The 123,588-nt window shown below is 35.1% G+C and overlaps 11 protein-coding genes across 19 annotated transcripts; 7 read left to right on the plus strand and 4 right to left on the minus strand.

Annotated features, from left to right (window-relative positions):
- Window positions 20,729–23,078, plus strand: LOC18613287 (BI1-like protein). Its single transcript, XM_007050453.2, has 4 exons — window positions 20,729–21,327; window positions 21,414–21,527; window positions 22,298–22,455; window positions 22,567–23,078. Exons 1-4 carry the CDS (start codon window positions 21,075–21,077, stop codon window positions 22,771–22,773), a joined length of 732 nt encoding a protein of 243 aa, XP_007050515.1. The 5' UTR covers window positions 20,729–21,074; the 3' UTR covers window positions 22,774–23,078.
- LOC18613288 (VAN3-binding protein) lies at window positions 24,182–27,863 on the minus strand. The gene is made up of 7 exons (XM_007050454.2): window positions 27,418–27,863; window positions 27,169–27,273; window positions 25,472–25,904; window positions 25,072–25,302; window positions 24,933–24,982; window positions 24,762–24,819; window positions 24,182–24,674 (listed from the first exon to the last, which is right to left on the minus strand). Exons 1-7 carry the CDS (start codon window positions 27,778–27,780, stop codon window positions 24,424–24,426), a joined length of 1,491 nt encoding a protein of 496 aa, XP_007050516.2. The 5' UTR covers window positions 27,781–27,863; the 3' UTR covers window positions 24,182–24,423.
- LOC18613289 lies at window positions 31,049–33,172 on the minus strand. Its single transcript, XM_018113798.1, has 2 exons — window positions 32,786–33,172; window positions 31,049–32,445 (listed from the first exon to the last, which is right to left on the minus strand). The coding sequence occupies exons 1-2, from the start codon at window positions 33,020–33,022 to the stop codon at window positions 31,357–31,359; spliced, it is 1,326 nt and encodes a 441-aa protein (XP_017969287.1). The 5' UTR covers window positions 33,023–33,172; the 3' UTR covers window positions 31,049–31,356.
- LOC18613291 (serine/threonine-protein kinase Nek2) lies at window positions 33,639–40,237 on the minus strand. Of its 7 annotated transcripts, none has more exons than XM_007050459.2 (16): window positions 40,059–40,237; window positions 39,901–39,956; window positions 39,096–39,236; window positions 38,804–38,870; window positions 38,351–38,416; window positions 38,143–38,189; window positions 37,978–38,023; window positions 37,803–37,883; window positions 37,682–37,724; window positions 37,510–37,559; window positions 37,341–37,422; window positions 37,184–37,233; window positions 36,323–36,396; window positions 36,093–36,144; window positions 35,165–35,626; window positions 33,870–34,502 (listed from the first exon to the last, which is right to left on the minus strand). In XM_007050459.2, the coding sequence occupies exons 3-16, from the start codon at window positions 39,179–39,181 to the stop codon at window positions 33,870–33,872; spliced, it is 1,839 nt and encodes a 612-aa protein (XP_007050521.2). In that variant the 5' UTR covers window positions 39,182–39,236; window positions 39,901–39,956; window positions 40,059–40,237. The 7 variants fall into 7 exon arrangements, with proteins under 7 accessions (XP_017969609.1, XP_007050521.2, XP_017969608.1 ...); XM_018114119.1 differs by having other exon boundaries at window positions 39,096–39,228; window positions 40,059–40,223; XM_018114118.1 differs by having other exon boundaries at window positions 39,096–39,228; window positions 39,901–39,968; window positions 40,059–40,196.
- Window positions 55,168–60,772, plus strand: LOC18613292 (sulfate transporter 3.1). The gene is made up of 12 exons (XM_007050461.2): window positions 55,168–55,654; window positions 55,755–55,962; window positions 56,526–56,697; window positions 57,124–57,189; window positions 57,798–57,911; window positions 58,481–58,597; window positions 58,906–59,032; window positions 59,202–59,488; window positions 59,598–59,788; window positions 59,902–59,987; window positions 60,088–60,164; window positions 60,264–60,772. The coding sequence occupies exons 1-12, from the start codon at window positions 55,318–55,320 to the stop codon at window positions 60,447–60,449; spliced, it is 1,968 nt and encodes a 655-aa protein (XP_007050523.2). The 5' UTR covers window positions 55,168–55,317; the 3' UTR covers window positions 60,450–60,772.
- Window positions 62,170–64,171, plus strand: LOC18613293 (putative nuclease HARBI1). Its single transcript, XM_018127050.1, has 2 exons — window positions 62,170–62,486; window positions 62,826–64,171. Exons 1-2 carry the CDS (start codon window positions 62,339–62,341, stop codon window positions 63,902–63,904), a joined length of 1,227 nt encoding a protein of 408 aa, XP_017982539.1. The 5' UTR covers window positions 62,170–62,338; the 3' UTR covers window positions 63,905–64,171.
- Window positions 64,451–72,382, minus strand: LOC18613294 (protein NETWORKED 1D). The gene is given in 6 exon segments (XM_018127360.1): window positions 64,451–65,941; window positions 66,650–68,409; window positions 68,412–70,895; window positions 71,306–71,584; window positions 71,695–71,783; window positions 72,097–72,382. Coding segments are annotated over 4 exon segments (5,550 nt in total). The 5' UTR covers window positions 71,409–71,584; window positions 71,695–71,783; window positions 72,097–72,382; the 3' UTR covers window positions 64,451–64,738.
- On the plus strand, window positions 79,584–93,248 carry LOC18613295 (methylcrotonoyl-CoA carboxylase subunit alpha, mitochondrial). 3 transcript variants are annotated; one of them, XM_018123029.1, is made up of 21 exons: window positions 79,584–80,096; window positions 80,215–80,336; window positions 80,416–80,563; window positions 80,740–80,877; window positions 81,090–81,185; window positions 81,268–81,327; window positions 81,894–81,986; window positions 82,072–82,183; window positions 82,968–83,072; window positions 83,439–83,575; window positions 84,061–84,295; window positions 84,380–84,546; window positions 84,739–84,864; window positions 85,423–85,665; window positions 85,741–85,836; window positions 89,135–89,459; window positions 90,608–90,729; window positions 90,940–91,148; window positions 91,225–91,399; window positions 91,599–91,733; window positions 92,219–93,248. In XM_018123029.1, exons 1-21 carry the CDS (start codon window positions 79,755–79,757, stop codon window positions 92,420–92,422), a joined length of 3,390 nt encoding a protein of 1,129 aa, XP_017978518.1. In that variant the 5' UTR covers window positions 79,584–79,754; the 3' UTR covers window positions 92,423–93,248. The 3 variants fall into 3 exon arrangements, with proteins under 3 accessions (XP_017978518.1, XP_017978523.1, XP_017978525.1); XM_018123034.1 differs by having other exon boundaries at window positions 79,755–80,096; window positions 84,748–84,864; XM_018123036.1 differs by lacking the exons at window positions 79,584–80,096; window positions 80,215–80,336; window positions 80,416–80,563; window positions 80,740–80,877; window positions 81,090–81,185 and having other exon boundaries at window positions 81,898–81,986.
- On the plus strand, window positions 93,929–98,132 carry LOC18613297 (homocysteine S-methyltransferase 2). Its single transcript, XM_018123041.1, has 7 exons — window positions 93,929–94,233; window positions 95,350–95,406; window positions 95,501–95,730; window positions 95,904–96,033; window positions 96,254–96,457; window positions 96,917–96,988; window positions 97,604–98,132. Exons 1-7 carry the CDS (start codon window positions 94,054–94,056, stop codon window positions 97,763–97,765), a joined length of 1,035 nt encoding a protein of 344 aa, XP_017978530.1. The 5' UTR covers window positions 93,929–94,053; the 3' UTR covers window positions 97,766–98,132.
- Window positions 98,506–100,521, plus strand: LOC18613298 (EKC/KEOPS complex subunit bud32). Its single transcript, XM_018123046.1, has 6 exons — window positions 98,506–98,718; window positions 98,794–98,907; window positions 99,007–99,285; window positions 99,369–99,482; window positions 99,950–100,022; window positions 100,165–100,521. The coding sequence occupies exons 1-6, from the start codon at window positions 98,650–98,652 to the stop codon at window positions 100,200–100,202; spliced, it is 687 nt and encodes a 228-aa protein (XP_017978535.1). The 5' UTR covers window positions 98,506–98,649; the 3' UTR covers window positions 100,203–100,521.
- Window positions 108,156–113,230, plus strand: LOC18613299 (type I inositol polyphosphate 5-phosphatase 4). Its single transcript, XM_007050472.2, has 13 exons — window positions 108,156–108,933; window positions 109,034–109,121; window positions 109,526–109,594; window positions 109,755–109,842; window positions 109,935–110,039; window positions 110,141–110,768; window positions 110,852–111,045; window positions 111,190–111,298; window positions 111,422–111,570; window positions 111,729–112,030; window positions 112,135–112,218; window positions 112,608–112,680; window positions 112,781–113,230. Exons 1-10 carry the CDS (start codon window positions 108,904–108,906, stop codon window positions 111,952–111,954), a joined length of 1,686 nt encoding a protein of 561 aa, XP_007050534.2. The 5' UTR covers window positions 108,156–108,903; the 3' UTR covers window positions 111,955–112,030; window positions 112,135–112,218; window positions 112,608–112,680; window positions 112,781–113,230.

A 123,588-nucleotide genomic window follows, 5' to 3' on the forward strand; every position in this document is an offset into this window, starting at 1 on the left:
TACTTTCTATTTATATATATATAATGATATCTTTTTTAATATGGTTTAAATTAGTTTTAACAACCATACTTAACCGTAAATAAAATCATCAAAGCCATGCTTCCTCATATGACAGTTTTATAGTTTAAACCAAACTCGATCAACCAAGCTCAAAACATATCAACTCATTTAAATTTAGTGATAGTAAAATCATGCTTATAGCTACCAACTCACGCAATCTCAATTGGCAATTAAATCATTAGATTAGAGTTCAAATCATGTTAAAAAGGGTGATGGTTCTTAAGAACTTAAAACAGATGTAAGATATAATTAAAATCCATATTTATTTCTAAAATGTATTTACTAACAACAATTCACAAATCATTAATGTAAGTATTTAAATCTACAATCGTCATTTGTTAAACACTATTTATGTACAACATCATGATTAACTCATGACATTATGCTTAAAGGCATAGCAAGAATTCCAAACTCATAGATTTAATACATTTAGATAACGTTCACTACTTCCAGTATCATAATTACAATAAATATAACATGCGGACAGAGGTATAATCCCCTCCATCTAGGACACATCTTGTATAGAGGTATAATCCCTCTATCTAGATCATTGGTTGAATAACATCATACTTTCACCAAAACCAAACGTTGAGCAGTATCATACATAACCATAATCCATCATCACATCACATATAAAAATATACCATAATCCCCATACTTTGATATGGTGATAAATAAAGTTGGTTGGATGCGAATTGAGACATAATAAGGAACTTTGGGAACCAAAGAGACATGATAAAATTTTAGAATAAAATAATATTTTATTAATGAAATAATATTAAAATATTAATATTTAGTCGGATGTTAAAATCAGTCATGAAGAAGGATCATATGGTTGATCCAAGTAGGGAAGAAGATGTCAATCCTGACTCTATAAAATACTTGTCATGACATACATGTGATAAATAGCATGTATGCATGCTAGGAGAGTCCTAAAAAATTTACAAAAGTCGGTATTGTACCTAAAGGTACAACAAAGTCGATTTAAGCCTCGAACTAGATCAAATAGAGAATTTAAGATGAAATTAAGAATATTAAAGTCCCAGAATGGTTTAATATGGTGATTTGGAATTCGAGGATCTATTTAGAGTCAAATCGAAAATTTTACTATTTAAGGGTAAAATGGTAATTTTGCCACCTGAGGATAAAATTAGAATATTGGAAGAAGTTTTTGATCAAGATTAATCACATTTGACTCATTGGAGTATAATTTGAGGTTAATAAGTGAAAAAGTTATAATTTCGGTATTTTTGGACCATAAGGGCAAAATGATAATTTTGCCACCCTAGGGGCAAAACAATAATTTTTCACCACCAAGACACTTGTCCAGCACATGGTCTTCCTTTATCCTCATTTTGACCTTTGACTAATCATGTGGTGGAGATAAAAGGTTTAAAATTTTTAAAGTTTTAAAAATAGACCAATGGAAACATGCCACGTGTCAAGTAAGAATATTTTATTATTTTTCATTAAAATCAGCCCATATTTATCCCATTCTTCTTCTCCATATTTGGCCAAGACAAAAGGAAAGAAAGGAAAAACAAGAACAAAATCTTGGTGGAGGATTTCAAGAGAAAAAGTGTGAAAAATCAAGAAAAATAAGTGAAAAAAATAAGATTTTTCAATTTAAACTTGAAATCTATTTTCCCTAAGCATTTCTCCTTATTTTCCATGGTTAAATTACATGTTTTCATGATGAATTCATGGCTGGTCAAAATGGGTATGGAGAGAGAAAGATGTTGGATTGATTTGATTTTAAGTTATGTTAGTGTTTTTAGTTAGTTTAGCATATTTAGAAACAAAACAACAAGAAAAGAATTCATTTTCCCCTATCACCATCATTGGCCAAATTTTCTAGGGAGGATATTATGGCTAAAATTGATGATATTTAAGTGATATTTGATGTTTGGTGAGGCTAGAAATTAAATGAAAAATTTTGGTGTGAAAATTTGAATTTTTACCTAATGTATAGACATGTGTGATTATTGACCCAGGACTGATAAATTGAATCTCATTCACAATCACTGAGGTAATTTAGGTACAATTGGAGTGTAGAAAGTGAGAAGAATTGATTTGGAGTTAAATTGGAGATTTTAGCCGATTAGGCCAAGTATAGTGTGACTTAGGTCGAATATCACATTTAAGTGATTAATCAAACATTTTGCATCCCATCGCATGCATTCATTTAGATTTAGAGAGCCAAAAATAGTTTATGATAAATTGACACAATTTATTGAAATTCGTGTCACGATGATGTATAGGTGGTGAGTCCTCTAACAAGGGTAAAGAGATTGTGCCCGAAGATCGGGAATAGGGGTATATCGAACTCCTAGTACTGTGAGTAACCTTACCATCATTTTAATTATCTAAAGTATGTTTTTAATCGGTTTTGTTAAAATTTTATGAAAATGAGTTTAAATGGTAAATCTTTGTGTTTTGCGAATAAAATGTGTTTACATGAACAAATTTTATAAATTATCTTGAAATTGAATAATGATTTTGAAAAACAGAGTAATTGGAGACCATTTATTATGTTGTAAAATTTATGATTTGAATCGAATGACTTATGACAATATTTGCATGAATGGCTGAATTGATATTTGTGTTGAAATATATATTTAGCCTTGAAAGGCTGTGAATTACAATAATTGTCATATCATGTTATTAAATTTTATTGTATGGTGGGTTTAGCTTACTGCAGTAGGCAGATTCTGTGGACCAGCCTATTAGAGGGACACGAAATCCGGATATATATATGTACCTCGGTCGGAGAGGCGCGTAGGGTATCTCTTGAGGTATGGACAGAGTTTACGTCACGCCGAACTACCTTATGACGATGAACTCTGCTAACATCAAGGAATGACTGTGTTTTTCAAACTAAAAATATGTTTTACGTGTATACGAAATTTTAACAACCTTGGCGGGCTCGAGTGTACGCCTCTAATCAAGGTGTCATCGAGTACTATTTGATGGTATGAGCCAAACATTTATGGAAGTCATAAGCCTTAATGAGAAATTGAATGAAATACAACCATTTGCATTGGTTGGGATAAATTTTCAAATTGTGAAACACTTAAAAATGATGGGACACACATGTGTGTGTGTGTGTGTGTGTGTGTGTAGGAAAAGAAATACTCATTTTCACTTTTAAATTCAATGTTAGTTGTTTATGATATGTATGTGGATGCACACATATCTGTTAATAATATATAGTATATGAATAGATTGAAAAAGTAAATACTGATGAGGGATTAAAAAGAAAAAATAGAAGGAATTACTTAATTTATATAGTACCTGAAGAGCAACAATTATGAATCCATGGGAAGATATGTGCTTAAAAAGATCAGTATATAAGTGGTTATGGAGGTAGAAACCATGGTAGAACAAGATGACGAGTTAGGTACCCTATTTCGATGGTGTCCAAATCAACAATGGCTTAAGTGTTGAGGAAGGGCCTGATAGATCCACTGATATGCTTGTTAGATGATAATTTCCCAAGATGAAAATTGGCAATGTCGAGAAAACAGGCTTAGTTTCCAATAGTTGTGCCATAATCTTATCACTCTGTGTGTTTGGTGGAATATGAATCCGCTATGTGACTCCGTCCGTTTGTCAATATTAATAGATGAATAGTGACCATTCATGCATTCTCAGAAATAGTAACGTGGGACTAACCATTGTCACCATCTTTTCCTTAAGTGATATATTGTACCCCACCCCCGTAAACTGTATTCAAGTATATTGCTATATATGTACATGTGAAAGTTGAGATTCAACAATGAAGTATTGCTTTATATTTTGAGGACAAAGGGCAAAACACAACAAAACAAGAACTTCCAATAACCTTGAAATTTGGCCCTACCTATTTATTCTCCGAATATGTTATAATAATATCCTCCCATTTCATGAAATCTCTTTCAAGCATTTGGGAATGTGGAAAATAGGGACAGTTTAATAACTTCAAAAGTCTAAAGTTAAATATTTGAATTAGGTTTTTTTTATTGAAATTAAGAAAAAAAAATTTATTAAAATTTTTAACTAAATTTCTAATTCTATAAATCAATTAGTATATAAAATAGAGACAATATAACAATATATTATAAACTTTAAATTAAAGTAAAAAAGTTTACAAAGATTAAAATAATAGTACCTATTTGTTGAATGCATATTGCAAATAGCAAATAAGGTTCACGGTTTTGTGAAAATAATTGTATAGTAGACTTCTTGCATATTCTTTGAAAGAAAATTGAAGTTAAAAAAAAAAAGAGCAAATAAGAAAAGAAGAATTTAAAAGTGGATATTATAAATTAAAAAAAATAATTGATTTTATATATAAAAATAGCTATTAGAGATAATTAAATACGTTAATTGATTGAAAATAGAAAAAATAGTTTAAAAAAAAACCGTTGGAGATCATTAAATACATATTGATCTTAGTTTATTAAAAATAATAACAGTAATTGAGAATTAATAATATTGTAGGAATTAGGTAGTGATAAGAAAATTTAGATTTATTAAGTAAGAGAATATGTTATTTTTTTAATTATGTTGACTTTTACATGGGAAATGAGTCAAATAATTGAGAAATAATAAGAATGTGAAAGAGGAATAAAATATATATTTATTAGGCCTAAGAGAATAGATAAATATTTTATTATCTTAAATTTTTATATTCTTAATAAAATTAATTATATTATTATTATAATAATAAAATTACAGACCTATAAAAATTTGGGGTTTAATGGCTTTACCCCTAAGCTGGCATTGGTGAAAAATTATACTATACTATGACAATAGTCTATTTCCATTTTACCCCTCGACCAAATGAATTGTTCCTCATCTTTTCATGAGCAACTTAAGCTTTTCCCTTGTCAATGATATTTTTGTTTGACTTTTCTATTTTCTTACATAAATATACATATATATATATATGTATATATTATTATATTTTATAATACTTTTTTTTCTATATTCTAACATTTCGATGATTTTTAGGCTTTATTTATTTTATTAGCTTATATGTAATTTAGTATCTTATTTCGCAAATATTTTTTTACACTATTAAACTATACTCACAGTTTTTTATTTGTGAATTATTATAATGAATTGTAGCCAATAATGGTGCTTACATTTTCTTTTAAAAAAATTAACCACTTTCTTTGTTTTTATAATAAATAAATATATTTTTTCACTTATATATTTATTTTAAGAAAATATCAATATTATGTATAATACCATAGCTCAATTTTATAAGAATTTCACGTGCAATTATTATTTTATTTAATTATTATTGTTTTCATTAACATTACTAATTATTGATAAGAGTAGATCATTATTTCAATATTATAGGCTAATTGAATCCAAATTAAGTTTACTTATTTTGTTCGTATCTTAGAGATAATATAGAAACCAAAATATAGATAAAACCAAGAATTAAAATGTATAATATTTGCTAATTAACTAACATCTTAATGCAATTTTTGCTAACTAAAGCAGAATTTGATAGGTCTAGAGTCCCATATTGACTAAATATTTATTATTTTGTTAAATTCGATATTTTATGATTTTTAAAATTGATATTTTAAATTTTACTGATAATAATATAAAAGTTTTTAGTTCCCGACTGCAAACATGCGAGTACTAGAGCCTTTATGATCTAAAAAGATATATAGTATGTTAGAGAAAAGACGAACAATGAAAATTAAGCATCTTTTGGCAAATATTCTACCTTCCTCTCATTGTCATTTTTGCCTATTTATTTCTCAGAGGTTATAAACCTCTTTATATAATGAAATAATAAAAAGTAAATTTATTAGTAATAAAGAAATGATGAGCAAATGTTTTATATAAAAACTAACAAAATTATAATTTTATTCAAAGAATTAAATTTTCACTACAACAAATATAATCTTCAATTAATAATTTCTTTCTTCAACTTGTTGCTAAAAAAGAAGTTTTTAGCATTACTTTTTAACAATTTTAATTACAAATTATTATAGATTTGAAAATATAGACGTTACATTTTTTTGCTAACTTATTATATTCTTAAGAGTTGTATTATAGAATGAGAATAAATATAAATAAACTATATCACGTAAACAATAATAAAAGTAACTCAGTATAACTGGTAGAGTTTGTGGTTGGTATAAGTAGTAGGGTTTATGATTAGTTTCACCTTGAGATGTTCTAGACATTTTGATTTGGTGATTTTAATATGGACGTAGTTGAGAAATCTTTCTATTAACTTTTATTTGAAAAACAAGTGTTTGTCCCTTTTCCCTCATTCCCAAAAAACACATGACGACACACTTTTAAATGTCACTAAGCTCCACTATGTCATTAAATCAAAATATTCGCTTACTACTTGATATTATCAGAAGTTAGCATGTGATTCTCGTGTGTCATCGGCATCAAAAAAGTTGGTTAGAGAATTTGTTAGCACGTGTTGTTTAGTTTGTTAATAATTAATTAGATTGAATGGTAGATAAGTAATTTATATTATTAGTTATAAATATTGAGTATAAATAGTCTAATGTAATAGCACATTAGAGAAATGAAAAAACACTTTCTTCCAAAATATACATTTCTAGCTTTACTTTTTCTTTTACAACTTTATTCTCCCTCTAAATCACTATTCAATCCTAGTTAATATCAAACATGGTATCAGAGCCATGGCTTGGCTTTCGTCTTTAATCTTGAAGTTATTCTTTATTTTCTCTTAAGCTGTTGTTTGCAATTTGGAAATTTCATTCTTTCTTAAGCTAGATTTTTTTTATCGATTAGTTTTCTTTCTTTTTTTTTTTTAGATCCAAAATTCTTCTTCTTAATTCAAGAATCCACTTTTTAAATCTAAGATTTTCTTCTCAATTCGTGAATCTTTTTTCAATTTCTACTCTTGATTCATTATTTTTTTAGAATATTTTATTAATTTGTGTTAAAAAAATATTACTAGTTCATCAATTTCACCTACTAAAAGTCCACAATCTCCATATTATATTCATCATTCAGACAATCAAAGCTCAGTTATGTCAAATCCTAAATTGACTTCATCGAATTATTTGACATAGAGTTGCTCATTCCTTTTTGTATTAGCTATTTGCAACAAGATGAGTTTTGTAGATGGGACAATCAATGAGCCAAAATCTATAGATCCACTATTTAGTCCCTGGAACAGTATAACAAGTTAATTATAGTCTGGCTACTTGATTCTATTTCATCAAAAATTGCATCCATAGTTTTTTTCATAGATTCGATATAACAAATATGGGAAAGCTTGAAAGAATAGCTTTCACAATCAGATGATTTAAGGGTTTGCAATTTACAGTTTACATTGAGTAATATTACTCAAAGACTTAGGTCAATTGATAGTTACTTTACTGAGTTGAAATCTACATGAGAAGAATGAAAAAATTATAAGCCATTGCCTTACTATGAGAGTGGAGATTGTAACAATAATTGTTTCAAAAAGTTTGTTGATCAGTACAACAAGGATACGGTGTTTCACATTTTTAATCATTTAAATGAATCATATTCTGCCTTGATATCACAAATAATGATGCCAAGGCCCTTTTTTACTCTCAGTAAAGCATATAATATGGTTTTTCTTGAAGAATCACAGAAATCTCTATTCATTCAATTATAGCCTCTGGTTGAAACATTTGTTATGATAGTATGTTAATGGGAGAAAAAGAAATAAAGGTGATTTGGTATGTTCTCATCGCTGGAAAAATGGACATGTTAAGGAAAAATGTTTTTATTTAATTGGATTTCCTGTAGATTTTAAATCCACAAAGAATAAAATGAATTAGAGAAAGAATATTACTGTTGGTAATGTTACTGTTAACAGTGCTATTATTACTGCACAACAAGATCATTAGAATGAGTGTATTAATGATTCAAGGTCTTAAATTTATTTCATAAAGTAGCAAATGCAAAAACTAATGTTTCTTCTCCATGATCAAGATGTTGATAAGGAATTAGTGTCTTCAAATATCCATTAAGCTAATCAACCACAACCTTCTTTGGTAAATTTTGTTCTAACTGGTATGATTCTAAATCTAACCTATTTGAATGCTAGAAATACATATAATATATATATATAATATAATTAGTNGAAGGATATGATAAAAAGGAAAGAAGGAAATATTTATATTATAAATATATTTAGATACTTGTAAATATAATGTATATATATATATATATACATATACTTATATATATATATATATTATCTCAATCATATTCAGGAAAATCATACATAATAGATAGCAAAACTTGGATAGTAGATACTGATGCCTCGGATCATATCGCTTGCTCACTTTTGTTGTTTGATTCAACTAAACCTATTCATATTATGACTGTATTGCTGCCAAATGATATAAATGTTATTATTAGTCATGTAGGGATAGTGAGATTGACTTTTTTTTATTGCTTGAGAATATGTTATTTGTACTTTCCTTTAAGTTTAATTTAGTTAATGTTAGTAGGTTTACTAAAGCCAAAAAGCATTTGCTTATTTTCTCTAATAGCCATTATTTTATTCAAAACAAACTAACATGGAGAATGATTGGGGTTTGTTGAAATAAGAAGAGGTTTATACTTCATGCAAACTAATTTGGACAAAGAAGTTTTATCTTGTATTAGTTCTATTCATTTCAATTTTATTGTTAAATTTTCAACTTCTGTATATATTGTCAAGTTTTCAAATTTTGTAAAAAATGGTCAATCTGTTGGTATGAAAAAATTGGCATCTTAGATTAGGACATACTCCATATGAAAAAATAAAACTAATACATCAACAATGTCTTGAAGTATCCTATATAGAGAATAAATCTTGTGAGATTTGTCATATTGCTAAGTAAAAAAGATTGCCTTTTCTTGTTCATATTCAATCTTCAAATTCTCTATTTGATTTGATTCATATTGATGTTTGGGGACCATATTGTGTTCCGATTTTGTATAGTTATCATTTCTTCCTTACTATAATGGATGATGATACTAGGTTTACTTGGATACTTCTATTAAGCCATAAATTAGAAGTCATGACAATCATACCTTCATTTTGTAGAATGAAACAAAATCAATTTTCAATCACTATAAAAGAAATTAGGTCTGATAATGCTCAAGAATTCAATTTGGCAGAGCTTTATTTTAAATATCAAATTGTTCATCAACATTCTTATGCAGACATTCCGCAACAAAATGGAGTAATGAAAAAAAAATATCAACATTTGTTGATTGTGGCAAGGTCTATATTGTTTCAATCCAAATTACCTTCACATTTTTAAGGAGATGTTGTTCTTGTAGCTGCACACTTGATAAACAAACTACCAACTCCTGCTTTGCAAAACAAAACACTTATCTAAAACCCTTTTTTTATTCTCATCTCAAAGTTTTTAGATCTTTTTGCTATGCTTCCACATTATCACATAATAGAAAAAAATTAAACCCTTAAGCTAGAAAATGTATTTTTCTTGGATATCCAATTGGTGTTAAGGGATACAAAGTATATGATTTGAAGGCAAAACGGTCTTTCATTTTTAAGGATGTTATTATTTTTTATGAAAATATTTTTCCTTATTATTGTGATTATGATATGTATGCATCTCATCATTTTGATCATATCAACATTGCTAACTATCCTAACTTTGATATTTTTGATTTTTTGCCTAATAATGCTTTTAATCATATTCCTTATTCTTCTGATTAAACATTTATTGATTCTTTTTCTCATGATACTGATTTATCTATGGATACTATTAACAATAAATTTGCTAGTCCATTTGTTATACCTAAGAGAAGTATCAAATTTAAAAATCCACCTAAGTATCTTGATATATACTAATGTGACCTACCTTTTTAACCAAATCTAGTTACTGCTTACCCAAGTCAAAACCATTTATCCACCTCACAACTACCTTCATCCCACAAAGCACTTACCATTTCACTTACCAATACCTTTGTACCCTAAAGTTATCAACAAGCTATCACTCATGATCACTAGAAAAAAACTATGCAAGTTGAATTGAATGGTTTAGAAGAAAATAAAACTTGGACAATAATGCCTTTACCAATAGATATACATGTTGTGGGTTGTAAATGGGTTTATAAAGTGAAACTTAATTCTAATGGCAACATAAAGAGATATAAAGCACGATTGGTGGCTAAAGGCTATAGTCAGCGAGGAAGATTTGACCATCAAGAGACTTTTATCTTAGTTGTTGAACAAACTACTGTCATAATCCTTTTGGCCATCTCTGCTGTAAAAGGCTGGTTTTTAAGGCACTTAGACATCAATAATGCATTCCTCCATGGTGACTTAAATTAAAAGGTTTTCATGGATTTGCCTTAATGGTATAAACTTTAAGAAGAGTATAAATGTCCACCAGGTTGTAGATTTGTGTGCAAATTATAGAAATCCCTAAATGGTTTGAAGTAGGTTGCACGGCAATGGAACTCTAAGTTCACAAAAACTTTATTGAGGTATGGTTTTGTGCAATCTAAGGCTGATTACTTTTTGCTCACTAAGTTTGAAAATGATGAATTCATAGCATTTTTAGTTTATACGGATGACATTTTGATATCTAGTTCATCAATTGCAGTAATTGATAGATTAAATAGTTTTTGAATGACAACTTTAAGTTGAAAGATCCTGGCAAATTAAAGTATTTTCTTAACATTGAAATTGCCATATTGACTCAATGCATTTCACTGTGTCAAAGAAAGTATATATTAGAGTTGTTGTCTGAATATGGTATGCTAAGCACAAAACCAATAAGTGCCCTTATAGATTATAATAGTAAGCTAACTAAAGAATGTGATGAGGGTCAACTAGTGGATGTAACTAGATATAGGAAATTGATTGGAAAATTGTTATATTTGTCCTTTATAAGGCCGAATATTACATATGCTTCACATATATTGGCACAATTCATGGATAGGCCTTGTCAAATACACATGCAAGCAGCATTAAGGGTGTTAAAGTATATGAAGAAAGCACCAGGACAAGATTTATTATTACCATCAGATTTAGATTTATAATTGAAGGCATATAGCGATAGTGATTAGGCAGGGTGCCTAAACACAAAAAGAACAATGACTAGTTGTTGTATTTTTATTGGAAAGTCACTTGTGAGCTAGAAGGCAAAGAAACAATCAATAGTGGCTAAGAGCTATGACAACAGCATGTAGAGAGGCTATTTGGCTTATTTTCTTGCTAAAAGATCTGAGAATTAGTCATACTAAAGCAGTAGAGTTATTTAGTGATAATCAATCTACTTTACATATTAGCAAAAATCAAATTTATCATGAAATAACCAAACATGTAAAGGTGGATTGTCATTTTATACGAGGAAAAGTGTTACCAGGGATTGTGACTCCAAAATATGTGCATATAAAATTACAAAAATTAGATTTATTTACTAAAGCATTACAACTTGGACAATTTTATAACTTGATAAGTAGGCTAAAGATTTATGACATTCATGTGTAGCTTGAAAGGGAGTATCAGAAGTCAGCATGTGAATCTCGTGTGTCATCGACATCAAAAAATAAACATGTGTTGTTTATTTTGTTAATAAGTAGTTAGATTGAATGGTAGATAAGTAACTTAAATTATTAGTTATAGATATTGAGTATAAATACTATGATGTAATAACATACTAAAGTAATGAAAAAACACTTTCTTTCAGAATATACATTTCCAGCTTTACTTTTCTTTTGCAACTTTATTCTTTCTCTGAATTTCTATTCAATCCAAGTTAATATCTGTAAATGTCCAATTTTGACTAACTATTATTTTTTTGGAAGTATGATGCTATAGAATAGGAATAAGCATCGAACAACTATTTCATATGTTGCACTATCGAAAAGGAACAAACGTGGAACAACAATTTCACATGAGGAAGTGAAAGAAACTCAGAACGAGTGGCAGGGTTCACGAGTAATCCTGACGTTTGGGATGTTGTAGAGAGTTTGGTTTGGTGGTTTACATTTGAAGGTAGTCAAGAGGAATTCTCTTGACATTTCCTCAAAGTAAATGTGCTTTACCCTTTCTCTCTCTTCATAAAGTACACGTAAGGCATTATCAAGTGTCACAACTCTATTACCCAAAGCTTATGCTCACTACTCCGTGCTCTTTTCATGAGATGTTTTTCTCACAGTGAACGTGCTCTGCTCATAACTGACACGTTCTTCTATACGTGCTCTTTTAATAAGACATTAACGTGTCTTCACGTTCTTCTATACGTGCTCTTTTAATAAGATGTTAACGTGTGCTTCCCATAACAGGCACATTATTCCATGATTGAACGTGTTTTCCGAAAAGTACTTTTCCTTTACCCAACTACTTCTAAGAGAGCCCTCCTATTTAGTATAAATATGGAAGTTTGGCAATTAAGCAAAGGGGAATAATAAAAAACTCAACAAAGATTACTTTCAAAATTCTCTTTACCTAACTCTTTCCATTTGTCGTGCTCTTCCACTTTTTCCACCTTTTCTTATTCTTTACCCCTTGCCACCAAAGCATTTGCGCTTCAAGAATTGCTCCAATCTTCCTTTTTGGCGCCTTTAGTGCATTTCGCTTCACTTATTACAACACATCCTCTTTCTTTACAAAAAAAAAAAACCTCTATGTTTTGACAATTCCGCTGGTAAAAGTTATTGCACTAAGTGAAAAAGTTACCAAGAAAGGATACAAATGCCAGAAGAGAACAATAAGCAAATGATGAAGACCATCACCCAATTTATGTCCTTAACTGCCACAACCTCTCAACCTTAACCCATGACATCCCAAAATGGCAAATTTGCCATTAACATGGTTAACAACATGAATTGAAATGGAGGAAATGGAGAGAGTATGACTGACCCACTCTTCAATACCATCACCTTTTTTATTGTTGGGAATCCCATTGCGGCAACTCTTTCAATCAGTTTTAGAGTTTTGTCACAAAAGGAAAATAAGAGAAGTTACTTGATTAGAAGAACCAAAGTCTTGATTTTTGAGAGTTTGACTTGAAGCTACCCTATCCTACCAAGGTAGCAACTAAGTCGTATCTTAAGGATTATACCAACCCAAAATTCAAACAATTCAATGGCAAGACCGGTATGCTCGAGAACATATCATGAAGTTTGTGAAAACCTTAGGAGTAACAAGCTTAGACAACGATTTAAAGCTTAAGAAGTTCTCTAAGTCCCTTATTAAGAAAGCTTACACCTCACTCCCGATTCAGTTGACTTTTGGAACCAAATGTGCAGGATGTTAAAAGGAAAGTTATTCTCTATCTAAGATAAGGTGACCCTCATTAATCTGGGAAAGAAACATCAAAAGTCAAAAGAGGATTTTATGGAGTACATCTAACGACTTAGAGAATGGGGTACTAAATATACAAGATTCTCATGATGAAAAAGAGTTGGTCAAAGTCTGCATCCAAGGTATGTTTGATGAATATAGAGTGCATTTAGAAAATTTACCTTTTCCTACTTTTGCCATTTTAGTTGAAGTTGTGCGATGGACCAATAATATGGTGTTTAGGCAAAAAAGAGCCAATCGTTTCAATAGAAAGAACATCCCAACTACGAATGCAATCCAAAAAAGAGGTAGAGAAAGAAGAGGTCTTCAAGAAAACTTGAGGCTAAGGCGTGACAACTTCAAGAGGATAAGATAAAGAGATTACTACACCCATTCATTCTTTAGTTCCATAAGACAAAGTTAGGGCACAACCACTTACGATAGAAAAAATGTCTAATCCGTGGTATTGCAATTATCATTGAGTGGTGTGTCATCCATTTGCTGAATGTAGGAACATGTATGAGATATTTCACAAGAGGACACAAGCAGAAAAAGTCTTGATTAGAGATAACAAGATTCAAAATAACCTATTCCTTGCTCATCCAAATGCTTATAAGGAGGAAATAATATCTAAGGTACTGCCTAATAAATTCATAATAGCTTTGTTTATTATTCTACTATTAAAGGACCAAAATGCACCTTCTACTTTATAGACGCATTTTAAAAGCTCCAAGTGTTACTACGAAACTAGAATGCCATGAAAGCTTTCCAAATGAATGTCAAAAGAATTATCTTCTATCACTAAATAAATGATGACACACAGTAAGTAGTAAGGAGAGGTGTAACAATAGTTAAACAAATAATATTTGAGTTATTCAGAATGCTTCTAGGAGAAGAAGGAGTATTGCGAGTAGCATTTGGAACACCTCCATGAGAAGAAGAATTATGAGTAGTGTTCAGAACACTTCCAAAAGAAAAAAAGTTATGAATAGTATTTGGAACACCCCAAGGGGAAAAAGCATTATGAGTAATGTTCAGAATAGCTCTAGAAGAAAAAACATTATGAGAAACATTTGAAACGTCCCTAAGAGAAGAAAAAACATTATGAGTAGTATATAGAACACCTCTAGAGGAAGAAGAAGTATTGTGAGTAGTATTCGGAACACCTTCAGGTGATGAAACATTGTGAGAAATACTCTAGCTACTTTTTAGAGAAGAAGAAATCTTGCAAGTAACACCAAAGGTAGCTCTAATTCCAAAGTTGTTCTGAATGCTTCGAGTAACTCCAAAGGTTCCACCATAAATGGTAGTTGCATTGCTATCTTGAGTTATTCCAAAGACAAAATCAGAATTCATGTTACCTTGAACAGTCTCAAGAACACTCTGATCAACTCCAGTAATGGCGTTCACATAATCACCAACGTTTTACATGGTAAAAGGTAGAAAATTGGTCATATCTATCAAACCTTCTTGTATAGTAGTACCATCCATTTTTTCTCCCAAACATAATATTCATGTATGGGAAACCTTTCCTCAACTAACTCATCGCTCAATTCATAATCATTCATGTGATCACATGACTCTTCTTCACTCTCAGACCCTGAGATATGTTGTTTCACCACCTTTGTAGTTGGAGTTGACTCTTTCTAGAAAAAAGAAATGATGGGTTTAATAACAAGGTGAGAATATAATGAAAAGGAAAATAAAAAAAGTAAGGTATAAATTTACTTGATGAAAGGTTATAATCATCTTAGAATGAATCAAACAAAGTGACACGTCATTAATACTGACAGAAGGAGCATACACCTGAATCTTAAGATTAAGTACAACAAATGAGGTCCATTCATGAAAATACTCTCCCTAATAAGCATACCAATCAACAGTGTAAGCACTTATTCTGTCAAAGACCAGGACAATGTTGTTTTTAAACTTATTCACATTATGATTCAATACCCTAATAAGAATAGGGTAGTGCAAGAAGAGAAGTTCTCAAGTAAAAGGGTCTAGGTGGAGTTGACTGATTGTATCCAAATTGGCACACCATTCTATAAAAAGAGTACACTTCGACAAAAAGTGAGTTCTTGTCAACACCTAAACTAGTCATCTCAATTATGGAAGGCAATTGAGAAAAATGAATCCACAATAAGAAGTTCAATCCATGCGAGCTCAGTTCTTTAGTCTCAAAGGGTTGCCCGTCATAATAAATAGCAAAATCACCAAAACCATTAGTCGATCGCACATAAAGCTTTATAATAAATTGATTGGCCTCATCCAACACCTCGAGAATGTTGTCTTTGGAAGTCTAGGAGGCCACCCTAAGCCCAATAATCGTTCCTTAAGGCTTTATTCATAGAGAAAGGTATAGAAGGTTGATACACATTAGAAATGAGGCACAACAACAGAATCTCTCTCACAAACACATTTGAATGAATGATAGATCCAGATAAGTCAAGACTTTGTAGTGGCCAATTGATTCAGCAGTCTTAGAATGATACAAGTCTAACCTTTTATACAAAGATCCCCAATATAGTGGAGTAAGAAGAAAGTTCATACCCTTAGCAATCTTGATTGCATAAAGAATAACTAAAAAGGAGACTTCATCATCTAGGCAACTTAGGAGGACATATTGAGCCAAGTATATGATAAATAAAGCCACTAACTTATGAGTGTGATTTGGATACTTAAGAGGATTGCTCTAGCTATTAATATTGAACTTTTATAAAAGAGCTTGACCCAATAGGAGAAGCACGTTACCTTGGAAGTTTTTACTTGGCTTTTAAACAAGTCTACAAAGAATTCCTTGATACTCTCATTGAGCCTAGAAAGTATGATGGAACAAAAGTCGTCTCTACTAACACAAGGAAGTCTAAAACAAATGCACACATTTTCAAGAGGAAAGTAAACGCTTCTTAAACAGTAATCATAGTATGTGAAAAGGTACTCTACCTTGCAAAAATAGTGCACCATACTTCAATTCTAGTCTCCTTATGAATATGAAGTTTAGTGGTGACTTTTTTGGCATCAAGGACTCCATCATTGTTAAGAATAGTCACGTAGGTAGAATTCTTAAAGACTTTCTCTACTCATTCATCCCAATTAGGGACCCATTGTGAGTTAAATCCAAATTTAGTAACAAAAAGGGGGAATTCACCATGTTCGAATCTAAACTTCAATACTGACACTCGTGAGATGAAACACCGATTATCTGGAGTGACTTCACTACAAAAACAATCCCAATGATAGCCAACAAATGCACGAGGATGTCTATCCACTTGTTTTGCATGCACTACTTCCCAAAAGTAATCCTCTTCTCTTTCTTTGATGACATCATCATCTCAATTTTCAAGCACAAATGGAACTTTAGTAGTTTTTTCTACTCGAATTTTCTTAAAAAGAGAAGCTACAGTAATATTCTTTCTTTTCTTTCTCAAAGTAGCCCTACCAAGCTCACCATAGTGAACTTTTGACATAAAATAAGTCTAGCCATGAGATGAAAAAGCAAAATTCCTATAGGCATAAGCGACAAACAACTAGATAAATGTTCATGCATTATGATTCCTACCTATGTACTATTAAGCCCTCAAAATTACAATAAAATTCCAAGTTGTTTGTTTATCTTTGTCTTGATACCAAACAAAATAGATAAAAAAAAATATGAATTATTAATCATAAAACAATACATATATATACATATATATATATATATATATATATATAAATTTGATAGAGATGATAACACCATGCACACTAAACTGTATGCAAGAAATCTACGAAATAAAGGACTTCCTATGCACAGAGCTCAACCTTTAGTAAACACAACTAATTTTCATGTGTTAGTTAATAAAATAATTGCTATACTTTGAATTGTGTGTGTGAGAGAGAAAGGAAAAAGAATAGTATAAAATCCAAGATATATTTTGTCTTAGCAAAGGGATGCATACTTGTAATACAAAGAAGAATAACAGATTTGTGTATTCTCTTATGGGAAAAGGCTGCGTTGCGTCATAAAAAGTAAAAGTAGTAATATAAAAATTTCCCTTCTCCTTTATGAAAGCTACGTTGCAGCAGAAGATAAGAGAAACAAGTGGAAGAGAAAAGAAACAAGAAATAGTATAACACATATATATTGATTGTTGTAAAGAGAATTTACTTTTTCAAAGAAATTTAAGGGAAAATCTTAGAAGTTGAATGTGAATTTCTACAAAACTATTCTCTCTTATTTATAGACTTTGAAAAATTATTTTCTTAGTAGGAATCTAACACGTTCAATTTTCTTAGGAAATCTTTTTTAACTATAATTGCCTTATTTATGTTTATTAAACTTGAATTTAAAGTTCCCTATTGATTTTAAAACATGAAATTGTGTAAGATTAATAAATATACAATATTTACTAAAAAGTGATTATTCTCAATCATTCAAAAGTAGTTTTGCATGTCGTTACATGTAACTTATTGCCTTCAAAATTGATTAGCAATTTTTAAAATTAGGTATTTGATTGGCAGCGGCATTCATAACCTTTTCATTTTACTTGTTTTTATGGAAGATGAAAAAATTGTCTAGTATTGAAATTGATATGTTCTTGTTCTATATAAGTTTCTTTGAATTCTTTGGGCTAGTATTAAAATTGACTTCATTTTGTATCAAAAAAAATATAACTAATACAAATTTTAATTTCCATGTGAAGGATATCTTCAAGTCAATGATAAGCTAAATAAAGGGTAATCTTCTATTTTTCTTTGTCCGTTATCCATAAAATTTTTATTTTCAATAATAAAATTTTCATGAAGGGGTAAAATTATGCTAAGTGTTTTCTAAAAACATAACACCTATGGACGTTCCAAATGCGAAACGCCCAAAGACATTCCAAGTATGGAACATTCAAGGACGTTTGAAATGCAAAATGTAATGCCTATGGGCATTCCCAAGTACGTAAAGCATAAGGACATTCATAAGTGCATAATGCATAAAAACATCCCAAATGTGTGGAGTAACACCCAAAGATGTTTCCAAGTGCGTAACGCATAGAGATGTTCAAAAATGTGTAATGCATAAGGACGTTCCAGATATGTAGCATAACACCCAAAGACGTCTCTAAGCGCGTAACAACCAGGGACATTCCCAAGTGCATGCATAAGGATGTTCCTAAGTGCATAACACCTAAGGACACTCCCAAGCGCATACCGCCCAAGGACATTCCAAGTGCGTAATGCCCAAAGATGTTCCAAGAGTGTATCGCCCAAGAATGTTTCCCAAGTGCTTAATGTTTAGGGACGTTTCGAAGTACATAATGCCCAAGGATGTTCCTAACCACAAACAAATTTTATAATAACAAAAAAATGATAATAAAAAAATAAATGCATAAATTTGCAAGCTATTCATTATTCTTTAAAAAATATATAAAAGCGTTATCTTGCTTTTTCTATGTGCATCTTCTTATTTTATGCATACAACTCCTTAAAAGAATTTTTATGTAAGGGGCAAAATGTAGATGCCCAATTTTGGCTAATTATTATTTCTGAAAGTATTGTGCTACAAATTAAAAATAAGCATCGAACAGCTATTTCATATGTTGTGCTACATAATAGGGACAAACGTGGAATAACTATTTCATACAGGTAAGTGAAAGTAACTCAAAACGAGTGGCAGAGTTCACTAGTTATCTTCATGTTTAGAATTGGGATGTTCTAGAGAATTTGGCTTAGTGGCTCAGCTGTGAAGGTAGTTAAGAGAAATTCTCTTATTTTTTTCTTGAAGTACATGTGTTTTACTTGTCTTTCCTTTCTTAAAGTATATGTAAGGCATTATCAAGTGTCACTATTTCACTACCCAAAACTTACGCTCATTACTCAACTACGTGCTTTTCTCATGAAACGTTATTCTCATAGTGAACGTGCTCTACCCATGACTAACACATTCTTCCATACGTGCCCTTCTTATTAGATGTTAACATGCCCTTCCCATTACAGGCACCTTTTTCCATGATTGAACGTGTTTTCCTAAAAGTACTCTCCCTCTCCCCAACTGCTCCTAAGAGAGCGCTCCTGTTTAGTATAAATATAGAAGTTTAACAATTAAGCAAAAAAAGGGACAGGGAATAATCAAAAACTCAGCAAAGATTACTCTTAAAACTCTCTCTAAGCTTTTTCAAATATTTTTTCTACCCAACTCTTTCCATTTATCGTGCTCCCCCACTTTCTCCACCTTTTTTTATTCCTCACTGCTTGTCATCAAAGCACTTACGCTTCAAAGACTGTTTCAATTTTCCTCTTTATCGCCTTTTGTGTATTCCGCTTTACTTATTGCAAAACATCCTCTTTTTTAATAAAAAGAATGCTCTCGAATATTAAAGAGATATATGTAGTGAGATAATGCACTATTCTCATGATGAACATATTTTTCCATAATGGACTTGTTCTTGTCATGATAAACATATTCTTTCCATAATGAACATGTTTTCCTTAAATGTGCTTTTTCCATGATGTCCAATAAACATTTTCAAACCAACCGCTTCTAAGAAACTATTTTTAATTAAGTAAACATAAGAAATTCAATGGATTCTCTTAGATATTCTCTATAAAACCTCTCTCTAAACTCTTGTCAAGTACTCTCTCTTTTTTTCATCCTATTCTCAACATACAATCATGGCATAATCCTTAATAGTTATCCTCCGAACATCAACCATGGTACAATGAAAATTCTTATTACGAGTCTAGAAATTGAAGAATTTAAAAGGTTGTGGTGGTGAGAAAAGAGTAGATAAGAGGTGGATAAAGGCAGGGCCGTGGACAAAAACACCAGGGCGTCAATACTCAACATTCGAACTAGGAATTAGTCATCAGAGTTCTATCAAGTTTTCCAGCCACAAGATCTATCATCTCTGTGGGTGCATTGATGGCATACAATGCATCACTTGTGCTCCCGCAAGAAGCATTGAATCAAATGCTTAGAGAATAAGGAAAGAGGATATGAATAGATAGACAATTCCAAGTGTAAAAGCTATCTTTACGTGTCAAATTAAGAATGGGTGGAGCCCAAATTTAAATGCTTTTCTTCTCACTTTTTCTTTTTATTTTAGTTGAACCAATAAAACTATTATGATCCACGTTATATCCTGTGGATTCAATGTTCTAAAACTATTATATGTAGCTTTTATTTTGTATGGTAATAAACCATTCCCTAATAACTTAAACTGAAACTTCAAAAAACTAAAGCATAACTTAAAATGGAACTTTGCTAGAAAACTCTTTCCAAGGAAGGAACTGAAAAGGGCATTTACTTGCAAGGAACCTTATTCTAAAAGTATATGCTTTCCTTTTTGATTAATCACTTGCAATTTTTGCATATATACTTCTGCGGACTTCCTTGGCAATAACGATATTAAATAAAAATAATAATAGAAAAAGGCATTATCCAAATCCCCCTCGGTAGCCTACACTCTAGAATATTTCCGAGACATCAACGTTTTCTCAAATTTTTTATTTTTCCGCGTGTCAACATCGCGTTCAACCTTCACGGCCCTTTCACGCAGTTACAAGACCTATCAAGAACTTTCTTCCGACCCATAACCGCCGCTTTTATAATATCCCCCTAAAACTTCCTTCTTTTCACAACCAGGGAACAAAGGAAGGGAAAAAAAACAAAATCGAATACCAAAAATTCAGCCCTAAAAGTTAGCAGCGCTTTCCATAAGTCCATTCCATCCACTCTCAGCTTTTGAAGTTTAGGATGATGTGGAATCAGCCGTACCGGAAAAATGATACGGAGGCCGGACCCAGGCCTTTGTATCCGATGATGTTGGAGCCGCCGGAGATGAGGTGGGCTTTTATCCGGAAAATTTACTCAATCGTGGCCATCCAATTGTTGGCTACAATCGCGGTGGCCTCCACGGTGGTTACTGTCCGCCCGATTGCTCATTTCTTCGTCAGCACTGGCGCCGGATTGGCTCTTTACATAGTCCTAATAATCACGCCTTTCATTGGTGTGTTTCTGCTTTTTTTTTTTTTTGGTGTTTGTAATTTGCGGCTTTTTGGTTGACTAAAACGAAAATTGGTTTGTTGTTTGCAGTTTTGTGCCCATTGTATTACTATCACCAGAGGCATCCCGTGAACTATCTTCTACTTGGAGTTTTTACCGTTTCTCTGGCGTTTGCAGTTGGATTAACGTGCTCTTTTACCAGCGGTAAGATTTGGAATGGATTTTTTAAATTGTTCTTTTATTATTATAACTTGGGCAAGGTTCTTTTATTGACTCAATGTTGAAGTTATTTGGTACAACTGTAGAACTTGAAATGATTTTTTTGAATAAAATTATAGCAATTTCTCTAACTTTGAGCTAATATTTTCCCAGAAGATGATTGTGATGTTTGCCTCTTTTAAGAATTAGATGAAGGAACTTAAACTGATTATTAGTTAATACTAAGTTAAATACTTGACTGAATTTTGTGAATGGAGTTTTTGGTAATTAAGTTGTATGGGTGAATTAATCTTCTCTTACTTTTCAAAATTGCAAGGCTTCGAATGCAATTGGAAGTTAGTTTTTGGGGCTTTTTATCTAATTGTATGCATTTTTTCTATTTATTTTCTTTGATTGTCTTTTTTCATTTTCCTTATGAATAACTGTCAAGCGTGTTGAATTTGTATTTTAAGATAGATGACTTGATCATTAGTATATAGTTTCTCAGTATGAATTACCATTGGCAGATTAAGTAATGGGTTTCCTCTGAGACTTCTTTTTTCCCTTTACAACAAAAAAAAAATTGTTAGTTATTGCTACTCCATTTCTATTTGACTTTTCTAGTTTCATGTATATTTGGCATTTCAATAAGAATAACTATATTAGGAGTAGCTTAACTCACTGTATAATTGGTGAATGCAGTAATTTTTTTCATATATGCTACCTATTGTAGCATTGTGTTAACAAAATTTTGTATGCATTTTGTTTGTAAGCAGGGAAGGTTATTTTGGAGTCTGTGATTCTGACAGCTGTTGTGGTCGTGGCTCTTACTCTGTACACCTTCTGGGCTGCAAGGAGAGGCCATGATTTCAACTTCCTTGGCCCTTTCTTGTTTGGTGCCATCCTTGTTCTTATGGTTTTTGCTTTGATCCAGGTACTTTGATCTTGACATGTTTAGTTAACTGTTATTTTCTTATATATATCTGTATTATATGCAAATGATTGATTTCTCATTACTGAAATGTGTTTGTCTTCCTGGCTGCAGATTCTCTTCCCACTGGGTAGATTATCTGTTATGATCTATGGGTGCCTGGCCTCTATCATATTCTGTGGTTATATCATATACGACACAGACAACTTGATCAAGCGCTACTCATATGATGAATACATATGGGCTGCTGTATCTCTGTATTTGGACATAATCAATCTCTTCCTCTCGCTGCTTACTGTTTTCAGAGCTGCAGATAGTTAAAAGAAGATCACGGTGCCTCTCCTATTTCCTTTTCCAGGTTCATAAGAAATTCTTATTGACCACATAAATGTTGCTGTTATCTTCTTTTTCCTATATTTTTTGTAAGTGGTAAATGTCCAGGATGTAAAAACGGCCAAATGTGTATTGTTACACGGATGTCATAGTTGATAGAATGGAAGCTTTTGTTTGCTTGCATTTTTTATGGTGCGGGATCTCACCTCCTGGAAAATCTTTGCTTCTATTGATTGATAACAACTTCCAAGGGATGTAGAAGAACTAACTTAATGCTCACGTACGCTTTCTCATTTGGCTGTTGTTACTGAAAGTAATGAGGGTTCCAATTGCTTTACTTGGATATCTCTCACAGTCGGAACTGGAGTGCCGATGGAGGGGACAGTGCAGTAGGTAGAGTCAGCTGAGCGCAGACTGTGTTGGGACGATGGTAGGTAGGTAGGCAGGCATATGCCTGAGCATCATATCTAGTTATAATAGAACAATAGTTAGCGTTGTAAATTCCATTTCGACTTCTTTGTCGTTGAAGAGTTAGTCGATTACCTCTTCATCAAACAAAAAAGTGATTAAGTTTACTTGATTTATATTGAGGGATATTACGTAACTTAAATGTTGCTTGCCTTAGGGACATTGAAGTGTGCGCGAGTCGTCCAGTCTATGATTTTCTGAGTCCAACAGTATTAGGATGAACTTGTATCTACTCGTATCTTAGCCTTTTGTGTCAATTAGGGGAGTGGTTTAATTTTCGTTCGGGAAAAGTGTGATACATAACAAAATTTAATATCCGATTTTTGCGGATAACTTTATAAATTTGAATCCATATTTGATCATTTCCAACCAAATATATCTCTAAAATTTGTTTTCAATTGATATTTGACAAAAAGCGAAAGGCGACAGATAATGTGAAGGAAATGAGGTGATAAGATAACAACTTACCAAGTTTCTTCTCGTGAACTTGATTTTCTTGATTATCTTACATTCGGAATTGTTAATGCATGGCCTTATGATCTTTGCGTGTTAACTGAAGGGAAACCTAAATTCTTGCATCAGTCTTAAGCAAAGAACCGTTCCCATCTAACTTGGCTTGAGGGGAAATGCTACCTCATAAGGAAGCTTTAATGATCGATGCCAATTGGCTGCTTTAGGGGGAATCTTTTTCTCCACTGATGGAAAAAGTGAATACAGTTTTTTGGTAAGAATTGCGTAATACTGGGACAAATCAGAAAAAAAAAAATATTAATGAATCACTTTTATCCTATGAATATATAATAAAGATGAAACCCTGTGGCTAAACCATGTAAATATTTATTGATGATTCTTTTTATTATCCTTCCTGTTGTTGCTTTGCTAAAATTTAATTATAGTTGTATAGAAATGATTGAAGTAGGTAACAATGTGCTGAAGAAAAATATACCCATAAATCATTGCAACGGGCCCAATCTTACAAATGTACAACTGTTTGATAGATTACTAACTAGTTATACCCTTCCCAGGCCCCGGCCCAAAAAAAAAATCAGACACAGACCAGCTCAAAAGGTTTTAAGTATGCATGGCGGAATTAGATATTTGCCCCTGGTTCGTATGATCCCCTAGTTCATGTTAGCAGCGATAGAGCTAAAAGTCAGGCAGAAGAGCTAATTAGTCCAAGTTCTTGCCGCCAAGAGGCCATGTAGTTGAGGTTTGTCTCCTGTGCTTTCTTTCAGCAACAATTGCCAGAAGCCTTGAGACACCTTGAGTCCACATATCGTATTCTCTCTGACTCCTGCACTCGAACTCTACAACTCCTCTTGTTTCAGTCTTCAATCCAAAGTAATGACGTTGCTCTCCACTATCGAATAGATGTCTCCCTGGCCATGCTGGCATGTCCTTGCACACCTCCATAACCACATCTGAGACCCCAAAAAGAAAATACATATATTTAAGGAATTTCTTATGTTAACATGGACAACATTGTCTTGCTACTACAAGAAACTTACTTTTTTTCTTTTTGGTGAATGTCCCAGCAACATGCTTGCTCTTCATCTTCAAAATCACCTTCAAAAGTTAAAAATATGAATGGTTATGATGTTTGAGTAATTGCGTGGGATAAAATTCAGCTATATATAAATGGTAACATTTCTAATGTGTTGGACTAAAGCAATAGCTACCTGGCCTGTCTTATTCATATAAACAGAGACAACTTTCCAGTGAAGGTCACCTGCACATTCAGAAAATGTAAAAGTATACATGATTTGTAATCATAGTCTAGAAAATGTGTAATTATGCAAACAAGAACAGACTTACTACCTTTCCGGGTTCTTTTGAGAAGTTCGCTACCCTTGGCAAGGAGCTCTTGACTACAGGCAGTAAAGAAATCCTCTCCTGGGGCAAGTTCTCCGCTGTAGTTGCGGTTTGAATGCCCGTTATGGACTTTAGCACATGATCCGGTGCTTATTCCTTTCTCTGCTGGAAGGACCGCTGCAATGTTCCAAACTTCTTTTAGTGCTCTTGCCTTTAAGGTCGCTGCCCCGCGTAAAGCTGCAAAGAAAGAACAATTCTCCTTTAATGATGGTTCATTTTAATCATAGTGAATACAAATGAAAGTCTTATGGCAGCTAATTCTTTATAATCAAGTACATGCTTATTCAAGCATCATACCTAAGAATACACTGCAAATAGAATAAAAGTTCCCGCCAGTAATCTTTACCTGTAGCTGCTGCAGCTGTAAGAGTCACGATATCATCATGTGAACGAACGTTAACAGCAGAGCTCACGACTGAAGCAAGATGGTCACGCTCAGCTCCCATAGCTTCTGCAGCCTCCACGCACTGCGCAGCTACTAGCGTTGCTGCTGAAGCCACGGCCATGTCGGTCTTCGTTGACTGTTCGTTTTTTCCAGAGATAGAAGAAGAAGCCGCGGTAGCCGCTGCAATGGCTGCTATGGCTGAGGCAACTGCAGCAACTGAGATAGCAGCGTGGAGCTGTGCATTTTGAGCTCTGGTCTCTTCTTTCTTTTTCTCCTTCCGGTCCTTTAACCATCTCCCAACCGTCTTTGCCCCGCTGGGAGTGTTAACACCGTTACCCGCACTTGCGCGGCCCCCATTGAATAAAGGTTGTATGGAGTTGTGGGTACGGAAATACTGCACGAATTGTGATTAGCCAATTTGTTAATATATCTCTTGAATATTTGAAAATGGGACAACAATGGAAACTTAATTAATCAACAATCGGTGTAACAATGACTTTATCCTTGTTAATGAACAAAAATTCTAACCTTTTATAAGTTCCATGCTGAAAAACAGATATTACTCAAGTTAAAACAAAAGGAGGTTAATAGGAAAGGAAATACAAGCACAGCCATGATCATTGCTTCTTGGTGAAGTTGAGCAAACAGAAAAGTTTCTGGTTTTAATACGTGAGACTTGTAGAAGACTTTCTATGGAACAAAATCAACAGCTCATGGAAATGTGCCACTCCTGCACAGATGTGACCTGAAAACTAAAGAATCTAATGTCCCTACTCTCCGCAGTACTGTCGGGTGAAGGCTAGTGAGAGATTGTTTTGGTGAGTGGGGGTGGGAGGGGATGGTTTTGACTTTGAAGCTGGATCAAATGACCAATAACAGAAAAGCAATGACATTGGGTCACATGACATTTTCAACTGAAACCCAGCATCGTTTCCCTCTTTCCTACTCCACATTTTCGTCACCATACCCTGATGTCTTCAAAATTTATGCCAATTTCAAAGAATTAGTTAATTAATCCACAACTTGTACGAATCCGCTGTTCACTCCAATATACTTCATCATTCCAAAGAAGAGCTTTTCCGTAAAAGAAACAATTTACAGTATGTGGCAGCGAAAAAGCTGTATGATGGAGTAGACAATCACTGAATCACAGCCCGAAGCTCAAAATTGGGCCACAAGAATTAAGAAACCAGTTCGGAGCTAAAGCTTAGCCCAACAGCTGGCAATCACATTGTATAATAATTTGATGTAATAGCTGGTAAGTACTTTTTTAAAGGCCAGGAAACAGGCAGCTTTAGCTGATAAGACAGACAGCTTAGAAGATTGTTAGCGAAATAAAAAGGTTTTATTGGAACAGGACAAAAGTTCCGGCTCTGTATTTGCTGTTCAGTAAGTAATCCACAGATTACTAGCATCAGAGAGGGACAAGGGATGGTGTACGTTGCAGAGAAGAGACAGAGAAAGCTGAGATGTTGGTCTCCTGGCTCTCTTACAGTGTATTGTTCAACATTTCCTTTTTCTTTCTCTTTCCTTTCTTTTCTTCCACCGAAAAGATCACCAATATAAAATATACCATATGGTACCAGTTATTTAAATTTAATACAACTATTATGAAGTAAAAAGAAAGAAAGAAGGGAAGTAGGGAATGTGTGCAAGACCTTAACGACGTCGTCGAATTCCTCAGACGGAGAAACTGGAGGGCTGTCATTAATCAAAGGTCCGCTACTATGAGAGAGCCTCCCTGACGTTAATGGTGACACTTCCTACAAATATAAACCAGCAAAATTAACAAGCAAAGCACACAGAAAGAGTAACGACCGTGAGTCTCTAACACTTATTTGAACATAAAAAGAAACTAAAGTTAATCACCCTTTTTTTTTTCCTCATATGGGTAGTGTAGCGCTTACCGATTGTGACATGATGCGTTCAAGAACGAGTTGTGAAGTAGCAGAAGAAGTGAAAGAGAACTGATTGGCAACAGCAGCCTTATCAAGCTCCTCGGTCTCGCCATTAATATCTTCTGGTATAGAAGTGGTGGTGCAAGAAGAGCCGCTAGCAGACTTGGGAGCCGTACCGGTACTACTGACAGAATGATGGTGATGAGGAGGAAGAGGGGCAAGGGCTTTGGACACTTCGAGAGCTGAAACACTCCATGACCTTGAGAGGAACTCCATTGGACCTCTTGGGCTCTCTGGTAGCTGCGTCCCGGAGATTGATAGGTGGGAAATGTGCTCCGGGCGACGACGGGTCCTTGGACTTGCCTCTTCCATGAAGTGAAGTTAAAACTTGAAAATGGAAGTGGCGTTGGTTTTTGGTTTTTGGTTTTTAGACAATAAAGAAGAGAAAGGAAGAGGAATGAGTTATGGGGGGTTTATATAGGGGGGAAAGGCTTTTGGCTTACGTTCGGTTTTTGGGTGTCACTTACGTTTGAAGAGTGGACCGGTCTTTCTTATTTACGTACTAAAATTTATGATAAATTAATCATTATAAAATTCAATAATTAACGAGGACTACTGATATACATTGCTCAAAGTGAGATAGTGGGTAGAAAACTTGAAAACTACATATAATAAGACAAAAAGCAATTACCCAAATCAATCATTATCCTCCAACTGGCATTCCCCCACTAATGTTCACTATACAACTGAATTATGGTGAGGTCTAGTCCAAGCTAAAGAGAAGAGGTTCAGCTACGGTCGAGACTAAAGAAGTGGAGGTGGAGGGAGTATGGTGATCTAGCATTCTAGTGACGCGTGTCACAGCTGGAAAGTTGTTTGAACATTTTTCCCTAGACGGCCGCCGATATCCAGAAAGCAGGACCTAAAGATACTCCCTACTTGAAAAAACTAATGGTGGATGGCATGTGACTAAAAAGCAATCAGCCCCGGAAGAAAAGCTAGGGTGAAAACGAAGAAAGATGCTCCGCCGCGAGACCTTATAATCCATGGAAACGTGGGTTATTGTCAAAGTCGTTAACGTGGGGGTGGGTTTTTTTCCCAACAGTACGCAGCAGTTACGCCAGCACTATAGGTTGCAAGAAACTTGTAACAAAAATTTCCCCACCAACCAAAGAGGCATCTTCTGTTTTGGGGCATCAATTCCAATCTAATTCCAAAGCCATGCTGAATGCGAAAGAGTTGACGGTATTTGGTAACTGGTAAGTGAGTCACCACCGACCGTTTTTTACAAAGGAAATAATATCTACGAGACCCTCATAAATGACACCGCAAAAGAAGATAGCATATCGCTACGCAATCTATACGCTAACCACAAGAAAAGAAAATGTAATCCCACCTCGTAATAACACCAGCCTGGCAATTTGTTGAAACCCATCTACAACCTAATTAATTGAGAAATAGTAGCAAGATTGTGTGTACCCCGTGTAGGGCTGACAATGTTACGTGAGATGGCAGGGGGAGGTGACCCAAGCGATTGTGTTCCAAGGCTGTCTAAGGTCTTGTTAATGTCCAAGGCCGACAGGCCTTGAGATGTCCAGTTGAAACGACAAATTCGAGCCTTGGACCGGTTTTATGTGTTTTTTCCCTTTTTTCACTACAGTTATGGACACAAAGCTGCCTACTCAAAGGGCTCAGGAGGGAGAGACCAATGCTAAAATGCGCGTGCCTGGATACGTCGTCATCGCTCCTTTGATCTCATCTACGATCCTCTTCCGTCATTTCCTTACAAAGGGCACAGATTTGCCCTTCTCTTTTCCCTTTTTTAATTTTTAAATTTTTTTCTGACCCAAAGGCGAAAGCAAGAGAAGGGGAACAGCTTTCTCTTTTTCTAGTCTTTTGTTTCTTGCTGCGTGACCACTGACTAAAGACACAACCTTTATTCCCTTTGCCTCGTTTTCTCAATGATCATCCCTCCTTTCGTTTTCCTTTTGCATCGCACATTTTGAATGAGTCCCTTCCAAGTTACAACTTCTCATTCAAGCGTTTATTATTTAGTATTTCGTCATAAAGATTCAAGGCTGTCCTTCAACCTTGAATGATGAATGTGCTATTACTCAGAGATACCACCTGGTTTAGAATCCAAGACGTAATCAGAGAGGCTTTGTTACAAAAAGGGCCGATCTCTAACACTCCTTGTAATGTAACTTATCTCTCTTAAAAACTTTATGGAGGCAAGTTCTCTTTCTCCTTTAAGTACACCACTTGAATCTATGATGCTATAAAGTAAATATTTAGCTCAAATCAACTTTTGATATGTTATCACAGTTGCCCTTCACAACTTTAATCCTCCACCTTCTTGCTAAAGTTAAATATATGAGACAAAAGCAACATCAAGCTTTAACTGTGGAGGACCATAAAGGCTAGACTATCAAGCCATCTAACTTTACTCTTCACATGCAGGCATTAGCTAGAAGGATACTGAAGCCAGAGAGAGAGGGGGCAGCAGACTGTAGCTTATAAGATACGGTTACAGTACTTCAGCACCCAGCAAACAGCAGATTTAACACAAGCCGAACTATAGCACGCAAAAGCCAATGTCCAGAAGCACAAAAGCTCCCAGTTCATTCCTGCATCTGGTTTTGGCATTAAGACTAAACTTTCACCTGGGTTCAGAGTGCCCAATCTATTTGACTTGGATATCCGGAAAAGCACTGTTCATGGAATCCAATCACCTGCTGTTTGAAATCAGAAATATAGCTGTTAACCAACTCACGAGCAATCAGTTCTTCACTGTCCAAACTACTATATCTGCATGAGGTGGTAATAATTAACCAGTAGATTATAGCAACCATTACAGATTTCGAATGAAATTCTTCCACTGCAATCTTAAACAGAGCAATCCTCTGTTGCATCCAAACTTTAGTACTGTACCAACTGTCTGTTTTCGCTGTCCTTCAGCCATAGTCAGGCAAATGTGCGAATTCCCGCTCAATAGTAGGTTGGTACCTGATTTTTTGAGGCTGAATACGTGGCATAAAGCTACCACTTCGTACAAATAATATGATAGGCAAATGAGCAAGTATAGCACCACCACAAAGTTACATGACGCAAAGAATTTAGATGCAGCATCCAGTTAAATGACCTAAATGACCCATAGCCAATTCTCATATATTCCAAATATAATGAATGATCATGCTTGAAGCACCAATGATAATGCTGTTTGATCATCCATTTCAAATTTAGCTTCTTGGTATATAAAAAACTCACTACCCCTTGGGCTACATAGTGAAAGGTAATTTTTTTTCCATTTCATGAACTCATCCTCATTTTTCAAGATTCAAACCCTCAAAGTTTCAAGTTCTAACTATTAAGGTGTCCATGAAGGACATCCACTAAGAATTTATAATTTAACAAAAAAAGCCAAACATTGATAGCAAATTACAATAATTGAAGGAAAGATGACAACAAATCATTTAGAACAGAAGTTTTATCTGTTAAATGCTAGTAGATGCTAAGATTCAGCTCTTGAAAATGCCAAAAACACCTTCCCTATTAATGCTTCCCTTCAAGCTTTTAACTGTTTACGGTATTTCTGACCTAATATTTTTCACTGTGACCTATCAATTGTACATGAAAGGAATAGTCTAAGCATAACTTATGAATTTAACACAATTCCAGAATTCAAAACCAAACGTTAGTTCACTACAGCAAAGCAACAACTGCATTTCTATGATAGAAAAAAAAAATACAAGTGAGCATATATATAGTGGGAACGAATTACTGCATTTGGCTCATACTTGCGAGAGAATGATAAGTGTAAATGCACCTGAATGTGAGTAAAAATATGAGACTTAAAACTCTTGTAAAGACATCTATATGATGAAAGACTTGCCCAACCAACATGGACATCCTATGTTCCTATAGGAAAAAAAACATCAAATGAGCTAATCATCTATTAGATTGTAAACCACTGCCACCATAATACTGCTTAGTCGTTTCACGTGAGAATTCTGCAAATGTCATCCCATCCTTAAATCGTGCTGAAAGTGGTGGAACTATTTTTTGAATTTCTTGAGTCAGCGCGTTTTGGTCCTGATCAGCAACGTTTCTCTCCTCAGCTTGCTCCAAAGGCTGACAAACTGGGTTGTAATGTTCCATAGGATAATCTGAGATTGAGAAAGTTTTACTCCATGCTGGCTGCAAAAACACAACAAAAGTTTCTCTGCATAAATTATCCAACCTTGCTGGTCTGCAAACACAGTGAAGGGTTGACCGTAGTTTTCCTTTGGATAATATATCTGCTGATTCCCCAACTTGAATGAGGAGACTTTCAGGAGAGGACTTCACCGTGAGGACTTTACTCTTGTTAGGATGAAAAATCTGCAAGTATGAATGCCCACTAGGCGAAGCACATTCTTGATAGCGAGAAATGGAAAATTCATTGTTTGCTGTTGTTGGTTGTGAGGCTAGAAGAAACATGGGATCAGTCAGAACAGTGAAGATACCATAGTCATAATGCCACTGTTGCCAAAGGTTGGCCTGCATATCATATGACCTAACTTCATTAACATTTGTGTCCAAGTTAGCAACTTTTGATAATCTTTGCTCACTCCTTGAATAATTATTAGCATGTCTTTTACTTGATCCCTTCCTTCGACCAGCTTCTCTAAGAACAAGGCTATCTACTATTGAATGATAATGTATAAGGCGCCCTTTTGCTGCACATGATTCCAATAAGCTTTGCTCAAGCTCATTGCCTCCAATGGCCCTATCACAAATTCGAGCAAGACAGAGTCCCAGCTCCATCATGCAAAATCCTAGTGCCTTGAACATATTCTCAAGATCATCAAATTCATCATCCTCAAAATCACTGATTCTACAGATATTTTCGTTTTCCAAATTCAAAAGGCTACCTACTCCATGACTTGGTTTAGTTTCAATTGATTCAAGACCTTGCGAGTATTTGAGCTGCATCGCGAAAGAGGAGACGTTCCTATCTGGGTTTTTCAATGGGACATCACTCCCCAAGTTGTGCTCCTAAACATAGCTTAAACAAAGAAAACAAGATCGATGAAAACAATATACAACATCAAAAAGAATGAAAGGAAAAGAATATATTAGACAGATCTAAATTTACAGTATTTTTATAGGAGAGGAACAGGCCTTTAATGAAATCTTGCTTCGGAATTTGGAAAAAGAAAATCAACAAGTTTTGTACGTTATTAGAAGCTCCCGATCCAATACGTTAAAATTTGCAAAGTCTTCGAAAATATATTAAGACAAGGAACACAAAGAAAGGCACACAGTAAAGAAGAAGAAAATTGAAGCTAATTATGAATGAAAAAGGCAAGGCGAACAAACTGTTCGTTGAAATTACTCTGAGAATACGTTTGCGATCTTCTGGGCTAAGGAGAGCCAGCTTGCGAGCGAGAGGGAGGAGCTTTCGTCGGAAAAGAGATGCATCGGGAACGTTTGTAATAGCGAGGAGACCGGGGCCAGTGGGGCCCAGGTTTTCCATTATCATATTTTCTTGATGATGCGAACACGATGATGATAGGAGCATGAGATCGGAGTATTCAATTTCGTAGAGTTCCAGAACTTCCGCTCCTTCCATCTTTCGTTTATTCACTTCAACGTAGCTGCGAGTGTAGACTATGACACTTCAATGTGGCATGGCATCCTTGTTCTAAATCGAAACCCGAAGCAGTTCGCATTGGACTTTTAAGTAATGGACAACAAATAGCACATCGGACTTGTACGACCTTGTCCGCAAAAAATAGCACTCCAGGGTCCAGGCCCAGGCTTGAAATCCCATTTACTTGCCAAATTCAAGATTTTCGTATTCGGATATAAACTAATACTACAAGCATTCAATATGACCATAGCACAACATCAAAATGATATCAAGCATCCTAACATGCTTTTATTTTTCCTGGGTCACCGAGTGGCTGATTATATGAGATTAAATCTGAATTTCGTCCTTGTATTTTCTTAAAATATTGAATTTAGTCTTTTTATTATAAATTTTATAAATCATAAGTTTATATTCTCAAAATATATTAATGTTAATCAATTGTCAATATCCAGTTTTCCATAGTATAATTATTAATGTAACATTGATTGAATTGAAATGAAATTTTTGAAAAAAATTTTAATAAATTTTAAAAGTATAAAAATTTGATTTTATTTTGATAAGATATAAAAATTAAATTCAGATTTTAACCATCATATAATGGAATCAAATCTAGAAAATGTTCATCTCTTTTCCACAAATTGCATATTTCAAACACAAGATCACACATTTGGAGGGGTTAATGCAAAGATCCGAATCCACATTACCAGTCACCATGCTGTCTTCGAGAAAGAAGACATCCTAATTATACTTCGAATTTCAAAACCAGGAAAAGGGACAACGTCAAATATGTACAAGTGGCACCATTGGCGAGAATTAGTATGTTACCTTAGACTTGGGTCTCCTTGAAGCTTTTAGCCAACCAGATTGCAGTTTCCCTGGGCGACACTTTCTCAGGTCCAAATGGCTTCAATAGCACCCCAAGCTCGTCATACCTTTGTTGTTGCAAGAGCCGTGCACTGAACTCAAGCAGCCCTTCTAATGCCTCTGCCCGCTGCTGATACGATGAGGTGTCGAACCGCCTCTGTCGTGACTCAGAAGATGAACGGGTGGATACAGCAGCACGATTGTGCTCTGAGCCTTCGCTACCATCTTGTGCAACTCCAAGGCTATGATCACTGCCATTCATTGTCATAACAACTTTGTCCAGAATCTGGACTGTACACTTGTCCTTTGTTATAGAACGGTCAGCACTGTCGATTGATGAAGAAGAGCACTTTGCAGACGTTGATGAGGTCCCACGGATGGGTAAAAGGGGATCATCAGAAGAAGCTAAAGGGAATTCTGCGATTTTGTCAATTCGTGGAGCATTAACAGAAACATCCGGGGAGTCCACACTGCGAAGCAAACCGACATTGGCTCTATAGGGGGTCACTAAGGCTGCAGTCCTTGTTGGCAATGGAAGAGATACTCTGCGCGATGAGTAGGATGATTTGCTTGCTGGGGTATTTGAAACTGGGACCTGCACATATTAGCAGGCTAAGTATAAATGCACACAGAACTCATCATCTTCCGAAATTAATCGACCACTGAAAGATTATCATTCTCAGTTCATAGAAATATTCATGTCTAACAAAGAAGAACATGACCAATGCTTTGCACTTATATTTAGTTCTAGACTTCATAAAAGTTAATAATTTCTAAGTTTCCAAAACTCCTACTAGATATTAAACACACATATACACAGAAAATCCAACAAGATATAGGAAGAATATGAGGCAAATTTGATGACATTAAGGGAAAGATGAAACAAATATTTGACACAAGGGATAAAAATGTAAAGAACATAAAGCAGAGGACACCTATCATCTAGGAGGCTAGGATAGCCTTCGTAATTTGGTGACAAAGGAAAGCTTCCACTATTTGTATATCATAGAGAAGTCCAACACTGTAGGATTATAAGCTTTTTGCATTAGTGTGACTGGTCAAGGTGTCAAACCAAAACATTCCAGGAAAGTTAAAAATTAAAAAAAAAACATTAATGAAATATGATACTCTCTATCAATTGGAAATGTGAATAATATGAACTTGAGAGATGATATTTTCATGTCACTGTCAATGAACCTAGGAAATTAAGATCAATTAAATTCCTCTATTTAACACAGATATAGACATGTAACTCACCAAATCATGTTTTTGACCAGTCCGGTACATCTTTGCTGGGGTTGGATGTTTTCTTGGAGTGAAGGACACTTTTGCTGGTGTCAATCTTGGGGTCTTAGCAACAGTGGGAAACTTTGTGGCTGTTGATTTGTCAATTGTAATCTCTTCATTGTCAATACTGACAGAAAATTCTGTGAACTTTTCAAACAAATAACTTGGAATTTCTTGTTCTCTTTGAGCAGAACAGAAGGAGTCTTGTTCAGCTTCAGATACGCTGGGGTTCAAAGCCCTGTCATTGCTGAATGACCGCCTTCTCCCCATGTCAGTAAGAAGCATAACATCTTGCTCCACAAATCTTGTTTTCTTTATGAAGTTGGAATCAGACCACCGGGTTGGGAAACTGTTGCACCTAGGGCTATTCAATTTCAGATGAATTTTGAGGACATATGGCTGAAGGTGTGGGTGAGTGAGTAACTCTGAAGCCTGAATGCATTTCCATTTTATTAAGGTGCTTTAGTTTGCAGATAAAGAAGTTAAAATATAAGTTTGGCAAAACCATATTGCAATCAACAAAGCTAATATACCGAAAAAGACGTCTGACATGATAGAACAAGATTTTGTTTTTCTTTTTTGACATCTCTTCCATCTCAACATTGAGGCCAGAATTTCAAAATTAAAGAGAATAACAAATCTTCTGTAGATCACATACTGATTCAAGCAAGAGTTGTAAATTTTTATTACATGATAATATACAAGGAAAGGGTCCCCATTATTAATTTCTTGAAACCAAAATCACAATCATTGATAACTTGACCCACTACCACAAGTAATATAATAAATCAAGTCCAAGCAACGATTTTTCTAATACTTGTTTTTCTTCCTGAGGATATCTCCTCATGCTTGTCTCAGTAAAAGCAGTTCAAGATTAAAGAAAGGGGAAGAAACATACACTTGGTCTAAGTTCTGGATTCTTCCGTAGCATGCTCTTTATGAGTCCTCGACTGAAGAAAGGGAAAAGAAATACGAGAAAGCAACGTTATTAATGAAGCCTGAATGCAACAATAGAGATAACCATAATGATGGTTTTCTGCAATATGACAAGATTCCACTAGCATACTTTGAAAACCAATGGTATCTAGAACTTGACATTTATTTGCATAAAGAGGATAGTAGACTCACAATGCACCAGAATACATGGTTGGTAAAGGAGCCACTATAGACCTATTTATTTTGTTAATCAGAGCCCGCATATCCTGATATGAAGAGAGAAACAGAAGGTAGCCATTAGGGTGCGCCAAATGCAAAAGGGTGGATGCCCATTAAAGGGATATGTGACATACATAGATATGGAATCATTCCTTGTTCTACAAATAGCATATTAATAAGCATTTATCTTTGGATGTGATTCTATCATCTCACAGCATATTTAGCCATTTAGCTTAGCACTAGTATGTTAAGATCGTGTGCTAATTTATGATGAGTGTAAGGTGATAACCCATAATATTGTGAATCCACAATTGAAGATCAATTTGCTTCTTCAACATAGGTAGACACAAATACCATTCCAAACTAAATGGTTATGCCAATGATCCTTTAGAGAATCTTCAATTTAAGACACCTATTGCAAGTCAATCTAAAATTAGGGTAATCACCTTTCTCCCAATTAAATTTTCTCCCTGGCTAACTTTAAAAAACCCTATTCAGCCGAAGGTTGGAATTATCAAATCACAAGCACCACAAGCTCTTTAATGAGGAATGAGGAGGGAGAAAAAACAGGAATACTACGCTCAACAAGGACAAGATTTTAAACTGTACAACAACTGAATCCTTTAAGAACAGCAACAGCATGAAAAATTTTACATTTCATAGCACTCAATAATTAGATGCTCATAGTTGAGTTCTTCAAGAACAAATGAATGAAAGAATAGTTTGTGGTGATCGGTTCATTAAATTCCACATTACTACGAAATTGTGATTTTGATAATGCCAAGAATTGGCCAAGAGTAAAGGTCTTAGTTTAACAGCAGATCAGCAACTTACAAAAGCTTTAAATGCAGGTTTGTGAGCAGTCATTTCATACAGGCAGCATCCTGAAAGCATGTATTACATTAGATATATGCTGAACAGAGAGGGGAGGGGGGGAAGAGAACAGTGATCAGACTCAGAATTCATTCAAATTTTAGTAGTTGCAAGGTACCTAAGGACCAAATATCTGACTTAGAACCATAAGGTATATCAGCAAGTAGCTCAGGACACATATAACTGGGAGTTCCCACAACCTGTATATAAAGCAAAAAACTATAGTATTAAAATAAAGCGAATGGTGAAACTGTATAGAAACGATATACCATCAGTCTGATACTCACAGATGAAGCAAGGTCATCAGAAGTCAACATCTTAGCAAGACCAAAATCACCTGCATACATCCACATCTTAGCAACTCACTATGTTTAAATTACAGAATGCCAGACACAGATGGAAACTAAGACATGGTAAAAAAAAGTAACGAAGTAAATTAGCCATAAAAGAACCAGTTACCTAGACGTATGTCTTGATCTTTTGTCAAAAATATATTTGAGCACTGAAACAATAATATACTTTAGAATGCCATAAGCCCATACATGAAGCTGACCAATCTTCTCTGAGAAGTACCACTGACCTTGACATCACGATGAAGAATATGGTTGGCATGCAAGTAATCAAGTGCCATTAGGAGTTGAACTAGCCACTTGCAAAGTTTCTGTACATAATTTATGAAGTTGAAGAATAGAAATTACATTTTTAAGTATTGCAAATAGCTAAGTCCTTGCAAAATAGGGCGAAAGTTTTACTACCTCCTCAGAAAAATGGACACCATTGGCTCTTTTTATAGCTTCTGCCCTGTATAATGAGCAATGTCAATGCACAGAAGTTGAGAAGAAAGAGCAAAACAACAAATCATGCCTTACGCAATTGCTGAACAATTTCAAAAACCCACTTAAATAACAAGCATAACTTACATATCTCCTCCTTCACAGTAGCCTATAATTATGCAAACATAGCAACCCTGCAAAATAAGACAAGCTACAACATTGTATACATTCTTTTTTAATTCATTGAGTGATGGTTGAAGATTCTAGAGCTTTTAAGAGGAACCAAAACATAAAAACTAAGAGACAAAGAAGCCAGAGGCAGAATAAACAGAAAAAGAAAACACTATCTACTCACCCTCTCAACCCAAGAATCTTTGTATTCCACGATAAATGGATTCTTAACCTTAGAAATAAGCTCCATCTGCATCATTGGAACCAAAAGAGAATTTTCAAACCAGAACTATTTCTTTAAACAATGAGAGCATAATTTTGGAGTATAAAAGATGCCAATCATGGAAAAAGGAGAAAAGGAAGGGGAACAAATGTATCTTTAAATATACATAAAGTTAAGTGTCAAGTTTCCAAATGTTCATAAACAATCATATCTAGGTGTAAATATCCGCCACCATAGATGTTTTTACTTATGGCAATTCCTACACGAACCAAGCATGTATTTCATTTCAAAAATTGCTCCCACCAAGATATTTGCTCCAAATTGAGAGCAAGTATTTGCACAAAAATCAACTGACAACAAATTTTATTCACATTGTTAGAAGAAGAATAAAAGGAGTATATTAAAAAAACTGACCTCTTGATGGGCAGATCTACGAGCCCTATCAGTCTGGCGAGCAAGGCGAATCTTTTTCAGGACGTACCTGAAAGGAAAGAAAAATGTAGGAAGCTTGTGACATAAGAAACATAAAAGAAATTGCCTTATCCCACATAATCCCACAATGAAGATCAAGGTTACAAACAACAGATGGAAACAAATACCATAACACAACTGAATACATGCATTTAGTCACATAAAAAGAGCACACACAAGTGCATATGTTTATAAATTAAAGGAGAGAGAGAGAGAGAGGTGCAAGTATGCTCACTTCTTCTTTTCATGTTTATGCCTCACAAGAAGAGCAGAACCAAAAGACCCTTTACCAATCTGCTCTAGAATATCATATTGCTCCATCTTGAAGGATGCTACCCCCTCTTGGGGCAACGTTTGAAAGTCTTTTACTGTTATTCTAACAAGTAAATTCACCAGACAAAATTAGTTACTACAATTGAATTGCAACAACACTAACATTTAAAACATGAGAAAATAATGACTTCTCAACGAGAAAAAAAGAAAAAGTGTACGCAGAGGTATCCTATCTATAGTAATAAATCAGATATAAGGTAAGTTACAGCGGTAACAATCAATAATGTACAGAAGCACCGGATATGAACGCATATTTATACTTAACAAAAGTCTATAAAGAAACAAAGCAGTACAGCTTTGAAAACGCCAATTTTGCCGCTTTCGGAGATGAAGACAACTCGGCCCTTAAACAGGAAAACATTTTCATTTTTACAAATTCTTTCGGCGAAAATTTATACATTCCTGAAAAGTTTTAAACTCAAGTAACTTTAAATTTTAAAGAAAACGAAAAAAAAAACCGGAATGTTTCTTGTGGCATTTAAGCAGCTGTTAAGTACTGGCCTAAGTAAAATGCATTAATCTACTCTATTCTGTTTCTTTACCAACTAAAATAAGCTAAATTAAGGGGGGGGAAAGAACAAAGAGAAATCAGTTTCTTCTGTGTGTTCACAGTAAAAAAGCAAATCTTTGACGTATTGACGACGTAAATTGTTCGAGAAACGAAAATCTAAGGAGAGAAACAAGAAAAAGAAGGCAAAGAGAAGTACCTGAAGTGGAAAAAAAGGCAGCTGAAAGAGAACAAGCGGGATCCTTTTGAACCTCCCTGGAAACAAAGCTAAAAGAAATTCTTGAGTGAACTTAAAGTATACAAGTTTTTGAATTTTGATAGGGTAAAATGGAATTTCAAAACGTGGAAGATTCCTACCTAATTTAAAGCAGCAACAATCTGCTTTCTATTTTTATTTCTTCAAATATTATTTTATTATAAATTTGGGAGAAAGAGAAACAGAAGGAGCGGCAAACCAACTCTGGGGGGAGAAAAGAAGAAGGTGACGGTGAGAAGAATTTAAAATTCAAAAAACTGTACAAGAGTGAGAGAGAGAGAGAGAGAAAGAGGTCAAATGGCTTTTTCGACTAATTTTTGTTTTTATTTGGATTTTTGGGGGAGGCGACAAGAAAGGGAAAGGATCAAAAGAAGCGCACGGGTGAGAGGTTGAAGTTTGGATTCTCTGCAACGCGGCGCAGGTGTTAGCCACGTCACCCTGGGGGCTTGTTCTATGATGTTATCCAGACCCAAAACGGCTGTGTTTTCAATGGGCTATGCACAAGACAATCTGACGGTGAGTTGATTTTGCTACCCCACCTCTACATTGACTCCCCACCTTACAAGATTTCATCTGGACTCCTCAAGATTTGCTGCCCTTTTTGTTTTCTTTTTCAAACCAATATCACTTATAATTATAACATTTTTTTAATATAAATAATAATGGGAATATAAAGAAGACAAATATATAGACCTTGTTAGTATGAATTATTTTAATCCAATTAATAATTTTAAATAAACAAATAAAAATCTCTTGTCGACTTTTAAAGGCCAACTATAAATTTAAATAGTAATCCAAAGAGTTGAAGGCCCCGAATTGACATGGTAGGCCCAATACAGGTAATTGGATTCAATTGGATTGATGCTTGATATTCGATAACGAGTTGCCAACCTTTAAATTGGTTGAAAGTAAGTGTCTTTGGCACCAATCTACCAGATGACACCCTTCTTAAAAAAGAAAAGCATTAAACAAAAACCATGTGAATTTTGGCATTTCTAAACTTAAGGCAGTGCCACTGCCACCTTTTCTTTAAATATATATATATATATTTGGTTTTAAGTTAATTACAGCAGCAATGTCAAAGTCTTAGGTACATGATATTTCTTCATTAGAAGGCTTCTCTTTTTCTTATCTTGTGGTACCATGTGATGTTCTCCCTCTAATATTTTAGTGATACGCAACCCACTGTGACGCTTTTGTAAAGTGGGCTAGAGGATCTTGTTGTAGGCTATCTACAATGGTGATACATGGCCTTGTAAAAGATGTGGGCTACTTTTGGGCTTTCGGTTTCAAGCTTATTGCCCCTCATTAAAATGGTTAAGACCATCTTTTTTTCATTGTGCTAGAGAAAAATTCGGAATATTCAAAATAAGGACCTTATATAACGCTCTCTCCACCAAAAATATCACCGAAGAGAAAGTCATTTGGTGCATGTGAAAAAGGGGAACGTGAAGAAATGCCCATGGTAAGCTTGAGTGAAGGCATAGAGTTGCCCATAAAGCAGCTTTTCTTAAAAGAAACATAATCTTAGGGGCAGACCTATGCAACTTGTGTTGGGGATCAAAGACGAAAAAGAATAAAAAATAAAAATATTAAAATTAATCAATAATTAAAAAATTTATAATATATAATAATTTTATATAACATGTAAATCAAAAATAATAATAAAAAAATTTATAATAGTTTTTTAAAAAAATTGTATTTGATGATATTTTTTATATTCAAATTTATCAATTATTAACTCTATACTGAAAAGATTAGTAATGTTTTACTCAATATAAACAACTAAATTATCTACAACAAACTCATCATTTATTTTATTCTAGAGTTTTGTTTTTATAATTTTCACCGCTGAAAAGGTTTTCTTTGTAATTGCTGCAGAAACCTAAAAAGTTAAAATTATGTGAATTAGTATCAATCAAGTGATAATTTTTTCACTTTGGTATTTCTGCTAATCTCTGGCATAGTTCAAAAAAAAATTTGAATATTTTAAAAACATTAGTGATAAGGTATATCAAGCTCTTAATGACTCAATTGTGTGATCATTTTATTATTTTTTATTTATAATAATTATTAAATAAAAAATTATTTTAAAAAAGCCATTAAAAATATATAATAAATAAAAACTTTTGAAAATATTAGAGGGCCATAGCCCTCATAAATATACCACCCTGGACCCTTGATTAAAAAATATAATAAATAAATAATTTTAAAAATTCTAGAGAAATGATCTACCCTCCGCCCTAGCATGGTCAATAGTCTACAAAGATAACACATAGGACAACTTATAATAACGTGCAAATATGGGAACTTTAATTGCCTGCCCAAGAATGAAGTCATCATCAAATTTTTTTATCATATAATTATGTTATTTTAAATTTAATTTAAAAGATAAGTTTCACTCTACAAACAATTTTCAAGTTCGAAAATACAATTTCGTATGGGAAAGAATATTTTTACGACATCAACTCAAAGAACAATACCACTTAATTTTATGTTATTCTAGCTTGATCTTAAGTAATCATTTGGTGCATATGAAAAACGGAAATTCAAAGAAATACAAATGGTAAGCTTAAGGAAAGGCTTAGAGTGAGTCATAGATCTGCTATTCCTTAATGAATGAGAAGTATTTTAAATTTAATTAACTGCTTGAAAAGAAGGCTCCTTAACTAGTTTATTGTGCACATTCGTAGATCTCCTAATTAGCTTGGGGATCAATTAGCTAAAGAAGGTGTTGATCGTTCAGAGGATTTCATTCAGATCTTTCTATAATCTTTGCTTTGGCTATGTTCTTTTTTGCTTAAGCTGGTTTGTTTTTCTTTGCTTTTTGAGGCTTTTGGTCTACTGTTACCTCATCGACCATTGCCTCCTGATGTTCTTCCCGCTCTTATTTCATCTAATTTGCTAAGATTTTTTTTCCTAATATTGCTCGGGATTGTGTTTCTCGTTATTTTGATGATTTCTAGTTTTGTGTAGTTCTTTTGTTTGCCTTTCTTTAACAGCTTTGGAGTTTTGGTTGTTGTTGCCTTTGTTCTGTGCAGCTTTTTTCTCTTAGTTTTTATCTTAATTTGCTGTATTTCTAAAAGGCTTACTCCGTTATGGGTAATCTCTTTATTAATACAATCCCTGCTATTCAAAAAAAAAAAGGTCAATCATAGATCAACTTTTCCTTAAGGATACATAATTAGCAGTCTAATAAGAAAGCACAGACGGCAACTAAAAGGAAATCTTTTTCTCCATTGGATTTAGTGGAGAACAAATTAGAGAATCTTCATCAAAAGTTGCCACATTATCAATATCTCAACAAAATGTGGAACCTTCAACGTCCTTACCATTAGACTCGACTTCCCCACAAATCTAGCTTTAAGCCATGGTCACCACCTTTCTCTCACCAAACTCAAACGTTGCAATTGCAACAACTTTAATAAACTCAAACTCCTATTTTATCTCCACAGATTTCCTTTAATTGATTATAGCAGTAGCTATATTATTCAAAAGTTTGTTTTAAACATCTCTACTTTACGCCTAACTAAAAGATATACAGCTGAATATATATATATATATATATACTAACTTTGTAAATCAAATGAATTCATGCAATCAATCAATATTCAGACCATCTATTCTTGTTATGGTATTTGAGCGCCTTCCTCTAACGAGTTAGATCCTTCTTCTTTCCTATCTTCTATATTTTTTTTCAAATGGCTTCCAACTCAACTACAACTACAAGTAATTCGTCAACAATTGTAGTTGTTTCGTCAAATCCTACTCAAAATTTAATAATGATCAATGCTGCTGCTTAGTTGCTTATAAAGCCCACGCTTCTCAACTATTTCTCATGCAATGCCCCATTTAAAGCCCTTTTCTTTGGTCTGGATCCTCTAAGATATCTCAACGGCACTTTCTCATGTCCCTCTCCAATGGCACTTTCTTATAAATGAGCTTTTTTATACGATTAACATTAATCACCCACTTCTCTCAAGTTGCTACTCTACTTTTTAGAAGAGAGAGACAGATCAATAATGAACTTTCGTAAAGAAAGGGTTATCAAATTAAAGAAGGAAATTGACAAGAAAAGTATGGGACAACTCAACATAGATTTCACCACAGGAATCTTGAAAAGGAGGTTCCATTAATTTGGAGTTGGCATATGGTAGACGGCACTAGTCTCATGTCAATATCCACTGCATTGATTCTCCATTCGCATATGGAAACATATGTCGTGAGAAGAATTCGTTAAAAGCTTAAACAAAACCCAAAAAAAAAAAAAATCTTACTAAGAATTCATCAAAAAAAGAATTGGTGTTGCCTGCAATTTTTGCAAGTCGGGTGGTTAAAATTTTGAAACCTTTTTCCTAGGAATTTGTTTCAAAACAAATTATAGGTCATAGATAACAGGAAACATTAGTCTGTTGACTAAGGAAAAAGACAACTTGCAACTTCACGTTGGGTTGGGTTCATTTTGTTTTTTCATTACCTGAATGTGTTGCCAGTCGACACTATGATGATTCATGAAGAGCATCCCATTTGCCAATTCCCAACTTGAAGTAGCCCCCATGAGAGCTCCACCATTGATCGTTGCTCTTGAAGTAGACAGATGTAATTTACTCCTTCCATAAATCCTCAATTAGAAGTGTTAATCATAATACTAGAGGTAGGGTCAAAATGATTCATGTATAGATCACACAATAATTAAAGCTGCAAAAGTTGGCATGGGAAATGTTCGTGGAATGGCTTCTTTGGACAAGAGAAGATCCTACATAATTTTTCAAGTTTGGACCACAGGAATATTCCAACCCATATTTCCAACATTTTTATAGCTTTTGTATACACAATATATATCCAATATGCCTAAATGTTCATGAATGTGGTCACCAGGAAAATGACAAAAGGTTAGGACTTAAATTAGGACTCAAGCAAATTAAACAGACGAAGATGGGGATATGGAAAAGAAGTTGGGAAAAAGCTTTTCTTTCCAGAGGTGGACAAGAAATTAGCACCTTTCTAGCAGCCAATAAAAGGTTGAAGGGCATGAGATATATGCTTGCTAATACACTTTCTATGATGGGAAAAAGGTGTTACAGGAACATGGGAAAATGTGATCTGGTTAGTGACAGAGAAGAAGTGGTTGTTTCTTTCGATTTTTGTTTTCAAATTCCATTTTGCAGCTCTGTATATGCCTACTTGTTTTCTTTTTGTTAGATCCGTCTTTTCTTAATTCAGAATTATTGTTGGTGATCCATGGCCATAGATGATCAACCTATCCTGTTGTTGTCAGCTTATAGGCCATTCTTATCTAAATCTACTGAGATTCTAGCAAGGCACATGTATTATGATCAGTGTAGAATGGCATGTTTTGTTAGGCACGTAAAGTTTATAGGAAGACTCGACATTAGAAATAATTAAGATTACCTAACATCCATTTACTACCCTCATTTTGGAAAGATTACAAAGGAAGTAGTTGATCCTTCTATTTCCAGATTGTCAGTTATTGGTATTGCTACTAATCATGTCATTTTGCTTTACAGCTTATCCCTTCATGTTCTAATTTTACTCCCGACTCCTAAGCAGATGAATAATGAAACCAAAAGGAGGAAGTAATTCTTAAAAACCTTGAAGCTTGTTATCCAGGAACTTGTAATGTGATATTTTTTTGGAAGAAACTAAGAGGGACAGTCGACTGAGATGATGAAGACAATCTAAGAACCCTACGCTTTGCCATCATAACACGTTCAGATTTGTTCTAGTTAATACGTAGCCAGAATCAAAAAAGAACTGATTAATTAATTTAAAGGTTGTTACACCTTTGAAACCTTTTTATTGGGTTGAATATTCTCTCATACAGAGGAAACTACAAAACAAGTTTAACACTGCTTGATCTAAGCATGCAATATTCGTAAAAAGTAGTATAATAAACTCATCATTCTGGGGCCATATTAGACCTGTTTGACCTCTCCCTGAGTCTACTCACTATGATGAAAGAAAGGAACCATGAAATTCTTTCTCAATTTTGGGGTTTCAGTTTTTTTGTGTCTCATATCCACTCTCTTCACCCTTTCACATGATATCAGCACCATACATTGTTTTTCCTCAATCTTTGTACCTCTCAAGCTTGATTCAACCTCAAGTGGTCACCACTTCTTTTTCCCTCTCTCACAGGCTTCCGTTCCATTTCATTGTTAATCCTTTTTGGTGGACCTCTCCATCTAAAACTTTCCTGATCCTCAAAATGGTTCTATAAAGTCTGAACCATTATGCATAACTGAATAATTAAAAGTATCATGATGGCAGAAAACAGTCCTCCCACGTAGATTTGGAGGGGGTCGTCATTCTCCCAAATGCATCTACTGCTCCACATTTATGAGGCCGACGGGTCATCTAAATACTGTAAAATGTCCCAAGTCCCAACATGAACAGGACTTAATGGCCACAATTCAGGTAGAAGATTTGTTGGATCCTTGAGTTCCGAGCAGACCATTGGTTGCCGTTTGGAAGCCACTCCAGTTATTATTGTGTCTCCCAAATACCCAAGAAATTTTGCCAAAGTGAACCACTAATGTTAGTAAAGATATCATGAGCTGATTTGAAAATCCATCACCCAAGGCAAAATTCGAATTACTTCGAATCAAATTTGTATATGCTACAGCAGAAAATAGAGATTACAAGTACGGGGATTGACATCAGTGCAGTCTGGTGCATTAGGGAAATGAACTTTTTTTTGTCTGGAATTGATTTGCATATTAATTACAATGTCTCATAATTGGATTAATGGGCATGATCATTTAGCTAGTGTCTCGGATCTTATATTAATATCAGATGGGGTGAGTTTTAGATTTATAAGTATAAATAAAGACTTTTTTCAACCTGACATACATTTTGAATTGAAAACAAGAACTCGTGACAAGGTAGTATCAGAATAGACTAAACTTTTTATTGACGTGAAAATATTTCATGAGGTTCCTTGATCTCATGAGATACCAGGGTCAAGGTAAACCCGGACCGGGGTACAAATATCCCTCTCCTCTACAGTTAAAAAAGCTAATGCGTTGCACAATTTGATAAAATATCACGAATTCCACATCAGTAAGAGATAAGTGAATCTTAATTTTATAAGTAAGGACTCCTTCCACCACATTACTAAGAGATAAGTAAATCTGAACTTTATAAGTGATACCTTCTTCACTTATCAAGAATGTTTTTTGAATTGAAAACGTAAGCCTGTGACACTAACATAAGTAGGGTTATAAGTTCTCCCTTCAACTTCTATTCCATGAATGCCATCTTTGATGTTTAAGCCACATCGGCATTCATAACAAACCGGAACTGGGCAAATCTTGGTTTTCAACTTAAGTTTACTTCTCAAGCAGATATACATAAATGCAACTAAAAGAAGAAGCTGATGCGTTGGAATAGTTGGCATATCCATCAAAAATTTATTCACAGTAATAATAGTTACGAAGATTGTGTGGCTTGCAAGCATATAAACCTTTCTGAAAATGAATTTTAAATAAAATTAGGATGATCTTAATTAAAAGTGACTTTTTAGGTACTTTTTATACGTACGTGCTGCTTCACATTTTTGTTAAAAGTCTACTACTAGTAGACTTGCATCCATTAACACCAAATTAACTCATTTTCATTCCATTATCCTTGATTAACTAATAGTACTATAAAATATATTGATTAAATATTAAAGTAAGGAGAAAAAGCAGTAGATCGTTATACCACATAAATTAATTAACTCAATAGAGATTGTTCTTTCTTTTCAATTTTGAAAGATTATTTTAAAAAAAATTACCTTTTCTATTATCTAATTTTTTGAAAATTTTTATTTTAATAATCTAACTTTAAAATTAATATTTTAATTATTAACATTTATAAATATTATTATGTTAATCATTCAATGGTTAAAAGATATATATGAATTTATCACTAGGAAATCAACATCATCTTCCCTTCATCAGGTGAGATATCCACATCAATTACTCTACCAGCTAGCTATGTGCTTATGATGATAAAAAAATTTTATAATTGAATATCTTTTAAAAATTTATTTTTTTAAAAAAATTATTATTATCATGCAAACAAAATTATGTGGTAAAGCAATCAACATAGATATATCGTCAGACTAAAAGAGGGTGACGTAGAAGATTAAGTGAGAATTCCGATATTTTTTAACAAGTGAGTGACCAAAAAATAACACTAATAAACATTAATGATCAAAATATTATTTTTAAAGTTGAATTATCATTGGTTGTTGTATAATCCTCCTGTCTAAAGAGTAGAGTTCGAATCTCCTATCTCCGAATTATAACAAAAAATAAAATAAAATAAAAAACTGAGACGGGGACGGGTACGGCAACCCAAAGGAGAAAGTCCATAGCGATCTTCAAACAAAAATTGAAATCATACAAATAACCAATCATGAAATTCTTTAAAGAAACGTAGGATGGAGAAAGAAAAGAGGATGAAGAACCAACAAATGGCGAAGCAAGCTCTGCTGTGCTGTCTTCCTTTTTCTTTTATGTATATTTAGGTTAATTACGGTGTTAAAGAATTTTAATGAGAGTTTATTTGGTGTTAATGAATATATGATAATAGTTAAGACTTATATATATATATATATATATATATATATATATATATATAATGTGATATTTACAGTTTTACTCATAATTTCTTTGTCTCTCTCTATTTTAAACTTTAGGAAGGAAAAACAATTTTTCCTCCCACTCTTTCATTTTTTTACTTTGGACGAGGGAATTTATTCGCAGAGAGAATTTCATAATTCTAAACAAAATTATCTTGTTAATTTGACAAAATAAAATTTGAATTTGTCAAAATTCTTGAAATTTGGATAAGTGATTTTGGAAGCTAAAGCATCTCATTTCAAATTCCACATCTTGACGTGAAATTTATGGGGTTCCTCAATTTTGTAAAAAGGCATAACATTTATTGTATTTTTTTTTAGCTAACTTTTCTTTTCTTTAAAAATCTTATTTTTAAATATATATTTTGACTTTTTCATATCATTAATAACATCCATATGATTTTTCTCTAAGAAATAATAGGATTTGAATCTCTTTTCTTCCAAAAATATATAAAAAAATAACATTTATACTCTTTCTTTCGAAAAAACATATCTGTACTCTACAAATGTATTGACATCCATATTTCATTTTTTTTTATCCTCAACATTATTATTCGATTTTTATAATTATTCATATGGTTAATTGATGAATGTTAAAAATGCCCTCATTTTAAAATTTTTCAAAATATCAAAATTCCTAATTCAAGCGCATATGCTTAGTTAATAGTACTTTTGCAATTTACTTTTTTTTATAAAAAATACAAAGTAAGTAGAAAAAAAATCAACCAATTAACCAAAACGTAATTTTACAACATACATATATTGCGTGCATACTCTCAATTAAAATTCATAATAAATAGGAAGAAATATTAAATTTTCAGAAATTTTTCAATGATTAAGAAACTATATATTATTAAAGAGAAAAATGTATATGAATGAAATTCTCTTTTGTCTTATACTTATAATGTATAATCAATATTTAAATTTATATTTTCATTACAGTGTTCAAATTATATTGCAGTCAATGACGAATTTAAAGTTTTATATAAAATATGATTAAAGGGTAACTAATTATAAGATAATCATACTATATATACAAAGTTTTATATATAATAATAATAAAAAAATTAAAAATTGAGAGGTGACCACACATCCTTGACTTCTTCCTTACATGTAATCATGAAATGGTTGAAATAGTAAGGAACTGAAATTTATCTTTATATTAGTACAAAGTGCATGAACAGTGGTAAATATATGGCACAAATGAGAATTGATGAGGGGAAACCCCTTGAGTCGTCACCGCACTTGGGAAGATATGTTTGCGTCGGTGATACGAGTAGCTAATATCCAAATTGCTTAGAAAATGAGGAGCAAATCACTGATCCAATCTCAATTTAAGATCTAAAAAGATTGTCCCATCTACTTTGTTGACAAATAGTGGCAAAAGAGATGCGTACACATCACACATTTTTTGTTTTGTACTCGACTCCACGCTTATTTAATATCCTTTGAGCTGGCCGTTGTTTGGCATTTTATTCAACCATGCAGGAAGGGTAAATATTGAATGCTATGAGCAGAGATCAATTTTTTGGATTTGGTAATCGGTTGTGAGGATTAGATATATGCATAGAGTTATATTTTAATTGCAAGTGGGTTTCGAACTTCGGATTCATAGGCAGGAGCTCTTACCTTCAATTATTCTTAACTTTAATGTACCAACAGTTATCCGTTCTAATAAACATTAGTGATATCATGAGTGCCAATAGCATCAAGACACAATTTTAGCCTTATATTTTTACACCCTTAACCAACACAATTCACAAGCTTTTAGCAATCAGGTTAAGTGGAAGATTTTGCAGGTGCCACGAAAAAGCAAATCCCACTTGTCAAATGGGTTACAATAAAAGTGCATTATTGAAATAAGAAATTCTCTAATTCATCATTGTGCTTATCGTTGATCAATTGCTCAACTTTTTGTAATTAAAAGGATAATTGGAAGGAGAAAAACAGTTACGATCTTGGAAGGACAATTGTGAAAGGGATCCAGAAAGAAGGGGGCCATACATAGATTCCATATTTTCATTCAATTAGGATTTTCCGATCCTAGAAGATCGATATAACTTTCAGCTTGGTGAGCAGGATTTTCTAGAACCCCTCCCGCACCCCCCCCACCTAAAAAAAAGAACAAAAAGGAAAGAAGAAGCAATTACATTTTGAAGGTGAAATATTTTGGAAAATCTAGAATACTTAATTTATCCCATATTTTGCATTTGCTAATGTGGTAGCTTCAATTATCTGGTGCCCTTATACTCTTTTCAGTGGATTGCTTAGCAGGAACCAGCAGCCACTATGTATGATAAAACAAAGATTGGGACTTAATTAGGAGTCTGCTCAACTCTAAGCTCCGCACTGGTCTAGCAGATTTGAAGCTTTAAGCAATGAACTAGTATTACTCTGATAAAATGGTCCAGAGAAGTGGGGCAGTTGGCTGAATATCCCTTATTAAGGAAAACCTTTATTCAAAAAAGGAGGAACCATGGAAACCCAAAGAAAAGAGGAGGCCAATTCCACTTATGGAATAGAATAATTCGTCTTTTTGAAGGAAAGACAAAGGGAACCACGCTTCTGTCTAAAACAGCGTCAAAGAAAGACCAGTTCGTGGTTATCTGATTATCTTTCTGACCATTTTCAAACAAAACCCCCACGTGACGCATTTGACCACGCACTAATACTATTTGAGGAGTGTGGTCTTAATTAATTTGTGTGTCACCTTATGCGGCTTGTTACGTTATTATCAGGTTCCTCCCAAGGCTGCTATGCGCTAGGAGGTGATGTTTTCTCAATTCCTACTTTCTGTGTTTCAGTGGTTTTGTAAGAAATGCTGGTAACTCCACAAGTTTTCAAGGACAAGTTACTTGTTTTTATGTTTTTTCGAACAAAATATGCTGAAAAGTTTAAGTTTTTAACCAATTTAGCCTCTGAATTATTTTCTTCTAATATGACATCCCAATAAGATATAATTGAAAAAAAAAATTCCAACTAAAGAAACATTGAAAATATTTTAACATAATATTAAAAAAGATAAACTTACAGAAAAAGGTCGTAGAACCTAGAAGTACTACATCCAGAGCTCTTATTTATAAATTATAGGTATAATATTTTAAAAAAATTTAAACTATTTAAAATTTTTTTAAAAATTTATTTTTTTATCATATTTAATCCAATCTTTATATTTTTATTTTTAATTAAATAAATACTTATAACTAATAGTTTACTAATTGTTATTAGTTAAAATACTACTTTTTATTTTATGTCATGCGATATTGATGTGATATATTGATATGTCATAGTAAATAGTGATGTGGGATGGTATGACCACATGGTATTTTTTTCATTTCACATCAGTGTTACATGATATAAAATGACATATATCATTTTTTTTAATACGAGTTAGTCAACTGTTTTTTAAAAAGATATATTTAACTCAAAATAAAAATATAAAAATTTGATTTAACACGATATAAGAATAAATGTTTATTTAAATGTTTTAAAATAATTTTCCAATTTTTTTAAATATTATGTTTAAATTTACAATGTCTTTAAAATAACTAATATATGTTATACTAATTTTGAGCTCCAATGCATTATGAGACAGGGTTGCATAGGTACTGCCGTACTGATTATTCACTTTGAAGCTTGGACCCAGAGAATATTGCTATGGCCAGCGAGGAGAATTCTGGCTTTATCCCATAATTCAGTGTGAAATAAATCAAAATGCCATTGTTAGAAAATGTTCAACAAGTTCCAAAACAGAAATATATATAATATCCGCTAGTTGACCGTTACTCAATAATTTCTAAGCTACAACAGCATTCAGATGCTGAGAATTTATGTCTGAAACCTCTTAATCATGTCAACAGCAACGTCTGATTAAGCTATTTGTTCTCCTTCAACATTTGGACTTTTATCCACAAAAATTATTCTATTCAATTTGTTCATTCATAAGATATACTCAAAACATAGAAAACGATAATTATGACACCTGAGAAGGACAAAAACTCACTTAATCATTTAATTAGAAACTAGATTAAAGGGGGAGTACCCTTCAAATCCTTCATAATTAATTGCTTCTCTTTGTTTTGTCTTATGGGAAAGAGCTTCACTCCCGTGATACTCTCGCTTGCACTCTTCTGTTCCCTTAATGATGTTCCATTCATGTGACCATTAATTAGAAAACAGCTTCCCCTTTTCACACTACTATAACATTTAATACTCTATTAAAATATTAAGTATAGAAGAAGATTAAAGATTTAGGCTTCAATTCTTTTCTAACATAGCTTTGTCCCAAAGTCTAAAAGGAAATGACTTTTGGTTTCCCCAAGTCTAAAATTTGTAACCTAAACCCCCCCCCCCCCCTCCTTTTTTTTCTTTTAAATGTGATTAAGGGAAGTATGATTTCATTCTAAAATTTCTAAAGTTCAAATATTTTATTAAATTATCTACTATTATATAAAAACCAAATAAATATTATTATTCTTTGTTGTTTTGGACCTGGTTTCAAAGGTATGATTCCTTTTAGTAATGAAAGAGATTTAAAAAAAAAAAAAAAGGAGATGATAGAATCAAGCCTCAACCGTCACCAGTGATGCTCAGCTCCAGAGAGACACTTTGGACATCTTGGCCACAGAACAGGAAGAGGAGGTTGTAGGAGGTAGGGACGGTGGAGGAGGGAGGAGGGTGGTGGTGGTCGAGAAATTAATAAATGTGCGTGCTCTCTGGAGTTGGACCCATCAATAATTGTTGGGATGGATAAAATTTTTTTGAAAAGGTGACGTTGGCTTTGCATCTACCGTGAGACTGAGACAAGATTTTGCTTTGTTAATTTGGCGTCACGGGATCTTCACGAGCTGATCCAAATCCAATTCTGTTGCATTAGTTTTTCCAAGTAGAATAATAATGGAGTATGTAATGTAACTTAAGGGGTAATTTTATCACCTTACCTACCGTCAAGGATGAGGTGCCGATGTGGTCCCGCCATCACCGAGATGTTGACAAGTGGAATGACTTCTAGAGCCATAGGACACGCGCAGAACACCCGCACGTGTGCAACAGCTTCACCAGTCAGCATGGAAATTTTTAGTATAAAGAGAGAAGAATGAATGAAGAGCGACACGTTCTGCCTAATATCTAAGCTCGAATATTTTGATTCAAATTTCAACTTTATCTTTGAGTCGTCAACCCAAGTTTGTTGCTAGTATATAGAACGATGATATATATTATTCCATACGGTCATTTTTCCATCTTTGATTTAATATGTTAAATACTAGTATAATATGTGAAGCAGAAATATAAAATTGATGTGTTAATCCAACCCTAGACTTGGCCTCCATGGTACGTTCAACCGCAACACTTGCAATATCTAAGATTTTTATCTCCTCAAATGTCAAATCCATTGCACTAAAGAAGAAAAACAATTGATGAATCAAGGAGAAATATTCAGGGTAGGAGTACTGTTGTAGTTTTTTTTTAAAAAAAAATTAGCAATATGATTTTATTTTATAAAGAGCTTTACAAAAGTTGTCCAAGAAGGCAGAGATCAATACTGTCGTACTCTTGAACCAACGCAAGAAAGATATTTCCTTGGCATTAATTAGGATTTATAGTTCTCATCAATGCCATGAAGAGTCTTACACCAGATAGGTACTAGACTTGAAATGGCATCCACGCTTTTGGTTGAAAAAAATCCTATACATAACAAAACAAAAACAAAACACTTGCGCTTTGTCTTATTACCCTTGTTAGCCATCAACTTTGAGATGATAGAGGAAATAAACTCATGCCCAATACATAAGCGAATTTGACACGACGTAGTCAATAGTGTTTAAGATTAATAAATTGAGTATGGTTTGTTAGATTCAAGTTTATTGCAGGCGAGAGACGACAAAAGAAATACATCAAGATTGTGGTTTGTAGCCCGCGTTGGCAATTCCCTGCAAGCAAACGATTTGAAAGATGTAACCTTAGAGGTATTCAATTTTTAGTTAAACACTTTGGTTATACGGCCCAAACTTTAAGCGCTGACTCGACTCCTTTCCTGAAATTACAATCTAGTTTGGCACAGTACTGTTAGGTTTTTGAACAACAAAAAATCTGAAGAAAAATCTAGGATAAAAAAAACTGAACCTTGTTTTTTTTTGGGGGGGCGGGGTGGTGGTGGTGGGGGATGGGATTTTGAAATCCTTTCCCTTTGATTCATTAAGTAGTGAATTTACAAAACTTAATGACCAGAACTTAATGAGAGTTTAACACGTCGCGCGTGCTGCTCCACGTCCGCAATAAACGCAGTAGAATTTGAATTATGAATAAACGTGACCTTCCAGGATTTTGCCTCCTCCTCTTGGCTGATTAAGGAGACCTTCCTCCTCCTCAACACAAAACATATGCACGAGGTGGGCAGCCAAGGAATTTGTAGTAAAAAAACCTTTGAGAAGCTTATAGGGGGACGTGGCTATCTAGCATATTGTGTCAAAAATTCCGGCGGGTCCCTTAACCCACTCAAACAAGAGAAACAATCCCTTACATCATCCCCCTCTATAAAGCCAGGGTCACCCCATTTCCCATCCCCTCACTCTTGCTTCGCCATTTCCTCTCTCTTCTCTTCTCCTCCACATCTCTAACTTTTCCTCTTAATCACTGCAAAAAGCACACGCGGTTTAGCCTCGCATTTAGTGTCCAAACCTTGTGCTAAATTAGGCTAAACTAATACTTTCATGGGCAACGCTGACTACGTTTACCCTTCCGCGAATGATCAATGTGCTCATCGCGTGGCGATTCCTCCGCCACAGCCATTTTTCAAGTCATTCAAGAACTCACTTAAGGAGACGTTTTTCCCTGACGATCCACTTAGGCAATTCAAGAACAAAACGCCCTCTCGGAAATTCATACTAGGCCTGCAATACTTCTTGCCGATTCTTGAATGGGCTCCTCGTTACAGTTTACAGTTCTTGAAAGCTGACCTAATTGCTGGGATCACCATCGCCAGTCTTGCAATCCCTCAGGGTATTAGCTATGCCAAGCTTGCTAACTTGCCTCCCATTCTCGGCCTATGTAAGTTGGATTAAACATAACAAGTGATTTTATTTCCAGTATGATGAGTTGTTGTGAAAGGGTACTGAACGTTTATTATTTTTCTTTTTGGGAAATGAAGATTCAAGCTTTATTCCACCACTGGTTTATGCAATGATGGGGAGCTCAAGAGATTTGGCAGTAGGGACTGTTGCTGTTGCATCACTTCTCACAGCTTCTATGTTGGGCCAGGAAGTGAATGCTACGGAGAATCCCAAGCTTTACCTTCACCTTGCTTTCACAGCAACCTTTTTCGCCGGGCTTCTCCAAGCTGCGTTAGGCCTCTTAAGGTACGAACTAGCAAGTGTACTACATTATTTCATTAGTAGAGGTTCCGGTCTACGTCTGTTTTTACCCTTTATCAGGTCTGCAAGGTCCGCGTTAAAAATATCGAAATAACGCTTAAAAAAGGACTTATTTTGGCAAAAAACCAAAAAACCAAGACTTAAAGAGGCGTCACTTTTGGTTAAATAGGCTCTCAAAAATTGACGAAAAGTTAATAACGGAACATGTATGTTGTACTTTGTCTGCTCCTTGCTGGAGTTCTTGTCCTTTGCTGCTGTCCTGTCTGGCTGGATGCGTTAGATCACGATGTATTGTTAAAAAAGAAAAATTCATGCCCTAACATTATTACAAGTAATTTTTTAAAAAAAGAAAAAAAAAACACTACTAACAGAGAATCTGCCCAGAATGCGATTGAACCATTGCTTTCACAAGGCAATTGTCATTTACCGTCAGCCTACATAATAAATTCAACAATATAGAAAAGAAACCTTGTTTTTACAGTACTGTAGTTAGCATCTTCTTAATCGATGGAAAATTTTTAATTACTCTTTTGTTTGTTAAAGCGCAGGCTAGGGTTTCTTGTGGATTTTCTTTCACATGCGACGATAGTAGGCTTCATGGCTGGGGCAGCCACTGTAGTGTGCTTGCAACAGCTAAAGGGGATTCTAGGCCTTGAGCACTTTACTCAGTCTACCGATTTTATCTCGGTCTTGCGCTCTGTCTTCTCCCAAACTCATGAGGTCAATATTTTTAGCCACTTATTAAACATACATCGTTATTCATAAACAAATATATAAAAAATTATTACTAATTAGATAGTACTAGTTTTTTTCTATATGGCATGTGATGTATATTGTTGTTATTATTCACGGGTATTTCAGTATGTATATAATACAATTATAAAAACAAATTAAATATCTATTATATATATATATATAATTAAATCATTATATAATTGCATACCAGATCATCAATACTCGTACATCAATTTTATTTTATATATATATATATATAGTACTTATAAAGAAGCTAATTAATTATACAGCAAGATATTTTTTTGATCAGATTTTTATCTTCTACTCGGTAGCTAGTATTATGAGCTACTTTGTATATTTTAGTTTTCTTTGGTAATATAATTGTCTGACAGCAATATGTGTATTTGACAGTGGAGATGGGAGAGTGGTGTCTTGGGCGTTGGTTTCCTATTCTTCCTCCTCGTCACCAGATACTTCGTAAGAACCTTTAATCATTAATTTAATTCTTTTAGATAATTTAGATCTAATCAATAATATTTTTTTTATGTTATATCATAAGCGCGTGTTAAATTATAATTCAAATTATTATTTCCACACTCCGACATGATGTCAACTACCAAACTTGTAGCCGCGGAAAGTAAAATAACACAAATAAGGAATGAACTTTCTAAGAAAAGGGCTATTTGATTAAGAAAAGTAGTTTCTCTTATTGGGTTGTTGTCTATAAATAATATCTTTGTTAAGTAACTTTTTACCCTTTAAAAACTCTCTAGTGTGCATCAGGGGGCTCCATTTAGCCCTAACCTGCTCCCACTTCATATACTATAAAGTTTATTATATCAAATTAGAGAAGTTGTAAAGATGTTGGATGGGTAGACTTCCATCTTCATGGCCTCAAATTTTTTCAAATTTGCAAAGACTTGGACTTTGACTTTAGAGCTTATAGAAATCGCTTTTCGAGCTTATTATATGAAAAGCAGCATGTTCTTTTCTTAATCACTTACTAGTTAATTGTTAATTTATTATAATATGCATATTATAACATAATCTACAATATGTTTGTTTGATGCTTTGATGACAAACAGAGCAAGAGACGACCCAGATTCTTTTGGATATCAGCATTGGCACCTTTGACATCAGTCATTCTTGGGAGTCTCCTAGTTTATCTCACCCATGCCGAAAAACACGGTGTTCAAGTGGTAAGCTTCTTGTATTTTTTTTTTTAATTCATTAGGTGGCCCTTTTCTTATCTTATTATAATCTTCTTGAACTTCAATTTACCTTTATAAAAAAAAAGTGACGGTAGCGTTAGCAGACTAAAAAGGCTATTTGAAGGATGTTGGGTTAAAGAATGCAAATATTACTCCACCAGAACAAGATCGAGATGATAGAAAGTGCAAATGTAATTTGGGTCTTTGAGGTAACTTGTCTTGGGCCAATACTAATAATTGTTCAGTGAGCCCCCACCAATAATAGCGCTGCTGCAGCCTCTTCTCCTACTGGATTGGTCCCATCCCCTCATGTCTCTTGCTTGCTATAGAGGGGCGGTTTCCTGCCAAATCTCCTAATAAATGATATAAGATCACATTGCGTTCCGGTCAAAAAAGACAAAAAAGACGAGGGAAATTTAGTTTTTTTTTTTTGTAATTAACTAGAAAAATACTACTCGTACTACTACTATTACTTATTTCTGGGTCTTTTCAAAAAATGTCATGCAAGATGAAGAGTTGTGATATGGTGCAATTTTTTTGTGGTGTGACAATGGCAGATAGGAAACCTGAAAAAGGGACTGAATCCACCGTCTTTTGGGGATTTTGTGTTTACCTCGCCCTATATGACAACAGCTGCGAAAACTGGCATGATCACGGGCATCATAGCCCTTGCTGTAAGCTGCCTTTAACTTATTATCTCGACTATCTTTGCTATTTAGTGCCCGTGAGCATTTTCGCATCCTTGTGGTTTTTTTTCACCATGGCTATGCCAAAATTGCCTCCATTTATGGGAAAATGTACCAAAATTTGAAAGACAACGAGAAAGTGAAAGAACGGGTGGACTTTTTTTTTTAAGCTAACGACAGATGAACACTAGTATGCAGTATATTTTTTTCTTTCTGCAAAATTTTTTATTGTTGGACTTATATGGGAAGTTACAAAAGATTTAACTGATTGAAGCTGTTGTTGGATGTGAATACAGGAAGGAGTAGCAGTGGGAAGAAGTTTTGCAATGTTCAAGCACTATCATATTGATGGGAACAAAGAGATGGTAGCTATTGGGACCATGAATATTGTTGGCTCTTGCTTTTCTTGCTATCTCACGACAGGTGAAATTTTCAAAGTTTATTCAGTTGACAGTTCACTAATTTAATCACATCTTAAGCGCAGTTCAGTTGCAATAAAAAATGAATAATAAAAGTATGAACTAAAGGGAACTTTGATATTCTTCTTGTTGGTTCCGTTTGCTAATCGTTCCACAACTATGATATTATTCAGGGCCATTTTCGCGATCAGCTGTAAACTTCAATGCGGGATGCAAAACAGCAATGTCAAACGTTATCATGGCCATTGCAGTTATGCTCACATTGCTCTTCCTAACACCATTGTTCCATTACACACCCCTCGTAGTGTTGTCTGCAATTATAATTTCTGCAATGCTTGGCCTCATTGATTATGAAGCTGCAATTCATCTTTGGAAGGTCGACAAATTTGATTTTATTGTGTGCATGGGTGCATTTATTGGTGTCATTTTTGCAAACGTGGAGGTTGGCTTAGTCATAGCGGTACGATCATATCATCCACTGCGCCCCAAACATAGCTGAAATCAACTGATTTTGTTCATCCAAGAACAAATTTTTCTAACCCTCACCTAATCCTTTGTGTAAAATGCAGGTTGCAATTTCTTTGCTCAGATTGTTACTGTTTGTTGCGAGACCAAAGACCCTTGTTCTCGGAAACATTCCAAATTCCACCATTTATAGAAACGTTGAGCAATACCCAAATACAAACAATGTTGCTGGGGTTCTTATACTTGAGATAGATGCTCCAATCTACTTTGCCAACTCAAGTTACTTGCGAGAAAGGTACTAAAATTTCAATCTCTTAACACTACATTAAACACCAAATCAAGTTATCAGACATCTTCATTTTATCAAATCCAACTTATGCTGATCAATGTGATCGCTAATCTTATCAGGATCTCAAGGTGGATTGATGAAGAGGAAGACAAGCTGAAATCTACAGGGGAAACCAGCTTACAGTATATTATACTTGATATGAGTGGTCAGTGATTTATGCAACAGGAACTGCAGCATATAAATATATATAATTTCTAGCATAAGAAAAAATTTAGTATCTCACAAGGATTCTTTTTGGTATACAGCTGTTGGTAACATTGACACCAGTGGAATCAGCATGCTTGAGGAGGTCAAGAAAACTACTGACAGAAGGGGGCTGAAGGTGTTTTCTCCTGCAATTACTTGCATTCTGTTAAAATGGTGAATATCTAACACTAGGCTCTAGGTGACATGCCCTAATTTTATCTTTCTACTTTTGTAGCTTGTACTGGCCAACCCTGGGGCTGAAGTGATGAAGAAACTCAACAAATCCAAGTTCCTAGAAACCATAGGTCAAGAATGGATATACTTGACAGTAGGAGAAGCTGTTGAAGCCTGCAATTACAAGCTTCATACATGCAAACCAGACTCCAACAAAGAGGAATCACAGCCATGGAACAATGTCTAAGCTAATAGATTCTGATGGAGCAGAGCTTTTCATCAACAGCAGCATATATATTTTTTTTAATTTTTAATTGAAGGGGCAACCATGTATTACTCACTCGTGCATCCGAGAGTCATGATGCATGGCATATTAGCTAGGCATCGCTGAATCAACAAGAAATGATCAAATAGCCAAATTAAGCTTAGACGCTTCAATTTAAAGTTGGAGGGCATTTTTCCTCTTCCAACAAACATGCAAGTTGTCCGATACATATCCCGGCAATGAAATTATTAACAAAGAAGCATCTCGGAATGCTGTTGAGTGTTGACAATGCTTCTGGCCACTAATATCTTGTCTATTTTTTTATGGTTTCAGTTTTTTACATATGATACCGTATATATGTTTCTTTTTTTCCAATTAACATTTTGTACATATATTTTTATCGGATTAATAAGAGATTAGACCATTTATTTGTCTAATAAATTATCAAAATACTTTTAATTCAAGTTAATCTATTAATTTGTTTACGTATAAGGGGTATTTCTGCAAATTTAATAAGTAAAATTAATAACATAAAATTTCTCGTGAGAATGGAAATTATTCACAATGTGCTAATTAAGAAAAAAATATCTACAAAATGTTAATCGAAAGTAAAAAATCGCCCAATATCATGTTAAAAAAGTTAAAATTACAAAAAAATAAAAATAAAAATTACCCTATTTTATGTTTTGAATAATGTATATAATATACACATTTGGCTTAGATTAAGTTCTCCAACTCAAGCCATTAATGCCGTATCCAATTTCGCTTAGATTGGAGTTACAATTACTATATTCTCTTCTTAGGGGAAAGCTCCGGCAAATAATTCACAGAAAGCTTTGCCCACATAGTAAAATTTACTACAAAGAGAAAAGAAAAACAATAATGTTTTCCTGAGTGACAGCTTGGGGAAAACAAAGTTACCATAAATTTAGGATGCCAATAACAAAAGCTTATAGAAAAAATCTAACTTATTTGGTAGTCCATATTTAGTTACTAGACCATTATCTCCTCTTCAAAAAATTAAATTATTGGAATATGCAATATCACACTTATAAGCTTCTTAAATCTTTTACTTGCTCGATGTAAAATTGAAATACATTTTTTTTAAATAACGTTAGACGTGACATTCTTCTTCACTCAATCCGATAAAACTTTCATTGTTGTCAACCATTTACTTGCCTCTCCTTTAAAAATGTTCGATATGGGTCGAGTTTCGGTTGAATTTGCTTTGATACCATTTTATCATGAAACCATTATCATTTCTTTGAAAAGTTAATATATTAGAATGTGTGACATTCATGTTTATAAATTTTTCAAGATTTTTTTACCTGACCAATATGAAATTAAAACACCTTACTTTTCCTAAAACACTTAACCAAACATATATTGGTACCTATTATACTACTACAAGGAAATTTTATATCAAAATTACCATTTTACCAAAGTTTTAAAAATTAACATAGTGTAAATAATGTTAGCCCTTGTGAAGGTTTTTCCATAATGTCATCATGTTTATTGATTTAATACTACAATTTAGTTGTTTGGGATTAAAGGGAAAAAAATTAATTAGCCATTTGATTTTGTTTAAGAAAAAGTAGTAGTAGTAATGAATAATGAAAAATAGAAAATTATGCATTTGAGGAAAGTTGGAGGGGTTTTATTTATTTTAATTTTTGGGCTGCAGAAGGGTTAATTCGAAATTTCCAAGAAAGCAAGAAAATTGACAAGAGACATTGTACAGTCTACTCTGCTTTCAATTGAGCTCCATTTTTCCTTCACTTGCTCGTGCATCAAACATATGCGGAGACCAGACCTTGTTAACTTCATTAGCCACAACAGTTGAAGAATTTTGTCATTCTCTTACGCCTGTTATGGCTCCTGCCAAGAAATCGAAGAAAACTAAGAAATCTTCGAAGAAATTGAAGAAAAACAAAAGCCTAAGCGTGGTTCCAGTGGAACCCAGAGTTAGCGAACCCGATTGGTGGGACAGTTTCTGGCACAAGAACTCTACAACCCCAGGTTCCAATTTCCAATTCTTTTTTTTGTAAAAAAAAAAAAAGTTCTTTTCACATTTCATTTGAAAATAGCTTTAATTTTATCTCATTAAAGTAATGGGTTCCCATAGTCATAGCTCGATTTCCAACATTAACGTGGTTAATTATAAGGTTGAAGCTGAATTTGGGTCACATTTTTAACTTGGATAATTGCATTAGTTTGCCATTTGTTGAAGCAAAAGAATGGACCTGAAATGCGTGAACTGAATTTGAGCAACAGGGAAACGATTTCGTTTTCTTGTCTTGGTTATTGGATTTGTTTGCTTTACAGTTAGGAATGAAATGTTTTTATTTGATCTCATAGGAAGTGAGTCCCAACTGGCCGGTCTTTCAATACCATCAAATGAGGAAGAAGGTTTCAAGTATTTCTTCAGGGCTGCAAGGAAGACATTTGATTACATTTGTTCCCTTGTGAGAGAAGACCTTGTGTCAAGGCCACCTTCAGGGCTTATCAACATTGAGGGAAGGCTTCTCAGTGTTGAGAAACAAGTTGCAATTGCCCTTAGAAGGCTAGCTTCCGGTGAGTCTCAGGTGTCTGTTGGAGCTTCTTTTGGGGTTGGCCAATCTACAGTTTCTCAAGTGACTTGGAGATTTATTGAAGCACTGGAAGAACGTGCCAAGCACCATCTCAAGTGGCCTGATTCCAATAGAATGGAGGAAATCAAATCGAAATTCGAAGTGTTATTTGGGTTGCCTAATTGTTGTGGAGCTATAGATGCAACACATATTATCATGACTCTTCCAGCTGTTCAGACCTCGGATGATTGGTGTGACCAAGAAAGCAATTACAGTATGTTCTTGCAGGCAATTGTTGACCATGAAATGCGATTTCTTGATTTTGTAACAGGTTGGCCTGGCGGCATGAGTGTATCTAGATTACTCAAATGTTCAGGATTTTTCAGGCTCTGTGAGGCTGGTGAGCGTTTGAATGGAAGTATAAGGACTTTGTCAGAAGGATTAGAAATGAGAGAATTCATAGTAGGTGGCGCTGCATATCCTCTTCTTCCCTGGCTCATAACTCCATATGAAACTAATGGCCTCTCATCCTCCATGTCTACTACTTTTAATGACAAGCATGAATCAGCAAGGTTGCTTGCAGTGAGGGCATTTTTGCAGTTAAAGGGCAGTTGGAGAATCCTTAACAAAGTCATGTGGAGACCTGATAAGCGGAAATTGCCTAGTATCATTTTGGTGTGTTGTTTACTTCACAATATTATCATTGACAATGGAGATCACTTACATCCTGATGTTGCTTTATCTGGTCATCATGACTCGGGTTATGGAGAAGAATGCTGCAAGCAGGTTGATCCAACAGGCAAAACAATGCGGGAAAACCTAGCCAAAAACTTGTTGCAAAGTAAAGTGAAAGCTCCAGCAAAGTAATCGGGCAAGATAAAGAGCATCTTAGTTTGAGCCTCAATTGTGTTTTGAAAAGGTGCAATAGGGTGGACCCCTAAAACAACAATGATTTTTTCTTTGCACAAAAATGAATAACTGTTCTTAACGTACGTATTGCCTTTATTTTTTGTAGACATGAGAGCAGGTTTTGGGTATGCTGTTGGTAATTCTGTATTTGGAAAGTCCAGGTCTAGCTTTGGAATGAGACTCAAATCTATGAGCCTTTTAATGATCATGTCATAATTTTTCTTCCCTACCGTCTACTGATATGGTTCCAGTTATAGTAATGGCTTAGCTGCAAAGATTGATTTGCATTCAGTTCGGAGATTCCATTGTGGGCGTTGTATAGTTGTATGTTGTCATCCTTGAAAACCCATCTGACCTGCATACCATGTTTTGACCATAGCCATTGTAGCAACTTGGCCACAATTCTGAGTATGGTATTTAATTCCAAAATTTCTTTATAAAAAAGCTCATTCCAGAGGGAAAAAACTTAGCAACTCCCAATGCAATACTAAAAAGATTAATGCATATGGAAAACAACATTTATTGACCTTGAAGAAAATAATTTCCATTAAAATCCAGATTTATGCCGAGTAAAAGTATAAAGAAGGAAACAAAAGGCCGTAAGAGAGCAGCTTCTTTCAATTAGATGGAGCCTGAAATATACAGCAGGATCTCTAAACTTGAGAAGAAAGCCTCCGTAAGAATATAAATATGTGAGACATGAAAACTAGGACGGCAGACTTATGGACAATGCAACTAAAGTCTCATTACTGGAAAACTACACTAATTATGTGCCGACGACAAGTAATAGCCTCAATCTCCTTTAGTTGGGGGTTGCACGCATGCACAAAAGGGCGCTTTCTTCCTCTTCTGGCTGGTTCTTACCCCACCATAAAGATAGTCCCGCAATAGAACTCTTGTTTTTCGCTCTGTGATTCTGGTTCTTCCTTTGCTTTCTTTTTCATCATCAAGCTTCAGCAAGAGAAACTGTATTTTCTGCACCTCTAACTGCAAGCGCCCAATCTTTTCAGACCCTCTTCGAGCTTGTTCTGATGCTCTCCGCCTCCTAACACTCCCACTCTCATCTGATTCTAATGCAGATTTCCCATCAGAAGACCAGGAACCATCTTCAACATGTGTCATCAATTTGCGATTGACATCAAATAGCTTCATGATGGCTTCCTCAGCTTCTTCTAACTGCTCTCTAACTGTACCATATTCAATTCCCTTCCCCTTTTTGCCCGTCTCAGTTACCTCCACTTTTCTCTTCAGATCCTGCACAGTTATCTGAAGGTTAGCCAATTTTTGTGCATCAGAATCAAGTCTTTCTAAAATCTTTCTCTTGCTTCCTTCATGGTTGGGCTCTGTAAACCTCTTAGAGCTCTCTTTATCTACACCCAACTCTTTAACAAGAGATTCTGTAGAGGGATTTTTGCCCTTGTGTTCCTTCACTGAATCAATTTGTTGGTGGTCAGTTGGTGCAGCAACCATCTTCTGGGCTTTGCCGACTTTTAAGTCAATGCTACCATCATGGTCGGCAGTCTCCCACAACTCAAGCATCTGATCATCAACCTCTGCAGTTTCTCTCCTGCTTAACCCATAGGATGAGCACTCAGATATTTGATCAAGCATAATGTCTTTTGTCATCATCTCATTATCCTCTTCAGAGATTTCAGGTGTTGGCCTCTGCATTTTGACATTGTTGCTGGATCCACGGCCAAGTTCCTCCCCTTCTTGTCTAGCATTCACATGCCTCTTTGCTCTAACACTTTCTTGACGTGAGCTGCTTCCAAATCTTAACTCTTCAATCTGTGTCATAGCAGTCTCTAGTTTGGAATTTAGATTTAAGTTTTCCAGCATTGCAAGCCTTTCCATTTCCAGCACCGCTCTTTCAATAGATTTAATCTTCATATGGATACCCTGCAAGTCCAAAAAACCATCTGGAACTGAGGCAATTAGATCTTCACTTGTTTGTTGACAGCTTTCAGCATGCAATTCAGTCCCCAGATTGGCATCCTGGAAAATAAGACAAATTATAAGTCAAAGAATCACAGCCAATAACCATCCAAGTTGCCAGGACACTTTTGAAATAAATGGTAACTTACCAACAAGAAAGGCCCTTTTACATCCAACGTATTAAAGATCTAAACAGAACCAGCTTACATTTTAACAAAGGCTTACATTCTTTTCCTATTGCAAAACATCTTAGTAACATATGGAGTATCGCCTAGTCAAAAGTAAAACGAAACCAGAAACCACATCCCATTAATGCAGAGATCAATAAAACAAATAGTGAAAAAGTACATAAATTCACTATGCGGTAACATCTAATAAGGCCCCTGAAAGGTCATAGAATAATAACCAAAGTGCCAAACATTAATTCAACGCAAATACTATATAGCTTTCTCATTATAAACAAGAACTTTCAAAAAAATATCATGCAAGTAAAAGTATATTGGTGCAAATTCGGAGAACTAGGGGCATAAATTTGCAGTCAAAAATTTTGAAAGTGAATTAAAAAACAATTAGGAACCTAAAAGAATGGTAAGCAGCAATATCAATTGCTTGTGTATTAATCACTAGATGCTCATACAGTCCACACAGGGTAGGATTAGAACTGAAGTTGTATGTTCAACCAAAAAGTATGAAGAAGGCCCATATTACGTCAGTTTATTGAAATTCAAAAAGCAGATATGAAGTCATAGCCAAGCAAACAGAAGTTACCTTTACTTCTTCATTATAATCTGTGGGAAGTTTACTATGCAAGAGAGTTCGACTCTGCAAGGATGTCACACTGTCCCTGAGAGAAATGACAGCAGGAATATATGCTGCCAACTGAGCTTTAAGTCCTCCATTCTCACCTTCCAAGATTATAACACTTTTTTCCAGCTCTTCTACCTCCATAGCTTTGGAATTACTTCTACTTTCAAGGACTTCACATTCCTTACTGAGCTCATGAGCCTTCTCTTCAAGCAATGCTTCACGGACAGCAGAGATCTGTAGCTCTCCAAACAATGCAGCAGCCTGATTTTCCCAAAGTTCAACCTCCTGTCTTCCCTTTTGTAGTTCAAGATTCAAACTGTCCTCCCTATGTTTCCTTTCTTCAAGTTCCTCATGCAACTTCGACAACTCAGCCTCCAATTTCTGATTAGCCTGCCAAATGCTTTCACTCTCCTTACTTTTATGATCATAGTCTCCAGCTAGTTTCAGAATTTGCTTCTCTCGATCTTCTCCTACCAGCTTGACCTCCTCATATTTACTCTTCAGGTCCTCCACTACCTTATTCAGTTGGGCTCTCTCCTCTTGAATTGCACTGAGCATCTGTGCTGCTTCCAAAAGCCCATTCTCCTTCTGGCATAACAGATCTTTTCCCCTCGCAACTTCATCATTTAATCGATCACCAACAGATCTAACTGAAACCAGTTCATTCTCTAATTTTTGCATTGAATCCTTGAGATGTGAGTTTTCCATTTGCATATCTTCAAACCTTCTCTCCATAACCCTCACTTCTCCCTCAAGATCATTATTGACACGTTTGAGTTTATCCAGATTGTCACTGAGATGCTTTATATCCTCAAAATTTTCAGCGATAATATCCTTAAAAATAAGAGAAATGCTACTTTGAGATATTGCTTCAGCAAAGACAACATAGTTTTCCTCTTCTAGCTTATGTTTCTCCTTGCCCAAGTCTAAAACCTCCTTCATCAAAGACCTTTTCTCATCAAGCACCTTGCAGTTCTCTTCCAATGAACTCTGGTAAGCCCTTTGCAAACCTAACAGTTGCCCGCGAACACTCCCAATTTCAGTCTGCAAAATTTCTTCTCTTTGGCCTCCCTCCATCACTTTTGATCTCAGTTCTTCATTCATATCCACAAGTTTTTCAGCTCTGCTCTGCAGTTCAGAAAACTGCTCAGATTGAACTTTCAACTCCTGATGCAGTGCATTCTTCTCTGTAGCGAGATTTTCTGCCTCTAGTTTCAGTTGCCCAAGCAGTGCAATAAGAAGTGAGTTCTCAATTATGCATTGCTGATTTTCTTCCAGAGACTTTAGAAGAGAATTTTGCATCTCTTGAAGCCTGCCAAACATAAGGTCAAGAACTGGTTTGTCTTGTTTGGTCTTATCATCATAACCATGGATAGCATCAACCTCAAGAGTCCTCAACATCTGATAAAGCCCCATCCTCAGTATGGTAATTTGATCAAATAAGGATTTTATCTCCATCTGTTTTTCGGAATTTCCAAGCTCCAATTGAGAGATAAGTTTTTCTGATAATTTGGAGGCTTCCAAGAGTTTCCTACACTCGAGCAATAGAAATAAATTCTTCTCTTCCAGATCTTGTGCACATTTCTGCAAGATGAAAATTCCTACCTGAGCATTCATGGCCTTGTCCAGTTCCTCTTCATACTCCTTCTTCCTGCACAGACTTTCCCCTTGTAGAAAACTGATCTGAGATTCCATAGCAGTCACTCGGCTTCCATTCAATGCACAAAACTAGAATGTTCTTGCTTTTCAGCCTCTAGTGACTCTTGTAGCTCTTGTACTTCACGAAGTGTTGATTCCCTTTCTTTCTCCAGACCCACATATTTTTCTTCTAGTCCCTGATATCTTTTCTCTAAATCTTTGAGCCTTTTCTGACTGACGTCCAACTGAGAAACCAAGCCTTCTCTCTCTGTTATCAGGCCAGACTTCTCATCACCGAGCAACTGGCATGAATTGTCTAAGCTCTTCAATTTTACCCTCAATCCTTCAAGTTCAGCATTTGCATCAGAAAGGGAATTCTCCAGAAAGTTATTCTTCTCTGAAAGCTTCTCCAGATTCTCAGTTGCAATCTGTGACTGAGAAATGAGTGTGTCCTTCTCTGCAGCAAGGGTGGATTTCTCTCTCAAAAGAGATTGGCAGGATTCTTCCAATGTCTTTACCCTCCCACGAACACCTTCTAGCTCAACATTCAAATCTGAGAGTGAGTTTTCTAAAAGGGCATTTTTCTCAATGAGTTTCTCCATGATTTTCAACTTCTCTAGGAGGGCTAGCTTTTCATCTCTGTCTCTTTGGCAGACCTCTTTTAGCATTGTGTTCTCATCCTGCAATTCCTTCACAGATGATGCAAAGTTTTCTGGATTTAAGCCAACTGACTCCAGTTGTCCTGTCATATCCTGATGTCTCCTGTTAAGGTCATTGAGTTCCTCTTTCAAACAGTAAATTTCTTGCTGAAGAGCATTTCTTTGGTCCACTCTAAGTTCAACTTCTGCTTCAAGTTTTGCTATGGTCTCCCTTAAGCTTAAGATCTCATCTTGCAAATTCTTGATGGACACTGCTGAACTTATATTGAGTTCGTTCAGTCCCTTGTTCTCCTCCTTAACCCTCTGAACTTCATCCTCTAAACCCTGATTACGAGTTTCAATATCCTGTAAAATTTGAGACCTATTCTGAAGCTCCGTGGCCAGAGATCTGAGTTCTTCCTGAGATTGAGAGTGCAAATGCTGCAGCGTTTGAAATGCTGTTTCAGCCTCCATAAATCTCAAGCGCTCTTCTTGTATGGAAGTCCAAAGTATCCCAAACTCCTTCTGCTTCTCTGTTAGTTCTTGACTTTGATCCCCCATCTTCTGCACCAAAGACTCCAATTCAGTATGCAGACTCTGATTGGTTCTCTCCAACAGACTACACCTTTCTTCAGCACCTTTTAACTTCGCAGCCCCATCATCTATCTCGCTGTTGAGCCTTTGAGCCTCCTCCTGGGCACAGGCAAGTTTGTTTTCCAGGATAGAAATTGTCTCTAAGCACTGCTGGTACCGCAGAGCAGCTGCTTCCTTATCTTTGGTCAGCTCAACAACTACTTGCTTTAAAATTTCAAGTTCACTTTCAGCTTTCTCTGCTCGTTCAGTCATCCTTCTGGCATTTTCTTCGGCATTCAATAATTTTTCTTCCAGATTCTTTATTGTCTCTAAACACTGCTCGTATTGAGCAAGCGCATCCTCTTTTTCAGCTTCCACCCTGGCAAGGTCCTGCTTTACAGCTTGCGCTTCCATCTCAGCTTTGCTTGCGCGCTCATTCAATTCTCCAGCATCCTTTTGAGCATGAGAAATACAATTCTCAAGATTATTTATTTTCTCCATGCATTGCTGGTATCGAACAAGATTAGCTTCCCTTTCAGCCTCTAATTTGGTGAGGGAATCCTTCAAAGTCTGAACTTCAGCTTCAGCTTTTCCAGCTCGTTCATTAAGCCCTTGGGAATCTTCTTGTGCACGAGAGACTTCTCTCTCTAGATTAGACAATCTCTCCAAACTCTGCCGGTACTGAAGTAGGCCAGCTTCTTTTTCAGCTTCTAATCTAGCAAGAGCATTCTTCAACGTTAAAATTTCCATCTCAGCTTTACTCACTCGTTCAGACTCAGATGGAACTTGAACCTTGAGATCAGGGCCCCCATTGTTTAGCAGACTTTGTTCTTTCTCCTCTACATCATGAAAGTTGAGGCCTTTTCTTGCCCTACCTTCAGCAAACTTTACATGGTTTGTAGCTTCTTCAGAACCAAACAAATCATTGAACTGTTTTAGACCCTTTCTGATCATTACAGATTCAGATTCTTCAGTGAATGCTCCATTCCTCTTCATAGCATGTGAAGAGAGTCCCACAGCATCCTTCTGCAACTCGTCAGGCTCAAATAATGCACGTACTGGCGGTGGCATCTCAGGCGTACGGGGATCAACCTCAGTGATAGAACCAATTGGTGAGTCATCTCCAAACACCATGGGAACTTGGTTTGGAAATGCTTCTGCCATGGTCCGATGAGCCTGACGAAGCACCCCAGTTGCATGATCATATCTTTCAGCCAATGCACGGTATGCTCGGTAAAACTCTTCTACCAATTTCATTAACTCTGGGCGTTTCTTGTAATACATCTCTGCTCGCCTAGCAAAGGAATCAGCATCTTCTTCAATGAGCTTGATCATTTGCTTGACTTTAGTATCCATGTCTGTTCAAGCAGAAGAAAACTTGATGGTCAAAATACAGGTATACAGCGAAAGATTTAAATTTCGATGCTGCAATCACACAAAATCATGACACCAAAGGAAAGCACAATCTCATTACCGCCAAGGAAAATCTCATTGGCGTTCATTAATCAATTTAGCTCTTTCAAACTTAGTTTGATTAATGAAAGCCACCAAGCAGAGAAGATTATACATTTTACCTTTTGGCTCAATACAGGATCAAACAACTTATCAAGCTTCTAAACCATGGTTCCATGCTCATTTTAACTAATGTTAACTGTTAACACTCAACTATTTACAGCTTATCATGTCACTGCTTCTTGTAACAATTGCATAGTTGCAAGAATGGCAATGACACAGATGCATTTTACACTTTGTAGCAATGATCAGGTACCTGTGAGATTCTCCTGAAGCCATTTCGAATTTTTAGGGCTTATGTGGCTGTTCCACCACCACGAGTACATGCCTTTAGAATCTGCATGCTTCACAGTCGCCATGACTTTATTACTCAACACAATCACTTCCTGAATCTGACCGCAGATTACAATTCTTAATTACGAAAACCAGGTGATGGATCAGCCCAGAACCAGTTTTTCACGACTGAAAATTAGCCAATTTTAATGTTGAGAATCGATATGAAGCCTTGAAATCTCTCAGTCCTTTTGCTTAATTCCTGATATCAACAAGCAAAAACCAAATAATTCAGTTTTGACACGAAGGAAAAAACAACTTGATCACATGTCAGGAACATAAAAAGATCAAGCAGAAACGGCATAAAATAACCTGATCAAGATAACCCAACGGTCCAAATATGTATGTAAAAAAGCAACTAGTAACCGGTAACTGTTGTCTTCAAAACTTCCACAAGTTACCTGATCAAAAAAAAAAATTAAAACAGGCGGTTGAAAAAGTAAGGTAGAATCTGACAAATCAAAACAAATGCTTTAAGAGAAATTGTAGATTCGCAGTCAACAACATAGCATAGAAATTATCAAAAACCATCTGATCAGTATAAGTTTAGTCAAATTTCAAGAAGTTAAGCATACTTAAGCACTGATTAAATTACCTGAAAAGGCTTACAAAATCAAAAAAAAAAAGACTAAAAAATCATGAACCAAAAGAATTGATTTGCAGAGACGTTAAATTCAGCAAACAGGAAATGTAGACTAGAATAAAAAAGCTTACCATCAAAATTTTATAAAAAAAAAAAAAGAAGAAGGTTTCTGGGTTTTGATTATCAGCGAATCCTAAAAAGATAGCTGCTTGGCTATTGCTTTTTCCTGCCTCACCCCATTTCTCATTGATCTCTCTCTGGTGCAACTCTCTTTAACTCTCTCTCTCTCTCAGCTGTTTTGGGTTGCTTTTTGGTGCTGCGCTTTGATGCTATTTGAGAAGGCTGTCAAAGAGGAAAAGAAAACAAAAAAGATGGGGCAAAGGACAAGAAGCATTAAAAACAGTAACCTCCAAACCAAAAATAAATATAGAGAAAAAGAAGTCTAAAATCTTTAGTGGTATTTATTCCTATTGATATTCGCTTTTAGTGCAGTCTTCTGGAGGAAGAGAAAAAACTTAACAAGAGCAGGATAGCGGTTAGGTGGAAGTGAAATGACGAGGTTGTCCCTTTGGGTTAAGGTTACAAAAATGTTGCTCCTCGTGTTTCTCTACGCTTCACTTTGATGATTCGTGTTTTGCATGAATTTGAGTAAACGAAAGGAAAAAAAAAAAAACAGAAGATTTTGCTACCATAACAGTCAAAACCCCCCTTCCTTCTGTCATTTTTGATTTGATCTCGCTTCAAATCTGTGGACTAATAACACTCTATATATGCAATTTGGAGAAATTTCAGCCCATAAATTTCTTTACTAGCCGTTGGTTATTACGTTTCTTATATAATGAAAAATACTAAATGCTATTTAAAAAGGTTGATAATTGCCCAAAGGACCATTCAGAATTTTGAATAATATTTGTTTCTCTCCTAATTAAACTCAGCTCTCAACCCTGGGAAAAACGAAAGAAGAAACAAAAATCAAATAAGAAGAATGCATTGTTCGCATTAAAAGAAGGAGAGTGGTGGTTTTGGTAAATGCGGGAGAGTAGGAGATGGCAGCTAGGACACGGTGTCGTTCTTTTGAAAAGAAAAGTGGGTTCATTCATTCTTTGGGCGGTGGCCGAGGACGGTCGTCTTTCGTCACATGATTAAGAAACTCCTTTGGACCATTATGACCACGTGTATTATACACTATACTTATCATGAAAATTAGTTTAAGCTTCTTTCTTTCTTTCTTTCTTTTTTCTTTTTCCGCACAAAAAGAAAGAAAAAGAAAATTAAGGGAACAGTTTTTTCCTGTGCTGGATTGTAAGCGGAAATAAAATAAATGACTTATTACATTTTTTAATCCCAGCGTTCCATGGCATGCCATTTTTGACACAAGTCAGAGAGGCAAAATAGTGTGTCATTCATTTATTTTTATTATAATATAGTTGTAACTCTGTTACTACCACTAGTGCAATAATAGATTCAAATACAATCATATCCCTAAATTTATAAGGATGATCGCCATATATATATATATATATATATATATAGAGAGAGAGAGAGAGAGAGAGAGAGAGAGAGAGAGAGACATTGAGACATTGGTGGTGAACTTTGATGGTATTTAATGGTGGATTTAGAGTTAAAACAAAAGGTACACAGATAGAGTTAGCTACAAACACACTCCAATAATTCATTGAATCATTTCCTCCACCTACTTCCTCATGAATGACTATCCGCCATTGATTTTAACTGTTGTTATTAATGAATTAATCAACGGAGAGTGTGGATTTTTGTGGGCTTTAACTAGACTTATATATGTTTATGCATTTGTTTATCTGATTAATAAGATCAAAATATCTTAATTTAACAAAATAAAATTTTTTTTGTATAGACAAAAATGTATCAATATTAATCCATATATAATACTCACCTCAGAGTTCACACAATCAATGTAATGGTTGCATCGGTGATATAAGGCTTAAATTGATTATCCAAAGTCCATCTTTTTGTTTATCAAAAATATATGCAATGTCGTTTCTGTGCGGATCATTGCTTAATTATTAATTGGATAAGCATTTTATTACACATGAAAGATGACATTTGCATGAGAAAAGTATTTATAATTATTAAAAACAGAAAACGAAAAAATACAAATCAAACTCGTCAATATGTGTATATTATTATTTTTTAAATTATATAATTCAGTCTTAAAAATGATATATTCTTTATAGCAAAGTGTGAGTCCAACAGTGTTGAAAGTTACTAATTTAGATATCTCTCATTAAATTCTATCATTTACAACTTATCATTAGTACAATGCAAATCTAATTGCAAAGGTTGTGAAGATGCTATTATTAATTCTAGAAGGAAATCCATACGTGCGAGTCTTGCAAAGATTAAAGAAGATATGTTCCTTGATTATGATCAAGTTGCTGCTACATGAGTCGAGGGAAACAACTCCAACATATATACCATTTCAAAGAGATCATACGAGAGTTCATTATCATTTAGGAATAAAATATTTATTACATACTTAAAAAGAAGCTCTAAAGAGATTTCTTCATTTTGTCATATGTCAAGTTAAAGAGTGATCACGTCTTTATATATTTTTTATTTATATTTTAACATTATATGTTGAGCCACGTTTTGGCTTTCAATGTTTGCCATGTCGACTAGGTTGATTGGATTTTGTTCAAGGTTTTGGGTTGTCAACTAAAGTAAATTTGGAGTGTTTTAAACTTTAGCTTAGACTTGAAAGAAAATATGAAAGGGGCTATTCATGTATTCATTGATTTTTTGAAGGATTTTATTAGTTTTATTTTATGTTTTCAAATCCTTGATGAATCCATTAGTTTTAAGAGAAATCCTCTCATCCTTTCATAAATTCAATAATTATTAGTAAAATGCTTTTAATATTTTTTTGAAATTATCCTTTCGAAAAGTGTCTCTATTCATGATTACAAAATAACAATATGGTCCCGCGCAACGCGAGGGTAAAATGCTAGTAAGAGTTAAACACACTATTGGTCTTTCCAAATGGAGAAATTTGTTGGGATTAAAATATCAACAAAATCATTTTGAATTATGGTAATCACAAGGAAGCAATAATTGAAAATATACCATCTCTTTCTTTAATTGATGTCAAGCTAATATTTTTTCTTCCTTGTTGTTTGTTTAGCTTTTTAACATTCTATACTTATTTGGCATGTTTAAAATTAATTTGTTGGAAAAAAATATATCTTATTACCTCCTCTAAATAATTTTTTAGTAACTTGGTTTTTAATCTCATTATTTTTTATCAATAAAGAATTAGTATGTATAATAATCTTTGCTTTATATAACAAATTATAGTTCACACTTTATATAAAAAAAAATACTTAATAACTTTTGTATGTTTCGAATTTTACTTATTAATAGTTAAAAAAATTCAAAAGAACAAGTTAATGTTATCCTTTTTTTCCTATTGATTGAGTTACTAAAATTTATATTCAATTTGCACAGTTTATAGTTTAAATATAAATATAAATATAAATATAATAATAATAATAATAAAAATACTCAAGTGCATCGCACGTGTCAAGAAAAAACTAATAGTGAATAAAAATAATTAAGATGTGGAAGATCCAGTCCGATTCAGCATCCAGCGGGACGGCCGCTATAAGCGGTGACCTTGGTCCACATCTAGGGAAAAGGTTTGTTGGACGGCGAAAATGGCTCAATTATAACAAGATGTTGGGCGTCTGAAAAAGGTATGCTTACTAAATTATGTGCTATCATTGGTGCATATGTGCTAAATAATAATCAATTAGTTGCCTTGCCCCTAATTTATCTCATCCATCCAACAGACAAATGGGAAATATGTTTTGTTTATATTTCTAGGTAAATCAATCACTTTGCTAAACATTCCGTTTCCATAATAAAAATAGTGGGGGGTTGGTGCAGGAATTGATATAGAAATACAAATTAGCATTTTGTTGCGATCTGTCCTGCTTTCAAAAGTATAATTACGGGGAGACTATTATTCTGTGGACTCTTCCTACTGAAAACAACACTTTGAACCTAAATTATTGATGGGTAGACAAGATAAGAATCCTTGGAAATTTGGATTGGAAGTTGGAACAGATACTCAAATACCAATGCTGTGTACATCAAATCAAATTAGTTGACAAGAGTTTGGAATGGGCAGCCTCCAAATAAGGCCACGCAGGCTGAATCAACCGGGGGTTCGATCGTTAGGTAACAAAATTTATGAAAAAGGGGTAGAAAGACGAGAGGTGACTTCTGAGCTTTTAAAAGGTCATCTTTGGTAAGTCTTCAGCCTTCAACTTTGCTTCTATCTCTTCCTTTCAAATTAATTAAATGAAATTGAATAGGGTCATAGACGTCCCAGTCCATGAATAAATTTTGGGCAAGGCTATATTACTAAATTGGTTTAGGATTCCATGCGCGGGTGAAGATCATACCGTTGAATCCATTTTCACGAGCAAAAAATCCAAAAAAAAAAAAGAAAAAGGAGAAAGATGTCATATCAAAAAGCTGAAATCTATTATAAGCATTATATATCTTCGTTTTCAAGTTATGTTTCCTCAACGTTTCATAGTCAACAAAAGCATCAACATAAAATTTTGAGCGTTTGAATGTAAACAAAAATTGTTTTTAAAGAATTGAACATTAATTGAGTTGACAATGCAATCAAAGTAACAAAACTCAAGTTTGGGTTTAGAGTAAAGGTTTTTGAGGAGGGTTTTCTTATGTAAAGATGAAAAAGACACATGTAGGGGTACGGCTGGAAGGAAGCTTCTGGCACATGACTGGAAGTCTGGAACAATCGGTTGGCTGACGTGGACACGCATTACTCAGACAATATTTACCTTTTGACAGTTGGTGCAGGCCTAATAAGAAATTCAAGAAAGCAAAGCAGGCATCTCCTAAGGTTGTGGATGGCTAGAGTAATGGATTCCATCACCTTGTGGTGCTTTTGTAGTTGGTACAAATTCTTTTGACTTTCTTTTTACCGTTCCTTCATATGTTTGCCTCAGGATAACATCATGGCAAATGGGCAAAATCTCTCTTCAGTTACCAGGCTTTCTTAATTTGTTTCCTCTAATTTTATAGAAAGTAATCATGATTTTCGACAAATCATCAAATTGAGTTCAGTGCATGGGGAAGCTTTACTCAACTAGAAGACCTTTATTAAATGAGTTAGGATGGGCAGATTTGACAAATTCCCCTTTTCCACTATCCCCATCACTAAAAAGATGAACAGGACCAGAAGCCAAATTGATTAAGTTGCTGGGTGATGATATATTTCTTGATCTAATTAAAGTGTCACTGCAGCATATAACATGGCCAATTTTAATGGTCACTCATGGTTAAGTACAACAACTTTTGTATTATCTAACTCTAAGGACTGGTAGCTAATTGACACCAGCGTTTAGCTAGTATTAGGAACAGGGATCAATTTATTATTTGTCCTGATCAAACTTGTTTATAAGATTAAACCATTTGTCATCTAGTTTATGTTCGGGCATGATCTAGAGAAAGAAGTCCTAGTTCTGGCAAAAAAAAATATGATGAATTAAGGAGACAATGGCAAAACAAAAAACAAAAGCCAGCCAAGAACCTCCTTCTGCTTGGAGCATCTAGCCAGGGGGGGCGAGGACTTACATATAAAGACAAATTTAGCCATCTCCAAGAACCCTATCATGATGCACCCACCGATCCACCACATCGGGGCCTCCTTTTTTACTTAGGATCTCATCCAACCTCTACAATTGTATAGAAAGCAGTGAAGGAAGGAAAGCTGACGAGTGATGGGACCCTTCAAAGGTGCAGCGATGAAATGCAGAATCGAATTGTTGAACTTGGAATGGACTAGGGAGTACTCGGCCAGCTGATGTATTGCAGCAAGCGCACATGACCCACCCCACCCAACAGCATCAAAGATTCTAAAAGCTTCAGTTGTATGATTGCTATTATATATGTTGTTAGCTAAAGTTTAAGCAAGTGTGAAGGAACGGGAAGCCAGAGCCCCACCTCTCCCCAACTGCCATCACAGTTTTCCAAATTGCATGTGATGGGTGTTAAATGCACGCACCCTCCTCATTATTTGGTGCTCTTGATGGGCTGTTGGGACTCGGGATGTTTTTAGTTTGTTGCTTTTAACTGCAATAACTTAACCATTTTTATGCATACGAACATTTAATTCATTTATTAATATATAATTTTTTAAAAAATAAAATTTGAATTTTTTTCAAATATTAAAAAAAAAAACTTAACCCTCCTCACTGAACAAGCTCGCATGGAGAAGAGATTTGAGACATGCTAGATTTAATTTCGGGCCTCACCTTGTAGCATAATTCAGGATATATTTATGTAAAAAATATGCTCAAAGAAACCATTTATATAGCCCGACAAAATACAATTACTTTTTTCGAAAAAAGAATAATGTTGTCTTTATATTTGTAATTGAATTTGAATGTAATGGTTTGATTAAATTCTTGATAAGTCTATGAACTATGTCAAAAAAATTAATTCAACCCATATTTTTTTATTGCGTTTAAATAAATCATTGAATTTTTATTTCAAATCAAATAAGTCTATCTTTTTAACCATTGATTAACTTCCGTTAGTCAACGATACATATGACAATTTTATATCAAGTCATTTATCACGTGATAGATAATATGACATTAAATATTATTGATTAGGATTGAGTAAATGAGTAAAAAAGTAAGTATATAAATCTTAATAAATAATATTTAATATTACGTCATTTGTCACGTGACAGATGAGTTAGTATAAAAGTATCACATGTATTGTTCACTAATGAAAGTTAGTTAATGATTGAGAAGAAGAGTTTATTTGACTCAAAATAAAAATTTAAATACTTATTTAAATGCAATAAAAAAATAAAGGTTGAATTGATTTTTTGGACATAATTCAGGAACTTATTTGAATATTTAACCTAATAATTTCAATTCATTGGACAATTCTGGTTAGAAATATAAATGAGTCAAGTAAGAAATAAAGAGGCTAGTCATTCTCAATTTTTTTTTTCAAATTGTGCTATAAAAAGGTGACCAGCTGATCTTGGCCCTTCCGTTCAATCAATTAAGTGGCCAACTCGCAAGATTGACCTCTATTAATGTCACAGGCCGTTCTAACTCAATTAACGTACTTCTCATTCTCATGGGCATTAAAATATAGACTTTCCAGAAGTGATTGAGTCTAAAATAAGATTAAATTATTTTATAAATCAAATATACGATTATCAATTGATTCTCGAAATCAGTTTTCTTAATTTTTAATTATTTTTATTAAAAAAATTGGTAACCAAAAAGAATCAAGTCTATTTGTAGTTTCTTAGGCTCACCAAATGGCCTACCAAATGTAAAACAGCAAGAAGGAAAAACTAAACAAAAGCCCAATGAGGGTAGGCATTTGAAGATCCGTACCAAATGAGTCAAGCCCAGTCTAATCGTAAAGCAAAGAAGCAGCCGAAAAGAGTTCTATCACAGGCCCAAGGTAAAAGATGAGGGTTGACGTCAAAAGCCGAAGGATTTTGCCAGGCAAGCGCCCTGTCACGTTCCCGATAAACACGCAACTCCGAGTCCGCTGGAGCAGTCTTTTATGCAATTTTTTTTTTATGGAGAAAATCGTTTGAAAATGACGATTATGGAAATCCAGACTGTAATAATATTGAATAAATAATAGTAGCCGATGCTTATCCGCAATTCCCTATTCTACTTATTGCTCTCTACTTCCAGTCGGCTACCATTTTCTGCCGGGTTCTTGCCTCGAAACGATGTCGTTAATGGCTTTAATCCTCCGCCGAAAGCTTCTTCACCACCCCACGCCCGTCCTTCTCCAACTAAGATTGCTCTCTTCCTCTACTTCTCACCTCGAAACGCCTCCGCAGCGCATTGAGAAAATTCTAGTGGCGAACCGAGGTGAGATAGCATGCAGAATCATGAGGACAGCTAAGCGTCTAGGGATTCGGACCGTGGCGGTTTACAGCGACGCCGATAAAGACTCTCTCCACGTGAAATCGGCGGACGAGGCGGTCCACATCGGTCCACCCCCCGCTCGGCTCAGTTACTTAAACGGCTCTTCCATTGTCGAGGCCGCAATTCGCAGTGGAGCACAGGTGAGCGGGTCGAACTCAGAGTTATTTTGACATGCCACGTCTTCTAAATTACGATCTTAATTAAAGAATTAGTGTCTCCAAAAGGTCATGTTTAATGTGACGAGTTTAAGCATTTTAGGCTATCCATCCCGGTTATGGTTTCTTATCGGAGAGCTCTGAGTTTGCTGGACTTGTTGAAGATAAGGGACTTACATTTATTGGTCCTCCAACGTCTGCAATCCGAGACATGGGTGACAAAAGGTACTATTACTAATGCACTCCGCAACTGTTCAGAATCATATTTGTGTTTATTAATGATGTTTTTATTTGTGCTTGTTAGTGCCTCAAAGAGAATAATGGGTGCGGCAGGGGTGCCATTGGTGCCGGGGTATCATGGCAGTGAACAAGATATAGAAATTATGAAGTTGGAAGCAGATAAAATTGGATATCCTATCTTAATAAAGCCAACTCACGGAGGTGGAGGAAAGGTTTTCTCATTTTGTTGCCCTTTCTCGTTCATTTTATTGTTGTTGAATTTTTCTTTTTGGGAAGCATGGTGTGAGTTGTGAGCTTAATTTTTTTATCATTGTTTCTATTCCATAGGCTTTATTTAGAATCATTGAGTTTTTTTCAGATGAGGTTCTTACCATGTTTATATATTTAGGGCATGAGAATTGTACATAGTCAGAAGGATTTCATTGACTCCTTTTTGGGAGCACAACGGGAAGCTGCTGCGTCTTTTGGCATAAACACAATTTTGCTGGAGAAATACATTACACAACCAAGACACATTGAAGTCCAGGTACTATTATGGCTATTAGTGTATGGTTGTACTTGATTTTTAAAGCTTCATATTTGGAAAATTTAGTCACCTGATCTTGTTAAGTATTCTGGAAACTGTATGACATTTGGCAAATGTAATAAGCTGCATTAGAGGAGATGCTTGTGATAAATTTCATTGTCTATTGTTTTTATGTACTGATCAAAAGCTTGTTTCCTGTTTGACGTCAGTAGATATTTGGTGACAAATATGGAAATGTTCTGCATTTATATGAGAGAGATTGCAGTGTGCAAAGGAGACACCAGAAGATAATTGAAGAAGCTCCAGCTGTAATGCTGCTTTCTATATTTTTCAGTTCAAGTCTCTTGTTGTAGATCTACAAAAATTTTGACTGAAACTCCATCGATGCAGCCATGTGTTACTGATGAATTTCGCTCACACTTGGGTCAGGCTGCTGTATCTGCTGCGAAGGTGATGTCCTTCATAATCATTTTGCTGATAATTGTTGATTTGCAGCTTGCAGATGTCATTATCGGATTAATATTATCTCTGTTTGCTTCGGATTTCTTAGTAATGCAAATTTTTTTATTAATGAAAGTTTTATGTGATTTAAAAGATCACCAATGGCAAGGCTGGGCCAAGGAGAGGCAATTTCCTTCAAGGAATTTTTTAATAAGAAAAAGTTTTTATTTTGTACTTTATAACAATGAGCTATCTTTTGATTGAAACTTATCCTTGTTACTATAATAGAAAAGAGCATGAAGTTAACTACATGGCAAGGTTGTTTGATTAGGAAATCCTTTAGCTGCCAGTGTGACAATAAATGAATGTTGCTGTTGTTCTTGTGGCTAATTGGAGAGAGCCAAATCCTACACATTGATAGCTTCTCTCATAAATTTTGTTCTCATATTTTTTTTTTTTTTGACATTCTTGTTATATTGTCTTGCATTTCATGATGCAAAAGGTTTTGGGCATCCTGCTTGTTTTAAGTTTTAACTGCTATAAGTAATATATACTGATGTATGTGATATTTAAAGGCAGTTGGTTATCACAATGCTGGCACTGTGGAGTTTATAGTTGATACCATAACAGGTCAATTTTACTTTATGGAGATGAACACCCGACTTCAGGTGATTTGATCACTCTTTTTTATTCCTATCTTGATTCCTCAAGCTGGACGAGACCCTAACAGAGAGCACTCATATTTATTCATAGGTTGAGCATCCTGTGACTGAGATGATTGTTGGTCAAGATCTTGTGGAGTGGCAAATTCGTGTTGCAAATGGGGAGCCTCTTCCTATAAGTCAGGTGCAGGTGCCCTTATCAGGTCAGCCTTTTGCCCTCTGAAAAGAGCTATGTGTATGATTTTGCTGTTGCTGTTCCTTCCTGTTTTTCTTCTATTTTTGAAATTGTCATTCTCGTGATGTTCTATTTGAAATTGTAAAGAGGGTTGCATGTCTGCACGTGCATGTGCCATTTTTGTGTTTGCCATCTGTCCTTTTTCATTAATCATTGAGGAATTGACTGGGGAAAACTGTAGGGTTAGAATTATGATCCTGTTTGCTAATGGGATAGTAGTGATTGTTATTATTCATCAATAATATATACTCTAGCTAGTCGTATAGCTTAAGGCATCAATGCTTATGTGATCATATATGATGGTGCAAAATTTGTTAGAAGTATGCTTAAAAGAAAGTTATTGCTATTAATATCTTTCAATTTTTAATTTTGGGAGTAGTAATATGGAAAGTTCTATGTTTCATGGTTTCTCTATTTCCCCCCCTTTTTCTGAAAATGTGACTGAGCCATTAGAGGATCTTAAAAAGGTGACCTAGATCCAATGAATAGGCTAATGGCTGCTTCCGTTTTGATTTATCATTATTTGCCAGGATGTTTAATTGTTTGAACAGTGGTGAGGTTCTTTCATGTGCTGAAATGTTCTTTACTGTTGTGACATGTGTGGACCTCTAATCTAAAGTAAATGCCAATTGTCAATCTGTAATTTTATTTATTTTTAAAAACTTAAGTTTTACAGCATCATTACTGAATATTTATGAAGTTTATATAGGGTTACCATCTTGACAGATTTATGATTACTCATTATTTGACAGGTCACTCTTTTGAAGCCCGAATCTATGCTGAAAATGTTCCCAAAGGATTTCTTCCTGCAACTGGAGTTCTTCATCATTATCATCCTGTGCCGGTTTCATCAACAGGTGAATTTCCTATGCAGTATGCAACATCAAGTTTCTTGGATTTAGAAAACAATTACCTCAACCCACATATTGGAGAATCGTCCTAGTAGTAAAAAAGTCACATTGGAGGAGTTGTGTCAGATTGGTGGCTAGTCTCCTTTTGCTGTTGTTTCCGTCAGGCAATGCTAGCCATCCTTTAATTTGATAACCTGTAGTCTAATTTTCCAACCTTTTTGCACTTGGAAATAGTAGAGAAAATAGGATAATTGGTATATCTTATAGCTATTTGTTCTAAATTGAGGATACCAAGGTGTCTAAGCCTTTGAGTTTTATTTCCTTTTTCTTTCTCACCCTTTTTGCTTATTTTGAGCTTTTCCTATTTAACAGTTCGGGTTGAGACTGGAGTTGAACAAGGAGATGTTGTTAGCATGCATTATGATCCTATGATCGCAAAGCTTGTAGTATGGGGAGAAAACCGTTCTGCAGCACTAGTGAAATTGAAGGATTGTTTGTCAAAGTTTCAGGTACAAAATCCTTTATTAAGAGTTTCAGTTCTAAACCTTAGTGCAGAAGAATTCATGATTAACTCCCTGAATATATGCCCACTTATGAACTTGGCTTCAGTTTTATGGTGAGTTCTCGGTTATATGATTCTCTCATCGTTTGCTGGGTCATAGTTAAACATGGAAGCATAATACCAAGTGTTGGGTTCTTTTAATTACTTTTAATTGTAAATGAATAGTTTGGAGATAATTGATGGTTCTGCATGTAGAATTTTGTATTTGAATGTAATAGTGGTTAACTTATATATTTTCATTTCCATCTTTTTGTCTTTTCTGGATTAATTTGCCAGTTTCTTTGTAGATATGTGTCGTCTCTTATATGAAAGCTTCTACATGTTGGTAAATGTATTATTAATTTGACTAGTCAACATATTTTCAAGCCATTATTGTCTTTATTATGTTTGTTAACCTCACTTCAATCACTCTCAGCATTTGTTCTTTTGTAGGTTGCAGGGGTGCCTACTAATATCAATTTCTTGCAAAAACTTGCTAACCATAGGGCATTTGAAGAGGGTGATGTAGAAACACATTTTATTGAGCACCATAAAGATGACCTATTTGTTGATCCTAATAATAAAGAAATTTCTGAGGAAGCATATGATGCAGCTAGACTCAGTGCAAATCTGGTAGCTGCATGCCTTTGTGAAGAGGAACATTCTACTTTAAAAGAAAGCCACCCCGGTACGTTGATGAAATCTTGTCTTGGAATCAATAGTACTTGTTTTTTAGCATCCTCTTAATATTTACATTTTGAATTGTGTTCAGGGGGTCCAAGCTTACTTTCTATATGGTATGCTCATTCTCCGTTCAGAGTCAATCATCATGCTCAGAGTACCATGGAACTTGAGTGGGAAAATGAATATGATAGCAGTAGCTCAAAGCCTTTAATGCTTGCCATAACTTATCAGCGAGATGGGAACTATCTTATTCAGGTTTTTACCAACCTATAGTACATGCTGCATGTTAAAGGTTGATTTCAGCAGCCAGTTTTTGAAGTTGTCTTTTTTCAAAGTGCAGTTATTCTCTCTCTCTCTCTCCTCTTTTTGCTCGTTTTATTTTAATTGTGTCACACTGCCTGCCCAGTGTTCCACTTCCTTTTGATATGATTAATGATTCCGTACCAGCATATACAGATCGGAGAAAACAGTGCCCATAGTTTGGAAGTCAGAGCATCACATCTGGGCAACAATAGTTTTAGAGTTGAGGCTGATGGGGTAACCATGCATGTTAGTTTGGCTGTTTATATTAAGGTGAACACCATTCTCTACAACCATCTCTAAGCAGTTATCTGATTTGTATACTTTAGGCACTTGGTCTTTACCAGCGTGAATCCTTGGTTTTCAAACCTACCTGTGGCTATTGTTTAAGGATTCAATTAACTTTGTAAAATACCTTGTAATATTTTATCTGGTAATCATCTTTCTATCATATAATGATGTTTTCATCAGTAGTTATTGGCAACGTTGCTCTGACTTTTTATTTATCTTAAAGTATCAATGTTGGATACTTAATTTCAAAAATTAAAAAAAAATCAATGTTGGACACTTATCCACCGCCTCAAAGTGTACAGGGTATAAGGGTATGGTCAATTAGCCATCCAAATATATGGAAAAATTTGGTAAAGGTAGATGTACAATTTTTGAACAGACCATGTCTAACCTATATACCCTAGTCCAAGCAACATAGCTTATTAGGTATGCCAGACATGCTTAGGTATGATCTAGCATGACTAAAGTGAGTGCAGAAATTATTATTTTGCTCTTTCTCTGTTGATAAAATGATGTAAATCTTATAATGTGGGGTTACAGGATAAGATGAAACACATACATATATGGCATGGACCACACCACCATCATTTTAGACAGAAACTGGGCCTTGAGTTGTCTGATGAAGATGAAACACAGCATAAGACCAGTTTTGAGACCACAAGCCACCCTCCTGGAACCGTGGTGGCACCCATGGCTGGTTTAGTTGTCAAGGTTCTGGTGGAGGATGGAGCAAAGGTGGAAGAAGGACAACCTGTATTGGTCCTAGAAGCAATGAAGATGGAGGTTTGTACCAACAATAGCTCCAACATCATGTTATTATTGTTATCCACTTATACTTAATGTTGCTTCATTTGATAGCATGTGGTAAAGGCAACATCTGGTGGTTATGTTCAAGGACTCAAAGTCACAGCTGGTCAACAGGTTTCAGATGGTAGTGTTCTCTTCAGAGTCAAGGTTAGTCATTTTGAATTCAGCTTTTGACATGGATAGCATTAGCTCCAATATAATACCTCACACAATGTTGTCACCTGTCTGTTCTGTTGCCTTTACCAAATGAGTGTAAATTTAAGTGAAATTCATGCCTCTTGAGTTTGAATATGCATGCTAAGTTAAAAGGGTTTGGATTTGATTGGTATATATTATACATCATTTTCTTTTGATTTTCATGTACTTAGCCATCTTACTTAGTGTCTGAAAGAGGTCTTGTGTTTGGTTCGCTCTTTAATAATCTTAAGTCATCCTTGAACTTGTTTTAATTTTAAGTAATCTACTCTACCAATCCATTAACTTTTTTCTTTGATAAAAATTAAATTGAACATTTGTACTCATAATTCTACTGTTTTGATGTATTTCAAATGGTGAGAATATGTGTCAAAACCGACTAGCCTGTGGCTTTTTGTTAAATTATTTGTCCCTATCTAAAAACCTAATTTTAAGGGCATTACTTTGTTAAATTTGCTTTTTGTTAGATTCTGTACCATTTGAAGATTCATTACTTTGTTGCACAAGTTCTGGGAAATATTTAGTGTCAACTTTTTAGAATTTATCAAACTGCTATATTGTCAACTGATTGATAATTTGACTTGGGTGCAGTAACAGTGGTGAAAATTGAATTGAGAAAAATTAAGTATGTGCTTGTTTAATTGAACCTGAATTAAATGAAAATTGTGTCCTTGGCCAGGAATGAGTAGAGTTCATCTTGAAGTTTGGTTTTCATGACAATATCTTGCCCAAGCAAATTTAGTCCATGGTTAGACAGATAAGTCTTCTCAGCTGCAAATACGGTCCCGTGGTAGGGAAAATAAGTCATAGTAAGTTTCTGTGTCTGACAAACATAAATAGAGAGAGAATGGGAGGGAAACATCCCATGTCTACAATATAAAGGAGAAGCCTCTTCCAAGATGTGAACAACATTTGATCTTGAAATAATATGTTTCTATTTGCAGATATTGCCTCTGCAATTTGCCCCATGTGTCATGCTTGACAATGGTCTCTGTCTCACTCTCTCTCTCTCTGACTTACATACACACTCGTTCACAAACACGAGCACACACAAGCAAAGTGCTTAAGCATCTATTTTGACTAGAACCAAGTGGGTAAAAGTAAAACTTTACTATAGTGTATGATGAGAGAAATCAGTACTCCATTGTAGGTGTTCCTGTTAATTGAATCTTGGTATATGCTTTGGATAAATGCTTTACATAAAGAGAAATGCTTATGATCAGAAAAGAAAGCATTTTCTCTTCTTGCAACATATTTGGGACTTCATGCTTACGCATCGGGTCATGTGTTCATTTTTTTTTCCTTAGACCACCCATAAGCAAGCCCTGTTCCTGCATCTTTGATGTTTGATTGATAATTTTATGTTATGGTAGTATCTAATTTGAGCCAATCTGACGGTATTTGTATATTGTAATAATGTGGGATTGCATAATTCCTGCTACATAAATGGTGTTTTGGTGCACGCTTGCTAATCTGATACCTACTTTGACATAAAATCTTCCTATTTGCATCTTGTGTTTATCTTATCTCCCTTTTCTCTATCATGTTGACATGGATTATTATGAACTAGAAAACGAAGTTTAAAAATTACTTCCAAATTCCAATCCAAAATCACGAATTAATTGATGATTTGATGTTAACTTGCCCATGAGACTAGGCTGGTCAAGTCACATCGGTGCTGCTCTTCAAATAATTCACGCCACAAATATCAATATATTCAAAAAAGGGGGAAAGAAAAAGGGTTGCCAACTTGTAAGAAGTGGTAGAAATTAGTGTCATAGTTGAGAATATTCAAAGTTTTGTGGCGTCTGAACTCTAAAGAAAGTCGGGGGACGTCATTATTTTGGCGGAGGAAATCATAGCGTGAGAGTGTTGTATAGTTTAATGAACGTCATCATAGCAATAGAGTAATACGATTCAAGCAACGAACTGGCTTATGGCGTTGGGCAATGCCTCACAAAGAAGCCTAATGCTTGTAGTGAGAAAAGTCCACGATATTCATGCCCCAAATTGATTTGTTGAAGGATCCGTGGGGCATGTTTCATTGTCACGCATCATTCATTTTCTTATGAAGGACGCTCCGAAGGACTACGGCACACGGCGTTTACATTAATATAGTCAATGAAAAGAAAAGTCAAAGGTGCTAGACTTTTTCCACTTTTTATAAATAAATTTTGCTTCTTTAGACCATATAATAAATACTTGTACAAATATTCTTGTTTGAAGTCGTCCAAAGAGTTTGTAAAGGTTGTACTGTTTGTTCTAAATGTCTAATGGGAAATGCAAGTGTGAGGTCGTATTTGAAAAGATAAAATTCGTAGCTTTCTTGATGCGGGAATATGTTAGTGTTATTCACCAAATGTGCTCAAAAGGCCCGTGGGATACGTCATGGATGACACATAAGAATCAATTAAGGCTACTAGGAGGAGTACATATATACTCTCTCTAATTTCTTTGTTTTGTTCTGTGTGTGTCGTGAACAATCGTTATTTTCCTATTTATATTTATGGTTTCAATGGAGGGGTTTCTTTTTTGGCCTTTTCTGATGTCGAAAAGACGTAAATCCGCCAATATGTTATTGTCTTGTCTAAAGATGGGAGCAAGGTTTATGTTTAATAGTAGTATATTTTGGCTTTACTGCTATACATGCAGCGGCTTTTACCACATCACTCTTTGCCTGCACCAACCTTCCCAAAACACCCCTTGCGCCTTCCTTACCGGCACAAGTTTTGTGCTTTTAGTTTAGATGTCATTTACTATAAAAGAGAGAGAGAGCGGGGGGGGCAATATGGTAAGTTGGGAGGGAACCGAGATCCCAAGTACAGAAGATCTTAAAATACCGGTAAATCCGTTAAAAGGGAGATGTAAATAACAGCGTATCCTTGTTCCTCTTGATTTCTTAATTTGCAACAGTCGTGCCCTCTTAAAATCCAATTTAGGCCACAACAAATCCCCCCCAACTCCTCCTTCCTTCCAATTCTTTTTGCCCTTCCTTTTATAACTTTTAGAAATAAATATATTCTGTCTGCTTTCCTCCTCATTTCTCCTCCACAAAACCCTACTTTTTACTCTCCCAATAATCGTCTGTTTCTTATTCTAACGTTATAATACTTTATAACACACCTCCCCTTCTTTTCTCTTTTCTTTACCCACAGCTTCTAAGCTCTTTCTGCCTCAAAACCCAAAGTTTTGTTAATCCATTCTCTTTGGTTTCATAATTCCATTGTTTTTATTTGTTTCTCATAAAAAGATGGCTACAAGCAATGGTGAGGGAGCTGAAGTTGTTGGAAAAACAGAGAAATCCGGAACAGAGGAGAAGGCCTTGGGGTCTATTGGAAATCTTAGCAACAAGGACATGTTTCAAAGAGCAGATAAGATAGATTTCAAGAGCTGGGATTTGCATCTTGATAAGCACTTGAGCAGGGCTTGGTCTAGGGACGACAGAGATATTTCAACTAAGACAAAGAAGGAAGAGTGGGAAATTGATTTGGCTAAACTTGATATAAGGCATGTTATAGCTCATGGGACTTATGGCACCGTTTACCGTGGCGTTTATGATAGCCAAGATGTTGCAGGTATTACATTTATATATGTTGCCATAATTTTGAATCCTTCTTTTTTTATCTTGTTGACAATCAACTGCTACTTTTGCCCAAGATGAGAATTTTTTCTGTATTCAACTGTATATACTGAAGAGTAGTTATTTATTTATTTTGACTCGCTTGATTGGTTCAATTATAATTACTAAGTTGATTAGATGTGCCCCTGGAACCTGATTTTTTTGGAGCAGAAGATGATAATATGATAACAACTCATATCTTTAGGTTCTGATATTAAGCCTAGGATCACATGTGTAAAACATAATCCGTTGTTTAATAAGAGGATCATGCTCGAAACTTTAGGTGAGTCACAGGCTGTATCATGACTAGGATAATTTCTATTAACTAGACTGTAAGTTTTATATTACTTTGAGGTAGTATACTCTTTCATAAAGACATCCTCAAGCATTTTGTTCTTTAAACGAGGGTGTAATGAAAGGCATATATTTTGGCAACTTCACTATTAGCAAAGAAAAGTAAAAGCTTTGACACACTAGTAAATTTTGATTTACCTAGATGCAGCATACTGATGATCTTGGCTTACTACAACTGTCTGAATGAAGCTGCATATTAACTCACTCATTTATCTATGTGTAAGAGATAAGGCTGTAGTACCTCTTTCTTTTCACTTTGAAATTATAAAATTTTAATATTGATTTTAATGACTATTGCTACTGCAAGGAAACTTTCAGTCATGAACAACTGCTTCATGTCCCTTTAGATTTGCTTGGTATATCTAGCTTATTCACAGTTGCCATGGGCTTCAAATTGCTTTCTTTTCACCGAGTTCTTTAGATGGCATTACTTCATTTTAGAATTAACTGGCCATCTTAAATTGAGTTGCTTTGAATGCCAAATATTTACTTCCAAAGGTGTCCTTAATTTATAGTCTGATGGGAAGTAACTATATTTGTGCCATGACTAAGTCAGGTTTACTTTGTGATGCTTGATTCTAAATGCGTCTAGGGGCAATAGTGTGAAATAATTGTCTCTATATAACTTGCTGCCTATTTTCAATTCCTACTTTGATTGCCCAGTAAAACCTCTCTTACTTTGCTGCAATAGTAATTAATCATGCTCCATCTTGCTGATATCCTAACTGCAAGGACTTCTTAATTCTTTAGTGAAGGTATTGGATTGGGGGGAGGATGGGATTGCCACAGCTGCTGAAGCAGCTGCTCTTCGGGCATCATTCCGGCAAGAGGTTGCTGTTTGGCATAAGCTTGACCATCCAAATGTTACAAAGGTAAAATCAATTTATATTTTGGTTAGGTTAGGCATATGCTTTCTTCTATGTCTTGTAGTACCAACAGAGTCCCCCATGTTTAGCTGCTAGAATATGATGGGGTTATTTCTCTACGTGTTATGACTGTTGTTGTGCTTGCAATAACATGACGTATTACTTTAAATATTTTGAATTACAACGTTCAAATCATGAATAAATGGCCTCTTGCAGTTTATTGGAGCTTCAATGGGAACTTCCAACCTTAAGATCCCAACCAAAGGTGCAACAACTGAGAATAACAATTCTCTTCCTTCCAGAGCATGTTGTGTTGTTGTTGAGTACCTTCCAGGTGGGACGTTAAAGAATTTTTTGATCAGAAACAGGAGGAAGAAACTGGCCTTTAAGGTTGTGATTCAAATTGCTTTGGATCTCTCTAGAGGGTGAGTAGTTTTTCAGGTATATTAGGATTTCCAATTTTTAAGGTATATAAGGATGTCTTTTGTTCAACTTTTGCAGTTTGAGCTATCTTCACTCCAAAAAGATAGTACACCGTGATGTCAAGACAGAAAATATGTTGCTAGATCCTCGTAGAACTTTGAAAATTGCTGATTTTGGTGTTGCTCGAGTTGAAGCTCAGAACCCAAGAGACATGACTGGAGAAACAGGCACTCTTGGTTACATGGCTCCAGAGGTATCCACTCCTTAGAGCTCCATTGATTGTATCATTTGTTACTCCAATATATATTACAATGATGCTAACTTTCGGCTCAACTGCAACAACAATTGGATTTGAAGCTTCCTTTTTTTTATTTTTTATTTTTTATTTCCTTTCTGGCCATCAGTTACCTTTTCTCTAAACAAATTAGAATCTAATGCAATGACTTGTGTAGGTCCTTGATGGGAAGCCTTACAATAGAAAATGTGATGTCTACAGCTTTGGTATATGCTTGTGGGAAATATACTGCTGTGACATGCCTTATGCTGATCTTAGTTTCGCTGAAGTTTCATCAGCAGTAGTACGACAGGTATGAGTCAAAAATTCATATCTTACATTATTAACTAATCTAGCTGGAAGCATCAATTTTGGCATGGCCCCTGCATTAGTAATAAGTATTTATTATAATTCCAAAAATTCCAGATATTTTAGCTCCTGCATACCTCAGTGATCAGCTGGTTAGTTTAAATTGTCCAGTTCTAGTTTTTGCATATATTTGTACAAACCGCTGCTTTGGGAGTTACCAGAATTTCTTGCTTATCTTTGCAAATGGTCCAAAATTATCATGATTATTTATATCTTTTAGTTCCTAATTATCCTAGCTGCACCTGCATCATGGATAATGTGAAACACCATGTTCGTATCTTGCCCTTGTGATACAAATTGGGGCTTCAATGTGTATCTGTTAGCCAAAGCGGTCGATTTGTGCACTTGAATCTTTACCTTCCTGCCACTGATTCTTTTGGTTGTAATGTCTGATGGTTTGTTAATGACATTGGAAATTGCTGTTTGCAGAATTTACGGCCAGAAATTCCTAGATGTTGCCCAAGTTCATTGGCAAGCATCATGCGAAAATGTTGGGATGCACATCCTGAAAGACGTCCTGACATGGATGAGGTAGTGAGATTGCTAGAAGCAGTAGATACAAGCAAAGGAGGTGGCATGATACCTGATGACCAAGCTCCTGGCTGTTTCTGTTTCACTGCTCGTGGCCCATGATTTTGCTACCTAATTATTTTATTTTGTGGTACATATGTGAATTCGAGAGAGAAGGTGAAGCAGATCATTGTTCGGCTCTAGCTGGTCTTTGAATAACCAGGTCATTGATTTCTACTGCACACAAACATAATCATGTTGTAGACCGTGTAGAACCCTTGATTCAATTCTTCAATTCTATGTGTTGTTCATTACATGGTATGTAAAGGTCAATATTTCCATATATAATTCTTTTAGTGGCATGAATGGCTAAATAATGGGGCTCCAATAAAAGTTACAAAGCTGTTGTAATAGTTACCTAATTTCTTCCAATAGCTTAGTCATATGTCAGTGGAGGACAAAAGCTCCAGGAACAACCTTTTGGTCAGTATAAAGGTAGGTATGTAGATAAGATGCATCTAAATGGAATATTGGCAATGTCCAGAATCAGAACTTGTGATATGCAGATACAGATGGATGTTCCACTACAACCTCGAGCCTGCCAAGCAAGCTTTCTCGCTTTTCCTAGAAGATTTTAGGGATCTTTAACGTGCAAGCATGGGTTGGTGGTGTAGTTGGGTAGCAACTAGAAGAGAAGTATACCTCTTGGCTTTGTGGATGAATGCTGAGGACCAAAATGCCGGGTCGTTTGGGATTGCACTTGGATGGTTACGGACGAGATCAGGAGACAGATTTCAATTCCAAAGCCAAGTTCTCACCACCTGTTTGACTTTATATACTATTTTGTTACTGTTGGGACTTGGGAGATTCGATGCTAAAACTTCAACACACTGAAATTGAACCAATGATCATTCTAGCCAATTCTTAGTGGCTAATTATAATTGGTTTATTCATTAATTGTACTAATGACTTCCAAGCTGATGAGAATGATTCTGATTTCTTACCAAACGTTGGAAGGTGCATATAATGATCAATGATAATGACTTAGAGTTGGATAAGATGCGATGACTCATTTCTCATATTACTACAATTATGTTCATATCCAATTAAGGCTGTCTGTTCATGAATAATGATAAAAGACGCATGCAATTGAAATATTCAAAGATAGGGGTCTATTGGCTAGACTTTAATTTAGGCACCTAACATTATTAACCAATGAATGCTGCTGTTTCATTGAGTCTTCTCTACTCCCAGTTTTAGAAATCATGAAGGAATTGATCGGAGTACATCCAGCTGTCCTCTATTTTTTCCTCAAAAAAGTTGTACAATTCCATAAACTGGTCACTATAATTCAAGCAAAATTTCCATATAAAAGAGAGTTTTTGAAAGATACACCTAATTTGAAAACTTTTCAAGTCTAAGACATTTTTGTATTAATTAATACCATTTTTTTATTAATTTATAAAATATTTTGTATTCTTAAACTTTTTTAGAAAATATTGAAAAAGAAAATCTTACCAAACAGCATTAATAAATTGTTCCACAAATTGCGATGGTATTATTGCAATATCGACAACTACCCGGGGCCAATGGGTAAAACTGTTTTTTCTCATTAAATTGGAGATCGCCCTGGCGACAGGACAGTCGAACTCCTCCACTTATGATCGTTTCACTTCCAACATAAAAACAGGAGACAGGAAGAGAGAAAAGGGCGCCCATACTAAACGGTAAGCAAAACCCCTCCTCCTAATCAGATGGACGCTCTTAACATTCCAACGACGCCGTCTTTGATGAGGGATTTCCTTCGCCAGGCGGGAGGCGCCGCCGTTATCGACGGCGGCTTGGCTACGGAGCTTGAACGCCACGGGGCTGACCTCAACGATCCCCTCTGGAGTGCCAAATGCCTCCTCACTTCTCCTCACCTCATTCGCTCCGTAAAATTCCGTCTCCCTCTTTCAAGATTGGTTTTTTAACGTCGATTTTATTTTAATTTATTTTTCGCTTTTTTTTTTAAAAAAAATTGAATGTGGTTATGATATAGAATTCATTGTTACGTGAATGTGAGTAAGTTTTGATGGAAGGAAGAGGAATGACATAGCAGTGAAAAAGGAGTGGTTGGAGGAGGTCTTTTTGGGAATTTGGACTGTTATTGCAGCTAGCTTGATATTCGTGTGGGACTGAATTATGCTCTGATTAATTATAATGTATTGCCCCCAAAAGAAAAAGAAACGTATTCTGGTTTAAGTATGGATGAAGTCTATGTATAGCACACCGGATCACAGAGTGGAAGTGGTGTGTGGTCAGTCTAGTCAGTGGCAGTGAAGGGTTATAAAAGTTGTTTGGATACGAGATGCTGCTGTAGGTTCGTTTTCAGAATTTGGAGCGAGGTATGGGCGGACTCTAACCACTTATTATCAGTCACGAGTCAGTTTTTTTGTTTCTATTAGTTTGATTAGAATTTTACTGATACAATTAACTTTAAATATCAGTATGAGCAATTGCTTGGGTTTGGACCCCCAAGTTGGGTATTTAATACTATGGTGAGAGAATTGACCATTTTTAGTTTGTTGTCCATTTCTGTACTTGCTCTATCTCTTTCTCTCAGAATATATATAAAGGGAAAAGGAGTAAAGAGGATATCTAGTTATCTTTCAAATAAGTTGAAACCTGGGTGTTCTCACCACAATTTCGAGATTAATTAAACTATCCTAATTAAATGTATTAGGATTGAGAGAGACAGAGTTGGAGAAGTATGCAAGTTCAAGTAAACAAGAATAACCTGAGAATTTGTACATGGTTAGAAGTTGAGGCATTGAACAAGCAATCCATGTAATTCCTTTTCAGTTTTGCACTTGTTCAGTTGTCTGGGATTCACCAGGCCAGATCAGAAGATTAATAATTTTTATGAATATATTGATGTCACTGTAATATCATTTGATAAAAACTTTGTTATTTCAAGTTATATGTTCATAAAGAACAACTCCAATCATTGAATTTCTAGTGTTTCTGTCAGTTTGCAATATCTTCTAAAATTGTACTATTTTGAGCAGGTACACCTTGACTACCTTGAAGCTGGTGCAGATATTATTATTACAGCATCCTATCAGGTATGAAGAATAATCCTCCCCCCCACGCCCCTCCCCACACATCTCCCTCTTTCCCTCTCTCTCCATTTGATGTGCATTTACTTATCTTTAACAGGCCACCATACAGGGGTTTGAAGCAAAAGGCTTTTCTAGGGAAGAAAGTGAAACCTTGCTTAAAAAAAGTGTGGAAATTGCCCTCGAGGCAAGGGATATATATTATGAAAGATGTAATAAAAATTCTTGTGATGGATTAGGAGATGGTAGGATACTGAAAATTCGTCCCATCTTAGTTGCAGCATCTGTAGGCAGCTATGGGGCTTATTTAGCTGATGGATCTGAGTACAGGTATGTCAACCATATATGCAAGTTTTATTAAGGAATTTTTAAGCCAAATCAAACTTTGTTGCTTCTAGATTTTCTGTCATGATCTGTTATTCTTTTTGTGTAAGTGAAAATCTTTAAATTTTGAGGACATATTAACATGTCTCCTTCTTTCTGCAATATATTCTCTATACCAGTGGGGACTATGGTGATGCAATGACAATAGAAGCTTTGAAAGAATTTCATGGCAGAAGAGTTCAGGTCCTGGCAGAAGCGGGTCCTGACCTAATAGCATTTGAAACGGTTCCAAACAAGATAGAAGCTCAGGTATTGCTGGACATTTATTGATTCTAAACCTTTTCTTAGATAAAAGTAAGAGTGTATGGGACAAACCAAAGTTGCTAAACTGCTTCATGCCTTGCATGCACTAAAGGATTCCTAAATTGGTTAGTATGGTGTCTGCCTATTGATTTGATGCTCAATTTCTACTTTGTTGCTTAATTTGTTTTTTCTTAATCTTAAGATTTTGGGGGTGGTCTTCGTGCAGGCTTATGTCGAACTCTTACAGGAAGAAGACATAAAGATACCTGCATGGTTCTCTTTCAACTCAAAAGATGGCATTAATGTAGTTAGTGGTGATTCTTTGCTTGAATGTGCGTCAATTGCCGAATCATGCAAGCAAGTTGTTGCTGTTGGAATCAACTGCACACCTCCTAGATTTATTCATGAGCTGATTTTAGCTATTAAGAAGGTTTGATTTTGCTATTCTGTTATTTTGTTAATAATCATTCTATCTGAATTATTATAATATAGTCTCTTTTTTTTTCACCTTTTTGTTGGATGTGTTGCACTTTGCTTTATATTCATTCATTTTTTTGGTACTATACTCATCTGATGCTGAAAAATTCCACTGTTGTGGTGTTATCAAAATTCATTTTTTGATACAATAGTTGTATCTGTTCTTTTTTATTTTTAATACAGGACAGTTGCTGTGATATGTTTCATGATCATATTATTAGACTGTGTATTTTGTAATGTGATGGATACTAATGCATACATACTATTGTGAGCATATGTTGAAGCTGTTCAGACTGGGTCCTTTCCTTTTTTCATAGTTCTTTTCATATGTTTGAGGATCTTGTTCCTCTAATGTTGTAGTCTAGAAATTTTGGTGGATTGTGCAAACTTATGTGGTTGATAATTTGTGCAGGTCACTACCAAACCAATAATTATATATCCCAATAGTGGTGAGAGGTATGATGCAGATCAGAAGGAATGGGTGGTAAGTTTGTTTTCTTATCTTTTTCTTTTCCCTGGATGAGGCATGAAACATGCCTTCCTTAAAAAATGGGGCTGAAGGAACAATTTATTTATTTGTTTATTTATTTTATAATTGTGGGAGGGGAGATTCAAAATTTGCTCTTTAGGCAGGGGGATCATGCACTAACCAATGAGCCAAATGCTCAGGTGCACATCTCTTGATTGCTATGCTTAACAACATGAAATTAAGTGGTACACTTACTTGATTCTGATACTGTTGTTTCTTAGTTGTAGACTCTATGTGATACTACTTACTTTAAGTTGTTTTGTTATGATAGCAAGATAGGTGATGTCTCAATTTTTGGGTCCTGATTTTTCTGCAACTTTAAACTACACTTAACAAACTTCTATTTCCATTTGGCTTAAAAAAAAAGAAGAAAGAGAAAATAAAGGAAGGGAAGGAAGGGAAAAGGAAATTGAAAAATAATTTAAAAAAAAAGGGAAGCTGAAATATATTGATTTTCATTAATTCGTTTGTTCTAGTATCCAAGTGTAGCCTTCAAAGTCTTTCATGATCTTATTTTGTAATATGCCATGCTGAACTTGTCAGTGATCCGCACCATTGTTTCTGTGACAGGAAAATACTGGAGTCTCAGATGAAGATTTTGTCTCATACGTAAGCAAATGGTGTGAGATTGGGGCTTCCCTGGTAGGAGGTTGTTGTAGAACTACTCCTGATACTATCCGAGCCATATACAGGACACTTTCTCCTAGATCTCCTGATCCACCAATGCAGTAAATAAATGGAGCAGCCTGATTATATATGCAACTGGATGCTGAGGTGCCTTAACTTTTAAGTTTCTAACTTCTTTCCCAGTTTTAGTCTGAAGACAATACCTGCACAAGCTTTTGCCTAACATCTGGTGTGAATTGCTGTTGTACTAGCTGAGATTTTCGATTCATGAAGGGCATGCAGCTTGTATCAGTTTTGGGTTTTGAGGCATTAGAAATGATAACAATCTGAGGGCTAGTGTCTTGTTTCCTTAGTTTTTATTTTTTATTTTTGGTCTAACTGATGTTTGTTGAAGGTTAAATACTTATGTGTAGTATTGGCCTTTAGTTCAAGCAAAGCAAAGCAATGTTGTTGGTCTCTATCCCTAGCTGAAGTTGGTGTTTGCATTTTCGTTTTGGTATTCTTATATTTTGCAAGCTGATGCCTACTTTTATCTTAATATGACTTGATTTAGCAAAGAATAAACTGAAATAAGAGAGTATAAGTTGAATAAGAAGGTAATCTCCCTTGTTCTTCAACTTCCCTCCTATATAGGCAACAACTAACCTGAAGGAATTTGTATTTAAGGGATTTCTTTATCAACAAAAGAATACTGATCTTTGCTCCATTATAAGAACATTTTTGGGGTTCTCTGTCTCTCTCTTGTTAAAAACGTCAGTGGATGTAACAGTAGCGGCCCAGCCCAAATTTACTATTTTGTATGTAGCCCAACCCATATTTATTGGGTTATTGTAACTTATAGATTGTCCATCATTCGCGCCTGAATAGCGCTTAGAACCCTAAAAAACCTCAAATTCCTCACTCCCTCCCTACAGCCGCCCGCTAAGCTCCAACATTTCAGGAAATTGAAGACTCTGTTGAATTTATTCCCTCTACCATAGTCCTTCCCGATGGAGATGGATACGACGACAGGTGCTGAAAATGGCTCCCTCATTCTGGTTAAGCAAGGTGCCGAAGCTGTAAGTCTAAAAAGCCACTCTTTTGCACAGATTCTGTTTCAAATTGTTTGAATTCATTACTAGTTCTCCTTTCAGAGAGTTTTCGAGTCAGTATTCGTGGGAAAAAGGTCCATCATCAAAGAACGTTTCTCCAAGAAATACAGGCATCCTTCTCTTGATTCTAAACTCACTCTCAAGCGCTTAAACGCGGTCCGTTTTTCTTTTTTCCAAGACCCAAACCGATTTTCCTTTTGTTTTTTCCTGTTCTATAAAATTCAATGAATTAGTGCTTTGTTTTCTTTGGAGCAGGAGGCCAGGTGCATGACGAAGGCTCGCCGACTGGGTGTTTCGACGCCGGTTCTTTACGCCGTGGACACGGTGCTCCATACTCTGACATTTGAGTACGTGGAAGGTCCTTCCGTTAAAGATGTTTTCCTTGAATTCGGAGTTAGTGGCGTCGTTCAAGAACGTTTAGATGATATAGCCACTCAGATTGGCGACGCAATTGGCAAACTCCACGATGGTGGCCTTATTCACGGTGACCTCACCACGTCAAACATGTTAATCAGAAATGGAGCTAATCAGCTTGTCAGTTGTTCTATTTGGTTAATTTGTTTTATGAATGACTGAAAGGTTAATTAGCTTTACAATCTGAAATGTTCTTTTGTCAGGTCCTGATTGATTTTGGTCTGAGCTTTACGTCAACGCTCCCAGAAGACAAAGCTGTTGACTTGTATGTTCTGGAGCGAGCCTTGATTTCCATGCATTCTTCGTGTGGGAATGTGGTAAGATTAAGACAATATATTTTAGTACATTTTAGTTCTGGTTTTGCTTATATGTTGGAAAGTCAAAAGTGTCTTATGTTTGTGTTTGATAATGAAGATATTATGTTAGGAATCATCAAATTAAAATGAGGTTGAGCTCTTTAAATTCTACCATAGAATTCTATGTCAAGGGAGTATTTTAAGGAAACTATGTAGCATTTTCCCTTCATTTGTAATGTCTGTCAATTTTGATGTTCCTTGGTGCGATGTTGAATTTGAAATTAACGGTTTATTCAAATTCCAATGAATTGTGGATTCAAAAATGAGATTCACTAAGCATTTGATGGAATTTAATGAAAATCCTAAAAGGGGTCATTTAAGTGAAAATTCTGTTAAGTTGGCCTACAAAGTGAAATGGCATGTTCTCTCAGCAATTTACAAATTCAAATGGGAGTTTGAATCTTATGGTTGCTTGCTTTGATGCATAGATGGATCTTATACTTGCTGCATACAAGAAGTCATCAAAGCAGTGGTCTTCCACATTCAACAAGCTTGCTCAAGGTACTATAGTCTTCCAATCCATTCTATGAGCCCTCCTTTCTTCTCGCCCTTTTTTAATTTTAACAGGCTCTTTACAACCTCCATATCTGTACCATCTCTTGTCTCATTTCTTGTGTTCTTGTTGTTTCGCAATGAACTGCAGTGCGACAAAGGGGCAGAAAGCGCACCATGGTTGGATGAGCCTCCTTCATTGATGGGATATAAAGTAGGAGAAAATCCGTTAGACTGATTAATGCAATGGAAGAAAGTGTTAAATCTTTGTGTTGTGATATTTTCTGTATATTGCAGTTGTAATGCACGCATTTTGAAGCTTGGACCTAGTTATGATGTACAAACACATGATTATGTCAACATGGGATCAGGTAGATTGGCCCCTGGCTTTCAATTCTGAATGCTGTATTCCAATTAGTTTGGCCTAGTGATGGACACTGTTAACTGCATTTCAGTGATTAAAAGTACAGTCATTCTAATCTACTTGGTATTTGTCGGGCTTGGCGAAGATGTAAGGCTGAAACTGTAAAATGGTGGATTGGTACTTGTGGTTCAGTTTCAACCAGAGTAGTATTTGCTTTTTTTTATTTGGAAGTAATCATGTACAGAATGTCCCTTGCCGAACATGATGAGTTATTGCTCCCAAAATGGCAGCTATAATCAGTGTGCAAGCCATGGAGCTCTGGCGTATTTTTCTCCATTTTTATGTGTTCTTATCACTTTGAAATTGAAAAAAACTTTTCGTGGGCAGATTTTGGTAGACTTGGACCATATCCTTTCCTTTAGTCAAGGTCTGCCGCTTGAAGTGCTTAGCTCCTATTAGGGCCTATGCAAAAGCGGGATTTGATGTGTTGGGACCATATTGATATCGACTTGTAAAAAACACTGACTTGGATTGCAATGAGATACTCGTCCTGATTCAAAACTTAAAAGTGAAATTAGAGTGGCGAAGGTAGTAGTAGTAGTAGTAGTTTCCATACTTATGCAATCCCATAAGATGGTTGGACCTTTGTTTGCAAAACAGCAAATTGTGTTATACACCACGACCACGTGACAGCATGTGTAGGGGAGATGAGAATGTTGTGATCCTTAGAGACTGTAATTAGTATGGTGCAAGTGCAAAGTACTTAGCTCTCCAAGCATTAATGTATTTCACTTTCAGTCATCTTCGCTCCTAAACATGTCCTTTCCCAACACTATTTAATGCATTAAGGGGGACTGCTTCCATGTGAAAACTTTGATATCCCCACACAATTGTTGTCATGTTTCCTTGGCCGGCGTCGTCGCTGCTAATTCCATTGGACTAAATGGGAGCCATACCGGCGGTCACAATTAAGGATGGAAGCTGTTACATCATCTGTAAAAGGGACACTTTCGTAATTATTTAACTAACTCGCCGATCATGGGTTGTCATCACTTGCTTCATCTATTTAGCTTAAGGTTTTGTTTTTTTTTTTTATTAAAGAAAATCTTCTGGTGCAAGGGTTTTACAAAGTAAGTTTCATTTTAGTGTCATTAGTTGCAAATCAGGAAGTCAGTACATATATAGTATATTAGATAATGAAACTAATTAAAAATGTTATAAAATTATAAAATTTAATCCGACACAGTTAATATATGTGTTAGCTGTATAAAATGTACACAGTACATTGAGTTAATTATTATTTAAGTCAAATTTCATGCTATGTTTTTTGAGAACATGAATTAAAAAATTGATAGTTGATTCAAATTTAATTATTTTATGAATTGGGATGCAAACATTATACAGAAAACAATAATCATCATATGAAACAACATTACTATAAAATTCATTATTAATTAAATTTTAAAAAATTCATGAATTTGAGTATAATAACAGAATTCAGGTAACTAAAGTTTAAATTTAAATCACTAAAAAAAAAATCCTTTCCCGCCAAATTGTTCAGCAAGCAAAGGAACTGCCTATAGCCTTCCTCTCGGACTGACCACCAATGGATGAACAATTGCTCAAGAACACGCACGTAAAGCTCCTAGGTTTCCATCTCCTTTCTTTAACTCCCTCCTCCACCTTCTACAGCCACGGCAACCCCATCCCCATCCCCATCTGATAGCATACGAAATGCATACTTCATATACGGATCACGGAGAAAGCCTCAAATCTAAATTTAAGTATATATAATTATAAAAATTGGGCTTAATATGTGCTTTAAATTAAGTTTTTGGAGAGGTTTTAGAAGATGTGAAACCTTTTATGAAGAAGCCTATTTTGAATCTCTAATGAAACTATTTTAAATATTTTTGGGTATGAACATGCTTGGTTTTCCTTCCTTTGTCACGGGTTATAGTTTTTTCGTGTTAAAAGCAATTTGCTGATTGAACTACCTCAGTTGGTTTCGATCTCATGGAATGATACATCACTGTTTGCTTCATACTTTACATTTCTTTTCTTTTGTATGGTCATCTTGGTTTCCATAATTAGGATGTTAACATTTCTGTAGTCATAGGTGATGCTGCTTTAATTGGTGTACTGGGATATTATGATCACAAGCTTTGATCACTGCTTTGGTGAAACCTGCCGAAAGCAACATCTTAACATCCATTCTGCTGCGTTTTGGCCTGTAATTAGTGCAGAGATAAAAGGTGAAGTATTCAATTCCTCTTTAACCAACCATTTGTTAGTGCCTTTTGTGAACAACTTGAAAATCCTTACACAAAAATGGATTGATTTCTTGAGTAGTTAGTTGTTAGGTATTGCAGAAGCATAAAAATAATAACATGTTACTGCATGTTAGTTAATGATGTTGACAGAAAAAAACGAATTCTTGTGTGGGGAAGCCACGACAAATTAAGGACAAGAAAATCTTCAATTGCTAGTCCAAAGTTTTTAACATTTATAGGCAAGCACTGGTTTCTTTTGCTGAATACTTACAGTGGCATCCATTTGGTTAAAGTTGAAATAAGACTTTGTAGTGGAAAATCGTAAGTCAATTCGAGTTATAAATGGTTATTGGCTGGTAGAATGATGTTTCACTTTGTTGCTGCTCAGTAATAATGGAGTTACCAGGGCAACTAAGAGTAACTATTTTAGAGCAGAACTTTTATCTTGAACATGTGAGGATCAGTTAGCCATGAAAGCAATGTGATACTAATAGTCATTAATTTTATGTTATTTCTTTTCAGTGCCATTGATCTTTAATTCTTGATATGGGGTTGCTTAGGAAATACTGCTACTTTGAGTTTTTACTGCCATATCCACCTCAGGTTTCACTCAGGCGTCTATATTGATGAGCTATTTGCTTCAACTTATTTTATCAGCACTGAGCAGGGTTTTCTCTTCCTGCAGCATCATGTTCTTCTTAACTTGATTTACAAACTTTGTTTAAAAGGTTAAACACCAGTCTTTCTAATAGTGCTTGATGCACCAAAAGTCAAAGAGGTTGCCAGATGGCCAAATTTAGCAAAATTTTATATATACTGCCAGCAACAAATTTGAAGTGACACCTATATATAAGAACCCCATTAAATAGGGAAAAAGACATCCGTCCATCCAGCCGGGTGTATTGACCAGATTTCATTTGTTTTTGTGGAGTTAAGGTCTATTAAAACTTTTGATTATTTTAAGAAGCATTTTGATTCTTTAGCAGGTCATGCAATGAAATCTTGATTTCTTGATAACGATGTTGGTGACAGAAGTTCAACAGGAATGAACTCGGGCCGCACCGATCTCACCCCAATTCTCTCATCACATCACAGTTTAGGCTTGAAGATGGAGTAGATATGTCGGCATTGCACACTCCAATGACCGCTTGGAGGAAGAGGGAAACGAAAAAAGGGCAAATAATGTAAGAGGAGATAGTCAAGATATCGTCCATATTCAATATGGCAAGGTAGGTGAAACCGCCCCAGCAAGATAGCGACCTGTTGGAAATTTATCTAAGCTGAAGACCCTTTCAAGAGCTCATCCTCATGAACCGTTCATTCACTTTTAAATTGGAAAAAGGGACAAAAAGAAGAGAAGACAGGCCTGTGAAAATAACGTGCAGAAATGTATGATATAAAAACTTGGAATAAGCTTACAAGGAGGCCAGATAGAGGGAGCATGGCTCACAATTGATGAAACTGGAGGTAGGCCCTCGTGATTTGATGGGCAACATCAAATTCAGGGTTGGGGAAGGCTAGAGAAATGGAAAAGGGGGGCAACAAAGACAGTGACAAGATCTCCTTGCCTATAAGGTCAATGAAGGTAGATGAGGCCCAAAGAATTGGGTGAAGCCACTCTTCCTTGTTTTTTAACCCTGGAGTGAAAAGCTTCACATCAAATATGAAACATGCCAATTTTTTTCTTTTTCCTTCGAGGGTATCATACTTGTACGAAAAACCTTTGCATTATTTTCGTAACTTCGACTGAAAACGTCTCCAATTTTTTTTTTTTTTTTGCCTCTTCTTTGCTCGCTTGTTCTGGCACTCTAGACATCTGACCCTTGTATTCTCAATGTGGATGCATCAGAAATTGAAGTAATATTATTTAATTTAAATGGTATTCAAGAGGAAGTGGCATTAATATTACTGGACGGTTCACTGCCCTTAGCTTATGTTAATGTTTCTACTTTCTAAGAAGGGGGCCCCGCCATAAATCGCACGGACTGGGCTCCCATACCAATACTCTTGTGCCGTTTGATGACTACATTTTTCTCATTCATGGAGGATGCTATAATATCGAAACTAAGCAAGTAAAATGAATAATAAAACTAAAATGATATATATATATATTTATAAAACTATTTCAATTTACGTTTGTAAGAATCTAAACTGCTGGTAGTATTAACTCTAGGTATCAAGATGTATGAAATGCTTGGCGGAAAATCAAAGACAGTGAGTCTACATCAGAAGCTAACATCATCACCCAGTATTCAAGTACATGGAAAACAAAAAGAAAGGAAGGATGCTTTGGAGATACGATTTCTTTCGGCAGATAGTAAAAAGAAAATGACAAGAAGAAAAGCTCAACCCTTTAAAGATGTAAAAGGTCGAGCAAATTGGCCATCGTAATAAAAACGGTTGGTTACGAAAACCGTGTGGCATAAAAGAGAGGTGGTTTAAGAGACTTTGGCCATTTCTTAAAAGCTAAAGAAACGGAAAAGAAGAAGAAGAAGAAGATGATGATGATGACGATGAAAAGATCCAAGTCTCTCTACAAGAGAAGATACTTTGCCCAAAGTACAAAATTAAAAATCATCCCTTTGACTGCCTCGTTACTATTTAATTTGAACAATGGCAATTTTCTTTTCCTTTCTGGGGACGATTGCTTTCGATTATAAACAGGATTAAAATTTAAAGGGTTTCCATTTGAAGGACAATCGTGTCTAATGGTGTGGTTAAACAAATGTTTTCGTATTGCTTTAATGATTGTGATTGCAGCCTCATGTGACTGGTCGGTTTGAACATTTATGGTTGAAAGGGCTGCTCCAAGTTACTAGCCTTCTGTCCTGTTAAAAAAGAAATGGTTTCTTCTTTAAAGAATTGATGAGATTCTGGCTTGTTTTGCCATAATATAAATCCAATCAATTAAATCATTAGTTTGTAACAAATGCTGGACCTTTAAAATCCAAAATTTTTTCCAATAATCTGACAGAAACAGCACCAAATTCCACTGGGCAACCCTGGCAAAGGATGAGGTAGAAAGGCATGCGAGAAAGATATGGGGGAACCATAAATCCCAACATGTATGTCATTGTTAAATCCAGATCCATGGAGTCCTAGTAGATCTCATTCTCATAAAATGGGTGCCTCTCACTTGGGTAAAGAAAAACAAAACATGAAAGATCTTAAAAGTTGCAAGAGATTCCCTCTCTTACCCTTTAGAATTTTAGATGAGCAAGCATTTACCAATAGGGCCCATTGCTCTTTAATTTTCGATACACCTCTTTCCCTGTTACATCAACTGTACTATTGTGGGGATATATGCCATGGAGAACTTGCACAGTTGCACCTGTCATATTTATGATTTTAAGTTTCTACAGTTACTGGGAGTGTCTAACTCATTTTTGCTCTTTGTAGACACTTTAACCAACTATTACCCAAATATTGTCCTTTCCCTGTTTCCTTCTTAATTTATTAACCCTTTAATATTTAGGTATTCCTATATATCATAGTACACCACGTAACTACAATTTGATTTACAGTTTTAAAAAGAAAAAAAAACCCAAATTTAGGCATTGTTTGTAACTATCTATTGATTGAAAATTTATAATACTATTTCGTTTTTTTTTTTTATCAGGATTAACTTGTATGTAGGCCTCTAGGCTTTTCTATTCAAAGTTGATAAAGGAACCTCATTGGACCGGCCAGTGTCCAGAAACTCCAATAGCTTTCAGTAAGCTATTTTTATGTCTGCTTTGAACATTATTGTTCCCAAAGCTTGGTGTTTATTAGTTTCTGAGGGTCTTCAAAAGGACAAATCTGCACAAATGGATGATAGTCGCTACTTTGGTTAGATGGCAATCATGAATAAAATGAAAAGCTGATTACACTATCTGGCTCCTATCCAGCAATGCTAATTGGGTGCCACGTCGAGAGAGCCATGACTTGGACAAATTTTCGACAACTTATAATTGGGACCAAATGGCTACAACAATGCGCTGGTGGAAGCTTCACTATGTAGCTTAGATTAGTGGATTTGAATGGTGTTTGTTAGGGATTCCCCATTTGGGAAGAAGCAAGGGGGTAGGGTTCCTTTGGATTGTTTTGCCGTCAACATCATTACTTTAATATATACTGCCTCACTAGTTTAACACATAAAGTTAACACACCCAGTGACTGTTAAGAGCCCTTGAAAAATGGAAAATTAAGGCTTTGCTTAAGGAACCGGACACAGTCTCCCACATGTAGCATGTGTTTTAAGATTAGTCAATTAAAGAAATCATGCTCGCCGAAGCTTAAACCAAGAAGTTTTACTCTGTTTAATCCTTGGCATTCTAAACTAGTAGTACTAGTACAACAGTGTTAATACATAGATACACAGGACCCTAGGAGATCGCGTGTCATCGGGCAAGTTGAATTAGGTCTTAGGGACCCTTTAATGGCCTGACAAGATCCTATTCTCAATTAAACCAAAAAGTTTATAGGGAGCTCTTTCCAAGCACCCAAAATTCCCATTAATCTATGCTAGAAACATTGAGTTTATACTTTCATGGCACATGAAAATTACCAAGTAGCTAAAAAATTAGCACCAAACTGCTTTGTTTCTCATGGACACAAGTCTAGATTGAGTCAAAAGAGCCCCCAAATTGGATAGCAGGCTTAACCCATTGACTACTAAAAAGCAACAACGATGAAGGTTTTGAGGAGATTCAATGCTTCTAAAGTTATAAACACCCCAACATTTTGCACACATCGGAGATGCAGCCTTCCTTGGCACAAAAATTCCCTCTATCAAACCCCCTATACTATACTATACTATACACCTATGATGGGTAGATACAGAGATGTCTGAAAGCCCAAAAACCCACGCTTCAGCAACAGTCTTGACTCTCACAAAAGCCTCCCTCTTTCAACGTCCCATATGCTCCATATTTCCCAAGTATAATTGATAACTCAAATTTTACTTAATGTGGAGTAATACGTTGGTCAAATTAGTATATTCGGATTAAGTGTTGAAATAAAATTTTGATTTTAAGACATTGTAAGCCAACGTATATAGCATTTTTCTGGTATCTTCTTTAACAAACAGATTATTCAAATAGGAGAAGTCAGGGAAGCAGAGTCTCCATGCTTACATAGTGCACTTTCTTATCTATTTATTGCTTCTTTAACCTCTTTTTTTGCCCTTAGGGGAGACCAAATGGAGGACTGGTTACAGCTTTTGGGAGATTAGATTAAGCTTAAGCCTAACTTTGCTGACCGTGGGCAGGGACAAACAGTTTACATGGAAAGAGACAAAGAGAGGGTAAACAAATAGTGCTAACCACAAATCGTTAAAATGAATTGATAAAAATAAAAATTAAGAGACCCGGGCAGGGGTTGGATGTGGGTGGGTGGGTGGCTGATACCTCCATTGCTCATTTGCCCTCAATCTTTGTTTTGTTTTTGGGTAGGCCTTGGATTTTGGGGTAAAAAAGGCTCCATTAAATAGAAGAGAAAGAGAGAGAGAGAGAGAGGGAAGAGAGGAACCCAAGCTCTCTTGCACTTTATTCTCTTCAAATTCGATACTTTGCCCTGTACCCTGAACGAGGTTTTTGTTTCAATAGAGAGCCAACTCAAAGGAAAAAAAAAACAGTCTTTCTCTTTCTTTCTTTCTCTCTTTTATGTGTCCTACATTGTCTTGTTCTAACCTCAGAATCTCTTAGTCTTACTTCCACGCTTCAGTTGTTGTCCCTCTCTGTTCGTTTCCGTTTCAATTCTCCTTCAGTTTTTCTTTTCTGTTTCTGTTCTTTTTCTCTTCCTTTCTTTTTCCTCTGTTTCTCTCCTAGACTTCCAGCAGAAAAGAGTTATAAGTGAAAGACCAAATAAGAAAACGAAATGCCCAACTGGGTATTTTTGGTTTTCACTTTGTTAAAAATAAAATAGTAATGCAGATTAAAAACTGGAACTTCCTTTGTTCCCTCGCCTATTTTCTCTTCATTACCTGAGGGAACAGAGGACTACCCAACTCTTCCGCCTCTGCTATCAGCTATCATTCAAAATTACCCCACTTTTCTCCCATTATTTTCCGCACAGAACTCGAACTTCCTCTCCCTGAAAAGCCGTGTTTTCAAGATTGTTTCTTGTATTTTTCTATTTGTCTTTATTTACATTTTATCAAAGGCAAAAACATCTTAGAATATCAAGTGATAGTTGAGCCAAAAGAAGCAACTTCACAAAATCATAATTATCGCTTTCAAATCTGGATAGGCTATATGAAAACTGTGAAACAATGAGAGATGGGAACTCCAAGAAGAGCAAGGTTATTTCTGAGACAAGCCAGAAAAGCTCATTTGATTCTTGTGTCATTCTATGTAAAATATGAAATTGCTGATTATGTTAATTGTATTTTCCCGATGAAGCTTTCATGGCCCAAGACGTTGGTCAAGAAGTGGTTCAATATCAAGAGCAAAGCTGACGACTTTCATGCTGATGATGTTGATTATCAAGGTGATTTGATTGGTTTTTAAATCATTTAATTCTGTTTTCTTGCATGAATTTTGTTCTTGGATTTGGAATCTTTAACCTTTATATACCAAGAACAACGAAAGGATATTTTTTTTGAAAGTGAAAACTGTCTTGATTTTAGATTCTTCTGGACCCTGGACACTTGCATTATTCTACTTCTATGTTTTTACTCTTTGTTTTATACAAAAATGTGTTTTGGTTTTTAATTTTTGTGAGGAGTTTGATACTTGCCATTCGCAGCTCAAGATCTGGTCTTTGTTTTCTTCCTCTTTCTGAAATCCATATTGTTTGTTTTTTATGGTGTTTGAATATGTGAAATTGATGCACTGCTGATAGAGAGGAGAGAGAGCATCAGCTTTAACAACTTTATGGTTTTTCTTTTTCAGGTGTTGATGAAGATTGGAGGCACAACTTCTCAGAGAGGGAGGCATGCACTATCAAGAAAAGTAAAACAGGTTCGGAATCAGACACCACCATAGTGATTGCTTTGGACCACATCTCTCTCTTATCTCACCTCTCCAGAATTTTAATTAAACCAATATTAAACTTTTAATATTGCCTCAATCTGTTCTACTTTCTTCTCCACAAACTTCTAACTTGTTACTTGGATGCTAGAGAGATTGAGCAAGAGGTATTCTGATCGAGTTCGACGAAGCAAGATTGATCTTGATGGTTCGCAAGTTACAGATGTGCATAGTTATAGGTATGTGTTGCCTTCTTAATTGCTTTCTGGTGTTGAGTTGTTGTGAATAGGATTTGGTTTTCAGTGCGTTTTTTGTTTCCATATGGGCGCAGGATTTTTGTAGCTACTTGGAATGTGGCCGGAAAATCTCCTCCTAGTTATTTGAATCTTGAAGATTGGCTTCATACCTCTCCTCCAGCTGACATTTATGTACTTGGGTATGCCAAACTAATTCAGATTTCTTCTACATCTGAAATCTTTTCAACAATAAAATTTTATGATATTGACAGAAGCTTCTTGGATCCCTTTGGCATTTTAGGTTTCAAGAAATTGTTCCTTTAAATGCTGGTAATGTTTTGGGCACTGAAGACAATGGACCGGCCAGGAAATGGCTAGCTCTCATTAGGAAGACTTTGAATAGTCTTCCTGGCACCAGTGGTGGTTGCCTCACACCTTCACCAATCCCTGATCCGCTTGTAGAACTGGATGCAGACTTTGAAGGATCAACAAGGCAGAAAGCTTCATCTTTCTTTCACCGCCGATCATTTCAATCCTTGAGTCGGAGCATGAGAATGGATAATGACATGGTAATGCCACAACCCCGGCTTGATCGCCGCTTCAGTGTCTGTGATCGTGTTATCTTTGGGCATAGACCAAGTGATTATGACCCTAATTTCAGATGGGGTTCCTCTGATGACGAGACTGGACCTGGGGATTCACCAGGTAACACTCAGTATTCGCAATATTCTCCAATGTCCTATGGTGGATCTTTTGCCATGGAGGAAAGCAATAGACAAATGGGGCATTCAAGGTACTGTTTGGTTGCCAGCAAGCAAATGGTTGGGATATTTCTAACAGTATGGGTGAAGAGTGATCTTAGAGATGATGTTCGCAACATGAAAGTATCTTGTGTTGGCAGAGGATTGATGGGTTATCTTGGAAACAAGGTACATTTTTGCTTATGAAACTTTCTCTGATTTGAGAGTTGAACTAGCAGTGAGGTGTCATACTCATTTCTTGGGTTTTCCAGGGTTCCATTTCAATTAGCATGTCTTTGCATCAAACAAGCTTTTGCTTCGTCTGTAGTCATTTAACCTCTGGGCAAAAGGAGGGTGATGAGCTGCGAAGAAACTCTGATGTTATGGAGATCCTCAGAAAAACAAGGTTTCCCAGGGTTCATGGTATGGGAGATGAGAATTCTCCCCAAACGATTCTAGAGCATGAGTAAGCATTCATATGTCAAATTTTGACTCCGTTAATGCTTGTCAGATTAAGATACCACATTAATTTCCCAGAAATTCCTGCCTTGTTAGAATTTTAGTCTTAGCCTTTGGCATAAAATTCTAAGTTTTGAATATCTTGGCACAGTCGTATTATTTGGCTTGGGGATTTGAATTATCGGATTGCTCTGTCATATCGTTCTGCAAAGGCTCTGGTTGAGATGCGCAATTGGAAGGCACTTTTAGAGAATGACCAGGCATGTTCTTATCCTTTCTTAATTGATTCTATATATTTATTTTGATGTTCATTTTTCAAGGAGCTCTGTGCTTCTCTTAAGTCCTATGAGAACTGCTCAATCTGAAAGATTGATGGTTTCCAGCTTTGCATAGAGCAGAGGCGAGGCCGTGTTTTTGAGGGATGGAGTGAAGGAAAGATTTATTTCCCTCCTACATACAAGTATTCGAATAATTCAGACAGATATGCTGGGGAGGATAGGCACCCAAAGGAGAAGCGAAGAACTCCTGCATGGTAATCTCCCTATTTACCTAGTATTTTTTTTTAAGTAATTGGGAAAATTAGAATTATGGAATTTATGTCTATGAGAAGAAAGTGTCACATGATTTTGCTTTTATAAAAAACTATTGATTTGATAATACAAGCAAGTAAGCGAGCTCAAATTTGTGAAGGTGTGATCGTATACTATGGTATGGAAGAGGCCTCCATCAGTTATCTTATGTTCGCGGGGAGTCAAAGTTCTCAGATCATAGGCCTGTTTATAGTATATTTGCAGCAGAGGTCGAGTCTATTAACCGTGGTCGAATCAGGAAAAGCATGAGTTGTTCCAGTGCCAGGATTGAGGTTGAAGAGCTGTTGCCACACTCACATGGATATACTGAACTCAGTTTCTTTTGAGAGAATCTGTGAACAATTCATCTTTTGTGCTACACTTGAGGAAAATAAAACAGGATTAAGTACACTGATGTATAAGGTAATTTGTCTATACAAGAGAATTAAACATTAAATCCTTTTGCTGTTGCTAATTTATTCCTGCGAACCTTACAATTAAAGCTAGTTCCCTTGGCTTGTTAACAGGATATCTTATACATAGAAGGTTTCATGAATAAAGTGCAATTTCCTCAGGAATTCCAACCCTGCTTTCTCTCCACAATCTGTCAGGTAATTTTACTCATTTCATGTATGCCCACAATGGAAATAAAGAGAAAAGTTAACTCGGTCCTAATTTGTCTTGTTAGTAGGAAGAATAGTAGGAGTATATGTATTATTAATGTCATGATGTAGACTTCTTTGGTGGATTTTTTGTAATGTACCTATACCTTTCAACTGTTCTTCCTACCATGTATTGATATCTCGACCTTTTTTGCTTAAAAAAAAGGTTTTCTAGTCAAGTCTTACCCTCCCTGTAGAGAATGGAAGGTGTACTTGGAATAATTTCTGAAAGTGTTGCTGTAAATCACGTCTTCTTTCCCTGTTAAAGTATTTTTTTAACTTGAGAAAATCTCTTGCTTGTTCTTATTCTTATCTATTGATTGGTCCCCATTATACAGATGGGCACTGCCCCATGGAAACCGCATTGTGGAGGCGATAAAGACATTCTGTTGCCTACAGTCCAAAAGAAAGGTTGGTCCTCCACTTTCTTCCTTTTGATAGTTTGGCTGTAATTTCCTATCCTAAATTCATTTATCTAATTCTCTACATGACTTTTTCCCTGTTGCACCAGGTACAAATTGTACATTGTCAACAATTCCTAACTCCACAATTTTGCGGCATACTGTTGCCTCACCGCAAATTCCTAACTGCCATATTGAAAAATCCAGCTTCAACAAGGCATCCATGATCTTAACAATTATTTGCAGGACAAGTTGATAGTTTGTTCATGTCTGAATTCGACAACATTTTTTAGAAATTTACAGGACAATAATGGATTGCTTCACCAGCTCTCTCCACATGAGATTTTTTGCCTCAATCAGAATCCCTTTTGTAAAATAGGGCAGGAAGATTATTTGTTGTTCTTTTCTCTTCTTTTTTTATTGAAAGAAAAAACCAAGGAGAGAGATAATGGAATCAATTGTCATTTCCTTTTGTACTAGTCTTGGGAGATAAAAGCCTGGAGATGTGATGGATACTCATTACTAGTGGATAAAAGAGAAGAAGTTTTGATTTATGTGAACCTTGCTTTTTCTGTTGCTGCTAATCATTTTCCTGATAAAGAGAAACTGCCTAGCTTGGTTGATTATCTCTACCGTTATCTTATTTTCTTCTCTGAAAGCAAAAGAAAAGGAAAGAAAGTAGTGACTAATGGAGGACGGGTTAACTGTTTTAATGAATTTATTTATTCTAATTCTTGAGAGCATGCCTTTTCCAAAAGGCAATCATCTAGTGATATCTGTTTGGAAGACATTGAATCCCAATAAAGCCTGAAACCTACTTCATTCAAGAAAAATACAAAAAGAAAAAAAAAAGAAGGGAAAGTTCTTGCTTCAGCTATTGTCAAACAAAAAGGTGAAGCATCATCAGCAAGCATTGAAGCCTTGCTCAACTGTCAATGCAAATTTTAGTTAGGAGCAAAGTTGAAGCAATGTGCTGCTGCATGCTCTGCCATGGGTAGCTCTACTTGCTTACTGCCAATTATTTTTCTGCAGGGTTGGGTGTGACTTATAGACCAACCAACCCTTTGGGAACCGTCAGAAGCAACAAATTTATGAAACTAAAGGTGTAATAATTCCTTTCCCCTATGCAGTTTATGCATTTAGCTTTTTTAAGCTATGTCGTATTTATGTTTTCCTTTCCTGTTAGTGATGGTTGCACCACTGTAAGGAAAAGACATCAATGTCCAACTCTCGTCCCTCCTACTACCAATCACAAGTCATAACTGGTTAAAGATTTTATCTCATCAACTGAATTCGATTAAGTAATCACATTTTACATTCTCTCTTCTTTATTGAAACTAGTTTTCATGAACAAAGAGGAGAGGTAATGAATAGAACATTCTTTTCCCTAAAAAGAAGCAAGATTCATCATCAAGAGCTGCATTTTCTACTTAGTATAAATTTTAGTATTACTGTTGCAGTTTCTAGCGTGCCCATAGAAATTCGATTTGACTACTCTTATTTCTTTTCATCGTCCCCAATTTTACTGCGGCCAAAATCGGCTGCATTGTTGTTTGTGTATAAATAAATAAACACGACGAATCGCACTGTGAAATTTTGCCATTGATGGCAGAGTATGAGATACCCTTAAGACTGCGGGACTGCAACAAATCAACAGCATATGTTACATCAAAAGGTTAGAAAACGGAGAGGAATTTTTAACCAAAGCCAGTTAAAAAAGTTTAAAACAAAAAGAAAAAAAAAAAAAACCGAACTGAAAACAACGCGCGCGCAAGGCAACGGCATTTGTCCCGAAGATATGTCACTCTCTCGCTGGTTTTCTGAGCCCACAGTGCCTTATCTGTTCTAGTTTTTAGTAACCTCAATGAGTGCGCGTGGATTCCACTCTAGAAGCTGGCTTTGGTCGTGTTCCAGACGCGTTATGCCATGGAGCGTGAGGAAATACGGGAGAGTTCTGTTTTCTGTACGGACAGAAAACAGTAAAAGGTTTGTTTTTTGATTTCATTTCATGGGATGGGACCAATTAAAGTGGGTTATAATGAGAAAAACGCTTTACCCCATGCCCAACAAAGTTCTGCCACGTGCCATCTTCATGAAGAGTTTCTCTCCAATGCGTCGCATTTATGTATAAATGCAAATCAAAGCCATTGATACATCCTTACCAATTCCGAAAGAAAGAAGGAAGTTACGAAATAGGTGGATTTCCAATATGCATGTTAGTGAGGCATGCTTCAAGCACTTTTTATTACATGAAAACTAAATAGATAATTTGTTGTGATAATGTAAGGATTTTCATCATTTCTCAACATTTCATGTTGGGAAGGAGTATTCGGCTTTTTTTAGTATTATAACTCCAACTCGATTATTTGATAAGGTAGTCGAATTTTATAAATATTTGATTAAATTTTATAATTGCTATCCATATCGAAATAGTTTAAACACAATTCGTTAAATATTTGTAACAGTTAAATACTCAATTACAATAAATTTAAAATTAAATTTTATGTATATTATTGATAAAAATTAAATAAATTAATTAAATTTAGTTCATAAAAAAATTAAACTTTAAAATTATACTCATAATAATTAATGAAGTTTAGTAAGTGTTACACTAATTATAAAAAATTAATATATATAATAAAATTTAATATTAAAAATCACTCTTTATAATGGAGTTGATATAGTGGGTAGCCTAAGGCCACTATTTGAACTTTATTCAAGTTTGTGATAGATAATAATTTTACTACTCGAATCTTATCTAAATTCGATTATAAGGTGTTTTAATCTTATTTAATCTGATCGGTTAATAGAGTACTTAATTATATGGCACCTATTGAAGTCCCTAATTTGAAGCTGAAATATTTTTTTATTTTCCATTCTTTTGGTTTTCATAAGGTTTCTAATATGAGTATCATCCTTTGCTAGTCCTTGATTATGGTATTCCACTTGAGTGCTGTCCACGTTGTATAAGGTTAGCTCACAAAAGCGGTATAAATAGCATCAATCACAAGGAAATAATGTGGATGGCACGATATTGGCGAAATTTGGTAAGTGAAGCAATGGCTTAAGAAAGTGCATGCAACTATAGCTACAACGCCATTCAACTTGATGGGACTCGTCGTCACTCTTAAAAGTTGTTCAAAACTTTGCAAGATCTGTAATCAGTTGGACTTCAACGGATTTGCAATAAAGATAATAATAAATAAAAAAATTGATGGCCGACGCCTGATGGCCTTAAATATGCTTGCTAGGCCGATTAGGAAACAGGAATAGTCTAAACGAAGACTTCCCTCCACAAATAATTTACAAGGTTGATAAGGAGGACCCATTTTGGATTGGGTGTAAAAGAAAAACATGGAGGGGGCCCTAGCTTTGAGTAGAAAAATTTTAGGAAAAAGCCTTTTCTTGTCCAGAATCTTAGGATTTAGATTTTCAGACCAGGATTGTGATCTTATATATATATATATATATACAATTGATTAGTTGTACCATTGGTTGCTTTCAAATGGGGAATTCCAGCTTGCACTTGGGTGATATATATATATAAAGGCATAAGTGTTGAATCATATGAAATCGACAACATTTAGGAGTCATCACTGTCAAACTGTGATTCAAACACTCCTAAATTGGAAATTATTGAAAAGGAAAAAAAAAAAAACACAAGAAATCTGATTTGGATGCACAAATCCATAGGAATAGTAGGTTAAGGGGGTTTGTTGTGTGAGTGCAGGCACAAGCAATGCAATGGCGGGGGCTTCTTTTTCTGTGTGATCCAATGACTAAGATTTAAAACGACAAATATTTAGACATTTACAGGTTGAAAGAGAATCCATAAAGCCTTCGGTCCAGACAGACATGACATTTGGCAAGCATGGGGACCCCGGAATTCTCCCATGCCGTGCTTAACCTTCCTTTTTCTTATTTTAGTATGGTTTGGTCCTTCATTTCCAGCAAGAAAATGTGTCACTACTAGGTTATGTTTTGATTTGAATGAGTTATTAATATGTATTAGTATGTATATATTTCTTGTCACTTTTTTATTATTATTTTCAACGGGAGAAGTTTCCTCTTTGGTACTCACTATCACCGACCAGACTTGACTACTTTGCTCCCCTCTATTTTGGTCCAAAGGAACATGGTTCTTCGGAGCACAAAGCTCAGAAGATAGTCCAAGGAAAGGATATATACTGGTATATGTTACAAATGGAAATAAGCATTTTAATTAATTCCATGTCAAACCTAAAATTTGTTTTCATACCACCCGGATTTTATGATCATGAATTCACGATTACTTCATATTCTATTTCTACCCTGAACGGGGTTTAACAAGTTTTGTGGGTCTTAATTAGCCGTATAATGACAATGAAATTCGTTTGATACCGACATTTTCAAGGAATTAAGTTAATTTCAATGCTCTGTTACTACCTTTTGATTATGGTTTTTGCTTGTGTTTGGATGCTAATATACAACTTTTTTATAGCCTAACCAATGAGCGATTTCATTAGATCTGAAATCGCGTTTCGTGCAAGCTGGTTCCACCTGTTTCATAGGAGGAAACATTGAACCATTTATATATTGTGTTACATTTAAAATTGGTTCCCGCTAGATTTGATAAGATAAGTTGATGTAAAGTATTGAATAACTAAGAACCAGATTTGGTGGCAATTGGCTGCTAGTTTTCTCATAACGAAATCAATGTTATTTCATGGCTTACATTTTTTTTAATTATTTTTGTTGTTGGTGTATTTTTAAAATAAAAGAGTTATTTCTTTATATAAAAAATTATTTTAATTAAAAGGTTATGTCACAAAATGTGATTATTGGACTGTAGGTGGCCTTATCATGTAAATAGTTATATCTTTTAGTAAAGTAACATGTTGCAAAAATATCTCTAAATTCAAAAGTTATGAAACAAGTAGAAAAACAACCCAATTCAAAAGTTTGGATATGAAAAGTAATTTTTTCATATTAGAGTTTAAATATTATATTTTATGAAATGGATAATTATCCTTTCATAAGATGATTATTAAAATAATATCTTTCATTCAAAGATCGTATATTGTAAAATGTAAAAATATCTTTAAAACAAAAAAGTATCTTAGGTTGTGCTCTTGACAAGAGACATTTGCAAACTTATATAAAAAACTTACTGCCAACGATTTTGACATACCAAAAACAAATAAAAGAAGAGCAAAAAAATCAAAAAGCAATACAAATTTATATTTTCTACAAATAAATATAAATAAATATAAACATTTGAGTTCTCATTATCTATCAAAGGAATTTAAATTTTTTATAATGTACTTGTTGTAAAAAGTAAACTCTAAGGTTGAACAACTTTATAAATCTTTGGATGTATCCAATAGTTTATTCTTGTAAAGTGTAAAGATGAATTTAGACGTTCACTTCATTGTATCCCTAAGTTTATTTGAATAATTCTCGTTCTGCATATCAGGGATAAAATAAATCTTAAAAATAACATTTATTGAAAAGTTCATATTAAAATCAATTTTATCCATTTTTTAAATGCTATCTAAACCCCATATATACCAACAAGTTTGTTTAAACTTGTCATCTTGATCAAATTAATAAGTAATCTTCACTTTATAATGTTGGATCAAATTGTGTTTTGCTAAAGCTTTAGTCCATCAGATTTTACATAGATCAAGTAATGGCAATTCTGCTTTTTCCTCCCCTTTGGTCCAAAATTAAAGCAGATTCATTTAATTAATGAATCTTTAACTTTGGTTAAGGTAGCAGCAAAGAAGGGGACAGAAAATCTGAATGGGGATGGCGGGGGTATGCATGGCACCTTGGTTTCTGTTTAACGAAGCAAACAACCTGCCTTTAAAGAACATACATGTGCAGCAATCCAAGACAAGTGTGATGTGGAGAAGCCAAAAAAAAAAAAAAAAAAAAAGAGGCCAGAGAAGAAGGGCTCGTCTTCCCAAAATCAACCTAACACCAAACCTATTTGACCGTTGTCCATGACCTTCTTTACTCATGGCACCGGTAATACTGCAGAGATTTTACATTGGTGGGTCTTCTTTAGTACATAATTTTCTTTTCTCTTGCCTAAAACAAGTAGAATATATATATATATATATATATATATATATAGTAGTAGCTGGCATTGGATATTTTTTCGTTGCTTATTCACTTTTATCTCTTGCGCCCATGGAAATGTCCCGTGAATTGGTGATATGCAGGTTGAAGTTCAGGTATCCTGTGCACTTACAAATCACAATCATGGAGAAAGTTTCTAAGTTTGGGAGCATCCCATTCTTGAAAAGCTTGATCAATCTTTCTACTTCAAAACCAATCTATGAAATGATATATATGAGACTGTTTGCCTGCAATGTACACCTAACTTATCTGTCTATTCGTTGAGAAAGAAATATATATCATTAACAAGTAATAATCCATGCTTTCGTTTGGGTAAGAACTAACTTATCCGAATCATCCAAGATTTGATTGCTATATTAATGATAAACATGATTGGAGTAAATTCCCACAATGATTTGATTCAGTGGAAAGGACATTGATTGGTCTAAAGCCAAAGCGGAACTTGTATATTTCTAATATTATTGCCAGTACATAAAACTTTTTCATAAATATGACCAAACTGATAAATTCAATTGCTTCTCAAGCATAAAGAACAAGCTAGAAGAAAAGGTCACTCAAGGCAAATTGAACACTTTAGTATGATTGTCCAAGGTCCTCTCTATGCCAGAATTGTTTTATCTGAAACAGATATCGTAAGTTAAAGATTCCAAGAATCTATTTCCCCGTATATGCCTGAATGTTGCCTTCCGCCTAGTAGCTATCTACGGCACAGCGCAGTAACTGAAAGTCAGTGCCATGGAGAGCTCTTTCTGTGTCAATAGCCTTTAGCAGCTTGGATATACGAGACTACCATCATTTCTTTTTTTCCAACATTAGGGTTACTTCCAATAATGTGCTTTCAATGATTGCCTGTTGCAGCGTTGGATTAGGTGGTATCACTGCTCATTGGTCTGCTAGCTTTCTCATAGTACAGATCGATGGTTTTGGAATACAAATCTTCTATCAATTTTTTTGATAATATAGCCAAAGAACAGACCCAGTTGTTCCAAATTTCCAATGGTTCCTTTCCACTTTACTAAAATATCTGCAATTCTTCAAGCAGCCCTACAAAACACCAAGATTTGGTGCATAAGCACTTCATCATTTTCCTTAATTTATGCTTAAGTGCTTCCCTTTTTCCGATTCATTCACCACTCTGCCTCCCAAAATGAAAACGATGGCTATGTTAAATTAAAAAAAAAAAAATCTGGACGGTATAGCCAGCTTGAACATGGCTTGGACACAATTGGGCCACTTGGAAAGAGTTTTGACGGCTCCTTAAAACTTATCTCTTGTTAGCCTAATCGTGCTTCCAGTTAACAGACGAAGACTTTGATTAACACTTAGAAATTAAAAGGATAAAATAATCTAACCTTGTTTTTATCTGTTCAGAAGGATTCACATGCAACGCTTGACTCAAGCTGCCTGGTTAGGAGACCAAATCTCAGCAATTATTCTGCAAAGACAAAGAGCACCATTTGCAGATCATTCTCAGCAAATTCTTTTTAAATTTCATTTGGGATAAGAGACCCAGCAAAGTATTTTATTGTTATTAATTTGTCATTTTTTTTCTTCTTCTTCTTCTTCTTTTCATTTTTCTTAAAAAATTTTCTCCTGTGTCAGTAACTCATAAGTATTCTTTTTTAGGTAAAAATGATAAATTATGCAACATCTTAAGTTTGGCTGGACATGGCCAACCGATGGCACCTCCCAAAGCCTGACAGCTGACACTCTTTGTGGGTACCCACGTTTCAAAACAAGTATTGGTTTTGTATATTTATGCATCTCCAAGGCTCTGACGTCAGCCTCGTAGGGACACAAAGCAAATGCAAAGGCAGAGCACACCTCTGAGTCATCCCGTACCGGTTGCTTACGCAGGCTGTTGAGATCTCTGAGTTGGCAGGGGTTTTCCCCTGACACGTGATGGACACGTGACGTCATGGTTGGGATACTGAGCCCTGCTGAGGGAAGGAGTGGGGAGGAGGGGAATTCTTTTGAGACCGTACGGTTTGGGAATTTACGATATTTGAATGATGCAATTTGAACATTTTTGGCAAGGAAACTAAGAACATGGGCGGATGGTACATGTGGGGTGTGCATAATAATCATGCTGATGCTGTGCTTGGAAGTCTTGCAGGGCATGTGTGCATGGGAAATTGCCAATTCAGTGAACTGGCTTTCACTATATATATATGCAGAAAATGGGCCAAAATGAGTCCAATGGACGTTTCTTAATTTACCTCTTTGCATTTAATCTCAGTGTAGTTCCATGGTAGGCTATATGAGCCTATATTGGATTAACAAATAGGGCCACCATTTCTAAGACACCAACTTTGTTCAATTTTATTGTAAAAATGTTGCATAATCTATAGGTCGCGAGAATCAATGGCAAAAGCTACATTTGAGGATAGAGCATACATAAAGTGATGCAACCTTTATTCACCATTTCGAAAGTAAGTTACCCTTTTGAGATTTCGGGGAGGTGGGAATGTTATTTTTACGTAAAAAGATTGAACCCAAAATGAACTGCATGGGTGGTTTTCTGAGACCTGACAAACTGCCCCTCACGCTTGAAAGCAACACAACACCATGGGACTCAGTCTTTTGTTTGTCCTAGCCTCCTAGGGAGACGCCAATTTGCTCACCCCCTCCATCCCCCAATTGCTCCAATCCCTCCTTTGAGAATTTGAAAAACAACAAAAGTAACAAAAAACACACATTCACCTTTTCAGAAATCCTCTTAATCCATACATCATCTATACCTGACCATGACAAAAGTCTTTAATGTAGCCTGAGTTGCGTGGAGACAAAAGTTTTGGCTCCCTAAGATTACTGAGACAAGTGAAATTCTTGCATGCAGAAAGCAAAAGCTGAAACGCCAAGCCTGTAGCTAAGCAGATCCCCTCTCAGAGAAAAAGAAGGCCGTATCTAGGAAAGATAAGGCATGGTCCTTCAAACAGAATAGAACCGATATGGATGACACTTAAGGAGTGTGAAATTAAGGCTTTTACGTTGAATAAGCGTGCAGTGTACCAAATTAAGCATTGATTAGATTGAGGTGATGTCATATTAATTAAGCAAGATTGTTGCTTGTTAAACACGGTGTCAGTGATCAGTGACAAAGTAATCAGATATCAAACAGGACAACGGAGGAAACACACGACGGTTGGGACTGTGGTTGGGTTTTTCTTTTTTTGTAGTCAACGAGGCCAAAAAACGATCTTCGCTCTGGAACTGACTGCAATGTGAGATCATTGTTGGCGTATACCTGGTGTCGTGCTCGGTTATATATTTATGGGATGTCCACGTGCAGATCTCTATCACTCACGTTACACTTCTTTCTGCCAGTAGTTTGGCCCCTTTTGTGTTTTATTTTTTTGTTTACAGTCAACCCGCCCTTTCCACGATGTCCGTAACTCTCGGTTTTACAAGCATCTAGGAAAAGGGTATCTTCAGAATATGTCATCAGGCAACCGACGGGGCGCCTAGTCTGGGCTAAGGTAATTTCATTGCCTAGCTTGGTGAGAGTGAAGTCAAAGTCATCCATCGAGTACATATGGTATGGAGTTAAAAACTAGCAATACGAGGCTGCCTAGTGGATTATACTCCATGAATTTTTATTTGGGCTTTGAGGTCCATTTCAGACGGTCCTCTGCTTACAATTTACGTCAAACTGAACAAAACATTCTTGGCCCACTAATGTGAGCAAAATGTTTCACCCGAACTCGAGCTCTAAGAGGAGACTTCTCTTTTTTTGCCTCGTTTGCATGGGAGGGAGTAAAGTCAAGAATTTATGACTATATCAATACACACTACTTTCATTTATCTTTGACTTTCACGTATATTAAGAATTTTTTTTGTGTATTTCATATTATGAATTCAATTTTTTTATGATATTGATATATATACTTGTTATTGTCAACAAATAAAAATAAATAAATAAAAATTAATTTGAAATATTCAAAAGGTAATAGTATCAATTGGTCAAAAATTAAAAAAGACTTTATTTTGAGACATCTCAAAATGAAAAGATAGACTGAAAAATGAAAAAGGAAGGTGTTAGATAGTTTGTTAATATTGGACTTATTATAAAAGGTTGTGACTAAAGAATTATAAATAATTTTCTTATTAAAATATAAATTTTGAAAAGTTATTAGATATAACTATTGAATAGTTGTATTATGAAAGGAAACAACTATTTGAAGAGTTATATTATGAAAAAAAATAACTATTTGAAAAGTCATATTATGAAAAAAAAATAGATCTTTTCATTGAAAGACATATACGTTGATTTATTATATAAACAATGTTCTTACACTGTTAATTTCACAATTCTGATAAGTGTATTAAGGACTTTATTGTATCTTGAAGGTTGAAAAAATACCTTAAAGAAAGTGACAATTCATGCTTTTAAAAATGAAAAACAAAAAGGTTCTGTAAAATTAAAAAGAAATAAAGTCTAGAAAATTGACTTCAAGAAATCCAAGAAATATAAAAGTGATAAAATGTGTTTAGGGATGTCAACGGGTACCCTATTATAGGGTACCCGCGAGTATATGACTTGGTTACACCGGGTTAGGGTACTCTATAAATGATTTCGGGTAGGGTTCGGGTACCACCCCTTGGGTACCTGTTATCCGAACCCGATTACTATTTATAAATATTTTATTATTATTTTAATACTTAAATTAAAAAATTAGAATTTTTACCAACTTTACAAGCAATTTTTTTGGTTAAAAACTAACAAATATATGAAAAGGATGGTTACTCTAATTATTAATATGATGACATTAATATATTTAAATTAAAAAAT

The sequence above is a fragment of the Theobroma cacao genome, chromosome 1 (assembly GCF_000208745.1).
Source record: "Theobroma cacao cultivar B97-61/B2 chromosome 1, Criollo_cocoa_genome_V2, whole genome shotgun sequence".
NCBI lineage: Eukaryota > Viridiplantae > Streptophyta > Magnoliopsida > Malvales > Malvaceae > Theobroma > Theobroma cacao.

Excerpts from the sequence above, each read along its gene's own strand:
- LOC18613287 (XM_007050453.2), top strand. The coding sequence starts at position 21,075 with ATGATGTGGAATCAGCCGTACCGGAAAAATGATACGGAGGCCGGACCC. Across the intron at positions 21,328-21,413 it reads AATAATCACGCCTTTCATTG|TTTTGTGCCCATTGTATTAC; the intron begins GTGTGTTTCTGC and ends TGTTGTTTGCAG. Across the intron at positions 21,528-22,297 it reads AACGTGCTCTTTTACCAGCG|GGAAGGTTATTTTGGAGTCT; the intron begins GTAAGATTTGGA and ends GTTTGTAAGCAG.
- LOC18613288 (XM_007050454.2), bottom strand. The coding sequence starts at position 27,780 with ATGGAAGAGGCAAGTCCAAGGACCCGTCGTCGCCCGGAGCACATTTCC. Across the intron at positions 25,303-25,471 it reads TACAGCTGCAGCAGCTACAG|CTTTACGCGGGGCAGCGACC; the intron begins GTAAAGATTACT and ends CTTTCTTTGCAG. Across the intron at positions 24,983-25,071 it reads TCTCAAAAGAACCCGGAAAG|GTGACCTTCACTGGAAAGTT; the intron begins GTAGTAAGTCTG and ends CTGAATGTGCAG.
- LOC18613289 (XM_018113798.1), bottom strand. The coding sequence starts at position 33,022 with ATGGAAGGAGCGGAAGTTCTGGAACTCTACGAAATTGAATACTCCGAT. Across the intron at positions 32,446-32,785 it reads ATCGCAAACGTATTCTCAGA|GAGCACAACTTGGGGAGTGA; the intron begins GTAATTTCAACG and ends AGCTATGTTTAG.
- LOC18613291 (XM_018114120.1), bottom strand. The coding sequence starts at position 39,181 with ATGGAGCAATATGATATTCTAGAGCAGATTGGTAAAGGGTCTTTTGGT. Across the intron at positions 38,871-39,095 it reads CATAAACATGAAAAGAAGAA|GTACGTCCTGAAAAAGATTC; the intron begins GTGAGCATACTT and ends CTTTCCTTTCAG. Across the intron at positions 38,190-38,350 it reads AAGATTCTTGGGTTGAGAGG|GGTTGCTATGTTTGCATAAT; the intron begins GTGAGTAGATAG and ends CTTATTTTGCAG.
- LOC18613292 (XM_007050461.2), top strand. The coding sequence starts at position 55,318 with ATGGGCAACGCTGACTACGTTTACCCTTCCGCGAATGATCAATGTGCT. Across the intron at positions 55,963-56,525 it reads GCTGCGTTAGGCCTCTTAAG|GCTAGGGTTTCTTGTGGATT; the intron begins GTACGAACTAGC and ends GTTAAAGCGCAG. Across the intron at positions 57,912-58,480 it reads AAAAACACGGTGTTCAAGTG|ATAGGAAACCTGAAAAAGGG; the intron begins GTAAGCTTCTTG and ends TGACAATGGCAG.
- LOC18613293 (XM_018127050.1), top strand. The coding sequence starts at position 62,339 with ATGGCTCCTGCCAAGAAATCGAAGAAAACTAAGAAATCTTCGAAGAAA. Across the intron at positions 62,487-62,825 it reads CAAGAACTCTACAACCCCAG|GAAGTGAGTCCCAACTGGCC; the intron begins GTTCCAATTTCC and ends TTGATCTCATAG.
- LOC18613295 (XM_018123029.1), top strand. The coding sequence starts at position 79,755 with ATGTCGTTAATGGCTTTAATCCTCCGCCGAAAGCTTCTTCACCACCCC. Across the intron at positions 80,878-81,089 it reads CAAGACACATTGAAGTCCAG|ATATTTGGTGACAAATATGG; the intron begins GTACTATTATGG and ends TGACGTCAGTAG. Across the intron at positions 85,666-85,740 it reads TAGAAGCAATGAAGATGGAG|CATGTGGTAAAGGCAACATC; the intron begins GTTTGTACCAAC and ends TTCATTTGATAG.
- LOC18613297 (XM_018123041.1), top strand. The coding sequence starts at position 94,054 with ATGGACGCTCTTAACATTCCAACGACGCCGTCTTTGATGAGGGATTTC. Across the intron at positions 95,731-95,903 it reads GCTGATGGATCTGAGTACAG|TGGGGACTATGGTGATGCAA; the intron begins GTATGTCAACCA and ends TCTCTATACCAG. Across the intron at positions 96,458-96,916 it reads TGATTTTAGCTATTAAGAAG|GTCACTACCAAACCAATAAT; the intron begins GTTTGATTTTGC and ends TAATTTGTGCAG.
- LOC18613298 (XM_018123046.1), top strand. The coding sequence starts at position 98,650 with ATGGAGATGGATACGACGACAGGTGCTGAAAATGGCTCCCTCATTCTG. Across the intron at positions 98,719-98,793 it reads TTAAGCAAGGTGCCGAAGCT|AGAGTTTTCGAGTCAGTATT; the intron begins GTAAGTCTAAAA and ends TTCTCCTTTCAG. Across the intron at positions 100,023-100,164 it reads ATTCAACAAGCTTGCTCAAG|TGCGACAAAGGGGCAGAAAG; the intron begins GTACTATAGTCT and ends AATGAACTGCAG.
- LOC18613299 (XM_007050472.2), top strand. The coding sequence starts at position 108,904 with ATGAGAGATGGGAACTCCAAGAAGAGCAAG. Across the intron at positions 110,769-110,851 it reads TGGGTTATCTTGGAAACAAG|GGTTCCATTTCAATTAGCAT; the intron begins GTACATTTTTGC and ends TGGGTTTTCCAG. Across the intron at positions 111,046-111,189 it reads CAAACGATTCTAGAGCATGA|TCGTATTATTTGGCTTGGGG; the intron begins GTAAGCATTCAT and ends ATCTTGGCACAG.